This window comes from Mauremys reevesii, linkage group 10 (assembly GCF_016161935.1).
Source record: "Mauremys reevesii isolate NIE-2019 linkage group 10, ASM1616193v1, whole genome shotgun sequence".
NCBI classification, from domain to species: Eukaryota; Metazoa; Chordata; order Testudines; family Geoemydidae; genus Mauremys; species Mauremys reevesii.
This window is the reverse complement of record NC_052632.1, coordinates 28,362,370-28,506,548: the sequence shown is the minus strand read 5'-3', so window position 1 is coordinate 28,506,548 and position 144,179 is coordinate 28,362,370. Positions and strand designations below refer to the sequence as shown.

The 144,179-nt window shown below is 40.7% G+C and overlaps 2 protein-coding genes and 1 long non-coding RNA gene across 6 annotated transcripts; all 3 read left to right on the top strand.

The window, feature by feature from the left end:
* The first annotated feature begins 80,384 nt into the window (after positions 1-80,384).
* Positions 80,385-82,851, top strand: LOC120372980. Its single transcript, XR_005585312.1, has 3 exons — positions 80,385-80,499; positions 80,773-80,866; positions 82,722-82,851. It is a non-coding gene; the product is annotated as an uncharacterized LOC120372980 (long non-coding RNA).
* A 12,673-nt stretch (positions 82,852-95,524) lies between these two features.
* TARS3 (threonyl-tRNA synthetase 3) lies at positions 95,525-122,189 on the top strand. Of its 2 annotated transcripts, XM_039492942.1 has the most exons (19): positions 95,526-95,941; positions 97,623-97,715; positions 99,123-99,313; positions 100,259-100,382; positions 101,802-101,923; positions 103,499-103,616; positions 104,306-104,370; positions 105,993-106,071; positions 107,503-107,649; positions 109,427-109,525; positions 109,995-110,161; positions 110,818-110,980; positions 114,921-115,058; positions 117,264-117,341; positions 117,450-117,550; positions 118,832-118,936; positions 120,621-120,693; positions 121,263-121,377; positions 121,770-122,189. In XM_039492942.1, the coding sequence occupies exons 1-19, from the start codon at positions 95,681-95,683 to the stop codon at positions 121,916-121,918; spliced, it is 2,388 nt and encodes a 795-aa protein (XP_039348876.1). In that variant the 5' UTR covers positions 95,526-95,680; the 3' UTR covers positions 121,919-122,189. The 2 variants fall into 2 exon arrangements, with proteins under 2 accessions (XP_039348877.1, XP_039348876.1); XM_039492943.1 differs by lacking the exon at positions 109,427-109,525 and having other exon boundaries at positions 95,525-95,941.
* A 6,528-nt stretch (positions 122,190-128,717) lies between these two features.
* TM2D3 (TM2 domain containing 3) lies at positions 128,718-143,550 on the top strand. 3 transcript variants are annotated; one of them, XM_039492402.1, is made up of 6 exons: positions 128,720-128,980; positions 130,216-130,311; positions 137,919-138,076; positions 138,401-138,575; positions 139,241-139,316; positions 142,343-143,550. In XM_039492402.1, exons 1-6 carry the CDS (start codon positions 128,887-128,889, stop codon positions 142,506-142,508), a joined length of 765 nt encoding a protein of 254 aa, XP_039348336.1. In that variant the 5' UTR covers positions 128,720-128,886; the 3' UTR covers positions 142,509-143,550. The 3 variants fall into 3 exon arrangements, with proteins under 3 accessions (XP_039348337.1, XP_039348336.1, XP_039348334.1); XM_039492400.1 differs by having other exon boundaries at positions 128,723-128,980; positions 130,213-130,311; XM_039492403.1 differs by lacking the exon at positions 139,241-139,316 and having other exon boundaries at positions 128,718-128,980; positions 130,213-130,311.
* Positions 143,551-144,179: the final 629 nt, after the last annotated feature.

Here is a 144,179-nt window from a genome sequence, read left to right as displayed (position 1 = left end):
ACATGCTGGAGATTGATGGGCAAAGCTAAATGTGATAGTTGCATGAGGAGTAAGATCTTTTGGCCAATAGTAACGGCCTCCATGCAGTTACTACTGATGGTGGTATATAGTTGCAGAAGTACATCTGTTGTGCTAACATGCCCAGCGCTAATATGTAAAGTACATGTAACTACATATAATTTTGGAAAAATCTAAATTTCTAATATGTAATTACATGAAGCACATATGACCATTTGGAGTTTTCACATACCAGTCAAATATATAAAAAAATAATACTGTGTATTCAGCATATGGAGAAATGGAGCTGAGCCAGCATAAGACAGAAGGAGAGGGATGGAGGCATTGAACATAGTGTGGGACAGTGACAATTAGCAATGAGAAAAATCAGGTAGGGAACTAACCGGCACAAGGTAAGGATGCTGGGAGAAGGTGTAGCAGAATGAGGGAGAGGGGAAGCAGCTGGGCCTCACTAATGGAAACCTCCAGTGCTTTTTTCAAACCATACAGTCTATTATAAAAAACGGGGGTTAAAAATAACCATTTACAGTATAAAACAATAAATCCTATTCATTCCATGGAGGCTGCTCCTGTTTCTGTGAGTAGATAAAGAATCTTTCTCTCTTGCACATGCACACATTAGTGGAAAAAGGAAAAAAGCATTCTGCTTTGAGAGGTTTTTAGTACAATTCAACATTAAAAATATTTTTTGTGGGTTTTGTGTAGTTTGTTTTAAGTTAACTTGTTTTGTACAGGCAGATGAAGTATGTAGAGCTGTAGGTGATGACGGATAATATATATCGTATATATCACCAATTCTCTTATTTTATCATATTCCCTTCTACACACTCTATTTAGCTGCTTTTCCAATATTTACTTGTTTTGTAAATTCAGTAAAATTGTTTAACCATACTCACGCTTTGTAGTGATTTTCTGTTGTTAAAGGACTAGTTCTATCATATCTGTGCATTATATTGTTTAAATTAAAAGTCACACTAAGAAAAATTGTTAAATAAGCATAGTGTGAATGAGTCATAGAAGTCAGAGGCATGGCTCATTAACCAATTGGTTATTGTTTAATTGAAGATTGAGCCAACTTAGCTGAACAAGAAATAATCAATTGTTTTGAACATGCAAAAAATCACATACATCATGTATTTAGAGTTTGTGCCTTCCGTGTTCATGTAAGAAGGATAGTCCAGAACAGAGCATTCCAGGCTTCTCAACCTAAAATGACTGCTAGAGCAGTAACTTGGAGAACAGTTTTCAGGTTCTATTTTTTTCTGCAGTCAATATTTTATGGTTTTAATTTATATGAAATTGTGGTTTTGTATATTTTATGTGAGGGTAAGATCTGTATATAATGGTAACGGGGTGGATTCATATGTATGCTGAGTTCACTTTGAGCTGTATAAGCAGTGCAAAGTTAATTCATACCAACTGAAGAATACCAAGGCAATGCTGCCCATCATAATTGTGTGTGTGTGTGTGTGTGTGTGTGTGTGTGTGTGTGTGTGTGTGTGTGGCAAGAAGTGGTATATATCATATCTGAGGCAGGGGGAGGTGCTAGGTCTAGGGGCCCTAATGTAGCACAATAAATAAAATCCAGGAAGCATTAAATTAACCATTTCAACTGGACCTCAGCCAGCCAGACTCCTTTCCAGTCCACCATTCTGGGAAGTATATCCTCAGCCCTCTCCAAAACTCCTATCAAACAAACATATTTTGCCGCTCTCTATGGTGTTCAGACATAATGTCTTTCTCTTTTGCAGAGAGGCTGTAGTGTTTGGGGGTAAGAGGAAGGTGATGTATGCTGAAATATAGGAAGACATAATCTCAGAACTTTGACACACAGGGGACTTGAACCTTTTCTAATATAATCATGATCTGTTTTGTGTATAATGCACATACAGGAACAAACCCTCAAACAAAGTGTCAAATAATGACCAAACAGACAAACTCATTTGATTTTAGATTCTGACTTCTTGTTCTTCTGCCTTCTTCATTGGCCATAAAAATTATAAATCTGGTGACCTGAGTTACGTTTGTGGATATGGGGGTAAGGAAGGAGGAGCTTTCATTTTCCCTGAAAAATCACCATTGTGCAAAACTAAGACGGGAAGTTTCTGTCCCAAAATATTTTGAGACAGTTATAAATGGCTGAAAAAAGGGGCTTAAAATGGAAAACCTTTTTAAACCTTAACTATACCATTCACCATGCATTCATAATCAAATATATTTATGCCACATATTTGGTCATAAGTTATCACAAATGCTTCTATGTCAAAAGTCATGATGTAAATTTCAAATATTTATATACATTGGCTTTACAAGGTGTTGTGGAGGTCTCTAAATTATGCCCAAACCAAGAACATTGTTTCTATAACTAAATGGGAAAAATCAGGAAACTAGAAAACAAAAGGTAAATAGCATCTTAAAATGAGAATGTTTTGGTCCTCAAACCAAGATTCACATCTTATGAATAATATGGTTATTCCACATTAATGGCAACAAAAGATTGGCAGCATCCTACACATTTACATATGTTACACACAAACACACACTTTCAAATATGATAAGAAGGTAAATGGGATCTAAAAATTACAATGTTTTGGTCCTCAAACCAAGAGACCAGGTCAACTGATTTAAAATAAAGATCAAGAGGATTAACCTTGCAGTTCTTTATAAAACAGTTTTACAAAGATATAAACTCTAGATAGGAAAATTACTCTGAAGCAGTTCAAAAAATACTGCAACTTAATGCTTCTAAAAGCATAATTTTTCACTAGCTAGACTTTCACTTTTCTTAAGTTGGGACATTAAAATAGCCACTGCTCTTTAAATTACGTAACAAGGTGATATGATGACTACCTAGGAAGGAGTACTCCGGAAAGGGATCTGGGGGTCATAGTGGAGCACAAGATAAATATGAGTCAACAGTGTAATGCTGTTGCAAAAAAAGTGAACATCATCCTGGGACGTATTAGCAGGAATATTGTAAGCAAGACACAAGAAGTAATTCTTCCGCTCTACTCTGCGCTGATTAGGCCTCAACTGGAGTATTGTGTCCAGTTCTGAGTACCATATTACAGGAAGACAAATTGGAGAGAGTCCAGAGAAGACCGACAAAAATGATTAAAGGTCTAGAAAACATGACCTATAAGGGAAGATTGGAAAAATTGGGTTTGTTTAGTCTGGAAAAGAGAAGACTGTGTGGGGACATGATAACAGTTTTCAAGTATGTAAAAGGTTGTTACAAGGAGAAGGGAGAAAAATTGTTTTTTTTAACTTCTGAAGATAGGACAAGAAGCAATGGGCTTAAATTGCTGCAAGGGAGGGGTTGAGGTTGGACATTAGAAAAAACTTCCTAACCGTCAGGGTGGTTAAGCATTGGAATAAATTGCCAGACCGGCAGCTCGCGTGGCAGACACAACCCCAGACCGGCAGCGGTCTGGGGTTCCGTCCATCCAGGCCAGCAGCGGGCTGAGCAGGGCTGGCGGCTGGGACCACAGCTGGCAGCAGTGTGCCACTAAAAATCAGCCCGCATGCCGCCTTTGGCATGTGTGCCGCAGGTTGCCAACCCCTGATCTAGGTAATACTTAGTCCTGCCATGAGTGCAGGGGACAGGACTAGAAGACTCTCAAGGTCCTTTCCAGTCCTCTGATTCTATAATTATGACATCTTTGACATATAACAAGTGTTTTACAACATTTCCAATATTTTGTGAAAAGTTATATAAAATAATTTATTATATGTTCAAGCACATTTTAATTAGTTTATGAGAAAAGAAAAAAGGTTTTAGTTAGTATTTCATTCTTTGAGTATCAAGGTAATTTCTTTAAAAACAATGTGAAATAATTCTTCTAAGTCAGGGGTCCCCAACGCGGTGCCCACGGGCACCATGGCACCAGCAGGGGCATCTAAATGCACCCACGTCCTGTCTGGCGGTTGAGCATCCGTCGAAATGCTGCCGAAATTCGGCGGCATTTCGGCGGTGACGCCTCTGGATGACGCCGCTTGCTGCTGACAAGCGATGTCATCCAGAGGCATGATCATCCAGAGGCGTCGCTGCCAAAATGCCACTGAATTTCGGTGGCATTTCGGCGAATGCTCGACCGCCGCCACGGTCCTTCGTCTGGCGCCCGGCAGACGAAAAGGTTGGGGACCACTGTTCCAAGTTAATTAAAGGGCAGTGTTCCCAGGAGTCAGATTCTAAGACCCCTGTACGGACATGCTGAGATTTTCTCTGCTGATTCACCTTGATATCAAATGCTTAAAATTTTGCACAGATTCAGAGTTACTTCTGTTGACTCATCCTGGCGTCTAGGGCTAGACTAGATGATTCCTCTTAGCTCCAAACAGAGTGAAATCTTCATCCTGCTCCAGCTCCTTTACAGTACGTAAAAGGGCCAGAGTGGCATAACTGGACTGTGATGGAGTTTACAGACCCCACACAGACATTGACAGGGAATGAAGGAGCAGCACTGGGCCAAGAGGACCCCACCCCTCAGCAGCTGCGGAGCATGCTCAAAATTGAAGATCTTCTGAAAAGGGAACAGTGATAGTCAAGCTGAGGGGAGAGTAAAGAGACTGTCTGAAGAGAGGAAGCCAGTTTTCAGCTTTTGGGGTAGAGTGATCCCTGGATAAGGGTATGGACTGTAGGTAAGACCCTAATCAGGAGGATGGGGGCCTGACCCTTTTCTCTTCCCCACTCCCAGCTGAGGGAGGGAACTGAACATTAGGACGAGGGCCAGGGAATACTTATTTGACCAACTGAGTCTCTGAGACATGCATCCGACGAAGTGGGTATTCACCCACGAAAGCTCATGCTCCAAAACGTCTGTTAGTCTGTAAGGTGCCACAAGACTCTGCTGCTGAGACTGATTGGGAACTCCCCACTAGAGGAGATAAGGGCTGCGACCAAGCCCCAAGCTAAAGAGAGAATGGGGCTGGGGAGGTAGGAAGTAATAAAAAAAGGTAATAATTGGAGATATACCAATCTCCTAGAACTGGAAGGGACCTTGAAAGGTCATCAAGTCCAGCCCCCTTGCCTTCACTAGCAGGACCAATTTTTGCCCCAGATCCATAAGTGGTCCCCTTAAGGATTGAACTCATAACCCTGGGTTTAGCAGGTCAATGCGCAAACCACTAAGCTATCCCTCAGTAACCCAGGGAGACTGGTTATGTGTGCCAGGAAGAAGCCTATCTCCCTTGGGCCCTGGGCCAGGACCTAGTGAAGAGGGAGGGCCCATATCCCCTTTCTACAGACTTTGGCTCTTCTTTACAGAATGAGAAAAAAATACTCCCTAAAAAATAACAACATAGACAAAGTTAGGTGCTCTTCTTTATTATTGCATAGGTACAGTCTTCCCCGATGTACATGTAGACCACCTTTTTGTTCCTGGTGCCTTCTCCTTTCACCATGTTTACCATATTCATGCTTGTGTTCGGTGTATTCTTATGGTTATCTCCATGGTCTCTCCCATGTCTTTCTGTTTTATTGTTTTACATGGTTATTTCTGAAAAGTAAATAAAATTATTACAAAAGATCCCTTAAAATAGGGATTATATTTGTGTGTCAATGACCCTCTTAGTCTCTGCCATCTCACACTTGAGCAAATTGTATAGTAAACTTTTCAGCAACACTACACAATTCCTGAGCTCCCAGACACTGCATCAAGTTATAAAACTTAAAATCCACAAAGCATACTCCAGGTCTGTTTCAGGCCTCCAGCATTTTTCAATCACTTTGTCTTTGCGTAAAAGATCTTAACACATCCATATAATCTTCTACAGTCACATTGACTTTCCTGTGGCTTTTGTGACCACCCTGTGTTGCTGAATCTTCTTCATAAGTGCACACTCCAAGGCACCCTGAGTAGAGCGAAGTCTCCTGAATTCTTGTACTCCTTCCTGTTTTTCCTCTTAGCCAGCAGGAAAATTACAGCCAGTTTCTAATCTTAAAACATCCTCTCACCTCACTAGACATTTGGATTGTACATTTTTCAACACATCAGGTACATTTTGGGAGCAATCCCCATGTGCTACTGTATTCCTTCTCTGTGTGTGCCTTGATGCCTGTTCAACAGGATTGCAAGTCAGGCCTAGAGGCCTTTTTCTGCTGATTGCATAGGCACTTACACTAATAATGTCTGATGACCTTTAACTTGCTATGGTGGCTAAAAAACCACTAAGTCCTCTTTAATTTTTAATGTGTGTTTCAGTGTATCATTTATTAAATGTCATGTCATTTTTATTTTTATTTAGTATTTATATTAAGGTAGTTCCCTGGAGTACCAAGATCAGGGAGCATAAAAGCAACCAATTAGTGTGCCACATCCTCCTCCTAGACATCTTCTAGTGCTGAGAGGGTCGTTCTGTCTCCTTTCTTATCCAATTTTTGGTTCTCCACTGGGACTGCCAGCAATTGTGCCAATGGTGGGCTTTATGAATGTGAACTTTGGTCAACAAGGAACTGGACTGAGACCACACCTTTTCTTTTTACATAGGTCCAACAGCCGTGTGTAATGACTTTCAGTTGCTATAAATCTGGAAACAGGGCAAAAGACCCAGAGATCTGGGTGCATACACAGGTGGGAAGAATGTGGGGCTTAGAGGTACCTCTGCCCTATCCTTCCCACTCCCCATAACCCCTAAGCTTCCCTCATTTAAGCCCCCAACCTCTCCCCTCCCCTACCACTATCCCTACCACTTATTCGCTCCCCTAACACCCCTCCCCTCACTGCAACCCCAAACCCCTCTCCCCCTATTTTCCCATTCCTTCATTCCCAATAGCCCTTCCTTCCCAGGAAGCATTCACATGTCTAATTTTCTCCCCAAAGACTTTGATTACATTTGTGCAGAATAAAATTGCCACCCATGACTCACAAATTGTAGCAACCTCCAGCCACTCAGTCCAAACCGTTTTTTTTGTCTTAGGTGGAGGCTTGTGATTAATTTATCCTTAGATATGTTAATTGAAGGGCGAGTTCACAGTCATCAGTCTCAACAAAATCAGTAATTTATCCAGTCAGATTTTAGAGCACTAACAAGAATCAAGCTTTAAAGCATATAAAATGGTGAGAATGGAAACCCTATAGTCATTTTTCTGCATTAGCTCATGTGTGTTGTAAATAATATACATTTTCTTAAATACTGTTCTTAATTTGGGTCCCACAAAGATTTAGTGGATGCCATGTACTACCATGGGTAAAACTTGACAAATTGAGAACATTTTAATCCTTATCACATCAATAGCTTGATCTCTAGTTCCGAGCAAAAAAACACTAGAAACTTTTTGGAAAATGGCTGTATTTTCTGGGCTTATATCCCCACAACCCCTCATCTCAAATGACCCCACATTTGGGTCACTAACCCTACCCTGCATCCTCCTGGGCACACTATATTTCAAAGGAATCTGACTAAGTATGTCGATTTTAGAGGCTTTAGAACAGGGGTGTCCAAAGTTTTTTGGTGAGGGCCAAATACAGAAAAAAAATAAAGGCCCCCGGGCACACACACAGAGTACCGGGCCGGGCGGCGCGGACCTGCCGCTGACATGGGCAGGGGGGTCCTCCCCTCCAGCGGTTGCTTCCCTGCTCTCCCAGGCTGCGGCTCGCTGCAGTCCGGGCGCCGGTGGACCTGCCACAGGCATGCGCGGCGGGAGCTCCAGCGGGCAGCGGGGAGGAGAAGGCAGAAATTTGCTTAAATGCGCCAAAAAAAAAAAAAACGGGTCCGTCTCTCCGGGCAGCTCCCGAGCTCCAGGCGCGGGCGCGGCGGCCGTTGCAGGTCCCGCTCGTGGGTGGACCTGCAGCGATGCGCCGGCATGAGCGGGACGGAAAGCGCAGCGGGCAGAGGATTTCAGGATTTCACCGGGCCAATGCGGGCAATAAAAACCGGCTGGCTGGCGCGGCCCTGCTTTAGAAAGATTGATCTTTAAACAGAAGTCATGACATAAGCTTAACTATCGTGGTGTTGCAGCATCACCATAATATGAACAACAGAAGTAGCTGAGGGAAAACAATATCCAGAAGACAGAAGACAACATCCTATTTAACTGTTACTGTAAAAGTCACTGTACCTACTGAATGAAGGAAAATATTAAGAGACTGTGATACTACTCCCCCATATTCTTCATAGAGATATTGTTATGATATGATTATGGCATAACTATGATCTATTTTATGCAAGATAAGCCATGTGAGATATCATTGGAAAGGTTATGATTTATGGAAAGGTTATGAATATGATTATCCTATTTGTATGCATGTATCATTTTTGTATCTGAAGTTAGGAATATTGTCTATGCATCTATTACAAATGTGTTTACACCTTGGGAACGCCCACTAGACAGAATGCAATCAGTCTAGATGGCGGGTTGGGAAGGGCCATTAGGGAAAACAATAGGTCTTTGAAGATGCTAATCTCCCACCAGGAAGCCTTCCTGGGGACGCTGCAAACAGCCTCTGTGTAATGGCTGCAGAGATATGTGACCAAGTCACCTGGTACTGGAATCCATGGTAATACTAGTATTTTTCCACTGACTGAGGGTGGGAATCAAACTGGGAAACAAACAATTCCCGCCATATGCAAAAATTATTTAAAGCAGGGGAGTTACATCATCGGGGTTTGTTCTTCATTGACTCTGCACCCAAGAAAGAGGACTGCTGGAAACACCTAAGGACAAAAAAGACTGGACTAGAGGAGAAGGGGTGAGCTGAGGTTAGAGGGGTCTGGCCTGTGAAAGGAACGTCTGGAGTTTTAAGCTGCAAGTAAATGCAGCTGGTCTTCAAGAATCTCTGCAATCTGCATAAAGCAACATTTAGGGTGAGAATTTGCTACTTATAACCAGTTACTTTAGTATATTAAGCTTGTTTGTTTTATTTGCTGGGTAATCTGCTTTGATCTATTTGCTATCTCTTATAATCACTTAAAATCTATCTTTTGTAGTTAATAAACTTGTTTTTGTTTTGTCTAAAACCAGTGTGTGTGGAAATCATAACTTGGGGCAGAAATCTATGAATATTCCTTTCCACACTGAGGGAGGGGGCAAATTTCATGAGCTTACGCTGTACAGTTCTCTGTGCAGTGCAAGGCAGTATAATTTTGGGTTTACACTCCAGAGTGGGGTGTGCACTTGAGTACTGGGCAGTTCCTTAGCTGAGCCTTCCCATGCAGAGCTGATCTCAGCATCTGTGTGTAAAGCTGCGGCTGGGTGTGTTCTTACCTGTATGTGTGCTGGTAAAGTGTAGTCTAAAGCCTGTGGGAAGGCTTGGCAGGCTGCACAGCAATACAGTTTAAAAGGGAACCCAACACTTGCGAAATGACAACTGTCACAGCAGCCGCCTGTGTAACACTGAAAATGAGAACAGTAGAGTGGATGATGCAGATGTGAATGAAAGTTGCCAGATGCTGCTGGCAATATCTGACTAGCTGCACATGGTGGAGCAGCAGTGAAGGGTTTATGAAATGAGCATCATGTGATAGAATGGTATTGTGATGTGAATCTGGGATGATCAACACTGGCTTTAGAACTTTTGGATGGAAAAGGCCACATTCCTGGAGTTGTGTGCTCAGCTTGCCCCAGCCATCTAGTTCAGAGACACCAAAATGAGAGCTGTTGTGACAGTGGAGAAATGGGTGGTGATCACACTCCGAAAACTTGCAACACCAGATTGGGTAGGTTGGCATTCAATTCAGTGCTGGAAAATCCATGGTGGGGCAGTTATCATCCCAGTATGCAAGGCCATCAGACGTCTTACTACACAAGATTGTGACTCCAGATAATGTGCAAGAATAATAGATGGTTTCAGTTAAATAGGCTTCCTTAACTGAGGTAGGGCAATAGACAGGATCTGATTCTGGCCCCCCACACCTGGCTTCTGAGTACATAATTGGAAAGGACACTTTCCCAAGGTTATGCAAGCATTCATGGATCACATTTACTGACAATAGTGGTGGGTGGTTTGGAAAGGTGCATGATGCTCACATCTTTAGGAATACAGTACTTTTTGAAAGGTTGCAAGTAGGAACATTTTTTCCTGGACCAATATATTCACATTGGTGAGACTTCCAAACCAATTATGATTCTAGCCAACCCTTTGTTTCCGTGGCTCATGAAGCTGTAAAATGGGCTCCTGGACAGCAGTGAGGAAAGATTTAACCAGCTCCTAAGCGGGTGCAGGATAACCATGGAGCATGCATTTGACAGATTAAAGGGACAGTGGACACATCTTATAACTAGGTTGGATCTCCGTAATTTGCTGGGCCAAGACAAAATGTTACTATCAGGGTGGAGGAGAGAAGTGGAAAGATTTTCTGCTGTTTTTGAGCAGCCTGAAACAAGGGCAATTACCAGAGGCCATCAAGGCATGATATGGCTGAGGAAGACCTTAAGAATACACACTAACAGTTTGCCATAGTCAGACAGTGAGCTGGCCAGGTTATGAATTATGAACTTATTAATCTGATGAGGTGTTATTGATTTGCGGGGTTACATTTCTGTATTGTAAGACAAAATAATCAATCATGGTTTTCACAAAATAGAACTTTATTGTGCAGTAATATATAACACACTGCTTAAAAAAAAAGAGTGCAAGGTACTGGCTGCTCTGGGCTGCATCAAAGATCAGTGTATACCGGGGTCCCCAATGCAGTGCCCGCGGGTGCCATGGGCTCGCTGGGGCGTCTAAGTACGCCCACGTACTGGCCAGCGAACGAGCATCTGCTGAAATGCCGCCGACAAGCAGCGTCATCCAGAGGTGTCACCACTGAAATGCCGCTGATTTTCAGGGGCATTTCGGCAGCGCCGCCTCTGGATGACGCTGCTTGTCGGCGGCGATGCCTATTGACATTGCTGCTTGTCGGCAGCATTTCAGCGGCGACACCTATTGATGTTGCCGCTTGTCGGCGGCATTTCGGTGGATGCTCATCCGCCACCACGGTCCTCTGTGGCTCGTCGTCTGGCGCCGCCAGATGAAAAAGGTTGGGGACCACTGGTGTATATGTACTCATAGCAGTTCTTATTGTCCCCTGAGTTGAGTGAAAGGGATATGATTGCAGGGCATGCTGGCACCTTTAAGGGGTGTGTGTGCCCTTGAAACAGGAATTGTCCATGCAATGTAATGGCTGATGGGGTATAGGCCTTTGGACATTCTGTTCCATACTGCTTTGCAGCATCCAAGTTTGTTGCCTGAGGAGTTGCATGATGTTTTGGTGCATTTCTAAATTCCCCTTCTTGGTCCTTCTGCCTTTCTCCAGCATGTGTTTTCCTCCCACCCACCCACTTTCTCTGGTCACACAGGCTCTGGGCTCAGAACTCTTGAGCAGTTCCAAAAAACATGGTCCTCCCTTGTCTTTCCCCTACCTCTTATCATTGTGGCCAGTTTTTCAGCAGGTGTGAAGGAAGTGGCCCTCAAGGATACCCCAGATGAGATCACTGATAAATAACCAGATAAACATTGCAAGATTTTAAGGGGTTAGCAGACATCAAAAGATTAAAACAACAAGGAGTCCGGTGGCACCATAAAGACTAACAGATTTATTTGGGCATAAGCTTTTGTGGGTAAAAAACCCAAATAAATCTGTTAGCCTTTAAGGTGCCACTGGACTCCTTGTTGTTTTTGTGGATACAGATTAACACGGCTACCCCTCTGATACTTGACACCAAATCAAAAGATTAGTGTCACAAATCCCTGTACAGATCCACATAAAAATATATAGAGAGTCACACTTAATATTGCTTGCTTCAGGGCTGTCAAACAGCACACACCACGGTAAGTATATTGGGGGTACTTTTCAAATCCTCTGGCCATGAGGTGATAGGGCTCCCAGGATGTATATGAGTAGTATACTAAAGAATGCTAACCTTATCAGAGGCAGTGGTGACTCTGGCAGATTTATTGTGCATGAAGGTGCCAGAGGCCTAGAGAAGGCTGCTGCTCAAGACAGCTCACAGTCATCTCTGCCCATATACTGTTTTTTGGACTAGAAAACCTGCATCTGGTCAATTTACAGTGGTATTTCTGCAAAATCGTGTAGGTTGAATGCCCTGGATTTCTTGTAAGCATTCTTTTGTATTTTTGATGTATTTCATTTGAATTATCAGGTACTGGTTTAGGTGTATTTTACTTCCAGTTTTGAATGCAATCAAATATATTGGCATTATATTATTTTACTAGAACTTGTTTTCTGCCTAAAAACATTTTTACTTTGAATGCATCAAAAGCTGCTGCTAAAGTATGTATTTGAGTATGTCTTTTGGTTGCTTAAAATATATTGTGTTGTATTTTGATAATTACTGCCAGCCCGTTCTTAAAATAAACTTTTCTACTGCAAACAGAATTACTTTTTTCTCCAGCCAGGCATAGTTAACATGATTTTAAGAAGGTGAAGTGTGGGAAGTATCAGAGTCTCTGAAGAATGTTTTTTAAAAAAAAGCTGTGCATTAATGGGGGCATTAAATTATACCTACCTGAGTCTCCTTCCCCTTCCTCAATGGGCTCTCTCTTTTGGTTTGGCTGGGTCTTAAAGACCTCCTGGATATCCATTGGCTCTGCATCCTCCATGTCCCCCTCCTCAACGAACTCTTATTCATGAGCAGTTCTGGGATGCCTTCCTCCACATGCCACGTGTGGTGATGGGGTCCCCACTCAGTATGGCAGTGAGCACCACATAGTGGTGAACAGAAGTAGCAACTCTGGGAGACAGTGCCAGATGTTTTGTTGACCTCCTTTGGCTTCTGGCAGGACTGTTGCAGTTCCTTCCATTTTGCCTGACATTGGAACTTGTCCCTGTTGCACCGCAGTTTCTGCATCTCCTCTACAATATCTAAATAAAGAACTTTATTCCTGCAGGAATTCCAAAACTGTGCTTTCACTTCTCCTCTCCTCACGGGCTGAGAAAATCCAGGACTTCTTTCCTAGACCAGGTTGCCCATGAGCTTTAGCTGGACTTTTAGATGTAGCTCTACATGGAGCCATATCTGTAGGCTCATAAAGATGGGCTCATATAGTTGGGCCAGCAGGTAAAGAAGCATTTCCAAATGTTGCTGGAGATTTTAAGAGGTGGGTGGACTTCCAGTCACTGTGACCACTGGGCAGTATAGTTAAAAAATTCAATCAGAGCGATCAATGTTGTGGGGGCAGTGGCATTACAGGATTGTTCCTGGAGGACTGTTTGTACTGGTTTAGGTAAAACAGCATCCACATAAGCATGATAGCATTGGAAGAGTGTCAGTAGAATACTTACGTTGCTTGGGGAGGTGGTTTAACTTGACTGGCAGAAGTTCAGGATATTGTTGGCAGGACTCAAAACAGTATAGACATAAGTCAGTCTGCACTGATTGAAGGCAAATTTTATCAATAAAACTTTGTGGCACAGACCAGGCCTATATATGTGCCTGGGTAGTTGGATTGTATCAGCCAACCTTCAATATACCTGATGAGGTTTAAAGAGGTACTGTGTAGTTAATTAGGACCTCATCCTATCTTATCTCCCCCTACGTATGGGACTATGGAGAAAGTCTTCAGCAGTGTGATGAAATAAATATAATCCAGCCCAATGAGAGCAGAAAGGAAGAATCCCGTTTTGAGGGTATTTGATAGTCATTTAGCTAGAGTATCATATCTCCATCAGGGTAACTAGTACTATTCATTTTATGGAATACTTTGATTAATATTTCTTTTTTATACTTTAAGGAACTAGCCTCAAAGGTCTTTTTCATGAGGACTAATATTGCATTTCAAGATCTAGCCATTTTGCTTTCCATGTTTTCTCTCATGTTCTTTGATTAAATATCTCTTTGGGCTTATCAAATATAAATTGTATCAGACTTCACCATTTGTAGACATTCTGTCAGCATGGTTTCCAAAAAAAACCTATGTATGCTTCTCTGATTTTTGGAAGAAGGTTAAAAATGTCCAAAAAGGACTCTCTGCTGAACTGCCAGCCTGATATAGGGGTTGCTGGGTCAGAATATCAGTAAATAGAGATTGTATAATGCCAAAACTTGGGGAAGACTGATTGTCCACTAAAAAGCCCAGAAAACACTTAGCAAAGGAAATAGCAGGTATATCTTTTCACATAATTTATTACACTAATTTCTTTCACTTAGGTGGATGGGAATAATTTAAGACCCAACCCTATTCTTCTATCCACCAACTCCAAATTCCCCATGCTGCACAACCTACCCTTGCCTAAGGAGGACTCAATGCATTTTTTCCAAAGCTCATCAACACTGCTGAGTGTTGACCAGGGGACCATGTGAAATGCTGCAGATTGACACACATTCATCTTCTCTAACGAGTCAAAAAAAGATCAGATTTCTTGACTGAAAAATAATTTATTTTCCTACAAAAATGTCTTTAAAAAAAATCAGCTCTATTTTCCTTTTCTTCTCTTTTGCTCTGGGGCTGAATGCTCTACCATTTTAAAGATGCTTCTTTCTTGTTTACTCACACATAATTAACAGATTTCTGTGGACTGGCCTATATTAACTCACTGAGAAAGACATATTTCAGGACAGAAACATCTAGCCAGTGTTCACAAGCAGACAACTCACATGTGTTTTTATACTAAAAAGTAGTATTAAAAGAACCTTTTAATTAATCTTTCATGAGTTCTGATTTCCAAGAACTAAAGGGGTGGTTCCAGTACGGCCAAAATAGTTCTCAGAAGTGAATGCCAAATAGAATATTAAAACAGACATACTACTAGAATTTTCACTGGATAAAACCCATTCATACTGACACTTATTTGCTATTTTTAAACACAAGGCTGTGAGCCTACACCAGGAATTGCCCCTGTCATTGTTTCCTCATATATAAAACAGTCCATCTTTTTTAACACAATGGTGGAAGAAAATAAAATAACCTACCAGTAGAAGAAAAATATAACCATTCTGCAAAGCAAATTAAAACGATGACCCAGTTTCTGGCATAAGATATACATAGGTTTTGGCTCAAAAATAGAATAAATTTACACACATTTAATTATAAACTCCTCTAGGAGTACAGCAGGTAGCATGAAGGTTTCCACCTGGTTTATGCTTCTAAGCAGTATCCCAATACAAATAAAAAGCGTAGGTAAAAATCTGCTTTCAAGAGCAGAAGAAACTGAAATTGTGGCATTGCACTTCTTTATACATTGGTCAAGAAACCTTATTTTTCAAAGTAAAAATACTAGCTTAGTAAGACTAACAGAAACTGAAGAATAACAGATAAAGCACTAGTTTTCAAGATGCTTATATTTAAGTGAAGGAGAAGTGTGTCCATTTTTTACTGTGAGTGGCTATAAACAGAATTCTTGTTCTAGAATTAAAATATTTGAGGCTAGACCCTCAGCTGCATGAGGGTCTAGAATTAAAATATTTGAGGCTAGACCCTCAGCTGCATGAGGCAGGGAAGCAGTGGTGGCTCTCCATCTTCTGTTTTTCTTGATCATGGGGCTAGCCAAGGGATGAACTAATCCCCACCATACATCAGAGTAGCCACAGGCTGTGGTCCCAGCTTTCTGCCACCAGAAGAATCCCCTGTGTCTTTAGGATTTCCCTTTATCTTAGGGTCAGCTTTGAGTCCCCTTTACATTGTTGAGCTGGTGCAAAGGAGTCTCAGCCAGAACCAGGAATCTGATCCTTTGATTCAAATAGTTCAAATTATAATGAAAGAGAGGCACATTTTTCTCTAGCTTATGGCTCTGGCTAATTATCTTTCTGTTCTGCTACTTTATAAAGACTGATCATCTCAGACTGAAACAAGAGGGCTTCCACAAAATGCTCTCACTGAGGCTATGCTTAAACCCCATGCACCCACATATGCATGTGCTCCCACAGCAAAGGGATGAATGTCTGGGGAGTCTATTCATTTATTTTTTCATTCAATCATATCATCACCTAGCAAACTTAAGGGAAAATCTCTGGAAATGTTAATACTTAGTTCTTCAAAATATAGGGTAAAATCTAGGCACAAGGCCTACAAACCTATTAAATCCCACTTAAACTCCCAAGGATAAGGTTAAAATGGGACTTAAGTGCTCAGGCTTTGTGATGGTCTTTAGCACACAGGTAAATTCTGCTCATAGTGACTGTACCCAGTGTTCAATTTGTGTAATCTGAAGTGAGGGTGAAGACCCTGTTGAGAAACTGGTTATAACCTCCTCCTAAACAAAACAAACACACACACAAATATTTGGCGCAATCTGGTGTACTCCAAAGGAAAAAAAATGCTCTTCAAAGTATTTTAATTAGCCCCAGAATTAAGTAATTGCTATCAGAGTAATTTAGCAGTGACCAGAAGCAGAGTGCATGACCTAAAAGACAGGGAAATCACCCCAATCCTGTATTCAAATGGTGATGAAATTTTAACAGGCTCTTATTAACACCCTTGTAACAAAGCTATTCCAATTGTACATTGTAAAATAGTGATAAATTTTAAAAAGGCCCTAAATTAAAAAACTCTATTTCTAAATATAAACTGTAAGGTCCTCAAAGAAAGATCCATGTCTTCTTGTGTGTTTGTACAACACTTAGCTTGTGGTCTCAGTTTAAGAGAGAGTGAATGTGTGTAGATGAGGATGTAAATATTGCAAGTGAAGGAATACTGTAAGCTAGAAGGCTATACGATCACATGAAAGGGATCTGATATTATATAATATAAAGAGAAAATACATGACGGCCTAGATTGTTTTTGACATTTTTCTTCATGAGTAAGGAGAGACCTGACAACTCACCCACAGATATGCAAACAGCATGATGGCACTGAAGTACAGCCAGATACTATTTGAGATATTTCCATTCACTCCAACAGAGTCCCTACAGCTCCAATTTCAAATATGGTTGTTGCTTGTGAGAACAGCGAGAATAGTTTCTAATGTGTACAACTGTATCTACTCAAAAGTACATTTCTAAATCAAATGAAATGGAAATCCTATAGGTGGTGTAATCATTATTAATGGGTTAGTGTCTGCTGTAGATTTAAAATGGCATTCTGAACCTATTCAGGGACTTAACCTTTATGTTTATTTTAAACAAGGAACCACATTTAATTTGTTCCTCTTTACTTAACATTACAGAACATAGGCATTTCTGAGGAATATATTTGAAGGGTTTCCACTAATATAACTGTGATGATATTCTGATTATAATAATGGGAAGAAAGTCAGTCACAATTTGAAATTTAGCAAATTAAATTAGTTCTTCATTTCTGGTTCACGTCCTCAGATTAAACTTCAGTTTCACACACTGAGACCTAACAGTCTGCCTCGATATTTAAATATGACTGTAATAAAACTTGGGATATTTTTCAATCAAAAGGCAACATGGGAGAAGTGAAGAACATTGAAAATATTCTCCTCTTTCCCATCAGTGCTGAAAGAGAGATACCTTGGAACAGAGGTCAGTAATATTTTGCCCTTTCAGTCAAACTGGCAAAAAGAATTGATGTGCCAGACAAAGCATATTTTATATTTCAAAGTTGCCACAGCAATATCAGTATAAGAGAATTAAGTGATTTACACACACACACACACACACACACACACACACACACACAAATTTAATGCTACTAATTGCATGTGTTAAATAATAGCAATAATAAATATTGTCTTTGAAACAATTTTTCCATTTAATGGACTAGTCAAATATGAAAAAAGCTCTCAAATATTTTTATTTTGCGTAATGTAAAATGTGCTAATAGTTGGTAAGAATTATAGTTAGATGGGAGAGATTCATCTTAGTTATCTTAGATAACCAGAGTACATTAAAATTGCTTTATCATAGGAGACTGATGCAGAATAAATCTGGGTATCAGTAGATGAAAACATCATCCTACTAAATTATTTCACTTGCAGCAAATGTCTTGCTGTACTGTACTATAATATTGTGAAGCATGTATGAGCTACTACAGAGGGTCTAATTCTCAGAAACAGCTGCATAATGACTACACTGCCATGAACAATAACAAATTAAGGGCATCTACAGGAGTCCATCTGGGGTAGTGAGTATTCCCTTCCACTTATACAAAGGCAAGACTAAAATAATTGCAGGACTTTTTAAAATGTCATTCCTCTTACGCCTTAGTCCTGGGAAAAGACTGAAAAGGATTTAATTTATATTCTAATTCATGCATTCTGAATGATTTCATAGATATGTACATGTGTGAATTATTTTTTCCTGATGTAGTTATAATCTTAAAGTACCTAAAAAACTGAACTGTTCTAGTTAAAAATTAAACCAAACTAAATAAAATTTATCACCCCACAAGCCATTTTATCCAAAGCTTTAACAGAAGAAAAAGTATTGGCTACAGAAAAATATAATAAAGATTGCAATAAATCCATGTTTTTCAATAAAGTCCAGAAAACCATACAGCATATTATGCAGTGAGCTAGTTAACAGCACAGTCTGCTGCTTGAATTATTTTATTTCTTCACTGCTGATTTTATTTACAGCTGTAATAATAGCAATGATTTTGGGATAATAAAATTTTCAAACAAGGGAGTGATTTTTCAGTGATTTATCGTAAATTAAAAAAACTGAACAGAGAGATTAGAATAGTGACATAAGGCTGTCATAATATGCTTCTATGAAAGTTAATAAGAAGCAAGACCTAAAACCCCTCAAAGCATCACTACACATAATAAAGAGAGTGAAATTCATAATATAGGCAGCAACAAAGCACAAGACATCTTTCCACCCCCACAACACAGCATTCTGGGTTAATCTTCTGGTTTTGACCACAGCAGTACAGTCAGCATAGGCAGCAGCAAGAGGAATTCACAGCTCTTCCATCTTCTCTATATGAGATCTTACAGTAAAAGTAGGCTTGGCAGAATTTGATTTTTTAAAATAATGTTGACAAATAATATTAATGTTTATTTTAAGCATTTTTTCAATTTTATCACTTTAAATTTACACAATTGTGGGACATTATGGGGGGGTCATACAATAGAGAGAGTCAGATTAAAAAAAGTTAAAGCTTTATAACTGTTAAAACACAAATTGCCAATATTACATCAAAATATACGAACTAAATATCCTTAAATCAAACTAAGTTCTCAAGCAACATGTTTCTTACTTTGCATAAAAGACAAAAGTGGAACTGTACTTTGTCCATAAGCTGAAATTTCGCTGATTACATTTTAAAAAAAAGACAAAACCCCCAATCTCCCTCCCTAAATCCCCCCCCCAACATCCTTTGTTGATTTCCTATTCCTAAAGTGGATTGTCCGCAACGTAGCAAATGCATTCAGCACCACTGTGTTTACTAGAGAACTAAAATGTAAAATAATTAAAACAGTATGTGATCATCATGTGCAATTGTGATGCTGTCTAAACAGGTTACCAGCTCTGTTGTCATGACATCACCTCATTCACCTGATGTAAAATTACAAATATTTCTTACAGTAACATTTATCAATTATACAATTATTTAAAATACAACACAATTCAGAATGCATTTGCAATTAATTACAAAGAGCAAATGACGTTAGTTATGCGTACTACCTATTAATAATACTCACTACTGAAAATGCAAGAATCAATTAAGCAGTCCTAGTGTATTTAGATCTCTATGAAAGCACTTAAGCACAATCTTAACTTTAAGCAAATTGATTTAAGCATGTGTTTAAAGTTAAGCACATGCTTAAATGATTTGCTGAATTGGGATCTTGATGCTTAAATAATCAAAACCTTTTATTTTCTTCCTAGCCTCTCAAAATACTTATAACACAACCCCTAACCAGGTGATGTAACATGGCTCCCATGTTCTATTAATTCAATAGTAATCAACTACGTACAAGATTTTCAATATTGCTAATGCCAATAGTATAATTAAAATATACTGCATATTACCAATAATCTTATTTCTGTAATTGCATGAATCATAAAACAACCAGAGCATAAACATACCAACAGATCACAATCTCCTAATTAAATCAGACTCATGATGAGTCACAGATGGTGCTGAAAATAAATCACTTACATTTATATCATTCACAAAAAAGCACATTAGTATGTCAGTATTCAAATGACAATAAAAATTCTGTAGCTTTCCAGTACTAATGTCTGAAGAACCACACAATACAGTGCAGAATCACTTATATCAGTAGCAGAACTCCTATTGACTTCAGAAGATTCAGGACTCTGTCCACGATGGCCCCAAATCTCAGGGCCTTGAGGACCTCCAACTTCAATAGCTTCTGGAGATGCTTGTTACCGCTCAGGATTTAGGCAATTGTTTGTGAAACAAATATCCAAAAGCTATCCTCTTCAATATGACTTTTCACTATAAACAGGTAATTGTATTAGCAGGATTTTTTAAAGGTGCCTGACTTCCATTAGTTGAACACCCAACTCCCTTATGCCCAGTTGGAAATTTAAGCCATTTTTTTCCGTTATGTAACAGATATGATGGTATATCTGAATCAGAACATAACTGCTGAATACAATCAATGCAAATGCTATTACTTGGCTTACGTTAATTGATTATGAACTTACCATAATTTTTAAAATGCAAAAATATGGCAAAAGAAAACAATGTAAAGCTTTAATACAGTAAATTTATATTTTTTTATACAGCTTTGTGACAGAGCATACCACAGAGCAAACCCTCTGAGGCCCCCTGCTGGAGGGTTTGTGGCCCTGACACACCCTGCCCCAGAAAAGGGCAGTGGAGAGAGTCCTCCAAGGTGCCTAGAGTGGCTGAGTGGGACACAGCCAATCAAGGCCCAGCAGGTCACTATAAGACGAACTGCAGGGCCAGAGTAGGATCAGTTTCTTGCTGGAGCTGGAGGAGTGTGGATGGTGTGTGGCTGGCTAAGGGAGCGGCAGGGCAGGGCAATGCAATGCTGCCAGAAGCCAGAGAGAGTGAGCAGGAGCCTGAGCTGTTTGCTGGGATTCCATCAGGACATGGCCCTGAGGAAGGGTGAAGACAGCATGGGGAAGTGGCTCAAGGAATTAGAGTAGTGGTGCTACTTAGCTAAAGGGACACAGCGGAAAGATGTTATCTACAGGGTCCCTGGACTGGAACCTGGAGTAGTGGGTGGACCTGGGTCCTCCTCCCAGTCCCATTAGCCACTGGGGGAAGTGTCCTGGACATTGAGGCACCCCAGAGGGGGAACTGAACTGCAGTGGCCCAGCTGGAGAGCTGTGGCCAGAAAGGCCCTAAGAGGGTGAAGATATTATCTCCAGGAAGGAAGTCCTGGGGCACTGCTCTATCCTGGAGCAGGGACAACTTGAGGGAGATGTTACAGATGGCAATGAGAAAAACCCCTTTTGGACTTGAACCCCAGAAAGCCTTTTGCTTTTCTCTCTCTGACAGTGTGTGACTTGGCCAGAGGGCTGAGAGAGTGAGTGGCAGGCACACACACTCCCCCCGGGGTGTGTGTGTTTGTGAGAGTTGAGTGTGCCCTGTTACACTAAGTGGGGATTTGGGAGTGACCCCTGAAACAAGGGGAGAATGGAGGCATTGGTAAGGCTGCTTGCCCAGCATCAGCACAGATCTATTGAAACCTAGAGGGCACTAGTTGAAGCACAGCATGAAGTGTAGCAGGCTGCTCAGCAACAGCAGGCTGCACTCCTGGAGGTGCTTCAGCTCAAGCAACAGCAGGAGCAGCAATTCCAGGAGTCATTGTTGCAGCAACTAACTAGTTCAGGCTCCTCAAAACCAGTTGAACTCTGGGTCCAGATACCACTGGCCAGACGGGCCACATCATGATCCAGAGGCCTACTTAGTCACCTTTGAGCAGGTAGGCACAACTGCTACTTGGGATAAAGACACCTGGGCCACTCACCTGTCCCCGGTCCTGTCCGGGGAAGCTCAGGTGGCTTACTGGGCTCTAGAAGATGAAGAGGTGAGAGATTATCAGACAGTGAAGGCTGCCATACTCGACCACCTGGATCCCCAGAAACCTACTGGTGAAGGTTCTGCTCAGAGCTTTTTGCCTCAGGGGCTTGCCCCCAGGCCATAGCCCTATGCCTTGAAACTGGGCCACCCGATGGCTATGCCCTGCGGTCCGCACGACTGTGGTGCTCATAGATGCAGTAGTCTTGGAGCAGGACCGAGACACATTGCCAACGTAAATTCAAACTTGGACTTGGTGGCATAAGCCCCGACTTACTTGCTCACTACCTGGTCTGACAAAAATACCCCGTCAAGGTCTGACAACTGGCAGGCCCAGGGTTCAGAGGACCCTAGCTGTTGCCAAAGGAAGCATCCAAGAGACCCAAACTGACCCAGGAGGAAAGTCCCTCTGGATTCAGGCCTGGAGCACTGCTCATGATTAGAGCTCCATATTTGTCATGATTAAGCCTCCATGACTTCTGCAGGAGCCAGGGTGGCTGACCCCACAGCCGCCTAAGCAGCTGGCTCCAGGGCTAGCTGCTCAGGTGGCCATCAGGAGAGCCACACTAGCTGCTGCTGGAGTGGCCATGGGGACAACCACAGCAGCTGCTGCTCCGGCGGCCCCAGGCAGCATCCTGGCCACAGAGCACCCGTCCATGGCCTGGGGGGGGTGGTGTGCCACTGGCCCCATCCCCCCCCACAAGACCCCCCCCCCCCCCCCCCCTCCTCAGCAGTGCCTCCTCCTCCTCCCCCAGCCCCCTCCCCCCCATTACAGGTTTTTTTTTTAAGTCATGGACAGGTGACAGGGACAGTGTTATTTTGTTTTTATTATTGACCTGACCCATGACTACTTAATAAAAAAAAAAAATAACTACTAAATAATCATAATCTTAATCTGCCTGCCTCCTCTGCCTCCCATCCTAGAGCCCCAAGCCAGAAGAGAGAAGGCCAGAAGGACCCCAGCAGCCTGCCTGTTGCTGTTTGCGCTTTTGCTGTAGCAGACAGGAATGTGCCCTGTCTGGTCCATCATGGTCATTTTTTTTGACTTTTTTTCACAGGACACATGTAGCAGCAGGCAGCAGCCTCAAGCCAAGCAGCCAAAGCAGTGCAGCAGGCCCCAGGCCAGAGGGGTGCACCCCCAGAACTGTACTCAGCCCCTCTCCTCCCACCAAACCCTGGTTTGAGAGTCCCCGCTCAGCCTTAGCAACCTCCAATATGACTGCCCCTTCAAGGTGACATATGTGCATGGGGATGTCCACTCCTACCCCACAGCTCGGGTACAACTGAAAGTGGGTGAGCATGAAGCAAAAATTCAGGCTGGCATGACAGAACACCCTAGAAGATTATAATTGGGAGAAACTGGCAACAGTTCCCATTTCCTCCTCCCCCAATTAGGTGGTCTTACTCCAGCTGAAACAATACCCCAACAGCTAGATAAGACATTTCTAGTACTGAAATCTGACCTTTTGGAGGAGTCTGCCCAAATCTAGAGGATTAGTAAGTTTTGAAGGCAACACTGAGAAGAAGGGAGGACCTGGTTACAGACCCATTTGTCCAGGGAGACTGAACCAGGGGAACCATCTCGGCAGATGGATGATGCCCAATCAGAAGTGGGAGAAGTGCTTTCAGATCTGGGGACCCTCTCCAGGAGGTTCAGCCTCCTGACATAGACTTAGCCCATTTAACCCAGATCTATGATCCCATACGTGGGCAAAAGGAAGATGACACCTTAAGTGAGTCATATGCCTGGATAGCAGTGATAGATGGAAAGGCTACTCAGGAGGCCCAAGCTGCCCAATTTCCCCATTTTGAACTAAAGAATGATATGCTCTATCAAGTTGACCTTGAACCAGGGACTTCAACAGAAGTATCAAGGATTTTCCCTAATTTACTGTGAAGAGGAAAGGTTTCAATTCATTTCCCTTTCCCATGCACATCTGACACTTGAAATTCTTGCCCTTTTCAGAATGAAACCAGCCTGCAGTTTTGAGAGTGGAGAGGGAAGGGCTGAAAAAAATTAATTTGCCTTCACAATTTCATTGTTTTGCACATCTGTAACATTTCTAAGCTGCAGGTAGATGCCCAGCTAGAGCCATGCTGCACAGGATTTGTACTCTGATATGTGCCATCGAAGCTGTACATTTCAAGGGTTGTCTATCATCCAGAGAAGCACAATATCTTCTAGAGAAGAACTGGAGGGTGAGGGCTAACCTGGATAGGCTGAAGACAGCAGTGCTGGGAAGGGATACAAAAAAGGAAAGAGATATGAGACGTTGCAGATGGATTCTGTCCTTTACAGGAGTTGCTTTCTTTATCCCTATATCCGAGGACTGCAAAAATCTTGTCCTGTTTCATTGTCCTGTTTGCTGCCTCTGCCAGACTGAGATGAGGCATGACTAGCTATCACAATCCACTTGCCCACATACAGACACCATAGATATCACTAGAAAGAAAACACAGGGCCCAGGCTTACAGAAACCACAGACTTCCAGCCAGTTGAAATAGAGGAGAATTTCTGTTATCTGGAATTAATAGTACTCAGATTTTCACCATCTGTGGACCAGCTACGGATGGCAACCTAGACACAAACACTAATTTTCAGGGCAACTTTTCAGTTTGACAAAGCTTTCCTCAACCATCTGGGTTTTACGGTAATCTCATACTACAACAACAAGCTGCCAACCTGTTGTGACTATGACCTACACACATAAAGACCTCATATTAGTCATCAATATACCACCTACCTGTAGTACCATGTCTAGAAGTCAGGACGATTAGCACCCCAAAGACAGGCCTTTGTCAGCGAAGCTAAAGCAAAATCTTGACAGCACCTGTTCCTTTCAGATCACCCTCTACAGAGGTACAGGGCTCCCAGATCAAGAAGCAGGAGCGAAGTTACTCTTTAGCCACTAGTGCAGCTTCAAAACTGCATTAGCCTCCACTCTGCTTGTTCCCTGAACTCCCCTTTGATGGACAGGGGAGAAATCTATGATTATACACATATACTAGCCTACCCCAAGCCCATCACCATCCCTCTCTGCAGTAGCTAGGTAAAGGGCCCCATGCAGCTGGATGCACATTCCTGGCATGGGATCCCAGTAATCTCTCTCCCCTGTGCCTCAGAACCAGTGCAGTTCTACTGTGGGCACAGCTCTTCATGCCTGTAGCAGAGGGGGCTTTATCCCTCCAAAGCATTTAACAATCATTAGATGAGACTGATTAATCAATCATATAGGATCTTCTTGGGAATTGTAAGAGTATTCTCAGGGATGGGGAGCAGAACATTTCCAAAAAGACTCCTTTTGGATTTCTATGAAGTTATTTCCTATCAGAAATGCTACTTGTTTCACTTTGAAACTTTTTTCACCATCAGTATTACTGATGTACGTCCTTCTTCCTTATATGATAATGCAATCATCTAACAAACTATCAGTAATTAATGTAAATGACCTCTTAGATGGTATCAGCATATATAACAGTTACTACCTTTTGATGTGAAGCTTTTCATCTTTGTTCTGCATAATCTGGATTTATTATAAGCACAACAGTTACGAAGAATGAGTTTTGAATAGTCTTCCTTTTCCCCCATATAAAAGCATTTTTCTTTTCTAGTCCATCTTTTCTCTTCAAGGTTAGTCTCTGTGACAGTCTCTCAGACTGCTGCTAAAAAGAGAGCTATCTATATAACTGGAGAGGGAAGTCAAGTGCTTTTAGAGGAGAAAAAGAATATTTGCATTTTAAACTATACATTTCACAACTAATTTCAACATGTCACTAGACTAGGGTTGGAAAGCTTATACATTAGCAGCATCACTCAGACATTTTTCTCTGTACTTTATTTTTCTGACTATTACATTTAAAGACAATGAAAATCTCAAATCCCTGTGCAAAATTTTAATAATATGTCAGTAAGATTCTTAGTCCACAGCAGCAAGGAAATACAGAGTAAAATTCTGAGCTCATCTTTGTGCTTATTTCTAGTGGTATCATTCTCTAACAGGACCTCAGAATACCTAGTAATCTTTCATACTGGGTCATAATTATTAATATGTAGACATAATGAGATAATTTGAGTTTTGTAAATGTGCATTCTGTTTACTTTTACACAGTGATTTCTTTATTTCTGTTAAAATATTCCTATAAAACACAAGTAAACAACTCATATGCACACAGACTTAGGCTGCTGTGAAACCTATATTATTAGCCTATTAATTTGCATTAACTCATAATTCATTTCAGGAGTTACTGAAATTTAATGTAGTATTAAAATAGGTGCATTTTATTTTGATATTACTTAAAACATCTGAAAAAATGTATGTACATAGAGGCATTTACGTATAATGAGCTTGATCTAGAAGAAAAACTGTCCATCTTCATAGACCATATTAGCCCCAGGAGGCTATGGGCAGTGGCAGCTCACTGGGAAGACCTGTCCTGAAGGGAGGCCAAGAAAGCAAGCGTGGAAAAAGTGCAGCTCTGCAGTAAGATGCTGTAGAGTTGCTTGTGGCAAGATAGCCAATGTATAGTAAATGAGTTCCCCTTGCTGAAGTTTTTTGCTAGGATGACAGAGCATACACAAGAATGTGTAATAAACTTCTTCCTATGTGCCCCTAGGGGCGGAGGCAGACTTAAATAAAAATCTTCAAAAAGGAGGGCATAAATTGAAACCTGTAAATTAAAAACTACTGTGTAGATAAATATTTAATTTTGCTACTAAATATCCTGCATTAAGAGTTTAGCCAGTTATGGACTCATTTAAGAGTAAGGTCCAAGATTCCCCTTCACCTCCATTTCCACTATTCCAGCAAGTGACCAAGAATTTAAATGAATTGATTTAGTTTAATAGAAATCACAGGATATCCTAAAAGTTACAAATCCAGGACCTATTACACCACAAAGTGTGGAGAGAGTGAGTGAGCTCCAAAGTCAAGGATCTCTCAAAAGGAAACACTTTGCCATCAGCAAGTCATTACCAGGTAGCTGTTAACTCAACTACTATGGCTAGTCACAACAGCATCATCACAAACAGAAGAGTTCTAGCCTGAACAAAACCATTTAGGGCTTTATAGATCGAACCCAACTTTGTAACTGCAGTAGCTTAATGTGGAGGTGGCAAGAGTCTAGTGTCACAAGATCAGTGTCTGCCATTCTTCTCAGATAAGAAACTAATCTTCTGCTAGCTGAAGTTGGAAGAAGACATACTGACACTTATCTGCAAGTCCAGGAGTACTAATGAGTCCAGAAGACCCCATGCCCCGTAAGTAAAGACCCCCTACCCCGAAATCAGACTAACCAGAGATCATAACATCTTCAAAGCAAAATGCAAGAGCCATCCCTTTTCAAAAACCTTCCCTAAAATACGTACATGTACGAGCTACACTTCATTGAAGAGCATTCAGAAATACTCCAATACTTTATCAACATACAGTCATGAAAAAAACCAAAAAGCTCACTCATTTCCGATATCCCTTTCAACATCACATACTCAAGTCTATTAAAACCAGAAAGATATTAAATTTGCTGAAGCTATATTTTCACAATCAGAAGATCTAATACTCCAGACAAGAAGAACCAAATAGTATAACAGTACTGCTTAATTAAAATAGAAGTTATCTGCTCTCTATCTATATTAGATGTTATATACACATGTACACATTTTAAAAATATTTCTTTTCTCTAGAACTACATAGTATTCATACACTATGGACACTATTAAGTAACTTCTGTTGAAATCATATGCTTTTCTTATGAGTACAACTTCCCAACTCTAAGTATGAAAATGCAATTCTAAAACATCTTCCATTTTTGCCTGTTTGGAAATATGATAATAATCATGTAGATGTATGTGTGCCAACATTATTCTGCCTCCACTTCCACACATGTGTAATCTTTTGAGAAACAATGATAAAATTTGACATTTTAATCTGTAATATTTATGATTTCTCAAAAAATCAAATGTAATTGTTGATCACTAATTATACGAGCAACATCCGTGCAGCTAAAACCCTCGAGCACAGGGTTTGGCTTGTAACATCCCTAAGTTTTAATATAATAACCTGTTGAATTTTGACAAATATGTCAAATCTACTAAACCAAAAAAGGACAAACCTTAACCATCCTCCTCATCGATAGCAAGGGTTCTCAGAAACTTCAGCTAGGATAAATGCAATGGATATATATACTTACATTGAACTCACAGAAATCAATGCTATCAAGACTTTTGCTTCTATGTATTCTTCCTTTTATTCTTCTTAAAGAAGGTTTTCCTTGACTCACACTACATGTAGCACCATTCGGATTTTCAGATGATGGAGTTACCCTGTCAAATAAAAACAATTATGTATAAGATTTTGAGAAATCTCAAACACTTGTTTAAAAGAAGACATATTGTAAGGCACAAACAGTGTAACTCTAAACAAGTGATGAGTCTTACTAGAAAACCAAGTTTTCACCCAATAAGAACCACACACATTGTCAATCCTAAACAATAATTAATGCTTTTAGATGCTAACATAATGGGTGCCATAGAAATACTTATAATAAATAGAATAATACCTTTTATTAAACGCTGTCAGAACAATGAAATGGATCTTAATAGAATTTCTTTTTCTGACAATTTTGAGGAAAATTCAACCCTCTGATACAGGATTATGGCTCCCAGTGACTTTGACAGATTACCATCCATAAGTGTTCATGCCATTGGCTTTCTAATCTTTTCCATTTTGTGAATTTTAATGACTCTGCCACTACTAATGGATTTTGAAATTAATGGGATCTATTAGATTATAAAGATAATAGATTAGGGAAATACACTTGAGCTACACTTACAAAGTCAATTCACGTGCAGGTAATCTAAACTGAATCTGCAACTGCAGTACAGTACTATGAATAAGTGATTCACATTTCAAGTTACCTGTTGGGAGCTGTTAATGACTTTAAACTAACCTGCTTAACAGTTAACCAAATGTGTTAAATCCTGTGTGAGGTCAAATTTTGAAATGTGAGGTAAGCCACTAGTCAACCTGACAAAGTTTTGGAAAAGGACGTTAAAAGACATAATCAGAAATGGACCAAAAAGAAAGAGAGCACTTTAATAACTAGGATAATCAGTGACAAGGTGAATTAGGTAATATCTTTTATTGGATCAACCTCTGTTGGTGAAAGAGAAAACCTTTTGAGGTACACAGAGCTCTTCAGTCTACAACATGGACATTCATATGTCTAAACATGTTTTTCCAATTATAGTTATAAATGGCACCTAAGATTAATATAGCTGAAAAAATTTTCAGTGTTACTTTGCATTTGACAGCACTTTGGGTAGCCAGTTTGTTATGTACAGTCAGTTATTAAGATCCCTGTTCAAAAAAGCACTTAAGTGTTTGCTTAACTTTTAGTTTATTTGTTTGGAATTAGTGTATTTATCATGTGATTAAGTGATCTACTCATGAGTGAAATTGTGGGGGGAAAGGTCGGAGTTCTTTTTCAAGCTCCGCACATGCGAATCATGAAAATGAAATGCTGCTCACAGTAGATTGTGCTGATGTTCAAAATAAGATTGGCTCCATTGGACTCCTTGAGCTTGGCTCACCCTCAGTGGGGAAAAAATATGCCCATGGGCTCTGCTTGGCTCCTGGTGCTGGGCTTCTTCTTGATTAGGGGGGAAAAAATCCAAACTCCTGCTTAGGACAGAGAGGCATTTGTTTTGTGGGGAGGAAGAGGAAATAATTGCAAACAAAGAAACTGATACGTGAACAGAGATCCTTTAAATTTTCATATCCGTTGCATCATTAAAAAAACAGTTGTAAATATGACTGCGTTATGTGTAGTTGTTTGGTACATAGGATTTATTACATACAGGGTATTGTTACTGCCCTTGAAAATGTAATTTTGATTTTATTTTTTTTGGTATTGTTAGTTGGAAGAGACTGCAGAGCCAAGCTGGAGGCACGTGTGTTTTAAATGAGTTTAGACATTTCTTCCTCAGGCTAAAATAGTTGTAATTTGTTATTGTAAGGGTCGCTAATAAATTTTCATGTTCACCTTAAGAGAAGTCACTTTAATGCTGAATACTTTTGTCTTAATTCCCTCCTTCCTTATATCATGTTAAAATATTTTAAGTGAGTGATGTGCACTATTTTGAGATCTAGCTTATATTTTAAAAGCACCTATGCTAGGCCCCTTTGCTATACATTTAAATTACTATAAATTCTAATTTTTTTAACCCACAGGCTGCAGTACTGCCCCATACTGAGCATTTCCTCTGTATTTTTAAAAATCATTCAACCTCAATGAAAGAGTGCATATAAAAATAACAAATTGGTTCAATAAAGGTCATTTTTTTAATCGAGTATTAAAAAAGGATGTGTTGGCCCCTTGTTAAAATTCTGTTGACTGAAAGGGAGGAGCATAATTTTCTGACTCTGATGGAGTCCATTCCCCACTGCATAATGCTAAAGAATCCCTGACAGAGATTTCTTAACTCTGGAGTTTACAAAAATGAATCTGAAAAGTCAATTTTTACCTCTGGAGATCTCAGATTAGGCCAAGTATTATTAAAAAGAATCTCTAGGAGAGGATGCCCCTAATCCTTTATAAAGCCTCTCACTTCATCCCCTCCCTCTACAGAAAACAAAATAATATTTAATCAAGTAATTAAAAAGCCACTCTCCAGTTAGCAGTGGAAAGGGGGATGCTGTGCATGCTGCACAGCAGCGGGGAAGGGAAGGCAGACTAAGCCATTAATTTCTGCAGAATTTAAGTTATCACTTAATACGTTTTTGCATTTATGGTTGAGAAGATGACCTTGTAAGTGTGAAACAAATGTAAATCAGTCCGGTATTGTCTTACTGAATCTACAGCAGACAGTTCCATTGCCTTTGCTACTGCTCATAACTTTACCAAGCAGAAACAATAACAGAGTGACTTGTCCATTTCACTGCTGCTATTCAGAATGCTGTGTGCAGCAGTGAAACTCTCAAGAATCAAGTCAGTTCAATATTGTTGCAGTAGCAGAGGCATCCTCTAGCATTAGTCACAAAGAAGGAGGACTCAAAAAATGGAGGCTGTAAAGTTGGAGGAGAGAAGCAGATATTAAAAAACCATGAATCTGGCCTCCCAAAAATCTGGAGATATTTTTTAAAAAGTTGAGTACTTTTTATTTGCCTTCTGACTTTTAAGTCTTTAGGGTGCACTTGCTTACATTTTCAAACTTTCCTTTGCATTCATGAGGGCTAGAAATGTACTTTAAAAAAAAAAGAAAGGAACACAGACTCTCATTTAATCTTATGATTTCAGCAGCTAACACTTTATGACAATTGCAAAAAGTCACAAGAGTTATAATATAATCATGAGACCTAGCAACCCTGGATACCTCTTTCCTTCTTCCACCTTGTCACAGACAGGAGGCTCTGGCGAAGGAGAAGAAACAGAAAATTCCCAGCAGATACGGGGATTGAGGTTCCACTTTTTCCCATATATCTACTAACCATAGATTTAAACAGAAGATGGCTTACTAAAACGGGAGTTTTGGAGGGCCAGTCATCCTAGTGGTTGGAGCACTTGGCTTTCAGCCCTCTTCTTGGTTGAGGAGCCTTAGTCTTCAAGATAGGGGAGGGGGAGGAGAACCCAGGCCCTCCCTCTCCAACAGCTCTCAGCTGAGAACCCGGTGCGCATCAACCCCTGAACAAGGGGAGCCCTCCCAGTAGGGAGTCTAAATCCACTGTCCTGGGCTACTTCCTACCTCTGTCTCTTCAGTTTGGGGAATGGCCCTTCTAGTCCAGTTCACTGGGGGGCTTGCCTCCCATAGTGCCTTCTCATGGATCTTGGGTGGTATCCTGGCACAGTCCCAGGCTCCTTTGGGCAGGGCAGCTACAAGTTGGTGAGGCCAAACCCCGCAATACCTCTGGGCTCCACTCTGGTGCCAGAGGCTCCTATGTCTCTTTCACAGTCTGCCTTGGGAAACAGTATGCACTCCCAGGTGGCTGCCTTGGCTAGCAGGCTAGTGACCCTTCCTCTCAGTTAAGGTGGCAGCTAGCTCTTGTCTCTCCACCAGTCAGCCCCAAACTAAGCCAGGTTTTCTTCTTTTCTCCCCCCTCCAGACCTGGCATTGGTTGCAAGTATAACAGGGCCCAAAGGCTCTCTTTAACCTATGCAAGTTTCTCTGCTTCATCACAAGTCTCTAGGAGGGTCAGGAGACAGCACCCCGGTAGGATTCCCAACAACCTGCCTCTTTCCCGAGGGTGACAGTAGAAGTGAGGGTGATAGGGCATTCCATCTTGACCTAACTTGTGGATGCCTCTTTCATCTTTTTCATCTTCTTTATTATCTTATAATTAGTGTATTAAATTTTTAAATTCTATACACATAGTACATTTTTTTTTTTTCAATATATGTATTATGGTGGCATCAGAGGTGTCCAGAGGAAAGAGATGAGACTGTTATCTCAAATAACAATTCTTTAATACAATCAGAGCCTCACAAAGCAGCACCCCTAGAACTGGCTATAGAACACTTTCTTTTTTTTCTTCTCTTCTTTCTCAATTCTCCAAAAACACAAAAAACAACAACCCATAAACCCAGAGGTTATAAACTAAACATTAAAATAAAATAAAAACAATATAACAAAATATGATGGGTACAAGTTGATGGGTTTATCTTTAGTTATTTTTTTAAAACTTTGTTTAAAAAAAAAAAACCAAATAAATTATTTAGTCCCTCCTTTTCTTTACACATTTCTCTCTCATATATACAGGATTTATCATAAAATAAATTTTTGTTTTTTTGTTTTTTGTTTTTTGTTTTGTTAAAACTGTAATACTGTTTAACTGCTAGTTTAAGGGGCTATAGGGCTAGAGGAAGAGCATTTGAGGAAGAGATTTAGAAATAGAAATTAGAGAAATCAAGATTTTAAAAATTTTTAAAGTTTGGGTTTGAAATTTGAAACACCTTGATCAGAGGAGGCTGACTGTTCAGACTTTTTGTGTTTGGTGATTCCTAAAAAATCAGGTTTTTTTTGAGCAATTGAAAATCAAAAATCAAAAATCAAAAAAAAAAAAAAAAAAAAATAAAAAAAAAAAATGAAAAACAAAAAAAAAAAAACTATTGGAAAAAATCTTGAATTTTTGAAAAATCTTATTTATAAATCTCTTACTAAGCCTGCAAAAATTATGACTTCATATTGAAACAGTGACTATCAGATTGTGACTACTGTGACTTCATAGATTTTATATTTTTTTGAATTTCATTTAACCTATATTTCAATAAACTAAATAAAGTCAAGTATGCAATACATTTTAGGGATCTTGTTCCATTCACTTATTGGCAAATCTGCTAACCTATCAAGATATCAAACTTCACTGACTCACGAATAATCCATCTGTCAAAAGACGATTTAAGACATAACATAACTAGGCAGAATGTATGTTCAAAAAATTATATAAACTATTTATAATGCACGGTATCATAGCTTTCAGAAAAGGCCACAAAATTTAGCAGTTTTTCTACATGCCAGAACAATAACAACTTAGATATAGGTTTGATTTGTTGACAACACACAGTAAAAGAATAAACACAGTTATTAAATATTATACACGAAAACATCTACATATGCACTAAAACGTGCATTGCTGTTTAATTTCTTGCTTGTGATATAAAGAGTTAAAAACATTCAGGGTCACAGATAAATTTTGGCTGAAACAAACTGGACTAATTTCAAAATGTGTTCTATTCATGTCAGTTATATGTAATAGTATTTCAGAATTTAACACAATTCCAAGGCAGCTCTTTTACCTTCTTCCTATTTAACTAGTGTTACAGACTTTTAATGGCCTACTCAAGTTTACTTTCAGTGGGAATGTTATGCAATGTGTGTTACTGGAGTAATTACAGAATTTCAATACAATATTTAAGTACAAATTTAATCTTATAAATACAACTTAAATGTTATTTCTCTTATTGCTGACTACTGTTGTTGCAAACTTCATCACACGTTTGCCATAACACCACATGCATCCTTCAATAAAGGCTTGATCTTGCCCTGCAAGGTGCTGAACAACTTAAATGTTATTTCTCTTATTGGTGGTTACAGTTCATTCAGAAAAGTATGGAATAGATATATTTACATTTTCACATTTTGTGTATATTCCTACTGATGCTCCTCTGAAATATTTAAAGCAAGATTTAAAGTCACTACAATTAATATACAGTTGAAGGTCACACAGTAACTGAATATTTTCACAATAAGCAATACCAGAACAGAAAAAAAACCCAGAATTTTAAGCTTATAGGACTTATATCTGTTTTCTGACTACAGTATGAGTACTTGAAAGTTTACGTAGCTTGACATCGGAAGCCAAGCTTCCCCACTGCTAAAAAAAAATAGTGATGATGTTAGTAGGACTCAGTGATATCAACAAAAGACAGGAAGGGCTAACATTCATTCCTACTGATCACCCTGGGAAGATTTGAAAGCCATTCCATATTGCAGAAATATTTGTTTTTAAATTATTAGTGATAGGGCCAATTTGATTTTCATTAAAAAAAATACTAATAACATTTATTAAAGCCAGGCATTGTGCAGACAGCTGCTGCTGTGCAAACTTCCTCACATTCTTGCCATGACACCACATGCATCCTTCAAAAAAGACTTGATCTTGCTCTTCAAAATATTGAACATTCTAATACAGCAAAGCGCTTATGCATGTACTTAACTTTAAACATGTGGATAGCTCCCCATTGACTTCATTTAGACTATTATGCTTGAAGTTAAGTAGGTGCTTAAGTGCTATGCTGGATTGGGACCAGAATGTTCAGCACTGTGCATGATCAAGCCCTAAATGAATCATTAAGTCCCAGTTATTCATATGTCTTGTTAATAATAGCCCCAAATGGGGGAAATGACCTAGTGGAAGCGGTGTATCTGTAATTTCTTCAATCTGATACATTACATATTTTTCTTTAAACTATGGGTCACCTCAGACAACCACAAAACATGTACAAGAGTCTCATATTTACACTACCCACATTTGTCTTAATAATTGCCATAATAATCTCGATACAATTGACAGAATCTTATATCTTGTTTTCTGAGCTTTCTAGCAAAGAGTTCATTCCTGCACCATTGAAATCAACAGAAGTTCTAATTCTGATTTAAGTGGGAGCAGGATCAAGACCAAACAAAGAAGATGGAAGATTCTTTTAGAACTCTTGCAGACTGTGATTTATTTTTTCTCATTAAAATCTTCTCCTGATTTCACATATATTTCTTACAGAAATTCTCTCTCCATTGAAAGGCTTTAAAGTCTAGACATTAAAACCTTACTCCCAGTTTGGTAGGAAATTACATGTGTATTAATTACATGACATCTTCTATTTTACAATACATTTAGCTTGCAGGTATTGGGATTTCAGTAAATATTGTCTTTGGCCTACTGTTTGAAGATTCTTACACATCAATAGTTTATTTTCCTTAAGTAATTTAGCAGGTGTGTTAATTCATGCTGCACTCTACCTTAAAAAAAGCAACCCAACTATCTGCTGATGTTGACAGTAAAAATCCTGGGTTGTCTTACCAAGGTTAAAGAGACTGACATAATTTTCTGTGTGTGATTACCACATCTCAAATTCTTAGTTCTGTTCTTTAGCAGCTGGTATAGCCAAGGTTCAATGTCAAAATAAAGGATTCACAATTCTCCAAACCTACAATCCTGTTTCAAATTTGAAAGCAGTAGTTCTACCAGAAAGTCTTAAAAGTGCACATCTGCAAACATAATTTTAAATGTAATGTAGCAAATAATAGTTTATTTTATAGAAAGTGAATTTCATGCTCATAAAATGTGCCAGATGACAATTTGGGAAGTGAAGGCCTTTATTCACAAAACAGGTGAAACACAGGCAGCAGCACTGCAAGCTTCCCACACTACCTCAGCTCTGACCTGTACAGAGGGACCTCTCTTAGGAAAGAATTTAGTCACTTTTTAGCTTCTCTGCTAATTCCTGCCAAGTGTGATGGTAGTTTTGCCACCTGGGAATAAGACTGGGAACATCCGACTCACTTAATATAGCCTATTCAATAGATATCAGATGGAAACAACTGTCAGACAATGGTAACACAGATTGGGTTTGAACTGGCATCCTAGAGATGAAAGTTTCTATAGCAGATTACCCATCCCAGGAGATATCCAGCATCCATTTTTTTGTTTTGATCTTGTAGCTGTGCTTTTTGTGTTTCATGGAACAGGACTTACAATTTTTATGGGGGGGGTGGTGGGAAGTGGGAGGAAATTAGAGTGGCAGATGCTCTATAAAGAAATAAACAATTGCTGCTACCTTTTTCATTTTCATTCAGTAGGATTCAGGTGGATTATCTCCACAAACAAAAGATAAATATTTTAAACCTTTTTTTATCAAATGATTTATTTTGCTTGCACTTACAGTATGTACTAACATATAAAACAACTTCTGAATCTGCCTGGGCAAAAAAGAATACTGAAATTCTCATTTTTATAAATTTGAAGAATATGCTACCATTTGATCATATTAAAAGTATGAACTAATCTGATTTATACATTTTATTTCTGTACATCTGTTTAGAGACTATTGATGATATATGGTAATGGAATGTACCATTTGCTTTGCATTTTTGTAATATATTGCATTGATTTACATAAAAATATATTTCACAAAAACTAAGCTTTATATAATGTATGATTTAAAAAAAAACTAAACTTAAATCACAATAAAATCTTAATTACAAAATACCCCTTAAGCATACCTTTAAATGTAGAGGAAATTACTATTTTACCCACAGAGACATAGCCAGAAAGACAATGTCATATGGACCCTACTCAGGCTCCTAATGCAAAGTTGAAACCTGTAGTATCATGTCACCCACTGATAGGGAAATAATTTGAAACACTAATCTAAGGATGTAAAATATAAGGATTTAAGTAACTGACACAAATTCTTGTATAGAAAAAAGCAACATGTTTTTGTCTGATCCTTTCACCTAGACCATCAACAACCTAACACAAATGACATTGGATATATAGCATATTTTTCTTTCAACAAACAAAAGTTTGGTCCTCATTTAGGACCCACTATATTGTCTTACTTGTCCCTTGGAAAGCAGGGAAATTTCACCATAAAACTAAGAAATATAGGGCTGATCAAATTCTCACTGAAGTAAATGGAAGTATACATTGCTGTATACAGTATGCAATATCAGCAAAGTGAAAAGGAATGACATTGCTGGGAGGTGAGTATAGGTAGTAGCACTTTATGCTTCTGACATAATCAATCCCAAACCACTGTATACAGTACAAAAGTGGGTTTTCTTAGGAAAATCAAAGATAACCACATGAAAGGATATTTTTTTCCAAGGAAAATGTTTGATTTTGTGTGTTACAGTTAACAAGAATATGTTTTTGCCAATTTTGGTTACTAAAATAATGTTATTTTCTATAAACTTTATAGTAAGGTTCACTATTCATGCTAGAAGGATTATTAGATATACTTCACACAAACCTAAGTGACTTTTTAAAATACCAGAATGTTAAATTAGTTTTCTAAATTTTACATTTTCTAAAATAAAAAGATAAACTATGAAACAAATATAGCAAAATATATTTTGGAAAACAGTTGTTAAAGGAAGCTTAAATCAAGTAAAATGTTAATCTAATGAAGTTGGCCTATCGCTATTTTATTCTGCTTCTCTGTATTATGTATTTCCTTGACATTGCCTGCTCTGGATGATCATGTGAGAATAAGGACAAAATAAAATAATGCCAAGATCCGTAGAAGGTATAAAATATGTGCTGTCACAGGATGCTGTTTGTGAAAACAGTTCATTTTGAAGCTACCTCATTGTTAAACAGCATGTCTTAGCACTTCTTTCTCAGACATTTTTACACTCTTTCACTGTGACCCATGGCCATGGTGATAGGAAACCATAAGAACACCACTGCTCAAGTTTCGTTCTCAATCTTATGAAGATATTTTTTCTTAAGGTGCAAATGCAATTCAAGATCCAGGATGTTTTTCCCAGAAAATTTGGCTTTGCAGTCAGGTAGATTTTCTCCTTAATATAATTTGTTCTGATAATGACATGCATCCTACTGCTTCAGTCAAGCTATCGGTGGTCCCTTACAAGACAAAAGAGTGACTGGATATTGCAATACCATATGCTTCCTGGTGTCCTACTCACCCACATTGCAGTTTTACAGTACTTTATATTTTTCTTAACATATTGTCAGTTCATCTAGAAAATAAGTTTAGCTCACCAATCAGTAAGCAGAAAACCCACTGGAGATGTGTCAAAGAAAAAATAATATATTTTGAAATTAAAAGTATAATATTACATTTAGATTTTGCACCTCCCTTTTTGAGATTCACACCTGTCAAGAAAATAGTGGGTTGGCATTTCAAAGTCAGGCTTTATTCATACTACAGCTCAAAGAAACAACTATAAAACAATCAAAGGAAATATACAATCAGACTGCCATGCCTATAATATGCAGTGTTGTTGTAGCCTATAATAGACCTTCCTTGTAACTACCCCTGCACCTTTCTGAAGGAGCTGCCATTATCTCGTTTTGACAAATGTTTGTTGTTTCTTTATGAGAACATTTATTACACTGAGAATTACACTTCTGAACCATGGAGAGGCTTACAGTTGGGTGTTTCCTAAAATCAAGACGTTTTCATAAAAGAAAACTGTAGCGGGTAAATGGACAGTTCCTTCAACAAAAGGCTGAACATAATGATTTGTCTTTGATTTTTTAAAAAAAAACTATTGGTAAATAATTCGTCATGACCTTTCCATTGTGGTATTTTCTGTTAAACAAATGGGGCCCCCTTTAAAATTATTTCCTGATTTGTTTTTAAATAGGACCATAACATATGCCACAAAACAACAATAAATGCCCGGCAGTGGTAGGTCCGACATGAGTTCATTCGCCTTGCACAAGATGCACTGTTTATTCATCCCAACCCAGACCCCAACCCCAGTAACAAAGCAATGTGTGTGACAAGGTGCAAGGTTCAGCCGGCTCCCCCATCATCCTGCATGCAGCGCCCGGCAGCAACCTGGCTGTCTCCTGCCCATTTTGTGCCTACTCACCACAGCTTCCTCTTTAAGGGCATCAGACTGCCCCTGTTGGAGGCGGTCACCCCTATGGCCATCTGCAAGACAGTCAGGTATTTCTGATACTTCATTTTGCCGTCGCCCCCCCTGTCCCTGCCTCGTCCCCGCCGCCGCCACCGACAGAGTCTCTCCAGCCGCTGCATGCAATCATCAAATTTTTATTTCCAGGCATCTGCCGTCCCTGCGTCGCGCTTCTTCCCCTCCTCCTCCTCCTGCCGCGCTCCCTCTCTCTCTGCCCCCCCAGCTCACGCTCTCCTCCTCCTCCTGCCGCGCTCTCTCTATCTCCGTCCCAGCTGACGCTCTCCTCCTCCGCCGCCTCCTGCCGCGCTCCCTCTTTCTCTGCCTCCCCCCACAGCTCACACTTGTCTCCTCCTTTTGCTGCCGCGCCTCTCCTCTCTGCCCTCCAGCTCTCGCGCTTCTCCTCCCCCGCCTCCTGCCGCGCTCCCTCTCTCCCTGCCCCCTACCCTGGGATCAAGCCCTTCCTCTCTCACTTAGCCCACTCACCTGGGCTATCTCGCTTTTCCCCCTCCCCTCGCCAGGTACCCTGAGCATTGCCGTCCCGGGGACACTCTCACCCCCATCCCTCTGGGCACCTGGGGGCCTCTCTCTGACCCCCATCCCTCTGGGCACCTGGGGGCCTCTCTCTGACCCCCATCCCTCTGGGCACCTGGGCGCCTCTCTCTGACCCCCATCCCTCTGGGCACCTGGGCGCCTCTCTCTGACCCCCATCCCTCTGGGCACCTGGGCGCCCCTCTCTGACCCCCATCCGTCTGGGTACCTGGGTGCCTCTCTCTGACCCCCCCATCCCTCTGGGTACCTGGGGCCTCTCTCTAACCCCCCATCCCTCTGGGTACCTGGGCGCCTCTCTCTGACCCCCCCATCCCTCTGGGTACCTGGGGCCTCTCTCTAACCCCCCATCCCTCTGGGCACCTGGGGGCCTCTCTCTGACCCCCATCCCTCTGGGTACCTGGGCGCCTCTCTCTGACCCCCATCCCTCTGGGCACCTGGGCGCCTCTCTCTGACCCCCCCATCCCTCTGGGCATCTCGTGACCTCTCTCTGACCCCTCCCCCCATCTCTCTGGGCATCTGGGGGCCTCTCTCTCTGCTCCGCTCCCCACCCCTCAGAGGGTTCCTGTGGAGGGGTCTCTCTTTCCCGCCCACCATCACTGGGCCCCTGGCCTCTCTCTCCCCGCCCGTCTCCGGTAGCTGGGGTCTGCCCCTCCCTCTTTCCAGAGCAGCGTTATGCAGTATCCCACGGACGGTTCAGTTACCCAGTGCCGCTTTGCCGCTGCCATACTCCGAGCCCGGCGCTGCCCTCTCCCCTCTGGGTCTCTGTCCTCACCGCTCTAATCTCATTAGCGCCTAGAATAGCCCCATGTTATTTTAATCCCCACCCCCACCTGCTGCCACCATCACTTGTGGTTTAGCTGTAATCAGGCTGTGGAGCCAAACACCGCATCAAACGCAAACTGGCTGCTGCTTAGAGGCGATGCCCACTGTGCCCCGGGCATAGGGGCTGAGGAGCGTCCCAGCAGTAGCACTTAAATCAAAACCTCCTGAACAGAGAGCGCGAGAAAAAGAAATGCCCTGCCCCACATTCACCTCCGCCCCACAGAGATCCGAATTCCTATGCAAAGCTTAATGAATCAACAGCAGAAAGAACATAAACATCATTCCTGATTCACATCCAGAGAAATGATAGATTTGAAAGACAGATGGCCATTAAATAAAACCTATAAATGTGATATATTCATTCCTAGATGTCCATTATCTGGGCACTTAACAGAAATAACTAACAACAATCATGTGTTGCATCTTATACTCAACACATACTAATAAGAATTTCCTAAACCTGTTTTGTGCCTTTCACCCCAAAGTTTACTAATATTTACATATGGCACTCCATAGGTGACTATTAAACAAGGTTCCTGACCTAAAGGGCTTTCATTCTAAAGACATACAGTATATAAAGTGATAAACAGTGTATCACCATACCATGCTTTCTATGTACTTACAGAACCACTGAGGTGCAAACATCTCTGGGGTGGAGGTAGGTATTTAACTGACAGCCTGATCAATAGCAGTGTGAGTTTTTTTGGCTGCAGATACCAGAGCAAAACATGTCCAAGGATCTTTAATGTCCACATAAAACAGAGAAGATCTAAAACAATATAATAAGCCCTCCAACAGCAAAAAGGAGACAAAGTAATTTGGGCCTTGGCACAAAAGATGCCACAGATATGCTCAGGTGTGAATACTGGGATATAGCATTCCAGGCTCACAGGGACTCAATAGAGAAAGCTCTACTACCAGTATTCTCAAGATTATGAGAGATAGTCCAAAATCATAATCCTACCCATCTCAATTGCCAGAATAGGTCAGTGGACTGGCCCTATATTATTTAAGGGTGTGTATATTTAGTGCAGGTGTCATCAACCCACATTAATGATGAAGTAATAAATTTGTACCAAGATATTACAGATGTATGAATTGTATGAGCTGTAGTATTTACAGTGGTGATTTAAATAAGTGCTGTCAGCCTCATTAAGAGAGAAAAACATACCTTAAAATATTTTCACTTGCAAGAAATTTCCTTTTTTTTTTAATGCCTCAAAATCAAAATAGACTATATTCTACCAAGGTCTATTCCATACATCAGGAGATAAGAAATGCCAGCATTACACTCACAAAGTATAACAGATGTTAATTAAAATCATAAATAATAATCATATTGCTATGGTCAAAAATAGTGACTGGGCCATTACAGTTTTGTTCTCCGAGCCAGGAAATCTGGGATTAGTAGAAACTTCCTGGGGTTCCAAAATATCATAAATAGGAAGGTTTGAAAATTCAAGCACTGGCTCAGTGTCTCTAACATTGGCCTGCTCCTCTATAGCTCTCAAGACACAGTTCATGGGTTCTTGTTCTCTTTCTAATAGATCCAACATTTACAAAATTGGGAATTACTTAATTTTAAAAAACAACCAATAAATTAGACTCTGGCCAGGAGAAATACAACTTTCTACTTAACTGTCATTCATGTACTTTCTAGGTTTTGCCTTTGAGACTAATGCTGCTAATGTACTGCCTACTGTGTATGTGTATGACTGCCATCTAAAGTACAGAACATCAGACCAGCTCAAGTAGGTACCATAAACCTTAAGAGAAACAGGAAATGTGATTAAGATCAGAAAAGTGACTGAAAAAATGCAACTTTCTTGTTCAATTGACCTGCTCCATGTGCACATGCAGAGTGGTCTCTGTTTACTTTCATGACTTTGAATTACTCTTTATTGTTTTTACTCACTTTTGCTCCAGAGTCCACACAAGGCTATGAGAGAGCAGAAGCTGAATTTTATTCTGACATATCATCAACAGAATTTTTTAGCTAAATTACAATTACCATCCCTGTTTTGCCCTTACTTACAGTTGTGCAACTCCATTAACACAATCATTTACACCTGTGCAATGCTGGTTAAGCCAGTCCTTATTATTGATGAAGCTACACAAAGAATGTTGGCTTCATTTTCAAATTCCAGGTTGAATATATAGCTCTAGCAGCTAGAAAAAAAAATATATATATATTATAAACTAGTTATATCTTGATATGAAATTATTGCTAGGATAAACATGTAGCCCTACAATGACATTTTTACAAAGTCACATTTGAGACTATAAATTCAATTTATGAGCCTGTGCAGGAGGATAAACATGGATCTGTGGATCTATTACTAGTGTTTGTGTTTACATACATTACAATATCCTCCTCAGTTATGCCTTCAGCTTTATTTTTTATATGTTCAGATGGAATAAAAAGATCAATCTAGTTAGAAGGTAAATAATTTTAGGCAGGGGCTATGTCTTCATATGTATTTGTACAAGACCTAGCAAAATGGGCCCGCAAATGCATAACAGCACCCTTACTATTATGATATAAATGCATAATAATAAATATAAAAATAAGCTGGGCTTTTTCATTCTAAGTCAAAAACATGTTTCTCTCCTGCCCTAACCCTTGAAGACTCCCAAATCAGAAATTGCAGGGATGTGATATACACAAAGCCTGATTCTTCCTAAAGCAGGAGTTCTTAAAAAAAATAATGAGCATGTGGAACACTAACCTGAACCTACTGTAGCTCTCTCTGAAGAGGGCTAGCTAATAGAAAAAATCTGCCCATATGCAAATCTATTGAAAATAGTACTTTAGTTTAAAGTGGAAAATATTTTCCAAATTCTGTCTACACAGCAGCTTCCACCACTGGAACTGTGTTGATGGTCCCAAATTTCCGAGTCCAGGCAAGGCCACAGAATTTATAACTTAAACAAAGGAATGGGCACAGCACACACAGTACAGAATAAACTCAGAGTAGCACACATTCATCAGTGGGACATGGAGTATCATCCACAACCCTCTGGCCAACAGGTCCCATATCCTTAGTATATACTTTTTTTTCCTCATAAGGCTTTTATGTCAAGCATTAGCAAAGAGTTTTCAGAATACACATTGGGGATATTCTACACTACTGCAGCATTTAATATGACATGAACAATTCATATTATACACTTCAGTAGGTAAAGTGACATTTTAGCATTCCAGAATCTAACATGATACAGCATTGTCATTAAAACTGTCATTAAATAACTGTGCTCCACTATTAGTTGAATTTCCTAACAAGTCTTCCTTCTTAACAAAAAATCATCCTTCTCATAATACTTCCTTTTTCAAAATGGGTTATTCTATTACATTTCAACATTCACTCAAATATAATCATAGTATTAATGTAGCTCTCCCAGGCAGGGAAGTCTGTGAAACAGGCTGTCTTGTCATTTGGATCTGTGACCCAGGTATGTCTACACTGCAGTGTAAGCCCAGGGCCAGTGGGACTTGAGTCAGCTGACCAATGTTAGGGAAAACTAGGCTTGAGCATCTACATTGTATTTTAACCTCATGTTAAGATTTTTCTAACCTGTGCTCAAACCTAGGCCTCTGGTGTCCACACTGCAGTGCACAGACTTGAGTCAAAGTAACCATATACTAGACTCCCTAGCACCCCCGCCATACTGAAATGTGGCTGCTTTAGCCATAGGACTATGGTGCACTGTGGGTAATCCTTAATGCCCACCTTGCAAGTTACAGGAAGTTTGAAGCAGCTTGATTTGCTAAAGGCTTGATCAGTTTGCTCTCCATTAAAAACCTAGTAGGCTCTCTGATAGTGTGCTTGCAGATCAGTGATCAGAAGAAATGGGTTAATGCTGACCTGAGCTGCTGCCATTTGCCAAGGGTGGAGAAGGGGGTCTTCCATTTCAGTAGAGTGGATTGCACATTGTTGGGATAGAGAGGACTAAGGAAGTTGTCCCATAGAATCGTGGGATATTTGCAGCGGACTCCCGGGACCCAAGTAGAGTAGGGCTGCATCTACACTGCAAAGCAATAGGGCTGAGACCCTGGGTCCTGGCTTAACTTGAGCTCAGATCCTCCAGTCCTGACGGGTCCTGAGCCTTTCGTGTCCAAGCCCTGGGACAATAAGCGCAATTGCAGTATAGATGTAAGGGGGGTTAGGCTGGAACCCAGGCTAAAGCACTGGCTTACACTGCAGTGTAGACTTACCCCTAGAGGCTTCCAGAGAAGAGAAAGGGAACTGAAGTCTAGTCTACACTAGAAAAGGTTTGCCAGTATAGCTATACTGTCAAACACTCCTAGGGGAGACACAGTTTATGGTAAAAGAGCTCTTTTGCCAGTATGGCTTATACCAGTTCCCCGAATGAAACAAGCTATACTGACAAAAGGACATTTTTGCTGGTATAACTGCATCTACAGGAGGGTTTTTGCTGACATAGGTATGTTGATTAGGAGTTTTGATTTTGTTTGACACTCCGGACTGACATAGCTATGCCAGCAAAATTTTAAGTGTACACCAGCCCTAAGACCATACCTGTCAAAATAAAGTAAGAGTGCTCTATAGCATCTAAAGAAACATCTGGTGGGGTGACTCCTGATATTACCATCTCCCCATCCAAAAGCAAGGACAATTTTATGTGTGTGCATAATAGATACAAAGGAAAACTTAAACAAACAGCACATAATTAGCCTGTAGAACTCACTGTCAATTGGGTTTTCAGTGCACAGATCTATGTTGGGGGAAGTGCAAAACTTTATCCCTAAGGGGATATTCTGGATGTTCCCTGGTATGCAAAGTGGACATACCTATTGATACATCACTATATGCATATATTTCCCCCTGCATGCTAACCCCAAGGATTGGTGAAGCTATGGCCCTGCCTCCTCCCTGCCCGTTTACGGTCATAATGTGGCCCTGGAAGAACGTGGAGGGAGGAGCCCTGCATTGTCATTGTACCAGGCCCTTGCATGGACTGTTAGGAGGAAGAGGGATGGGGTAAAAAGGCTTCTTGTGCCCTTCCCAGCACAGCTCACCTATGTAAGGGCTGCACAAAATCTGGTTTTCAATAATAATAAAAGATTGGACACTTATTAATAAAAATAGCATGTAGCTAAGATAAAAATTGTATATGCTAAGTGTCTTGATGCTTCAAGGCATGAACTGATTACTTCAGTAGTGTCAGAAAGGAATTTCCTAACCCATATTATTGCACAATTGACCATTCACTTTAGGGCAGGTTTTTGCCTATGAAGTATCATTGTGACACGGCAGCCCAGTTGGTGGCAGCTTCTACATGGCTATGGTGAAGGAAATGCCCCAGTTGCTGTAAACTGTATCGAAATTATATACAGTTTTCTAAAATAACTTAATCCTTACGTTTAAATTCTTAAATTCTGAGGCTTCACTCAGTTAAAGTCTACATAAAGGAAATGAGCTTTTTCTGTGTTGCCTCCGAAGAAGCAGAACTATACATCTATTGGTTTCCAGACTTGCTCTCTATAGAAATTCATGCAATGTTTTTGATTATGGGCTGTCAAGAAGGAGGGGCTTGCTAGAATTTATCCATTGAGATCCTCATTAATAACTTGCAAGCAGCAATTTTTGTGGTGGTGACCTGCTGTTTGGAAGAAAGTTTTAACACTATCTGTGATGGGGTATGCAAACCCCACACTGAGCAACAAGGGGTTGATGAGCTGTTCTGGGCTCAGCCCTGCCACACTTGCAAGAGATGCACAGACTGGAGGAGGTGTTAAAAGGAATCAGAACAGCTCACGTGGGGGCGCACCAGTGTCAGAGAGGGAATGCTGAGGGAAGACAGGATCTCTCCCTACATTAACAACTGCCCAAAGGTCCCTTCCTGAGGGAAGGGAGGACCTGCTTCAGATATACTCTGAGAGGGAGGCATTCCCTGCTCTTGCTCATGGACTCATACTCATGGTCAAATTCCCCTTGTTTTGTTTATGGACTACCCAGCAAGGGAGACAGTTGGAACTGACATGTCTGAGGACTAAGCCACAGGAGGAGGAAGCTGCTGCCCAGAGAGAGAGAGGGAACTACCACACCATGCACAGCTGCAAGGAGGTGCCAAGTGGTGAAATGATCCCCTGCATATCTCCTCATCACAGATGGTGAACTTTGGACAATAGTGGGGTGGTAGGAAGTGGCTCAGGAAAGGCAGCCTAAGGAACCCCTGGCAGACCTTTGATAGCCCTCACAGGGCCCTGAGCTGGAGCCCAGTGGAGTGAGAGGGCTCAGGCTCCCTACCAAAGCCCTGCCCTACAGTTTGAAAGGGTTAAGCCCTCACCACTAGGCAATACTCTCCACGAGTGTAGGCCATCACACCATCCTTGCCAGATCCTATGTGGAGTACATTCATGCTACTACAATAAAATATAGGCTGTTGCTGCAGTTAAGATATGGAATGAGATGGACCTACACTACAGCAGTTTCTATGCTTTTAGGTTTTCCTAATTTTTTTTTGGTGGGCGGGGGAAATTTTACATTAAAAAAGAAAAAGCACCTTAAGTCAAAATTATTCACATATTATATTATGCCTGACAAACATGATTCTATCGTAGGATTAAATAAGCTTAATGTAGAAAAAAAATAAGCATATGCATGAATTCTATTAGCGCTCTCTGATACAGTTTAATCATGTAGAAAACTACTGGAGGGAAGAAATCACCAGGAATACAATTTCAATGTGAGAAGCTACAAAAAAGAACTGTAAGTAATATAACTTCCCATAAAAGAGCTTAAGAAACACTATTATCAGGAACTCATCACAACTGCAGTACACAAAGATCCAATTACAGTAAATAAATTCCTTAGTTGCATATTGGCAAAACTGCCACAATACATGACACTGAGGTAAAGTCTGGGTAGATCTTACTACCACAGGTGCTGACTTTCCAAAGTGCTGGGGGGTGCTTGACCTCTAGCTCTGCCCCAGGCCCCGTCAACACCCGGCTCTTCCCGCCCCCAATCCACCCCCTCCCCGCCTCTTCCCACCCAGTTCTGCCCTCTCCCATCAGCGTGCTGCATCCTCATTCCTTCCCCCTCCCTCCCAGCCTCCTGCATGCTGCGAAACAGCTGATTGCAGTGGGTGGGTGGCGCTAATGCGTGGGGCCTGCCGGCGGGTGGGAGACACTGGGAGGGTGGGGGGGAGTTTATAGGGAGGCTGCCGGTGGGTGCTCAGCACCCACCATTTTTTCCCCGGGGGTGCTCCAGCCCTGGATTTGGAGTTGGTGTCTATGCTTACTACCTTGCTTTGATACAGGTGGCATGCCTCAGAAGGAAGCCTCTGAGCACATAACATTGAAAGGCAGAAAGCAGGATCATGAACACACAGGGTTGTTATGGGTCTTTGAAGAGAGAGAGAAGCAGGTTATGAGGACAGAATATAGAATATTGTGGGCCACGACCAGGAGAAAGATCTGTGAACAGAAAAAGGACTCTAATGAAAGAAATCATCAGGGGATCTTTTGAAGTTTGCTCATCAATAACTGAGACACTTATTTCAGATGATGTTCAGTGATAAAAAATAATATATACTGATGATTATACAAGTTTAATCTTAGTTGGGAAACTTGTTGAACAGCCTGTTAACTAGCAGAATGTACAGCAGATATGGCAAATGCTATAGCATCACTGTAGATTGTTTGGAAAAAAGAAACAACTAATGAGGCAGCTGCCCCCTTTCCTAGAGTGGGACACATGTAAGACAGAGTGTCCTGGGGGACTGCTCTTCAATATTTCCTATTACATTTTATACTTACTTTGGTGTAATTTGTGCATATGCGCGGTACACATCAAAATAATTAGGTGAAAATCAGAGGGTACAGCATTAGTGCTTAAGGCCCTGATCCTGCCAACACCTAGGGTACGTCTATACTACCCGCTGGATCGGTGGGTAGTGTTTGATGTATTGGGGATCGATTTATCGCGTTTCATCTGGATGCGATAAATCAATCTGCTAATCGACACCCATACTCCACCTCGGCAGGAGGAGTAAGCGGAGTCGACGGGGGAGCTACGGCAGTTGATTCACCGCCGTGAGGACGGCCAGGTAAGTCGAACTAAGATACTTCGACTTCAGCTATGCGAATAGTGTAGCTGAAGTTCCATATCTTAGTTTGAACCCCACATGCACTGTGACTATTTCAATTGGAGTCAGCTGGACCACTCAAACAAGTAACATTACACACGTACTTAACTGTTCAGGGCCTTATTTAGTTCCATTAATGTCTTTGATTGAATCCTAATGGAAGTGCTTCCACATCCATGATCCTGCAGAGCCTGGAGGCTAGCTGGATGTTACATGAATGTATTGAAATGCTTCAGAATTCTAGTTGTAGGCTGTTTGATACGTATGTCTAATTCTGTATTTGCACACTCATTACAAACATGCAAAATCTTTTTCATCTTGTGGAGGAGGGTGGCCAGAAAGGAAGCAGCTCTCATTACAATATGTGTGACTGTTACACTGTACTCTTTTTAATCAGATTAATACTACAATGAAAATTAATGTAATAGGATTTACTATAATTAGGAACCAGAGCACAATAAACTAATATAACAAAAAGAAGACAAAAATGTTACAGGGACTCTCATTAAAAGACTGTCTACTATGTTAAAGATGCTTTGAATATGATAATTTCCCTCTTTATAACCACTTTTTCCTAATAATGAAAATACACAGGTCTTGTCTTATAAGACTAGAAGGCATTTACTTTTCAAAGGGCACTATCTGAAAGTTTAGCCACTGTACCTAGGTTTTATATTTGTTTATTTAAAATCTTACAAAACCTAATGTTAAATGGAATTTGTTACAATGAAAATAGTTACACCTCAACAGAGTTAACAGTTCAGCATTGTGCTAGTATAGTAGAATCAGAAAGTGAAACTGAGAGCAAACAAACTAGAAAGAAAAGTGAAACAGACTATTCTTGTTTCATTCTCCACAATGAGTTGTCTTCTTCTTCTAGCTTTACTCCAATCTATATGGAGCTGGCTCTGTGAGTCCTTCTTCTCCAGTCCATTCTTTCTTGAACCAGTCCTTTTGTATGATGTCCATCCATCTAGTTTTGGGTCTTCCAACCCTTCTCTTACCCACCACTTCTGAGTTTAACACTCTGTGCCCTATATTGTCTTCTGATCTTCTTTTCACATGCCCAAACCATCTAAGCCTGATTTCCATCAGCTTTTCTGTAATTAGTATGTTCCAAACATGGTCCAGCCTTGTAACTCCAAGCATCCATTTTAACATTTTCATTTATATTGTGTTCAAGATCTGCTCGTATTTCTTCCCAGTGTCCAACATTTGGAACCATGATGAGTGAAATACAAAAGTATAAAAGGTGAAAAGCAAAATTTTTACAACTTTCAGTTTTTAATAATACAGGTGAGGGAATTAGCTTTTTAATTTATGTTTTTAAACCTGATAGTGTCTCTAATAATATTATTACATAAGGTGTGTTTCTGCAGTTCCAACACAGGAAAACTTCCAGGAGTTTTGCCTGTGTATAGACTACAAGACTGATTCCCAAGTGATTACACTATGATTACCCACATCTCTGTTCTAACATATTCATACCTAGTCACAATAAAATATAAAGGGTTTGAGTTACGCCCATATTTGGGAGTGGAAAGTCTTCCTAGAGTGAGCTGCAGTGGTCATAGTACAAGAAGTGATGGTGGTGACTAAGGCCCAAGTCTTTCAGAGAGCTCTGTAGGGGCATATTTGGGACTCCACCTGGCATAAGGATCCATAAAAATGGGGTAAGCTGCAGGATCAAGTCCTAACTTGTAGTTCTTTCCTCAGCGTCAGTGCTGAACCAATGCCCTAGCATAGTGATGGGATGTTTTATGCTCTTGGAGGTGTAGGGCTATTCCACTATCAGTGCACTCATTGGAGTTACTCCAGATTTAAACCACTGTAACTGAGAGCAGAATCTGGGTCTTTTCTTTTGGCTGAGGCAAAAACCCTGACCACGCTTTGTAAGTGGAGGGCCATTGATTCCCCTCTAACCTAGAGAAATGCCAACTTGGGGAATAATTACATTCTGGTTTCCTAAATGTCACCTGGATAAAGTATTTTTACTTCTTCTCCTAAAAAAGAACATTATTGTTTTGTAGTATTACAGATGAGAATGGCTGCCACATTCCACTCCAGGAATAGCTGCATTTCTATGATGGGTGAAGAGATCTCTACATACACTCTACATCACTTCAGTATCCTTCTGTTGAAAGACACTGCAATCCTTCTGAACAAAAATAAGTGTAAGTTTTTAGCTATTGTTTTTATTATGTTGGTATGACAACATATAGGTTTCAGGACAAAAATATCTCTTCTGCGGTGGGCAGTATTTACAAACCCCACAATTTATGTAATGCAGACTGCATTTATGTTTGCTGTGATACAGATAGCTAGAATAGAGATTTTTCATTATGCAGTGGTATAGTTACACATCAAAAGGTGCTAAGAGTGACCTCACATTCTAATATATGTGTAAAGCAAGCAGATGGGTATGGTGGCATTGTTTATCACAGATAGAGTGACCAGAGAGCAAGTGTGAAAAATCAAGACAGGGTGTGGTGGGTAATAGGCACCCATAGAAGACAAAGCCTCAAATATCAGGACTGTCCCTATAAAATCGGGATATCTGGTCACCCTAATCACAGACAGTATGGATTTCCTGTAGACCAATACAGCTGCTAACATTTTAGGCAGGCACAAACTCGGAAAGTTTGGCATGGTAATTTCACATCTGGACTTTTGTACATGTTCTTGGATTGCAAGGGGTGCTCACTGCTCAACCCCTGGCTCTGCCACAGGTCCTGCCCCCACTCCACCCCTTCCCACCCCCTCCCCTGAGCCTGCCATTCCCTCGCTCCTCCCTGCCCCCAGATCCTCTGTATGCCATGAAACAGCTGATCAGGAGGTGCAGGAAAGAAGGGGGAGCCACTGATCATCGGCACTGCTGGTGGGTGGGAGGCACTGGGAGCTGGGAGGGGTGCTGATGGGGGGCTGCTGACGTATTACTGTGGCTCTTTGGAAATGTACATTGGTAAATTCTGGCTCCTTCTCAGGCTTAGGTTGGCCACCCCGATATAGCACATGAACATTGTTCCATTGTCAAAAAGCTAGATTTTATTACTTTAAATTGTTCAAATCAGTCTGAAGACATTACTAAGTTATGGTCTGAACCTTTACTTGTGGGAACAGCAAATGGGACTATTTGCATGAGTCAGAATTATTCACATTATTAAGCATTTGCAAGTCCAGGTCTTTCAGAAGAAAAGAAGGAGCAGAGGCATCAAAAATGCTTTCCAGGTTCTGCTTAAGTAGCATTAAAATAAGATAAAAAAATCTCATCTCACATAGGCAAAACCATTAAACAACAAAGCTGAGATCCTAACAAAACTTAAGCCAATGTTTTCAAAAGTGGGCAGTGATTGTGGGTTCCTCAATTTTTGGGTGCTTGATTTGAGACCATTTAGGGCAGAGGTGGGCAAACTATGGCCTACGGGCCCCATCCAGCCCGCTGGCCCCTCCTGCCCAGCCCCTGAGCTCCTGGCCTAGGAGGCTAGCCCCCTGCCCCTCCTGCACTGTTCCCCCTTCCCTGCAGCCTCAGCTCACTGTGCCACGAGTGCAATGCTCTGGGTGGCGGGGCTGCAAGCTCCTGGGGCAGTGCAGCTGCAGAGCCCAGCCTAACCCGGTGCTCTGTGCTGTGCGGTGGCGTGGCCCAGCTCCAGCTGGGCGACTGTAGCGCCGCCAGCCACGGGTGCTCTAGGCAGCACGGTAAGGGGTCAGGGAGCAGGGGGGGTTGGATAAAGGGCAGGGGAGTTCGGGGTGGAGGTCAGGGGGTGGGGGTGTGGATAGGGTCAGGCAGTCAGAGGGCAGGGAACAGGGGGGTTGAATGGGGCAGAGGTCCCGGGGACAGTCAGGAAAGAGGGGGGGTTGGATGGGGCAGCAGGGGGCAGTCAGGGGCAGGAGTTCTGGGGGCTGTCAGGGGACAGGAAGAAGGGGTGGTTGGATTGGGCAGGGGTCAGGGGGGCCATCAGGGGACGAGAAGTGGGGGGGGGGTCAGATAGGAGGCAGGGCCGGGCCACGCCTGGCTATTTGGGAAGGCACAGCCTCCCCTAACCAGCCCTCCATACAATTTCCAAAACCCAATGTGTCCCTCAGGCCAAAAAGTTTGCCCACCTCTCATTTAGGGTATCTCAAGCTAGGTAGTGAATATCACCAGCAGCTTTTGAACATTTTTCCCCAAGTGAATAAAAAGCTTTTTTAAAAAGTTTTAAATATATCTCCAAATTAAACAAATCCACAAGGTTTGTTCTACGTTCTTTTAAGTCCATGGAGATGACATTCTTGAAACACTGTATTTCTCTTTGGTTTCCTTAAAGAATACCTGATAGAAAACAAAGAACAGTAGGTGTTCTTTATGGAGCATTGACTGGATATTTTTGATTTTGCTGAGCATACAGGAGATATTCAAAATCTGTTTTTCTGCAAACAGTTGTCAAGAGGCCTTTTTTCCTCTTGTAACACACGTGTAACATGTTTAAAAATCCTGCTCAAAGCAAACAAGCAGTTGAGGATTTTTGTAGCGAACAAGCAATTCGCTGTCTTCTACTTCACACATAACACAATCAATTCTGTTTTTTCTCATCACATAATGCTATTTTTGCTGCTTTTGGCATAGGTACTCTGGCTCTGAATTTTCTGCAAATGGACCAAATTAAAAAAAAATGCCCTTGGCATAAAAATAAAACTATCTCCATGGCACAGTACCAATATGAAAAAAGGCCCTAAAGTAATAAATAAACTATATGAGGACAATCAGAGAAAAGCCACTGGTGAGCTGAGGAGCCAGCTATTCCTGTCTCCACATACGAGCACAACCTTTAACACTCCCACCAGATGATAAAAGAAATAATTCACTACTATGTTATTTTTCTGGCAAGGTGTATTAGGCTTAAACAACAAAAGTTGTGAATTTTGTTTTTCTCTTTTTGTTATTGTTACTCAGCTTTCTCTTGCTCCGATTTCTCTTACCTATAATACCTAGGTAAGATAGTCAACAGTAATATATACAATGTTTTCATTACTAGATTTTATTTTTCCAAACTTCAAAATTGGTCAACAAACAAGTATTCATTGATCTTAAAATATCTGCACCTTCTAAGGACACTTTCCAACCACAAACTAACAAAGATGTGAGATAAGACAATACATTTATTCAGTCTTTCTGCCTTTGTATTCTTTGGTTCCCCTTCCATTATTATTTAATATTTAATATTTGTTAATAGAACAGACAAACAAAAAGCAAAGCCAGATTCTGAGCTGGTGTAAATCAGGCTGGCTCCACAGAAGTCACCAATTTGCACCAGTTGAGGATGTGACCCTTGATATTTAACCCAATTTCACCTTTTCTGCATCAGAACATTTTGGTGTTGGAAGCACTGTTTCTACTCCACAGCAAGTGTGTAACACACTACATGCCTACTGTAGCAGGGTGGACTCTGCTCCTGTTGAGAAGGGGTTTAAAAAGTGGCCTGGCAGGGCTTGAGAAGACAGCCTTCAGGCTAGGCTGATTGGGGAAGTGGCTGCAGCTGGGGGCCACTCCCCAAACAGAGCAACAGGGCCTTATAAGAAGGCAGGGAAGCCAGAGAGTCTCTCTCTGGCGATAGAGAGAGATGGACCTGGCTGTTTAGGGCTTGAAACGAGCTACCTGAGTGCAGCAGGGCTGGGGAAGGCTGAGGAGCCGGGGAGCTCCAGCCTAGAAAGCCCCAGGCTGCGGCCTAGCAGTGGGCCAAAGGTACTGGGGGTTGCAGAGGGCAACCTAGGGGTAGGCCAAGGCAGCAGGTCCAAACCCAACTTTGCCTGTGATGAGTAGGCTGAGACTGCAGTCTGCCCCAGAGTGTGGGGCTAGACAATGACTGGCAGTAGCCAAATACTGAGGCAAGGTAGGGATAGAGGGTGGGGGTTCCCTGAGAGAGAAAGGGAGACCCAGAGAGAGAAAGGGGTTGCTGCTAGGGGGCAGCACCCCATGTAGAAGGGCACCGGGTCCAGGGAGGGACACGGGGGGCCTACGAACAGGTGGATCACCGGCCTGCAGAGGGTGCTCCAGGGCTGGACTGAGCTAAATACGGAGAGCAACCAGCAGGAGGCGCCGCAGGGGTGAGTTGACCCGTTTACACCTACATATAAAAGTGCTCACAACAGTACACAAACATTCACACCAGCATGGTTATTACAGTTAAATGTCATTTTGCACTGTTCTAATGCTAGTCTGCACAGCATAACAGCTGCAATAGTACTATTATTCTTCCCAGTGCAATTCCACCATGCCTTTTCTCATTCTTCAGTGACAGCACTGACAGCTTGAAGCACAGTCTCTGTCACCTGTCATGCCATTTACCTACCAGCTGTATCCAGTTCCAGGAGCATCCAAGGTGTACTTGACCCTTCCTGTGTCCTCCATGCTCTGAGCAGGCCTGAGAGCAACCAAGGTGATACTTGGCTGGTCTTGACCCTACCCAACCCCTCCTCTGGCACTGCAACTCCCAGGCCAGCAAGGAACAATGCAATGCAATAAAAGAATAAATAATCTTTAACATTTTTGTAATATTTAAAACTTTCTCCCCTTCTCTTCCATTGGTTCCATGAAGGTTCTCCTGTAAACACAAAGGACAAACTTCAGAGAGCAGTTAGCAGACACACACAGGGACATGCCTATGCACCCCCCACACCTCAAATGTATTTACTTTAGTGAGGTTTGCCACAGTAGTCCAGCCTCCACCTCACCACCATCTGCCACTCTCTTGAGATCTGAAAAATAGAACACACACACACACAAAAGGATAATTAGTTAATGAATGACCAGTGAGGCCCCCCTGCTATTCTCCCTTTATCCCCAAGCAAATTCTCTTACCTCCTCCTGATGCTCCAGCATGCACTTATCACCCATCAGGGCTCAATGCATTACTTTGAAGGGAGCTCACATGGCTGCATGAAGGAACCCACGGGTATGTCTTTCCTCCAGAACTTGGCCTGGAACACTCCCATCTATAGTTCCTAGTGGGAAACACAAGACAGAAAGAGTTGACTGTCTAACTAATGACAAATAACAGAAAAAAAATTAAACATCTAAAAATTAGTGAATACCTGAATTAAAATCATGAAATCAAGTTCCTTATCTCCACAAGTGTCCAAAGGGGATGATCTTTCTTGTAAAGGCCAGGTCTCCAGGCCCAAAGTTGGTTTAGAAGTGGCTGGTGTGTTTCTGATATAGTATCTGTGTTGATAGTATGAAGCTGTAGCAGGGAATAGCTCTTGACCCTCACAGATCATGCATGGATCCCTGTGCACGCAAAACCACTTGCCACATCCATTGGAATAAACCAAAAACATGAACAGGTGTAAATAGACACTACAAACCATAAATATTACAGATCTGCTCCAGAAAGCTGTGCTTGGCATTGTGATGGGTACACTAATCCACAGGCCCTTCAACAATTTTCAGGGAGTGCTATGTGCGGATTATATGGGCCTAAAGAAGAATGTTAGTGTGGATGTAGATAATGCTCCAGTGTAAATAAGGCTCCAGTGATCTCTTCAAAGAGGTATTTCTAAAAAGGTTTTATAAATATCATGTTAAGTCACATATCAACATCAAGCGATACATTCCATCTATCCTGCATATTTATGCAATGTGATCACTATAATATCTAGGCATTGAAGAGAATAATGTCCCCAATAAAAATGGTCTCAGTTTTCATCACCTTCATAGGAACTTGTCTCTTGTACTTGCATGTATTCTGCCCCCCCACCATATGCTCTCCTCCTTTGTCCTCTTGATATTAATGAGTTATCTGTGTACATTAAGGGAAGTTATTTATTATAATTATTACTACTACAGAAGCACCTAGGAGCCTCAGTCCGTAGTAGGCACTGTACAAAGATTTAACAAAATGACAGTCCCTGCATGAAAGAATAATCTAAGCATACCCCATATATCTTCTAACGTGTCGAACATCTTCAACTCCCATTGACTTCAGAGGGAGTTCAGGGTGCCGAGGTTGTCCCAGAATTGGGCCTTCAATTGAGTCATCCAGATTTTCTCCTCACTGATAGGCAGGAAGCCCTCAGAGGTAATCATACAGCATAACAGCAGAATTTGTGGAGTAAAAAGCCAGGGTAGTAGTGAAATGAAAATGTTGTGATACTTGTTCTGCCTCCCAAGAACTTTATCCTTTATAAAGGATTAAGCTCCATATAGAGGTAGAAGTTACGAAAAAGCCCCGTTGGTTGTTTCATAGCCATTTCTCCACATCTCTTCCTCCTGCTTTGCACAGATACCTGACATCTCATTACAAATGTGTTGTACTTGAAACACAGAAATGCATCTAGACCAGTGAGTCTCAAAGCCAGTCCGCCGCTTGTTCAGGGAAAGCCCCTGGCGGGCTAGGCCGGTTTGTTTACCTGCCGCGTCCGCAGGTTTGGCCGATCGCGGCATCCACTGGCCACGGTTTGCCGCTCCAGGCCAATGGGGGCTGTGGGAAGGGCGGCCAGCAACTGAATATTAAATTAAAAGAAATATATCACAAAGTTTGAAAGCAATGGTGTTACACCAGTATAAAATGGGAGAAACATAGTGGTGATTCATGCCAACCACCTTGCTGGTGTAACTCCAATGGGGCCACCTCAGGGATTAATCTGGCCCTTCCTTTTTAAACTAGTATTTAAAAGACACTATGTAGTTAAAAGCCTTATATATAACATAACTTAACCATTAAGATAAAAGCAAGAAAATATTATGATATAGCTTCCATGGACTGTTTCCCTTATATCTATTGCAATCTATTTAGTTTTCCATAACACTGGACCATATTACATACCCTGCCTGGCTCTTTACAAATACAGTGTAATACTGTGGTACAAACACTATATAATACATGTATATCTGTTTGCATATCTAACCTGCATTGATGACAAATACATTTCTGATAGTATGTAACATCACTTTAAAATTCCTTTTCCATTCCCTTTTTCCTGTAATCTACAGTAGTATATTTATCACCTTTTGGCTCGAGCTCCATCTCTCTGAATCTCATTAGCACCTTTTATTATAGTAATCAACTATTTGCCTTTTGATCCCAATTGGACTTCTCTGGGGAAAAATAACTTTATTTTCTGCTTTGTATTTCTACTGTTTTGTTTTTGTTAGGAGATATTGAAGCACAGACTCTTGTTAGCAGCACATTTTTTTGGCTACTATCTAATAGAAGGAGGACAATAGGAAAAGAGCCCATGTGAAAGCATTGAAGATTTTCACACATTGGGTCAATACTGACAGATTGTGTTTTGAGAGCTTTTCATGCCTCTCCCCTTCAGCATCATTAAGTTTAATTCATACATTTTCAGACACAAGGAAGTGCTCTAAAAAGGCAATGTAGACTGGCCTTCTATTACACACACACACTGACAATGCCATATCCCATTGGCTGAGAAACCAAGTCCCAAACTTACTCTCAGATTGTCTCTCACAATACTACACCACTAAGCTCTGGAATGGCCTACAATACCATAAAGATTACTCTCTTTCCCTTATTCTATATTCTGACTGTGTTTATCAGGACATTTCTAGGTCCTGTAGTATAAACTGTTCCCTTCTTGCACTTCTCTTTCCCCAGAGAAAGAAGAAGAAGTACCATCAACCCTCTACACATGTCAATAGATCTTAATTGCATGAACAGCAAATAGTGCTGAACTCAATGGGAACTACTTGAGGGAATAAGAACTGCTTGTGTGAATAAGGTTTGAGTTGTAGGGTTTTCCCCCCCTATTTGTATTCCATGAGAGATTTAATCACTCTCATGGCTTTAATTAACTAATATAAAAATATTACTAAAGTTAAAAGGAAATTCACATACAGAATGTGAAAACATTAAAGGGTCCGGCTTATCCAGAAAACCAGGACACTGGGAAACTCTATATTTAAGGCACCCTATTGTGCCTAGCAACTGTATACTGTCTACAGTTCTTAGTGATTGACTCTGATAAGTATGGCCCATTTTGCTTAGGTAGAGTAGAGGGAGCAAATGGCCAAAAATCACACAGGGGTACGCTTCAAAAGGCTGCAAGGTGGAGAAAGGCATCTATATATTATAATTCCCCAGCATTATGTATCCACTACCTCTGTATGATCCAGATAGAAAAATTCTTATGCTGGAAAGAGGGGGCTTGGAAGATTTTGGGAACTGCCACTCTTTAACAGTTATGTCCTTTGGAAAGAAGCCTGCCGACTTCTAAAACAGCAGCATAGCTGTAACTTACACTATGCACACTGTGGTCCTGCAGATGGCTAGTAGGGGCATGCTTCTAATTTTGGGGTTTGGCAGAAGACAAGAAGCAGAGGATCTACCATGTTTATCCAGAGATCATTAGGGTTCCTTATGTCTCCGGACTATGTATGGAATTAAAGTCATGAGCCCCTACTTCTTCCATACTCAGACAGTTCAATCTTACCAAAGGGAGCATGCAGCAGTTATTTGCAGCAACAAAAGCTATAGAGACTTTTATGTAAGTGTTCTCCTTACATGGGTTTTATGCAGAAGTGGAACATATGGTCCTGCATGAGCATTAATACGTAGGTACAGCTGGTCTTTGAAGATTTTAAGTGATCCAGATAAAAAGAATGAGCAAACTCCACCCAGGGGAGTCTATGGCTGTTTAGAGATTGTTCCCTACTGTAAGGGTATGGCTACACTTGCAAGTTGCAGCACTGGTGGAGGCTTTCCAGCGCTGCAATTAGTAAGTGGCCACACCTGCAGGGCACTTCCAGCGCTGCAACTCCCTGGCTGCAGCGCTGGCCGTACACCTCACTCAGCATGGGGAATAAGGATTGCAGCGCTGGTGCTGCAGCGCTGGTCATCAAGTGTGGCCACACACCAGCGCTGTTATTGGCCTCCAGGGTATAAGGGTGTATCCCAGAATGCTTTTAACTAAATTACTCCCTTTGTTTTGTTATGCAGCCTCTCTTTGTTTTGTTGTGAACCTCCGGAGCTCCGTTGCTACCGGAGCTGCTCTACCGGAGCTGCTTATCAGCTCCTGTTTGCTGTGATCAATCTGTGAACAATCAAATGAGATCCTCCTCCCTGCGTGATTCACAGGGGTTGAGTGTTTGCTTTGCTTGAGAGAAATGGGGGGAGGGGGCAGAGGGGGGAAAGAGAGTATGTTGGATGCAGGCAGTTTGCAGTTAACAGTAAGGGGGTGGGAAAATTTTCTGATTTTGCACAGTGTCAGTTCCAAAATCCACCCTCTTTTGAAAAGCACGTTGCTGCCACTTGAATGCTGGGATAGCTGCCCATAATTCATCACTCCCAACAGCGCTGCAAATGCTGCCACACTGCAGCGCTGGTAGTTGTGAGTGTGGCCACACACCAGCGCTGGCCCTGCACAGCTGGACGACCAGCGCTGCAACTACCAGCGCTGCAGATTTGTAAGTGTAGCCATACCCTCAGTGTTGCTTTTATAGGGAGGTGTCTCAGAAGACCTTAGACTAGAGCCAAGATTTCATTACGGGGAGGAAAGCAGACATATAAGAAAATGAGACAAAAATAAAACACTAAACCTGGAGAGCAACAGAGAACTTAATCTTTGCCTGGCAGCAATGGAAAACAAGCAAACTGATTCATTCATCTATTGTTTTTAGTTAATGCAACAGCCTAACATTTCTCTATGACAGAAATCTCTCTGTGCCAGGTTTTTATTATACTGTGGCACTGGCACGCCTAAAGCTCCAACCACACATAAAGTTCAGATTGATTTTTTAAAAAGGTATTATTTGCCAGCTATAACAGGAACTCTCATAATCTATGGCCTTGATGGAGTGGTGTCAGTTTATACCAGATGAGGACCTGGCCCATAGTTTGGTTATGGGGATGCGTAAATTTAAAAGTAATTCTCTTTCAAATGAGAAAGAAATCACAAGAATTACCTTTGCATGAGAACTAGGACCCAGGTAATAAAAGTGCTCAGTCCATATTTATGCTTTATACAGTTCCAGGCACACAAACATGCTTCACTATTACCCACTCCAAAGTCCCAAGGAAGAACTCCAATATTATTAGATGTATAGAATTTCCAACATGAGACACTCATTAAGGAAATGCAATTGTCAAAAGGTGGAGAATAACCATTTTTTAGATAATATAACATTCAGGATAAGGAAGAACACAATGGAAACGGAGGGCCTAAAGAACCTGGACAAGCAGAAACAGTATAAGGAGACTGTGTATGTTGAACCTATGCTTCAGTTGTTTCATGACCACAAGAGATAAATGAATGGAGAAGGAGAAAGTAAAAAAACCAGAGATGACAGATAAGATGGAACAGAAGTGCAGAAGCAGGAAATGAATCAGACTGTGGCCCTGTGAAGAGATGTTTTAAGTGCCATTGAGATCAGTAGCAAATCCAAAGCTTACAGTTATTACAAATGAGAAAGCTGAACTGCAGAATCAGAAGCCAGAGGCAAACAACTATGATTAATGAAGCAAGAAAGTCTTATTTAGCAGGACTATTCAAGGTAAAGATGCCATTAAAGGAATAACGCTGGAACCCAGCTACAATCCCAGCAACAATGAAAATAAAATCACAAATTCATAGTATAAGAACACAAACACAATCATAATTTCCTCTCAGAATGATTGGGGGAGGGGAAGCAAGGAAGGGAAAGAAATTCTTTATTTAGAATACAACCAGGGTTAAAATCTTGCTCTAGGACTGCCACTAGATAATATGTCCCTGATTGGAAGGATTAGAGCTACCATGACATAAGAAATCCTGGGCTAATTTGGAAGCACAACAGCTGAAGAAAGGCTGCTCAACAGAAGTTGGGATTAGGGCAAGAGGTTAAATTACTTCAGATTCTCTGTATCTATGCTGATCGTAGTGCCAGATGTCAAAGTCTGGACAATATAACCATCTTCCCAATGCACCAAAATCTTCTCTAGGCAGAGAGTTTGAGAGGGTAAGAACATAGATCCTATAGCTATACATGTGTCATAAATGTGTGAACAGAAGACGTTCCCTTGATACTTTTTGAATAAAGTAATAAGAGGAAACAAGTGATATAGAATATGGGAAATGTAAAGAAATAGTGCACATCATTTTTGAGGTGGGGGAAACTACATTCGGCAAAAGTCAAAATTTCAAATTGTGGTAATTTTTTTAAAGGTAACTCAAAATATGCTTGTCAAATTTTCTTCAAAGTTTGCAGAAACAGTTTCCTTTGTCTGAAGAATAAATCTGGCAAATTTCTGGTCAAACCAATTTTCCAAATCAAAAGAACAGAAGGGCTCAGGTAGATCTATATAAGGGAGCTGGTTGCAATCTTACCTCCATAATACCTGCGTGTTTTTAATGATATAAGTTGTCAAACATATCTGATATATGATTGATGTGTATAAACATGCTATGTTTCATTTTGTTCTTCAATTTAGCTGAAAGGCACTTTCTACTGAATTGGTTTATTTTCTTGTACATGTAATATAATTTTTAAATACGTTTTTAAAAATCAGCTTCTTTAATATCATGTGGAAAAGGTTAGCTGACCATAGATATCACACAGAGAAATACTAACTACATAACACATTAATAACAGCTGGATGACTTGGAACTAGGAGGCTTGACGTGACAGTGCAGGGCAAATTTCAGTCAGCTTACAAAATGAGACGACTATTCCTAGAGGAATGAAACTATGCCTCCAGACTGGATTTGCAGAACCCTGGGCTCCCATGTGAAGCTGTCTGGTAACTTAGTCATGACAAAGATGCCACGAGATCAGAGAGCCCAGCAGAGAAATTGTTCTGCTAGGAAGGATTTCGGCTTGAGAAATCTTGATAGCTTGAGGAGGTCTGATGAATCACAAAACTGTGCTTGCAGATACAAAGTTTAAAAGAAGCTCTATGAAATAGTCTTTCTTTGTGAAAACTTTTATTTCTTTAAGCAATGCACCTGTATTCTGTCATCTTTCACTTTTAGATTAATTTCATTTTACAAAGCTTCCTGGTTTAGATTTTTGTGCAGAAGTTTCATTTTGTAGGTAGAAAGGCTTTCTAATTTTAGTGTCATATTTTAAAATAGTCTCTCTCTCTTTTACACACACACACACACACACACACACACACACACACACACACACACACACACACACACACACATATCATTTCTCAGTACATGCCTAGGGTCATACTTTTGAGAGGCAGACTCTTCAGTTTCAGTAGGGCTGTAGGATTTATGGCAGAGTGTACACCCAGAAGACCGTGAAAGTGTCCCTTCATAAGACTTAGGTTGTAGTCCCTAGGGAACTGTACTGGACAAAGAATTACATGCAGATCAGTGAGGAGGCATGAAGGGGGGAAATGGCAATTGAGAGAAATGATTTTAGGAATGTGCATATTCATTTTTTTAAGGCTTATGAAACAAACGAGTTAAGTGTAGTGTAATTTGTTCCACTCTAGACTCTATTCATCACTGCTTTTCCTAGGTCATCCCTTACTCAGAAAAAAATTGAGATTGGGCCAAGTTCTCTGCTCACTGACTCTAGACCCAACTCCATCCAAGTCAAAGGGCAAGAAAGAGTGACTTTTGCAAGGATAAGAAGTGCTTGAATAGTGTCCAGGTTGTAATTAGTTTCCCAAGAGAATGAGGATGAAGCCATCAGAGCTAAATGGATTTGAAATTTGAAATCCTCACATCTTTGACAGAGGATCAGAAAGTCAGTAAAATAAAATAACAAATCTTCTTTTATACTAGGTTGTTAGATTTTGCTCTTGAAAAATACTTGTTAGAAAATTTAATTTATTATGCATCAGACTAACTCATATTGAACATCCAGTATAAGAGCCCATTCCTGCAAACACTAACTCATGTTGAGATCTGTCCTTATTTATGCAATTAGATCTATTCGGCCTGATTGTCCCTTACCCTAAAGCCTATTGATACTGCTCGGGTGATGTTAAGGGCCATTAAAGGCAGCAGATCTATACAGGGCCTTTAAGATAACTTTTGCAGCATAAAAGGCTTCCCTGACTGACACCGAGATGCTGCAGTGAGTCAGAAATGAGTAAAGGGGTATAGGCCATGGCCAGCAGGTGTATAAGTTAGAGGAACTCTGAGGCTACTTGAGCTTATGCCCAGAGCTGGGCTAGCTCCTGGGTACTCCAAGAATATGGGGAGCACAAAGGTGTTTAAAGCCACCTTGCTTCTGGCACATCCCTCCATAGATGCACCAAGCCAGGATAACTGAGAACTGGAGTCACTGACTTTAGTGGGACTTTCACATGAATAAGGATTGGCAGGATGAGGACCTAACTGGTTTAGGGCCAGATCCTGTTTCCATTAAATTCAATGGATGAACTCAATTAACTTCGCTAAGAACAGGATGAGGCTCTTAATGAGATGATGGTTAAAAGAGAGAAACCTGTTAAAAGAATAATTTTCCTTTTTCCACAGAAGCTGAGGGTTTAACAGTTCTTAGCTTTATTGGTCAGTATTTCTTTTTTGTCATCTGCCAGGCCACTTAGACAGTGGTTCTCAACCAGGGGTACGCAGAGGACTCCCAGGTGATACATCAACTCATCTAGATATTTGCCTAGTTTTACAACAGGCTACATAAAAAGCACTAGTGAAATCAATACAAACTAAAATTTCATACAGACAAAATGAGAAAGTAAGCAATTTGTCAGTAATAGTGGGCTGTGACACTTTTGTACTTTTATGTCTGATTTTGTAAGCAAGTAGTTTTTAAGTGAGGTGAAACTTGGGGTATGCAAGACAAATCAGACTCCTGAAAGAGGTACAGTAGTCTAGAAAGGTTGAGAACCACTGACTTAAAAGATGCAGTGACTTTAAAATCTTCCTTACTTTCTCATTTGTTGTCTACTCCTCAATTTTGTTCCAACCTTTTAGTTAAATTAGTTTGTAGTTGTCCAAACAGAAAAAATGACTAGTTGGTGTATGACATGTTACCTCTGCATTGTATGAACATATTGTAATTTCCACAGCACTTAGTCAGCATTCTGATGATTTAGCATTTATATTCCCGACAGCTGTTTATTCCTTTCAATGTACTTTCAGAGATAAATGTCCAGAAGGGATTTACTGCCCCAGATCTATCAGAAAACATATTTAAGATATTCTGTGGCATTTAAATCATAATACAATCTATTATTCAGTAATCTTAGGACAAATAACATTTAATTTGGAACATTAAATAACTTATCTTAAACCTTGTAAATTATTTTAAAATATAAACTGATTAAGAAACCAAAATAAAGTTAAAATCCCCCCCCCCCCTCAGAATCTTGATTTGGTGGTTTCAGGATATATCTTTAAGATTATTAAACAATATACTAAAACTGCTGGTACTGTATTCTATCTTCTCATTACTTCTTATCTCTGGAACTCAGACAGAAAGACAGCAAAAATTAGAAGAGGAGAACTAGTAACTGGAGCATATATGGGGCCCAAATGATTCCTGAAGTAACTGTAGCAATGGAGATGCACTGCTAAATTTTGCCTGCAGACTTACCACTAGGTTATTATCTGAAACAGGATGAGGGATTTCTCTCACTCTCTCTCATTTTTGCAAGAAATGGCTGGGCTGGCTTTGATGGAGAGGATTCATGGCTAAGAATCCCAGGTAGAGATAGGTACCTTCCTCCAGCCTGTCAGTTAAGCACCTAAATCCTTTTGTGAATAAATGATGTAGAAGCCCGGCGCTTTCCTCTGCATTACACTCCTGGCTATCTTAGGAGACACTCTGCTCAGCTTGCTGCCTTCTGAGAATCCCTTTTTTAAGTGCCTAACTCTCCTCATACAATGCCTGGGGACCCCAGGCTCCCTAACTCAGGGCTGTGAATTCTGCTATGTAGCAGAGCACCTAGGAATTAGGTGTTGCAATACTGAGACCCCTTTGTGAATTTAGCCCTATGCTCTTTAATAAAATCTTCTAGCACTCAACCAAGGAATAGCATTGTCAGGTGGGTGCTGATTCCACAAACCCTTACTAATGTCAGTAAACTATTCATGTAAGCAAGGTCTTCTGATGTGGGTATGGGTATGAAGGATGGAGCCTTAGCCCTGAAGATTCCTCTAAAATTCCATTAATAAAAGAGAAATGTATTACGAGAGAGTTCTTCTGATAGCTTATTGCGTTTGTCTTATGAATGGTCCCAATCAGGGTTTCCCTGAAAAGCCCTACAGGAAGGTGACCTTGCCAAACTTTCTTTTTTTTCTAAACCCTTGTCATACAATACCATGCTAACAATGTCATCAGACTCTTGACTCAAACTGGAATGCATCATGAGTTGTTAGGAGATTGTCACTGGGAAGAGAAAAAGAACTTTTCCATAGTGAATAATTTTTCTTGCTGGGGCTAGCACCGTAAGTGTGATGGGGGCCTTCCTGGTAGAAAATAAGATACAATACTTTTTTTTTTAAATTTGTATTACTGTAGTACCTACAAGCCCTAGTCATGTACCAGGCTGCGCTAGGGGCTGTACAAACACAATACAAAAAGGCTGTCCTTCTGAGAGGAGCATAGGGCATGTCTACATTAGAAGCGCTACATCGGTGCGCTGCTGTAGCACATCTGGTGAAGACTCTCTATGCCGACGGAAGACTATCGGCATAATTACTCCACCTCTCCCGCCGACACAGCACTGGCGTGGAAGGTGCTTAGGTTGCTGTAACTCGTGTTGCTTGGGGGGGGGGTATTTTTTCACACCTTGAGCGATGCAAGTTAGATTGACTTAGGTGGTAGTGTAGACCTGCCTTTAGAATCTGCTGTGAAGAATTCTAAATCATAACTGTTAGATGTGAAGTTAAAATCTTGATCCATATTATAGACTCATAGACTTTAAGGTCAGAAGGGACCATTATGATCATCTAGTCTGACCTCCTGCACAACGCAGGCCACAGAATCTCACCCACCCACTCCTGTAACAAACCCCTAACCTATGTCTGAATTATTGAAGTTCAAATCGTGGTTTAAAGACCTCAAGGTGCAGAGAATCCTTCAGCAAGTGACCCCCATGCCCCACGCTGCAGAGGAAGGTGAAAAACCTCCAGGGCCTCTCCCAATCTGCCCTGGAGGAAAATTCCTTCTTGACCCCAAATATGGTGATCAGCTAAACCCTGAGCATGTGGGCAAGACTCACCAGCCAGCACCCAGGAAAGAATTCTCTGTAGTAACTCAGATCACCATGTGATCACAGGCTTTGGGGTAAGATTATATTGTAATAAAACTTGAACCTTGATGTTAAACATCTTTTATACAGCTATGATGTATGGCAAACAAAGGAAAACGTATGAGTAGAAGACATTAACCTTTGGGGTCTATTTATGAAAATGTATTTAGGACATTTCTGCACAATTTTTGCATTCCTCTTGCAGAATAATGTCTAGCTTGTTTAAATGTTAAATGAATCTTAAGCGTTGATAATTGTTACCATTTATTTGATGTCTTCTCCCTTTTAAAATCCTTATGTTACCCTCTGTCTGCTTTTAATAATTTTCTCTTGACCCTGTAAAATGTAAAAAAAATGTAATATTGTAAACTGATGGCTCTCAGTATCTCTTCAACATTTCATGTAGGCTTAAAGTGTAGAGAAGAGCGTGCATGAGGATCAATATATGAAACCTGTTTAAAAGATTATCTGGCATTCTAAGTTTAATACCTTACTTAATCTATTTGTGGATTTGTAGATAATACAATTTCTTGTTTATAGATAAATCCAATAAAAGATAATAATACTCTGACCTCAAATAATGTTGCATGTGTGCATTAAGGTAAGGCTGAAAACTTAAATGGATGTGTACCAGTATGGGAAAGTTTAATATAAGGGCCAGATCCTGGTGTAAATCAGTGTAGTTCCAGGGACTTCAATCAAGCTGCACCAGTTTGAAGCAGCTGAGGATCTGGCCCTACCTGTCTACACACTGAGAAATCATCCACTTGCCCAATAAAGGTCTATATCCTTGTTCATTGCTAGAGTTTTTACAGATTTGCATTGAGATTCATTTGACCATAAGTTACATGTTTGTACAGCACCAAGTACAATGTGGTCCAGGTCCATGATTAGGGCTCCTGGGTGCTACAGCAATTCACATTTGCATTTAAGTCAAAACTGTCTCTTAATTATGTGGTTTTATTTTTACAGTATATTAAACTGGTCACTTTTCACTTTCTGCATAGTAAATGCAACACTTTTAGGGGTGTCGTGGGTCGGCTGCCCCACTCCTGCAGAACAAAGGTAAAAGCAGCCCTGGAGAGGGCTGTGGCTCAGAAAGGCTAGGCTGATTGAGGAAGCAGCCACAGCTGTGGCCATCTCAATTAGGGCCCAGCTGGCCCTGATAAAAGGGCTGTGAGTCAGGAGCTCAAAAGGAGTCTCTCTCTGGCTCTAGAGAGAGAAGGACCAGGCTGCCTGGGAGCTGAGAAGGGTACCTGAGGTGAAGCAGTGCTGGGGAAGGGCAGAGGGAGCTAGGGAGCTCCAGCCTGGCAAAACCCCAGGCTGCAGGCCTTGAAAAGGGCCTATGAAAAGGTACTGGGGCTGCAGAGGGGCAGCCCAGAGATAGGCAGAGGCAGCTGGTCCAACCCCCCTTGCCGATGATGAGTGATTTACAGACTGAAATCTGCCCCAGGGAGCCGGGGCTAGATAGTGACTGGCAGTAGCCACTGAGGCAAGGTGGGGATAGAGGGTTGTGGGTTCCCCTGGGTGGGGAGACCCAGATTGTGGGGCACTATTGGGGGGCAGCACCCCAAGATAGAGAGACACGGGGGGCTAGTGGCAGGTGAAACACAGGCCTGAAGAGGGCGCTCTGGGCTGGAAGAGCTAATTCCCTGGACGACCAGCAGGAGGCGCCGCAACCAGTGAGTTGTCGCCCCGCCACAAGGAGATGAGAATTTATATAATTGTGCACCAGTGTCAGGTTATTAAAGATATATTTTTGCATTCTTCTCTTGGGAAAAGCACAATATTTTGTCCTATGTTACCTGTAGTTCTTTAGTAACTGGTTGAAAATATGCTTTAATTACTACTAATAAAACAATAGGACACATCATGTTATTTGCTATCAGTCTGGCTACAATATGTTATTGTCATCATATCCCAGGATATTTAGAATATCAGCAACCTCTGCAGTTACCTCCAAAGTGATGTCATTCAGGGCTGGAACTTTAGTACTAACAGTACTTTGGAATTGTTACATTTTCCTTCTTGACATAGACATTAAATAAAAGAGAAAAAGTTGATTCTGCATTCCTTGCACACTCAAAACTCCCACTGACTTGAGTAGAAATGCAGAATCAGGCTAGTAATCTAGGAACTGTACCAAGCTGACATGTTTCTAGCTAATAATATCATACTACTTTAAGATTCTGAATGCAAATCATGCACATTTGTATTGATTAACTATTTTGGAATCTTCATAATATTATTATGTAAAATAAAAACATATACATGCAAATGAAAAATTGACGTCAGCACCATTACAAGATTTACCCTGATTTTAGACTATCACAGCAATTAGATTAAGCTGTATCAAATTTAACTATTTTGCTTTGTGCCTTACTAACAAAAAGACTGCACTAAAAAAAGAAATGAAGACATTAAAAAACGCTATTAAACCTTGTTTATATAGACAATCAAATATTCAACTGCAGAACTAAAAATACAGATGAAATTAAAAGGAAATATAATGTAACTAAAGTATGGTTAAAAATAAATAAATTGTCACAGTTAAAAAATCCAAGAATATTTATATCAGTGACAAAATGGAAGAATGAGCAACAGCATGAGGGATGATCACACCACTAAACAAATGTAGCTCAGACATCACCTCAGATTTATCTGTAATGGAATTTTTTTTTTAAAGGCAAATAAAATAGAAACAGGCAATTTATTTGCATGTGAGAAGAATGAGAAGGCAGAATGTTTATGCAGATAATGCTGATGAAGACTAAAAATTATATCTCATGGGATTTCAGTTCCCTTAAAGTGAAATCTCTGACATCACTAGGGAAAGATGCAAGTCTTGATATGTTTATTTGCTGTTCTCTTTCCATCCTTCATTTTGCTTTTTACACTTCTTTCTAATGCTGACTACAATCATGGCACAACTGTTCCAGGTGGCAAACTAAGAGGAGCAGCTTCCTGTCAAAAACAAGCCAATGCTGCTTGACAAATTTACCTTGACCTGACCACTGTGGTGCCACTAGTCACAAGCTACCTGGTAACAGTTGTTAGGTAGGTCAAGACTAGCTTTTGTTGTTGCTGCAGTTAATAAAAATGTCAGATGATAAAAGAGCATTACTGTGCAGTCACTTAGCTCATCAGAAACTAATCCTGATGCATTTCAAAGAACATTTGGGAACTGACATTTTTATGTTTTATATTTTTATATTTATGTAAATAAAACATTACCCATATGCTTACTACCTGCTACATTAACTACTGATCAAGCAGAAATGTACACTTTTTATACTAAAAATACATACAAAAATAAGGATGGCAATCTTACAGTGTTTGTACTGGCAACTGAATTAGTCATGCAGAGCAGCGGATGTTTGGAGGAAGTCAGTCAAGGTTTCATCCGAGTAACCTTTGGCAGGAAATGGCTGTTCCTGCCTTCCTTGAGCCTTAATTACATTGGCCTAGCTCATCTCCTCCTGCAGAATAACCTACAGGAGAGATCTGCAGAGGAGGAAAACTCTGAGGATTCTTTCACAGAGCTTCCTTCCACATCATCTCATCAGGATGGCAAGGTTTGACCCCTGTGGAGAAAGCCATCTGTCCCCAAACTAGTGGGTCCCCAAGAATCCGTACAAATACTGCAGGGGTCCAAGGCCATCAGTGCAGAGGGCTTGTTCCTCCAGACTGGCTTTGGCCCCCCAGAAGTGCAGTTCCAATGCGGCTTCTCTATAAGGGACTATCCTGGCTGTGGCTTCCCTCAGGAACCGTGGGAATGCAGAATAGATAATAATACAATCTGGGGTGCTTTCTTTTCTGGCTAATGTCCACAGGGCCAGAAGGCGGGTGATTTACATCACTACTCAGCCAACCTCTTTCCCCAGACAATGCAGAGAGCATCTTGGGGGCAGAAGGAAATAGTGCCAAATAGGCTACTGAGGCCTACTTTCAAAATGAAGGGGGCAGATTTGGAGGGTTCCCTCTGTGAAGACTTAAGAGGCACAATACATGAAATGTTGGTATCTCTGGGGCTGAAGAGAAACCATTCATTCCACCAAAACATGATTCTCACTATCTTTGAACTGTAATTTTCCTGGATACTACATATGAGAATGACTATATCAAATGTAAAGGCAATCTAAATCACCTGCAGTAAATTACAATTCCTTTTGAAAAGTGGCTCGTCTGGCTCTCTGTTGTGACATTTCTTGTTCCTGGATACAGGTATTTGGGCAGACCCTGGTATATTTCAGATTCCTCTCCCTACAGATTTCCTTAAGTACTAAAAAGTTAAATCACATCAGAGCTAAGGGGATATTGTGTCTGGTACAACTGAGGTTTATCTTGACCAGGATTTAAAAGCATGTTGTTGGAAAGTGTTCGCTAACACATACTAATATACACATTCGAAAAGTGTAAGCGTCACATCAACACATGCTAGCTGGTTGAGCTGAAGCTTATGGGTGGCTTTTTAGAACATATTGCTTAAAATGTGCTAACTCATTCTGACGAATCAACTTTGAATTCTAGTCAAGACAAATACAAAATGAATAAACCTTCTATCTGGAAACTGTAAGAACCTGAGGATGAAAAGTCTTTAGTATGTTCAAAAGTTAAAAACTACAGTTCTGGGGATACTGAAATATAGATGCCAGTGTGGTGCTACATAGGCTACTCAAATCTTATAAAAGTCTTAGTGTACTAACTCAATTCAAACTCCTGAAAGTCATTGTTGAATTCCAAACTAAATGTCCCCAAGTCTAAGGAGTTGCTCAGCTTGTATGGAATGTCCTGTAAAATATCTCAAATGAACTTTCACATTAAAATCTTACTCTTAGTGTGACACTACACCCAGTGGCAGATTAACAAATTTGGCACCCCTAGGCCCTCAAAAAATTGCTGCCCCCCTCCCCAGCTCACCCCTGCTTCCCCGCGGTAAGCCTGGGAGGGAGCGGGGAGAAGGGGAGTTGTGGAACGCTTGAGGGATGGCAGCGGTGGAGTGGAGGTGAGCTGGGGCAGGGAGCGGTTCCCTGCCCCCCCCCAAGAGTCACTCCCGGCGCCTGCCGGCCCCAGCTCACCTTTGCTCCACCTCCTCCTATTGCACCGCTACTCGCTTCTCCCTCCCTCCCTCCCTCTCAGCGCTTTCGCGCGGCAAGCCTGGGAGGGAGGGAGAGAGGGGGAAAAAGGGAGTTGCGGCATGCTAGGGGGATGGCAGCGGTGGAGCGGAGGTGAGCTGGGGTGGGGATTGGTTCCCGGCCCCCCTGGGTTACTCCCCGCGCCCGCGGGCCCCAGCTCATCTCTCCTCTGCCTCCTCCTCTGCCTCCTCCACCGCTACTCGCTTCTCCGTCCCTCCCAGAGCTTTCGCATGGCAAGCCTGGGAGGGAGGTGGAAGGAGGGAAGCATGGAGCACCTGGGGGAGGAAGCGGGCCGGGGATTTGGGGAAGGGGCGGAGTTGGGGAGGAGTCGCAAGCGCCCCTGCAAATTTGCCGCCCTAGGCCTAGGCCTTGTTGGCCTAGGCGATAATACGCCGCTGACTACACCCCATATTCTTCATAGAGCTATTGTTATTATATGAATATGGCATCACTAAGATGTGTTTTATGCAAGATGGGTCATGTGAGGTATCATTGGAAAGGTTATGATTTACTGAATATGATTATCCAATTTGTATTCATGTATCATTTCTGTATCTGACATTAGGAATATTGACTATGTAACAATTATAAGTGGGATTACACCTGGGGAACGCCCACCAGAAAGAATGCAATCAGCCTGGATGGCCCATTAGGGAAAACAATAGGACTTTGAAGATGCTAATCTCCCACCTTCCTGGGATGCTGCAAACAACCTTTGATGCCTGGCTGCTTTGACACTGCAGGGCCATGTGATAGTGTCACCTGGTACTGGCCTCCATCTTGGATTACTAGTATTTTTCCACTAATAGGGGGTGGGGATCAAACTGGGAAACAAAAGGATTCCCACCATATGTAAATCCTATTTAAGGCAGGGAAGTGACTTAATCAGGGTTCATTCTTCACTGAATTTCCGCCCAGGATGACTGCTGGAAACATCTAAGAAACAAGGAGAAAGCAGGGAGAAGGACAGAGCCCAGGCTGGAAAAGGTGTCTGGCCAGTGAAATAAATGCCTAAAAGAACATTTAGAGTGAGAAATTACTACTTGTAACCAGTCTCTTTAGTGTATTAAGCTTAGTTTGCATGTTTGTTTTATTTGTTCAGTAATCTCCTTTGATCTGTTTGCTATCCCTCATAATCACTTAAAATCCATCTTTTGTAGCTAATAAACTTGTTTTTGTTTTCTCTAAAACTAGTTTGTGGAATCCATAACCGGGGGTGGGGGAAGAAGCTGTGCATATCTTCCTCCACATTGAGGGAGGGAGTGAATTTCATGAGCTTACGTTGTACAGTTTTCTGTGCAGTGCAAGACAATCCAACTTTGGGTTTACACTCCAGAGGAGTTGTGCATTTGAGTGCTGGGCAATTCTCTAACTGAGTCTTCCCATGCAGAGCTGATTTCAGTGTCTGTGTCTTTCTGCAGCTGGGTGTGTTCCTACCTGTGTGTGTGCTGGAGGAGGCTTGAGAGCCTGGCTCAGCAGGACAGTGTAAGGGAGCCCAGGTTGGTGGAAAAGGTGGGCTCAGTGGTACCTCAGTACATCAGGTGGCACCCCAGAGGATGGGGGTAACCCATCACACTTAGTATCCCTCTGTTGTTATAGATGCCACTAGTCTGGAATTTGTCTGTTGCAGGACAAGTTTGTAAGCAAAACTAACTGACCTGCAGATAATGCAAATAGGGAGAAATAGAAATATTGGGTAAAAAATTAGAACAGAAAAAGGGACTAGACCTAATTGTGTTACTGCCCTGACAAAGGAATTAGGCACAGCCTCAGTCATCACAATGCTGGGGAAATTTTATTGATACTCAATCTAAATTTTCCTTTATTTAATTTTATCCCATTGTATTCCATGGTTGAAGTCTGGTTCTCTTAACACATGGTTATAATATGATTTGGTCTGGTCTATACAGGAAAAAGCAAATCTTATTATAACATAGTTAGAATATATCTGTATTATAATTGGGTTATTAGACAAGGCCTAACTGTCTTAATAATTATCCCTGCTGCCTAGGTTTGAACACAATGGGTTTGGTTTACCACTGCCCTGCACTTAGTATAGTCATTTACACGTTAAAAGTGTGTGTAAAAGTGGGTGTAAAATGCTACTAAATCAGAATGGTCACAATTTACACCCAGTTTTCACTGGTGTAAATGACTGCACAAGGTGCAGAGCACCAGAGAACTGGGCCCAATTTCCCCATGTATTGAATTATCACACCTGCTACAAATTCAGGCCCTGATCCTGAATAAAGCTCCATTTTGGTGGATATTTGCTCTTGCATAGAGGTCATTGGTACTCTGGGTCAAAGACTGTTTAGTTTACCTCACCCAATGAAGTACACTATAATAGCATTGTAATGGTGTGATTAGGAACACATAGAATTGATAAGGCTCATTAATGCTTACTAATAAAAGTTACGTGAGTGTATCAAAATGAGTAAACACCTCTATATTTTCTGAAAATCTGTATCAATGGTACATTTTGTTCTGTGTTTGTAGAATGCCTAGCACAATGAGGTCCTGGTCCACGATTCAGTGCTAGAGTAATACAAACAATAAGTAATAATAATAATTTCAAATAACTTGCTCAAATCTTTTAACAACTATATTATAGTACCACCTAGTGGTCAAACCAAACCAGATAAAGACTTTGTTTTAAGACTGTGGTACACTGAGCAAATACGTTTAATGTTAGTTGCCAATTATTGCATCATAACTGTCTTTTGTGTACTTCAGTGATAAGCAAATAGATATCTCTCTTATCAGCCTTACATAACTTATTGGAAAACAGACAAGGATAAATTAAAACTCTAAATATAACAAAGATATTTATTTCCCTCTACCACATCTCCAGCCTGCTCTAAGACACATCTTTTTGAATTTTGAAATTTTGATTACATTTCAAATTTTAATGAAGAAATAAGGAATTTTAAAAAATTATTTGCATTTTCCGAACCACACCTGTTTTTTGATCAGTTCTACCATTTAGCTAAAAGAGTACTAATCCTATAGAAAGACAAATAATGCCACCAAAGCACAGAGTTTAACTGGATGTAGGAAAAAGCTGGCTGTTCTTACAAAGAGACTGAAATACACACTGACGAAAGCTTGCAGGCTGTAGATTAAATAAACCTAAATAGAAGAGGTCAGTGTGTCCAATTTTTTTCTGTCAAGCTATTCCTTCTGTCGTTAATCTGTGTGTTTTATTTGACTCTGAACTCCATGAAGCAGTTAAACTAATTAATACATTGGTTAATTATATTATAAATCCAACAGAACATTTAGAAGAGAGTCCTACTTTCTCATCTGTTACCATATCAGACATTAGCTAGAAATATGGTCTGCACACCAATGTCAGTAAACAATAGAGAGAGAGAATAACACAGTGGAGGAAAGTTCCATTAGGTTTATTATAGCAATATGACCTCTGGTCTGGAGTCCGGATATATCTCCGGATTTGAGGCCTGATTTTAAGCATGGCTTCAGTTTATGTGCAAGTGGGGAGATGTGGTCTGAGAATAAGTCCTTTTCGGACCACCTGTGGTAAGAGCCTCAGCTCCTGTAGCTAGTCACCCACTAATTGTCAGGAAATGGACTCCCCATTGCTCATTATTGTATAAATAAGAGTAAACTTTATTTGAGAGCATTATTCACACACCAGTCTGTCCTATGTGGCAACATAGATCCTATAAAACTCCCTTGATGTCCACTGGTCTCAAACTCACCTCAGTGGTAGGGTGGCCACTAAGGCATCCCCAGAATACTGAACATTCTGGTCCTTCCAGAATGGCATGGGCCCACTCCTCCTGGCATGACCTCACACACACGGTTTATGCGAGATCACACCAGAGAGAATGGAGCAACATGCACTGCATAATGGCGTCCTCCATGATGACACCGGACAAAACCACGTACGGTACCAGAAAGGGACAAACTTTTCCAAAAACAGAACTGTCGACTTAAAACCGGACAAATGGCCTCCCTACTTGCTGACAGTGTTGACAATCCTCCATGATTGCCCTGGAGTCTACAGGAATTAAATATTAATCTTTAATTAATGATAATGTCTTGTCATGAAACCTGCAAGAATACCTCCAACCAAAATTGGCAACTCTACTTGCTGGAGAGAGGAACAGAGAGAGTTCACATCATGTGAAAGAGAAAGGGAGTAAGATACTGCTAAAAGGATCAGCACAATTTTACTCACTGAGGGTCTGGTTCAGCACTTAAGCACTTCAGTGAGACTTAATGTGCTTTGTTGAATCAAGAACAAGATTCCTAGGGGATTGAGAGACATTGTGTCATGGATCTACCCAAATCATTGGGTATTTCAGAATCCTCAAAATATAAAGGATTGGGCCTCAGATCATTAAACCAACCAGAATATGACATCATTTGTAAATTATTAAATACTTTGGTGGGAAAAGGATTCACTTAGCATGGAACAAATTTGAATGTTGAGACATAATCAAGGCCAGGGGCAGCTCTATGTATTTTGCCGCCCCAAGAACGGCAATCAGGCAGCTTTCGGTGGCATGCCTATGGGAGGTCCGCTGGTAACGTGGATTTGGCGGCATGCCTGCGGGAGGTCCGCTGGTCCCACGCCTTCGGCGTACCTGCCGCCAAATTACCACCAAAGCCGTGGGACCGGTGGATCTCCCGCAGGCATGCCACTGAAGGCAGCCTGACTGCCACCCTCACGGCGACTGGCAGGCCACCCCTCACGGCTTGCCACCCCAGGCACGCGCTTGGTGTGCTGGTGCCTGGAGCCACCCCTGATCAAGGCACTATAATTGAAATTCCATTTTTAAAGTAAGTTTAAGAGATTCCAAAGCACAGGGCCACTGTGGGTAAAGCATGTACTGATTCCTTAGCTATTAACAAAATGGAAAGCCATATTTCTCTTACATATATCTATTTTGAATGCATATATAAGGACTATTGGACAAAATCATGGTCCCTTTGAAGTCATAAAAAGTTTTACCATTGACTTCATTGGACCCAGAATTTGACCCACTGATTGGAGTTGAAGATTTATTCTGGAAAATTATTGCCTTCTGGTTCAAAAAATTACTTTCTATGAGAAATAAATAATACTTGAAACTGCAAGTGCCACCTCGTTAATTCCATTATTTTATCAATGGCATAGAAAGTGATAAAATATCAAGTTACAAAACCTGTTATTTTAATACTTTCAAAGTCATCATAGCCTGCATTTATATTCTGTAAATGAACATTTCCCCTATCGTCAGGTTAAAAAAAAACCTTTACCTTGTTTAATTAGAATATATTGAATATTTCCAGATTGCCTTACAGATCTTATCTGGTGTTTATAAAATAGTAAAACAGGTTTCCATTTGTAATGTTAATATCAGCTTCTGTATTTCAAGAACAGTAAGACTCACCTGTTTGGCACAGGGACCCTCAAGATCTTAGTGCCTTATCACATAATTAGGTTTAGCTCTCAACGACATTGAAATTAAAATATCAATTTTAATACTCAGACTGTAAATTACTCACTGTATCCTCCTACCACTTTGCTGAAAGAATGCATAATGCATACCAAATTGCTATTCAAATTCTACTTCCTGAATTAACAAAATAGTACTTCAAAGGTGCCAGTGAACCATTTATGGGCTGATTCTGCACTCCCTTATACCAGTCTCACTCTACTGAAATGAATAAAGTTACACGAGCATAAAATGAGTGTAGCACAATGCAGATTCAGACTTGCTGCCTTTTTAGTTGCACATTACATCTTGGCTCATGTCATAGTATCACAAAGTTGGATTTGTATTTTACCCCTTACTTCAGAGGTAAAAAATGGCCTGAAAGAAAGAGATTTTTGGTGATGGGTCCCAGGTATGCACTCTTTGTGCATGCAAAATTTATGCATGCAAAAAGTCATCTTGAAGAAATGTCAATTAGACTTCAACAATACCATTTGTGAACCCTTTCTGAGTATCTGGTCCCTAGTGGCACCTGTAATTTGCCTATATGAAAAGACAATTGGCCAGATCCTTGATATGGTCTTGCCTTAGTTGAGCAGCAGAAGATTCCATTTGGATGGGTCAATTGCCGACTGGAATAGTGTTGACATACAGGAGAAGGTGTGCTGAAAGCATGGATGGGGAGAGAGCATGACTAGAGTGGAGTGGCACTCCAGAGATCCCAAGCCAGCATAATGGCCCAAAGGGTGCAGATGCTGCCAACATAAGATTGAGCAGCTCTGAGACTACTCTAAATTGCACTGAGGGCTGAATTGGCCTCAGCAGCTCTGGGGATGAGAGAATGCAAAGGTGGTATAGGAGCATCTTTGCCTGCTTTTTACAGTACGTCCTGCCCCAATTTTAGTGGGGCTGATACCACCATACCTAATTTTTGTACACTTTTTATTCAATCAGCACCAACTCTGCACGTGTCCCTTTCAAAAACCAATTCTAGAAAAAGAAAGACAGTAGAGAGTGTAAACAACTTTGAATAAAACTGCATATTTTTATTTTACTTCATTTGAGATTCATTTAACAATAATTAATAAACCAAACTGTGACCCTCTTGTGCGTGGGAATAAGCAGCAAATTAGCCTATTTCTACATAGGGGGTTTCCCACCAGTTTGAAAAACCCTGAGGATGCTCAGACCTGCACAGAGTAGGGCACAGAAAAGGTTTGCAACTATTCTGAGGGAAAGTAATCTGAATGATCGAGTACAGCTGTCTTTGCTTCCACACACTTCTGTCCCTGACAGTATGACTTTCACATGGCAGATTTGTATACCATATGTGAGTCATTTTCACACTGAAAAAACGTTGGTTTTCAAATGCTGAAAAATAAATAATGTATTTCTAAACTGTAAAATATTATTCTAATAGTTTTCAGAAAGGTCATGGTCACTCACTGAACTGAAGCTCTTCTTCATTCAAAAATCTTAAACTCTGTTGTAAAGCGCTTTCAAATAGCAGCTTGATACACACAAAAACACACACATACACACACACACACACACACACCAGTTACATGGAAGTAAAAGGTTGTATGCAAAATCTATTATATTTAATGTGTGAGAATAACTGGCCTATGTCATAACATCTGTAAAAACAGCATCTAATTTTCACAGTTTGGATATTATTTCCACTGCTAATTTCTCTGACACTGTGGCACAGTCTTCTCTTGATCCAGGAGGAAATGACACATATACATTCTATTCATGCTAATGAGAGACATGTGCCTTGGTTCTTCATCTCTCAAGTAGTGGGAGTAAACACCATTGGCTAACAGGAGGGAAAGTCAGGACTCTGAGGGAAATAATTAAACATTTTCTCGTATGTGATCTGTGTGAATTTCACAGGGCTAAGGTAAAATGTGCAATGATGCTTCAGGAATAACAAAGCAAGCTAACAAACTAAAGCTGCAAAAGCACTGTTAATTTGAGCACATACTCTGGTGCCTGTGACCCCTGGCACAACCCCATATTCCCATCCAATGGAGATTACTTTTCCTCTTGGCAACAATAATCTGAGAACTAGATGTGTGGGGCTGTGTGGGCACATCTGGAGATAACACCTTCTGACCATAAACTGACCCAGATTTGCAGAAGACATGCAGAGTGGCATCCCCACAGATTAGGAGAGTAACCACAAGTGTGACAGACAGAGATGGGGTGAAGATGAAGAGTCTCACAGGGCTCAATCCTCTCACCTCCTCTGTCCAACATCTTTGTGAGGGCACTTCGGGAGATGGCTGACTGCACAGTGACATTCAAATTGCTGGTCACAATACACCGGTCTCTAAATTATTTATGCCCAGATTATTTTAAAGGCCGCATCTTAATCTTCGACCCTCCATAGGTCTGAAATGCTTGAACTCCCTATCCCAAGGGTGGAGACTGTGAGAGCTGGGGCAGAGCATTTTTGGTAGTGAGTTCTCACCTCCAGAACCTCCTGCTCTGATTTAGCATGAGCCCATACAAATATTTCCTCTCTTTTTACCCAAGTCTCTTAACTGTCTGAACTATGCAATCTTAAACTCTTAGCCAACAGGACAGATCCCTTTCCATCCTATGTCTTAAAGCTTCACACAGCATGGGAACATGATGGTTTTACTCTTCTCATTCAGAAAGATAATGATAACCCAATTTAAACTATTTAAAGTGCCCCTAGAGACCACAGTGATGAACACGTTATGTGTGTAATAAAAAGCTGTACAGTCTAACATCACATATTATCTATTCCTTATTACTTTAGAGCCCAGTGCTGCTCCCATTAAAGTCAGTTGGAGTTTTGCCCTTTACTTCAATGGGAGCAGGATCTGGCCTTTGGTGTACATGTGCCTTATCTGATATTTTTTTAAATAATACTTGTAAATGTTATTAGGGGCCTTCCCATTTTTCTCTTTGTATTTGCCTTTTCTTTTGCTATAGTACTGCTTAGTTTTCCTAATTGTCTCCATGTAACCCATACTTACTGTACTGTTATATTTATGGACAATATTGTCTGTCTCTGATTGGTTGCCTGGTTGGTAGGGGAGACCGTTGCCTTGGTTTTTAACATTGTGTGAATTAATGCAGGCCTGCGTGGGTGGCACATTTGGCCTGCTTTTGGCTATAATGTTTTCTTCAAAAGTAGGGCTGTCATTTTCATAAAGTGTTACAAGTCCTTGGAATCTATTTCCCTCCACACTCTATGTGGAATGTGTGTGGATATGTACAGTTTCATTTCTGACAACTGATGTGGGTGTGATACTTATGGAAATTATAGCGAAGGCTGGTTGCCAATGATGTTTTTCCCTGGGGTGTAGGGATAGGAGTGTCAATACACAACAATAAGTGTGAAGATTTTTGTTCATATTTTTTGAAGCACGTTATTAGTACAGTTGTAACAGAAATAGAAACAATATTGCTTCTGGGTGCTTTTTATTTTAGTCTGTATGCTGCAGGTATTGAGCCAAACTGTGAGCTGGCTGTTTAGATGCTAATTTGTGTCCCTGCCCTCTTTCTGGCCAGATCCTCAACAGAGGTGACCATGATCTACTGTGGCTGTGAAGCACCTCTGGCCACAGCAATCAGCAGTCTCTGCACTTTGGGAGGACGAGTGATGGTACGTACACTGCATGGGCGTGCTTGGAAAAGTAAAGCTCCCAGTGCATTTTCCCCTTGTAGCGTACACACAGGACTAGCTAGAATGAAGCCGATAATATGGAATATAATTTCTTATCAGATGGAATGAATATGAATTACAACATTGTAGCGGGGTTTCTTTGATTGTTGAGAAGTCTATAGTTATTACAAGTTGCATGTTTTATGCAGGGCTATGTGTGTGTATGTGCACTATAAAGGATTTCCATTGTGGATTGGCTTGAGGAGACCCTCCATATTCATCTACTGCTTCTTTAATGTAGTTCTTTAGATGCAGATACTTTTTAATTAGTTAGTTTGTATAAGTGACTTATGAGACCAATACAGTAGAATCAATCTAGCTATAGTCCGGTTACACTCATTCACATTCTGAATAATTACACACACTCAGAGGGTTTTTGAACCCTTACAACTAGAGATAGGCCTGAGCCACGAACTTCTGATCTAGATTTCATCAGCGGGAGATTTGGATCAGATATTCTAATTTGGGCCCATATTTACTCATGTAACATACAGCTTATTGTAATGAGTGTCATGGGATTTCATTTTTGTATGATGTGTTTCTGTCTGTAAGGTACGACTATGGCCCTTGTTATCATAGTAACTGATCATCTTACAGTTATTAATGTATTTATTTTCACAGCATTCCTGTGAGGTAGGAAAGTGTTATCTTCATCTAACAAATGGAGAACTGAGGTACAATGAAACTGAATAGATGTCTATGCTGCAATTAAAAACCTGTGGCTGGTCCATGCCAACTGACTTGGGCTAAGGGGATCGGGCTAAGGGATGGTTTAATTACGCTGTAGACATTTGGGCTTGGGCTGGAGCCCAGGCTCTAGGACCGTGGGAGGTGGGAGGGTCCCAGAGCTTGGGCTGTAGCCCAAGCCCGAATGTCTACACTGCAATTAAACAGCCCCTTAGCCCAAGCCCTGCAAGCCTGAGTCAGCTGGCACAGGCCGGCCACGAATTATAAATTGCAGTGTAGACATACCCTAAGTGGCTTACTCAAGGTCACACAGGTAGCTCATGGCACAGCAAAGAAATAAACCCAGGTCTCTAGAATCCCAGATCACAGCCTTACCCATCATACCATCCTTCCTACCTTTTTTGCATGAAAATGTAATAAATAGTAAATTAAAAAAGGAATATGAATTCATACGTGGTGGTATGTTCTTTCTGTGTCATGTGGTTTTTACCACTGGGAACTTCAAAGGAGCAAAGTTAACTGCCTCACTTCCACTGAATTTCACCAAAAGTTGGGTACCTATCTCCCTTTGGCTCCTTTTCAAATCCCAGCCTACACAGCTTTCCTATATGACACTGACAGGATTCTCGTAAGTACTAAACTGGTGCAGCTGGATATCAAAATTGACTCTGCACAGCTCTGAGGACCAATAGCTTGTAGAAGACTTGAATTTTTTTTTAAGTACATCAACTTTGTTGTAGTTTATTTTTATTCTTTTCCTCAGTGAGGAACCAGATATCTATAAAGTTAGTTAATAATATGAGAAGGACATGAGTCGTGGGTATTCTCTAAATCAGGGGGTCCCAAACTGGGGGACGTGACCCCTCAGGGGATCACAAAGTGGTTACAGGGGGGTCATGAGCTATCAGCTCCTTGGGCAGACAGCCCTGAGCTCCCATCAAATTAAATTAACCCCCTCATTTTTAATTTATATGGGGGGTCACATTCAGAAGCTTGATGTGTGAAAGGAGTCACCAACACCAAAAGTTTGAAAACCACTGCTCTAAATCACTACTTTAGTCCTGACCACTGTAAACTAATGGTGCTACCATGTATCACATGGTTACAGGAGGAGACACGTGTGGCATGTGAATTTCCCAGCCTCCCTGTCTTCAAATGATTGCAAATCAAGTTATCTGCTTCTGCCATGCGAAATACCAAATGAGGAAGACCGGACCTTCACCGGGATCAAAAGACAAGTTCATTCAAAAGGGCATTGATAGCAACATATGTCAGAAATACATGTGAAACCAAATGCAACTAGAAACTTCCTATTAGGATCTCTGAATTATTTAATACACATGGAAACTGACTAACAGCACCTATTGTGATTCATTTTTTGTAAAACAGATAATATTGGTAACTTTCACCTGTACCTGTTGAATGATTGATTCAGTTTTTCCTCAGCAGAAGGGTTTCCTTCCTGGTTATTGGTCTCATAGGTTTCATGAAGATCCATCTCTGATACAGCCCTCAGTTTTGTTTTTTCTGATGATACGTCTGGGAACCCTCTATGCATCTGGTCTGAATAACAATAAAGACATTTTTCTAATTGCTGACATACAGCTCAAAGTCACCTGTTGCTTGGTAGGACACTATCTATGATGCAACAAGTGGGTAGTATCTATTTTGCAGTAAACATTACTATATTTATGGGCATCTGTTATGAGAGAACTGGACTTGACATAACCACAGCCATTTTGTGTACTCAGCCACCATAAGCTGGAAGCGAGGACATCATGTAGTCAGGAATAATTTGGTCTTTGCTTATGCAGACAAAAACAGCTGCACAGCTGCAGTATTGCTAATAAGAATAGATAAAGGACAGATTCATGAGAATGCAAGGAACGTGAATAGCTGATCTTGAATCTGGGTGTCTGTGAGTTTCTTGCTCGGAGTTGCTTTGCTGATAAGTAGCAAGTTGCTTTGCTGATAAGGTTTTTTTGCTGATTCTAGGGTAATTGTCAGCCCATTGGGGTTACTATGAGTTATGGGCTTTGTTTTGAGCAACCTATAAAAGAAATTAGTTAGAGTGTGCACTTTGGAAAAGTTTCGGAGAGAATTTCAGTGAGCTAGGAGACTGACATAAAAATCCCCAGTGGCTAGGAGGACCACCGGAAACCTGCTGCTGCCCACTTGACACCATCTTAGACATTGGGGAATTGTATCTGGGGTGCTCTAGACTATTGTTATTTTAGATGTGTGCTTTAGATTCAATAAAGACAAGGATTTTTTGGGTGAAAGCACTTGTGTGTGTACCAGTGATTTATCAGACAGAGGAGCTATGTCCCCCATTGGTTTATTTTCTGACACCACTTCATTTAAGCTGGTTTTCAAATAAGGAGCAACTGAAAGAAATGCATTTAGGCCCTGATTCTGCAATACATTACACACAAGTCAACTGCTCCATATGAGTTCAGCAGTTCAACATTGCAACAGCAGGATCAAGGCCTTAATTATTTGTTTACAAAACATTCAAATAATAGGTTAATCCTATTGATTCTTTACATTAGTTTAAGAATAAAAAGACTAACAATAATAACTATGATGAGTTGCTAGAAGTAATTCACAAAGAAATATAACTTGACATGTAACTTAACGTTACCTGCTGTTTGGTAGAACAGTAATAATGATGCTAAAAGAGCCTTATCTTTCCTGACCTAAGTTTTTCAAATTGACTTCAGTGGGCTTTGGCTCAAGCTCTCAAGTTAGAGTCTCTCGTTTGCAGTAAACATAACTGCTATAACATTTAACTTCAAATCTAAGGATCCAAAGCTTAAGAATAGATTTTATAGAAATGATTTGGGGCTAGCTGGTCAGCAGTCCACTGTCACAGTAAAAAGATCTGGAGTACTGGGAAACACTCTGCTACAAACTCTACTCTGGCCCAAGTTCTGAAGAATTGCAAAAAAGTAAAATTGTCTCCATATAAATATTTCCATTTGCCTTGAAAAGGCACATGGCAGAATTAATATGTTATAGGAATTTGGGAACAAATCCTACAATATTTACTCCATCTGAACTCCTCTTCCGCCAATGAAGGACTGATTTCTCACTGTTCTCACCAGAGTAGGGACCTAATCTCACTCCCACTGAAGCAATGAGAGTTTTGCTACCGACTTTAATGAGAATTCCGTGGTATGGAGGGACGGGAAAATCAGGTCACTCATAACTTCAGGAATAACAATGGCTTTAACACCTCTTAAATTATTCAGGATGTAATCTTCTGTGAGATAATGAGGCAGAGGAGTTCAAAGTTGTGTTAAATCAATTGTGAGTGAACAATAGTACACACCATCCACTGGTCACAATTCACTGGCACAGCTTACTGTCTTTATGTTGAACTGAGTTAGTCTAGAGATTGAGGAACCTCTCATCTGGAAACCGGCTCTAATTTCAGTACCTGTCACCTGTTTCTCTCTACTGGGGCAGCGGGATAACAGGTGCTGTGGAAAAAGTTGAAATACCTTTCAGGAAAATGATATTCCAATCCTTGGACTCCTGTTCTTACTGGCAAGGCATTTAATGTTTTATAAACAGTAATGTCTGAGAGTGGTTTTAGTTCTTATTACTCACAGTGTTTTGCTACTCCCAAAATACTGTTGGGCAATTATATACAGTAGAATACACTTTTCATTTCACAATCTCTTTTTCATTCACCCTTGCAGATGCTGCCTCCTGCCTAAACTTCATTATAAAATTTTAGTGTGTGTCGGCCAGATCACTAAATGGTGTAAATCAGTATAGATTTGTCAAAGTCAATGGAGGCTTGGAGCTATGCCGATTTACACCAGCAGAGGCTCTGGTCCTAAACATGCAGTGAAAATACTGCACTGTCTCCAAATATATGCCTTGTACATGGTGCCATTTAGCAAAGCTCTCAGGCCCCAGTGATGCCTCACCTCATAGGTTTCCATAGGGTGGCCACTGACACATCTTCAGACTACCAGACATTCTGGTACTTTTGGAATGGCATGGCCCTGCCCTTGCTTGCATATCCCCACCCCATATGGTGTGTGGGAGGTCACACTGGCAGAAGGGGCAGGGCAGGGCGCTCTGCAAAATGGTGTCCTCCATGATGATACCAGACAAAGCCACAACTGGTGCTGACCAGGGACAAACATTCCAACACCAGGGTGTTCTGGTTTGAAACTGAACAAATGGCCTGCCCAGGTGTTGAAGGCCCTAAACACAGTGGAACTGCCAGTGTGGGAAGCCTCAGAGAAACCATGCAGTGGGATGCCATGCTACCTGTGCTTTTCTGCTTCCTGGTGTTTCTTTCTGCAACAGCAGAGAGAGGACTTGGGAGGACAGTGTGTCTGACTAGGGGATCAGCAGTGGAGTGCCCAGTGAATCCTTCATTTCTTGGCTTCCAAAGCCTAAACCCTCCACAGCTGCTATTATAAGCTAGGGACCAGCAGCCCTGGCTACTAGCAGACATGTGGCAAGCCCCTGGATTGCAGAGGAGGATTCCTTCTCCCTGCACCACTCTGCACATTCACTCTGGTTTTATGTGGGGATAGAGGAAAGAATTTGGTACTAAGAAAATAGTACACTACATCTTTTCTCATCTCATCTCTAGTCACAGCAACTCTTGAGTCCTCATAGTGTGTCCTATTCTATTGAATTCCTGTTCAATGCATTAACTCATTCATTTTAAAACAATGCAAAATCTGTACATGCAAATATATAATATTGTGTATCTTTGATCATTTAATCTAAACCTTCAGAGTGTGTATGTGAATTTGAACTTGCAATGCCTGTGTATGTTAAACTGAATCTGCTCTGTGTGTGTGTGTGTGTGTGTATTAATTTGAGCCTGCAGTGTGTGTGTATATTCATTTGAATATACAGCATGTGCTTTTCTTACCCTGCCATCAGGAAATCATTATCTCCAATAACAGATTCTAAAACAGTCACTTTGAATAGCTGATGCATGCTGGTGGGGGAGGGGCATGAGGAAGTGGAACCACAGTGGCTGAGGACAGGTAGCCTGGGGCATTCTGCCCACACAGCGCAGAGGCAGGCAGAATGGATAAGGGAAAGGGATGGGGGGGGCAGTTTCAGCAGCATCCTTTGTTGTTGTTTGGGAATATGCAGCCTCTGCTCTCTCTTCTTTATTCCCTGCACTTACTACGATATATCAGCAGGCAGGCAGGTCTCCTCAGTTCTACTGGTCACAACCCCTGGGAGCACTACCAGCCCCCCAGCCTAGTAGTCAATGGAGCACTGAAGACCACATTGTGGCTAGCTGCTGTGTGGGTGCTTCAGAGGGTATGGAAGGAAAGGTTCCCTATGTTCTCTCTGAAGTCTGTGTAAGTGGAGCCAAAATTTGACCCCCAAATGCACATCCTGAAAATGTACCTTTGTAGCATGTGTATAATTCAGTATATCTAGATTTGTACGTGTTTTAAATAAATGGTGCAGTTCTGTGTAAAGAGTTCTTTTTATGATGGCTTATAATGAACAATCCCTTAAATGGACACTGTGCATAAAATACAATTTGTATGTGTCAAATTCCATGAGGATATTTGAGAACCTCATTTTATGCTTTTATTTTCTTGTGACTGCATAAATCTGCCCTTTAAATCAATAATAACAAAGTATAATAAATGGACATCTGTTCATAAGTAAATAATGGTAAACGGACCGTTACCCTATTGCATAATTGGATTTGTAACTGTCAATTTTAAAGGTAATTAAGTTTTCAAGTGTGGACACAAGGCTATAGTTATTTCAAAGGCAAAATGGCTTCAGAATTGCCTAGATTTATTGCTGTTTCTAATTAGATAGTTTAAATACTGAGAGTCTTTAAAATTCTGTTCTTGATTTATTAGGAAAAGGTCTTCATGTTTCAATGAAATTCTAAAATTACATGCTGTATATAATCTTTGAGCACAATCTTGGAGTCATTACTCAGTGAACTTGCATTAACTTCAAAGCTTCAGATAATTGGAATATTAAAGACTTTTAAAAAAATTAGGGCATTAGGACATATTTTGTAACAACTCCAAAACATTTTCCATATTATATTTACTCACATCTAATAAACAACTTGGATTAATTTAGATATTTGTAGGGCCCAATGCTCAGAGAAAACTCCCATTGATTTAAATAGTTATGTGGATATTTAGGAATACTACATTTTTCATCTAGAACATATATTTTAAATAAGTGTAGTACATAAGGTAGCAAAATATACCTTGTGAGAAGAATTGTGATTTAATAAGCGCATATAATTAAGTTTACAATGTATCACTTGAATAGAATAACTTGTTTTATTTGTGCACCTAGATATTTCCTTGAATTTCCCTTTTATAACAAGGAGCCAAAAGGAGAACAAATGTTTAGGACAAAAGAGAAAGTAAATACTAATTACAGTAAACAACTATTAGTGTCTGAGGATTTTGAGCCATTACCAATATACACTTGAGCATTTCAAAGCAAACAATGACCTTACCTTTATAGTCAAGGAGAAAGCATGTGAGCAAGTAGGGACAGACCTCCTCCAAAATGCAACAGAAAGCAGAAAAAGCACTTGGGCCTTTTAAAGTTAGTTTATCTAAAAAATATTCAGCTTTCTTCTTATAGCTCTCCTGGGACCAAATATCTTTGTATTCCTCCAAGGAAAAGATTCCCTCATAAACCAAGTATGACAGCACTTTGTTCACATCTAGCTCTTCCAGTATCTTCTCTCTGTGATTGTTTAGGATTTCAGAAAGCCATTTATTCCTGTTCCCATTTTCTTTTTTGGTAGGTTTTTCACAGTTATAAAAACAAGATTTGGCTGATCTTGCAAACATTTTGGCATTTAAATACAAAATATAAAATTCTACTTCTGTGCGTGTTGTGCAGTCTTCAGTATGCAATGTACACATAATGTGAACAGATAGAATGCAAATACATTTTGCTGTCTGTAGTTATTGTAATTCTACTGGAATAAAGAAGGCCTACATCCAAATTATAAAGAAAACTAGCTCAGTGCTTGCAGCCCCTTAAGAGGATTACTTTACACTAATTAGCCCTTTATAACCGTTAACATCTTCTGAACCATAATGAGGCGACTGAGAATAGCTTAGCTACTGTTACTTTTTAATTCCATAGCTGATTTTCAGAGATACCCCTTTGTAATAAATGACTTATTCAAGAAAACTGAAATAATCTGCCCAAACTACTATAGAACACAAGACAAGAATATGTCTTCTGTGGATTTCAATTGTGTATTCCTAGGGGACCATGACACAAATTCCAGTATAAATGATCCACTATCACTCTTTTAGGAAGCATTCTATTTACAACACATTAGATTTACATATTTAAAAATGAATAGGAAAGAAAAGTAATTACAAACACAGTTTCTATACACATCATTGTAAAAAGCTATATATAAACCAGGAAATAAAGGAGAAAATGCATATACAAAGACCTTTCTCTGTGAAGATTAGCATTTGTAGCTGTTAAGATTTCTTTGTGTTTACATTTATTAAATTATGTTTGATTAATATAAAACCCCATCATAGTTTCCACTTGATGAAGCAGAATTAAGAGAAGAGATTATTGCAATCACACTGTAGGTGTTCTGCCACGGGTAATCATTCACTGAGGATTGCACACTTATATAACCTCCTCACACAAGGACTGCAAATCTCTTCAGTTTACTGGAATTTCTCATTTTTACAGGGCATTTTTTAAGTCTTTTTTTCATATTCTCTTATTGCCCGTCTGGATTCCCTCCTCCCACCATACGTATGGACAAACTCTGTCTCTTCCCTGTTGCTGATATTCTGGTGCATATGGTTCCATCACTGCTCAGCTACTGCTGCTGCATCCATAGCCCTCACTTGTGTGGCCTTCTCTGGGACCGATACTAGGGCCTTTACCTATTGTACTGCAAAGGTGAATGTATTCAAAGCTATTTTAGCAAGCCTCTAGGAAGTCAGGTTTGATAACAACATGTTTGGTCCTCACCATCTTCAGGAGCAAGTACTGTCTCTTCCTGTCAGGCCTCTTATACCTCTGAACTTCCACCCATTTACGACCCCGAATCGCAGCTGACCAGTGAATACAACAATGCCCGCTAAACAAATGATTTGCCAGATTTAATGGAAATGTTCTGAAGCACTGCCACCTTGTGGTTATTTGTGGCTATAACAAGTCTACTTCCCATTCCTGGGAGCATCAGATGTGCCCACACCTTATCCGCAGTCAGTAAGACAAGAACCTTTAATTTGTTTAAGCTACATATTAATTTCCCCCTTTTAAAATTTTATGATTTATTGTATATGGGAATGGGAGTCTTTCTACCTCTCCCACATAGCGTTGGCTTGACTGACCCTAGGTTCTGCTAGGTTTTACAGTGTATCCCATGGTACAGGGCCCTGGGAGGGAGAGCCCCCATTAAGAGAGATTATGATGATACAAGGCACCTGTAATATCCATTAGGAGCTAGGACGAATGGCCCCAGAAAGTGGATGGACAGCCAGGGATGGCTATGACATTGGCAATTCAGCACATCTTCCAGGCAACCTCCACTGGTAAGGGCTCCTATAGAACCATGGCCCTGCTTGAACCCCAGAAGAAGGGTGTAGTTCAGACACCACCTCCCATTCCCTCTAAGTGAATTCTCTTGGAGTGCACATGCCCCCATTGGTTGGAGTGGGCTAAATCAAACCTACTTTTTTTCCCCAAGCTCTCCATCTCTTTTTACTATTATTACTGTTATTAATAATAATCTTAATCATAATCATAATCATAATATATGACAGCAGCATCCAGTAGCCCTGATAAAGTTTTGGGTCCCATTGTGTTAGGCACTATACAGTTCATGGTCCAATCATCCTTCAATCTAAGATATAATTGTCCATTTTATATCCCCCTAATAAGTTTCCACTGTGAATAAAGTTCCAGAAAGAACCCCAGAAGTCACTACAATATATGATGTCTGTTTTCCTTAATGGCTTGCCAACCCAGGGGCATTAAAGGCTTTAGCTGATGCCTACTGAAGTCAATGTAAAGGCTCTTATTGATTTCAGTGGATGTTGGATCAAGCCCAAAATTAGAATTTTTGGGTTCACAGCTCAATGTCCTGATTAGGGTGACCATACGTCCAATTTTGGCCAGGACAGTCCCTTTTTAAGCACTGTGCCAGCTGTCCCAACTTTTTTGGCAAAAGTGGGCATTTGTCCCATTTGTTCATGCTGATTTGATCAGTTGGCAAGAGCAAATGGGACAAATGCCCACTTTTGTTAAAAATGTGGGGTGCAGTGCACTGGAACACGTGCGGGAGGGGAGCGGAGATGCTAGCCCTGCACAAGGTGGAAGAGGCAACGTTCCAGCATGCAGGGGGCAGGCAGCGTTCCAGGGACCAGCAACAGCCTTCTGTATGGGGGGGCTCGGATGAATAGCTGTGGATGTCCCGTTTTCCCTTTGGGAAATAAGTTCGCCCTAGTCCTGATGTCTTGTGTCAGACACAGGTGGTTACGCCTGTACAGATTTCCCAGGTTAACTTCAAAACTTATTCTTCATTAATTTTATTAAACTGAAAACACTAACTGTTTTCCTCTGATATCCTTAATTGTGTAACATATAGCATAGTGGTAACCATTTATTGTGTATAACTGCAGTACACAACTCAAAGAGCTGAGAACTTGTCAAAGTAGTATGATGCATTTCTTAAAGGGAAGGTGCAAAATATTTACGTCTTCATCACAGATGAAGTGCTAAATCCTGCCCACCTTACTAGCGTGAGTTATCTAGCTGAAGTAAATAATATACAATGAAGTCAATGGAACAACTATCTTCAATAAAGGAAGCAGGATTTAGCTCAAAGTATAAACCAAGAAAGTCTACACTGGTCTTAGATTGCTAGACGGCTCTGGGGTACTAATGGTTGGAGGGAAACAGTGCTTGGCAATAGAACTACAGAGGAAGGCTAGAGCTATATTAACCGGTTAATGTACAGAGCAAGCTGTACTATGCATGCAGAAGACACAGTCACCTAAGCCAATGGAACAGGAGAGACAAGAAGTTTTGTGACTGTTTAGTATATGAGTGACAATGATCTGTGAGTGGTGAACACTTCATAATTTGTCTAGGGAAGCAAAATCTTTTGAGCTAGCACTGTATGCATAATGCATTGGAAGAGGACATGTCTCCACAGCTAAAAGGAGATGCCCGTTAATCTTAAACATAACATTTTTATAAGACTATAAAAGTCAGAAAGGCTAATGAGCGATATTATAGGAGATGTACCATAGCCAAGCAAAGGTGCAATACTTATTGCACACGCAAGTACAAAATACAGAGCATAAACAGACACCTGATTCACCTCGTCCTTGCTCATGGTGTAATTATTTCCACATGTACAAAGTAGCTGTGCAAAATGGAATGCTTCCATTCTGATCTGGTAACCCTCAGGACTCTTAACTAGAGAGTCCCCAACATGGGAGGACTTTAGCCATAGAAACTTCTCCTAGACAATAGCTCTCCTGATTTTCTGTGGTCATAGAGATATCACTGGCTGACACGGGACTGAGTGATGTAGGGGGTCAATGTAGTCATAGCTTTGTGGTTGTGGGCATGTTGGAAACTGCAGCGTAGGCAGGGGTAAGGAGGGGAAAGCTCTGAAGAATATGGAGTGGGGCATGCGGAGGTCAAAGGAGGTGAGAGCAATGGGAACCAGAGATAGTGGGGAAGAGGGAAATCTGAGCAGGAGAGCCAGAAAAGTGAGTGGAAAATCTGAAGGGGGAGGATGTAAGATGGAGAAGATGTGGGGGACACTCAAGGGGGAACCAGATATGGGGAAATGGGGGAGTTGGGGCAAGAGAATAAAGGAGAAACTTGAGGGGGAAGGTGATGGGTTTGACATGAAGAATGTCAAATGCTACAGGGGGAAGGAAGTGAGGGATTTGATGGCAAGAGATTTATGTAAATGAAGCAATGCATATTCACTGAATACACAAAATGGGGCATAACATCTCTAGCTTTCCATACTCACAGCCTTCTTGGCTAAGCAAAGTTTAGCATGCTGCCTAAACATACAGGGTAAATTTACACTGCAATAAAAGACCTGCAGCACAGCTGTGGCTAGCTCAGGTCAACTGACTTGGACTCATAGGGCTCAGGCTACATGGCTAAAAATTGCAGTGTAGATATTTGGGCTCAGGCTGGAGCCCAGCTCTGGAACCCTGTGAGGGGGGAGGGTCTGAGACCCTGGTCTCCATCCCGAGCCCAAACATCTACATGGCAATTTTTAGCACTGCAGCCCAAGCCCCACAAGCCTGAGTCCGCTGACCCAGGTTCTGAGAATAGGTGTGGTGGCCTTTTTATAGCACAGAGCTCTTCAGCTGACTCACCATGGTGGAAGATTCTAAGACTCTACATAAAAATGCTATTTTGCCGAGTCTTGCGATAATCAATCAGGCAGGTTCCATTAATGCCAACGCAGGATACAAAATGGGTTTCAGCCACTCTCAGGGAGAAAGAGGGGTAAGGATATTGGCAAAGTAGTGATGTTGGTATTGCACAGGAAACAACCATTGAAACAGCCACACTCTGGCAGACAGTTTGTGTGTATATACTGTTATTCGACACAGGTGCCAAATAAGGATGCATTCTCTCATCTCTGTTTGGCATTGCCATTGACATCACTGTCAGAAAAAGTGTAGGTGGATAAAACACAGACCTCACATGGCTCAACAACAGTATACTAGGAGATCTAGATTTTGCTGACACCATAGCTTATCTAAGTGACATCTCAACCAACATGTAAGTAAAGATTGAAAGACTATCCCAGCATCACAAAAAAGATGTGATCAATAATTAGTTATGAGAGAGAAATCTGATGAGGACCCCTGCTAATTCCCAACTCAAATGTTATTTTAGAGGGTACAGGCATACAAGAAGTGAGACAATTTCGGTACCAAGTAAATTGCAGTAATGGTCAAAGCAATGGGGATGTTCAGAGAGAAATAATGTCACAAACTGACAAGGTGGTAATTGTATTTACCAGATTAAACTAGATTTGGTCATCTACAATCAACAAGCTATGAATCTTCTACTCAAATGTTGTTTCCATCTTGACATACGGATGTGAAAGTTGGAAATCCTAAAGGTAGGCTGATGCCTAAATGCCTTTGAAGGCAAAATAGTATGTTTTATATGGAATGAATGTATAAGTAATGCTGAAAGTTCATCAGAGAGTTCAACCACTCCTTATCTCTAAGGTTATCCAGAAAAGAAAATGGTAATATTAGGGACATATGTTAAGAATGAAGCCAGAGTATCTGCCATGGCAGATGCGCTACTGGGCAGCTAGAAAAATGCACAGAGCGGCTGACCAGAAGAATCCCTCCGTCAAACACCACTTAGAGAGAGAAATCTTATGGGACTTCACAATATAGAGGCCACGTGATGAGCAGCCAAAGACAGATGAATGATGGAGCCTTGTTTATGTCCTAAGTGAGTGAGGTCTGACGTTGCAGGAAGGATTCAGATTGTTATTTAAGTTAACAGTAAAGGAAATCTCAAGAAAGGGGTCAGTTTGGATGTTAATCCATGTGTCCTTTGCCTTTTACTTCCTTCCCCACAAACATAAACTTGTCAGTTAAGATCATGCCACTATACACAGTGACAGACTTAGCATTTTGAGTCAGTGAGATGATTCTTTGGGGAACCTTTATGAACTGGGGTAAAAATCTGTCTGGGGATTGGTCCTGCTTTGAGCAGGGGGTTGGACTAGATGATCTCCTGAGGTCCCTTCCAACCCTGATATTCTATGATTCTATGATTCTATAACTGAGACATTTGATATAGAAGTGAGGCATGGGATCTTCATTCCATCACCAGTCCAGCCTCCCATAACAGCCAGGAAAAAGCTTTTCAAGGAACAATTTTCCAGATAAGCTGAAATGCGAGGGATGCCAGTCCCTCAGCCACAAGAGTTGCTTGTGTGCATTCTGGCAGCTTTAAATATTAGCTAATTAATAATTCCACCACAAATTAGGTAGGTATTACTGACAATTTTAGAGAGGGAGACCTTGAAGCACATAGGTAATATGTCAGTGATTAACTATGACAGGTTTTAGGATAATTCAGGTAACAACAAAAAATAATTTGTAAAGTAAATCTAGTACAGATGCTACTGGAATGTAGCTTGGCTGTATTCTCTTTCTCGATCTCTGCAACTATGGTGCATGTCTGTCACTGTATATTAACACGAAACGTGGCACTGCATAATGCCCTCCAGGTGGTATGACAACTTTCCATTTCAAGCTTAATCCTTTCTAGCACAAAAAGGATATGGTAATTTTCTACTTATTGTTGTTAAAACTAACACTCAATGTTCCTGTAACTAAATAATAATTGATCTCGTTTCTAATCCTTTGTTTACTTTACACATTTGACAAGAGTCTGTGGTGGCCTTGCTACCATCAGCCACAGTCTTGGTGACACCATCCCCACAACCACATTTTGTGCTGGGTTCCCTTAACCCCCAAAATGAGTGATTGATGGCTGTGATGCAGACTGTGTGGTCTTCAGTGAAAGCCACTCCATGCACTTTCAGGGCCAGTCTTTAGCATTTGCAAGGTTTTTTTCTGCAAGGAAAAGAAAGGGACCCCCCCCTCCCTCCCACCCACCCACCCACCCACCCACGGCTGTCCATAAATTACATAACACATTTTTTGGTGATTTTCAAGACCTACCCATCCCCTTGTAGCACTGAAACAAAAAGCAAAATTAAGACATTAAGCCCCCTCCTCCTCTTAATGGTTAAATAATTTATGGTCAGCCCCAACCATGGAAAGCCTGAGATTTAGCCGAGGTCTCTAAAGGCTGGGTTTGTGGGAGGCAGGATTGTGCGGGGCACGGTGGCAGTGTTCCCCTGTGCACCTGGCAGAGACGAGCCCCAGGAGCTACTGCAGTCCCAGCCCAGCCAATCTGGCAGGGACCGGGGAGGAGGGAGCTGATCGGCGGGAGCTCCCGAAGCTCCCAGCGCCGCCGCGCGGATCCGGGGCGGGCCGGGGGAAGATGGCAGCCGCCGCAGAAGCCATCGCCTTGCGCTTGGCCCGGCAGGAGGAGGAGATCCGCTGGTTAACAGCCGAGATCGGCCGCCTGAAGGAGCCGGAGCCGGAGCCGGAGCGCGGCCCGGGAAGCTGCAGCCCGGAGCTGCACAGGCTGAGGGCGGAGAACGAGAAGCTGCGCTACCGGCTCCTGCACCTCCGGCGCAGCCTGACAGCTGAGCTGGGCCGCGGGGAGCCGCGGCGGCCGGGCCCCGCAGGAGGCGGGAAGGTAGCGCGCGGGGGAGGCAGCCCCCGAGCCAGCCCCGTGCTTAGCCCTGGGTGCCGGGCAGGGGCCTGCCTGGCATGTGGCGCGTGGAACCGGTGGGGCGGGGCAGCCCGTGGGGCAGGCGGGCTTGCGGTCGTCCATCTGTAGTGGGCGGCCTGGCAGCTGTGGGGGCTCAGTGACATGAACACCAGCAACTATCACTCAGTCCCCCAAGACTCTTTAAAATTTCCCTTGTTTTAGTTCGGGTCACTTTAAGGTCCCCCCCCCCCCAGCGATTTCAACGTTTTCTTTTGACAAGTGCTGAAATGCTGGCGTGGCCATTATATGGAGCTGGAGAGTAGCTCCCTGAGCCTGCATTGAACATGGGTTGGTGCCAGGAACTTCTTCCTTTTTTTTTAAAAATGAACTAATATTTGCTTAGTGTTTGTGGCTTGTTCTGTGCTTTGAAAACGTGAGGCGCTAGACAGGTGCTAAGTATCGTTGTTCAGCAAACTGGTGTAGTGTCTTGCTGGATTAGGGCAAACTGTCTGCTACTCAATCCAGGTAGAACGGGGGTTATTTAGTAGGTTGGAGGAACATACTAGAAGAAGTGGCAGATTTACCTGCCTTTTGTTCAGGTTCACAACTTGTATGTCCTATTGGCTGCCCTGCATGATTCTACATCCTCAGGTAGCAGTAGTTGTCAATTATTGGTGATACCGGAGTCAGTGACTCCTTTAGGATAAGGACCTTGCCATAGTGATTCACATTTCTGTGATTTTGAGACTAAGTTATTGCAACATGTTTTTCATGCACTTATTCTTTACAATCACTCAAACTTCAGCAGGGACAGACTGTAGCAATCCATTTGTGTTGTTGCAGAGAGCAGATTACACAGGAGCTCAAATAGCTGTACTAGCTCTCAATGAATTTCCAGATGGAATTGAAATATAGAGCCTTAAATGGGTTACAACCTAGTTACCTCATTGATATCCTTCTCTCTTTATGATTAAGTGATCATATTAGATGTCCAGAGGCCTCAGCTGACATCAGAGCTTTGCTGTCCAAACATGTAGTAATAGACTATGCTCATTCCCAAAGGGTTTACAATCTAAAACAAACTAGAGGGTGGGAGGGAAACTAGCTTCAGGGAGGTGAAATGACTAGCTCAAGGTCACACAGCAAGTCAGTAGCAGAACTGGAAATAAAACCCTTGTCCTGAGTGTAAGTCCATTACCCTATATTCTGGACTACAATACCTCTCTATAGTCAGCTTGTTTTCATTGTGGTCTGAGTGTGGAACTGGTTTCTTTTGTTCTCTCACCAAAGCCTGATTTTGTTGCTCTTCAGACTTTTTTGTTCTCCAGTCTTTTTCCGGGGAGGATTTTGTTGATATGTTGTAGCAGTGAGAAAATTCCAGCGGATTTGGAAAGATTCCATCTCTTGGACACTGTGCCTGTTATTTTCCTGGACCAGTGGACATACATCCAGAACATTGTATAGACAGGCACCGTAGTTTTCATTTATTTGTTACTAAGAGTCTGATGATGGGCTAAAGAAGTCATGGGGTATATCCTATCAGAAGAAGTTGAAAGACAATGTCCCTTTTCTGAATATTCTTTCATTGCTGTATATCTATCTAAATCATGTGCCTGCTATGGAATGCCCCAGTAAACATAGTGGTATAACTTCTATTTTTTTAAAGAATACCTCCAATGCAGGCCTGACTGGTGCCCAAAATAAGAATAAAAAGGAGAAGAAAAAAGAAAATGAAGTTGTGAATGGGCTTAGGAATGAGGTAAGCAGATATTTTATAGTGCACAAAAGAAGAGTCTTCGCTAGGTTCAGAGCTGGTCCTTCCCTTTGTCACACCTTGTGCCTCATAAGTAAGGCTGCGAGTCTGTCACGGATTCTATGACCTTCATGACTTCTGCAGCGGCTGGTGCTGGCTCAGCGGAGGGAGAATTCTAGCAACTGGCTAAGACTTGCACACATTCTTAATTTTACACACTCACTAGTCTAGGGGAGGGCAAACTACTGCCCAGAGGCTGGATCCCGCCCATCAGGATTGCCAGTCCTGTGGTGCAGTGAGGCTAAGGCAGGCTCCCTGCCTGCCCTGGCCCCATGCCATTCCTGGAAGCGGCTGGCTCCTAGGGGTGGGGAGGCAGAAGGTTCTGTGCGCTGCCCTCGCCTGCAGGCACTGCCCCCCAGCAGCTCACATTGGCTGGGAACAGGGAACCGCGGCCAATGGGAGCTTCGGGGGTGGTACCCACAGGCCAGGGTAGCGCGCAACAGAGCCACCTGCCCCACCCCACCCCTTGGAGCCACTGCTGGACATGTTGGCCATTTCTGGGAGCGGTGTGGGGCCAGGGCAGGCAAGGAGCCTGCCTTAGCCCTTCTGTGTGCCACTGCCACCCCAGAGCTGCTTGAGGTAAGTGGTGCCGGGCTGCACCCTGAACCCCTCCTGTACTCTACACCCTCAACCTCCTGCCCTGAGCCCCTTGCTGTACCCTGCACCCCTCCTGTACCCCAACCCTCTGTCCTGAGCTCCTTCCTGCACACCACACCCCCTCCCACACCCCACGCTCCCACCTGCACCCAACCCCCTGCCCTGGTCCTGCATACAATTTCCCCACCCAGATGTGGCCCTCAGGCCAAAAAGTTTGCCCACCCCTGCACTAGTCCCATTGAATTCAGTAGTATTGCTTACAGTGTATAAAGTTAAGCATGTGCAAAGCTGTTATTTTCAAGATAAGGGTTGAAATGCATATTCTTGTCAATATTGACCAAAAGTCAGAAAAGTTTCATCAGCTATAGGTGTGGTAAGGGGATTTCAGCAGCTGTGAGTGATATTGTGGGGGAGTGGTATTTGGTGAGCAAGAATACAGGGGAATGCTTAGTGGGAGTGCTGACAGAGACTCCCCACCCCTCCAGGATAGCCCTGGTGAGGATTGGATTTTAGAATATTTCAATATTAATCTGTGTAACAAACTTGAAAATGGCCATGATAGTTATTACAACCTGACACTTTGGGGGTTGGAAGTGTATATGAATGTACGTACCGGTATGTATTTATTTATATTTTAGAAGCACCTGGAGATACTAACCAAGATCAGATGTTGTATAAACACATAGTAAATTAACCTGCCATTTGTGTTCTCTTTTTAAAAAATAGTTTTGTGACCGCTGTGTGTGATTCTTGCAGCTGCAGTGTGAGCCAAGCTTCATAGACGACAGGCTGAAGCTTTATGAAACACTGAAAAAAGAACATGATGCCTTGCTTGCTTACAGAGCATCCAACCAGAGCAAGCCTATAAAAGTGATTCTGGCTGATGGTAAAGTCATTGAAGGGGAATCTTGGAAAACAACACCATATCAGTTGGCTGCAGGAATTAGGTAAACTGAAGGTGTAAATGTGTTTTAATAAATGGTGGTTTTGTTTATTTTCCCCTCCCCCCTCCTTTGGAGCTAGTTGATGATATAGGGTCACTGAGTGGATGATTGACTTTTTTTTTTTTTTTTTTAATATTTGCTTTGCCTTGCTTTCATTGTGGACGCATTGATACAGGTGGACTTAATGCAGAAATCACTGGGTGTGGTTCTTTGGCCTTTGTTTTACAGAAGGTCAGACAAGATGATCATAATGGTTTTTTCTAGCTTTAAAATCCAATGAAACTGTCAGCAATTAACTCTGACTTGAAATTCAATCCTAAATAACGATAGAATATGGGATTATTATTCAGTAAGCAGAGTTCTCATCCTCCCTTAACCTCCAAATCCTTCCTTCAGGAGAGAGTAAGTCATCATATGGTTTAGAGCAGGGGTAGGCAACCTATGGCACGTGTGCCGAAGGCAGCACGCAAGCTGATTTTCAGTGGCACTCACACTGCCTGGGTCCTGGCCACCGGTCCAGGGAGAGCTGCATTTTAATTTAATTTTAATGAAGCTTCTTAAACATTTTAAAAACCTTATTTACTTTACATACAACAATAGTTTAGTTATATATTATAGACTTATAGAAAGAGACCATCTAACAACATTACAATGTATTACTGGCATGCGAAACCTTAAATTAGAGTGAATAAATGAAGACTCGGCACAACACTTCTGAAAGGTTGCCAACCCGTGGTTTAGAGTCTGTAACTCAAAAGTGAACTGAGTTTGAAAATGTTTTAAAAGTCTATAGAGGGCAAAGGGCCAGATTTTGAAGGGTATTCAGGTGCCTAAAAATGTAGACAAGTGCCCTAGTTGGATTTTCAGGAACACCTCAGCACCTAAATGCCTTTTAAAAATCTGGTCCCAAATGCCTTTGATACGCATGTTATTACTTTTATTTGTTAGTCGAGGACTGGCTGATAATGCAGTAATAGCCACAGTGAATGGTGAATTGTGGGATCTGGATCGTCCATTGGAGGGAGATTGTTCCCTGGAGCTGCTTACATTTGATAATGAAGAAGCTCAGGCAGTAAGTAAACTGTCTCTTGATTTTACTTGATTAAAGAAACTAATATCTTGAAAAGAAATCTCCCTTTTATTATCTTGATTTTCTTTTTTAATAAAAATCCTGAACATTAGTACTCCTCGGTATAGTTCAATATATTGCATACAACAAAATTGTTAAATGATTAGTCAAGTGACAAATAATTGTGACTTGACCAGGTGTATTTGATATATATATATACTATTTCAAAAGGGAATTTATGGATAAACACAAATTTTTGGATTCCTTTCTTGCTCCCTTTTTTTAGCTAATGTATAGAAGTTGACTGAAAACAAAACAAAAACGAGCTAGATTTGTATGTTAAGTTAAAAGCAGCATGGTGTTTTAAAAATGTCTCTAATATATGTTGTGGATGAAGCATCTAAGGGTTGAGAGTGGGAGAACAGTGGTAGTAAGGTGGCTCAACATCTCATAAGATCAGGTCCTAAATGTGTTAATATGTGGGGCATCTTATACATTATACAGAAATCTCATCCTTACACAGAATTTAATCTGTGAATAAAATATGCCTGCCTGAGCCTGCAACACTTCAGTAACTTCAGGCATGCGAAAGCAGCAAAGAATCCTGTGGCACCTTATAGACTAACACGTTTTGCAAAACGTCTGTTAGTCTATAAGGTGCCACAGGATTCTTTGCTGCTTTTACAGAACCAGACTAACACGGCTACCTCTCTGATTTCAGGCGTGTGGTATCTCAGTGGAACTATGTGTGTGCATAAAGTTATGTACCTAAGTTATTGTGGGGTAGAGGCTGAAGGCCCCAATTCTGCAAAGATTTAAGAATGTGCTTAACTTTATGCACTGTGAATAGTCTCATTGATTACCATATAGGACTAATCACAGTGCATAAAGGTAAGTCAGTGAATAAGTCTTTGTAGGATTGAAGCCTAAATTCAAAGCAGTTCAAAAGCTAAAAAACTTGTCATTGTATAAGTGTCTCTATCAAATGTCCTCAGATAATGTGCATAATGGCATTTATAATAGTCAGACTGCTGTGTATGTGATCATTATTTGGGTATAAATTAAAGTTTAGCTGGCCAGAAATCAGCCTATTTATAAATGAACAAAACACAAAATTGTTGTGGTTGAATCACACCAGAGGTCTAATCACTAAGCAAATTAGAATAAAACAGGGCCACAATGGTACAGCTACTATCATGTTGTTGAACCAGCATTTATCAGATACAGTTATTCGAATCTACATTAATCATCTAATACAGTAGAAATAAAGACAGAAACAGCATTTCCTGCTTAGAATTTAAATATCGTGGCTTCATCTCAACACTTTTCTTCAATAGAAATGCCTTGCTTTTTTAAAAATTATGTAACACCAAGAAGTCATTGTCCTGTGACCTGCTTTTCTGACTTATTATTCATTTATAGGTTTACTGGCATTCAAGTGCTCACATCCTTGGAGAGGCCATGGAAAGTTATTATGGAGGCTGTTTGTGCTATGGGCCACCTATTGAGAATGGATTTTATTATGATATGTACATTGAAGACAGGTAAAATGTCACAGATGTCTGTAAACATTTTGGTTTTGACTTCAGTGCTTAAGGCTTAGTTATGCTGAATCAGGTTTTTACCTGCATATTAAAAAGAAAGTAAAGTGGATCCATTTTTTTTTAATTTAAAACTGACAGGTTAGTCTTCTCTTCATGGCAATTTTTGGAAGAAATAGTTATTTCTGAAGTTTATTCCTATCAGACTTCTCCTTGAGACTTACAGTTACTGAATGTTTTGTGGAAGAAAGTAGAACTTTGGGATAAAATTTTGAAAGGTGTCTAAGTCACTTAGGCACATAAGGTTTCAGAGTGGTAGTCATGTTAGTCTGTGTCAGCAAAAAGTGCCACAAGTACTCCTCATTCTTGAGGCGCATAGGACCTCAAATGTCTGTCACTTTTGAAAATGGGACTTAAGTCTTAAATGACTTTCAATTAAACTTTATCTCTTATGTTACGTTTGAAAATGGGACTTCTGCTCCCAAGTGACTTAGGTGTTTACCCTTTGTCTAATCATTGATTGCAGTTATATCGTTCCGTCTGCTTTCTAGCTCTCCGCTGTGTATATATAGCCAGGCAAAACTGAGAACTGAAATCGGCTAATAGGATGTCTCTTCAGCTGACTTGGACCACATGTAGCTTTTCAGTGCTGGCCCATGTGTTGTTAAAAGTCAATAGTAAAGAAGAATATTTTTTTTTGCTTGTGCCTTTCTAGTTCCTTATATGTAAAGTTGGCCTAAATGTTTTTCCTCTTTGGTTTGTTTAACTTTGGAAATGTCATGAATATCAAGTTGTCTCCCCTATTCTTTCCTGAAATGTCTCTAAAAGTTGGAAGAACTGAAGTGTCTGTTTTCTCAGTCCTCATCTGAAAGGGGGATAGTGTTGAATCTTTTGCACAGAAAACTCTTCTTCTTCCATGAATTTGACAGGAGTTTGAGTTAAGCGTGATTATTATTGTTTTTTGTTGTTGTTTTTTAAAGCTTGACTAAACGTCAGGTGCTTAGGTCTTTTGGGCCTGAGAAATTGTAGTGTAGACATTTTGGGCTCTGGGACCCTGTGAGCGGGAGGGTCTTAGAGCTTGGGCTCCAGCCTGAGCACAAACATCTACACAGCAATTTTTCAGCACCACAGCCTGAGCCAGCTGACCCGTGCCAGCCGTGGCCATGACGTGAGGCTTTTATTCCCGTGTAGACTTATCCTAGTGCACTCAGGTGCCATGAAGATGAGATCAGTAAAAATGAATAGGACAATTATATAACAGTATATATTCTTTTGAGACCCCAATCGTGCAACATTTATGCATGTGTTTAACTACTACAGCGAGTAGCCCATTGATTTCAATGGGACTTCTAACAATAAGAAAGTTAAGCATTTGTTTGCAGGACGGAGGCCTGAATGCATAGTTGTATTAAACTAAAGGAACCATTGTAGTGATTAAATCAAAGGAGTCCACTCTCCTTACAAAAAAGGAAGTAAATGAATATGGTTTCCCTATGGCATTTGAGGGTAATAAATTGTGCTAGTAAACTTTTTTGTTATTTAAAAGTATAGTAATGTTTCTCTAATTTTTTTGTTTAGAGGTGTATCTAGTACAGAATTTCCTACATTGGAGAACACATGTAAAAATATCATAAAAGAGAAGCAGCCTTTTGAAAGATTAGAAGTCAGTAAGGAGATCCTATTGGATATGTTTAAGGTAATTCTTTGAAGCTACTATAAAACTTGCAGAAATGAGCATGTAAAAATGATTTTTAAAATAGAATTTTAATTCATTTGGATAATATTATGATTTACTACTTTTTCTTTGTCCATCTGTACAATGGGTATTAATTACCAGTCTCTTGGTAGTATTATGTTTTTAATATTTTGTAAAAGCACTTTGAGGTGCTTGATGGAAAGACACTACACATAATCAGCATATACCCAGACAGATTAGCTATATCTGTCTGATTGTCCTGTCTTCCCTGTATGTTTTATAACTGTCTTCTTCTGGAAGGAGTGTCAGGCTTTCTCTGCTATGTGTGATTATGTCACTCGTTAGTACAGGGGTTCTCAAATTGAGGGTCGGGACTCCTCAAGGGGTCATGAGGTTATTACATGGGGGGTTGCAAGCTGTCAGCCTCCACCCCAAACCCTGATTTGCCTCCAGCATTTATAACAGTGTGAAATAAATTAAAAACAATTTTTTATATATTGGGGGAGGGGGTGTCACGCTCAGAGGCTTGCTATGTGAAAGGGGTCACCAGTAGAAAAGTTTGAGAACCACTGCTTTAGTAGTTTTAGTGCCTTCTAATGACACAAATATGAGTGCTACCATTATACTAGAATGTCATTGTAGTTAATGAAGTTCTAGTTCCAGATATCTGTTTTTTCTCCCCCATATAGTATAATAAGTTTAAATGTCGTATCCTGAATGAGAAAGTTAACACGCCGTCTACCACAGTATACAGGTAAAAATATACAGGAATACATATATTATTTCATTGCTTAAATAACTATACACTGTACTTTTATAATCGGACAGTAGGAATTTGGGCAGGCTTCATCTAAATTGAAGGAAGAAATTATTTTCTCTACATTTATTAAACTAACATCCCAGACTTCGTGAAGGTTCCCTTTTTTTTTTTTTTTTTAACTAGGGCTCTGATCCTACAGATACTTGTGCACATACTTAACTTTAAGCACATGAATAGTCCCACTGAAGTCAATGCTTAAATTTAAGCACATAAGCAGGATTGAGGCCTAGATTTGCAGTTGGTGTTTGTGCATAATTGTATCTTGTCTTCAGGTGGATGACGCGTGCTTCTCAGAATTACCTCCTGTCTTCATTGGTAGACAAGGGGAGCATGCCCACCCTTGTAATAATGGCCTCCCATCTGAGGGAGAAGAATAAAACAAATAGTCACAAGTGGAATTTGAACCCACTGTCAGTAACATTAACTGCTAGCATGGTGTTGGATGTGAATCCTGTCCAGCTGGGGTTGTGGAAGGCAAAGTTGGCTGGAAAATGGCAAAACCTTTTTTTGTCAAGTTTGTTTAGATGAAAACTTCCTGACCAGCTTTCGTGGGAGAGTGTATAGGCCACAGGATGTCCTAGATCAGTGGCTCTCAACCTTTCCAGACTACTGTACCCCTTTCAGGGGTCTGATTGGTCTTGTGTACCTTCAAGTTTCAGCTCACTTAAAAACTACTTGCTTGCAAAATCAGACATAAAAATACAAGTTTCACAGCACACTATTACTGAGAAATTGCTTACTTTCTCATTTTTACCATAGAATTGTAAAAATCAATTGGAATATAAATATTGTACTATACACTATATACTATACGGGCTCGGCTGTGTGAGGAGCTCCCGGAGCATGTGAGGAGCCGGGGACGGAGGGAAGAGGGGTCCTGCTGCTGCTGCCACTCCTGGCGGTGCCGCGTTTCCAAGTGGGCTCTGCAGGGTGCTGCTGGGCTGGGCAGTGGGCGCGGATCCCGGCTCGGGCGAGTGGCTGCGCCAGGGCCGGCTCCTGGCAATGAGGCCCCAAGCAAAAAACTAAACAATAAAAATAAAAAAGGGTGGAGGCGGAGTGCCGCCCCTTAGAAAGTGCTGCCCCAAGCACATGCTTGGAGGGCTGGTACCTAGAGCCGGCCCTGCTTTTAGGTAGTCTGTTGTAAAACGAGGCAAATATCTAGATGAGCTGATGTACCCCCTGGAAGATCTCTGCGTACCCCCAGGGGTATGTGTACCTCTGGTTTAGAACCACTGTCCTAGATGGCATCATTAGGTAGTTGAGGGTAGGTGCTGAGTATTGCCCAAGAGTCCGCTCCCTCTGACTCAAGTGAAAAGCACTTTGCAGTACTGGGTCCTAGTATAGTTCTGAGACTAGAGAAATTACTGAGAAATTCATGCTGCACAGTTGCATGTAAAACACACCTCGTAAATTTCTGACCACTTACGTATAATTATTGTATTAGTAGATCTGTGCTAGTCACCATAATTTTTCTTGTACATTATTACTGATTATATTTTAAAGTGTTGTAAAATTTTAGGAATAAAATGGTTTATGTCTGAATTATTTTGTTGTAGGTGTGGTCCATTGATTGATCTCTGCAGGGGCCCACATGTGAGACACACTGGAAAAATTAAAGCCTTTAAGATTTTTAAGGTAAGAGTAGAAATTGATAAGCTTTCAAAGCTAACTAGAGCAGGGGCAAGATTGAATTATACTGATGTGTGTGTTAGAGGGTTTTGGTTTCCCCCCGAAATGCCAGAGACTGGGGTCTACTATGTCCTTTTTTTTCTTTTCTTTCTTGATTGTCACACCATCAAAGCCATCCTTAACGTTTCCCCGCTACGCTCACCCTAAATAAAATTACTGATTACTCTCCTTCTGTCCTCCCTGCCCCCCAAAAATTAACTGACTCTTGTCCATCCTGATTGCGCTCAGCTCTGTAGTGGTGTCAATGAACAGGATCAATTTATTTTTATAGATTATTAGTGTAGCCATTTGTTCGCAAAGTAAGGGAACATCCATGTTTATTGGTACAGAAAACAATGTTTTGCTCTATCTTTTCTTTATTTTTAGATCCCATTAAATTGGCCAACTGCTGGCCAGCTGAGCCGCTGAAACTGACACATGTGCATCTGAGCACACTGTTGAGCTTGTCTCCCTTGCACACCACAAGATCCCTGTAGAGTGGGTGACCACAGGACCTATAGTTATATTTTTTCCAAACCTGGAATGCTTGCCCTGGGTGGCTTGAAGGGGACTGTAAATAATGTGTAACCTGTAGGAAAAAATCAGTGACAAGCATCTGTTTATATCTTTTTATGTTTTCAAGGCTAACTTTTCAAGGAGACAGTCTAGAAATTTATTTTTCTAAATGAAAACTGAGAATCCTTCATCTTTCCAGGCCCCTCAAAGCATGGGGCTTACATGACTGCTAATGCTGGCTTAGCTTTCTGTACTTGAAAGTACTGCTTCTTTAAAGTGACATTCTGCACAAAAGAACCAGAATTAACTTGTGCAGATGCTTCTGGTAATTAGGTAATATAAGTTACTGGCAACCATTAACTGGTTAATTTGGTTGGGCGGTCAGAGTCCTTGATCTCCTTTGAACATTCAGCATCCTTTTGTTCAGTTAACTTTGTGCTTGAGATCTGTGGTGCTGTTGTATTTAAATATTCAGATTAAGTGTTCAATCCTCAAAACAGTATCTGTATTTGACTTTGAAAACGAGTTATTTTTATGTTTTCTTCTGTTTTCTACTGTCTTACTGCATCATGTTGTGAAGTTTACGTTCATCTGTAATGTAATGACATGATGCAAGTTAAAATAACGTGGCCAAGTACAACAAATGCATGATTAGAACAATTATTTATTTTTATGCATGCTGTGTTACTATTCCAACAGAAAAGCAGTGCATACATTTAACTGCAAGTATCTTTGTCTTTTAAACCAATATTGGATGACTTGTCAATTCTTTTCCCAAGAAGCAGTGAGATACAGTAATTGGATTGCATTAGCATTTATTCTTCCCCTGCAGCTGTTTGTATAATACTGTTTTTAAAAAATGTTGTTTTTTTTTAACATCAGAATTCTTCTACATATTGGGAGGGAAAGGCTGACATGGAAACATTGCAGAGAATCTATGGAATATCCTTCCCTGATAACAAAATGATGAAGGAATGGGAAAAATTCCAAGAGGAAGCCAGAAATCGGGATCATAGGAAAATTGGAAAGGTAATGATATTCTTATTACTTTTAAAGGACGTTGTCCTGGTGATAAACCAAAATATATTTCTTTCTCCTCAAAAGACCTTCTGAAAACTGAGTACCATTAGCCACCCCCAAATGATGGGTAAAATTAGTTGGGTGACCCATTAACAAAACTAAGAGACTGACTTTGCCATTGCAGATATTATGCATTCTTCATCATAAAAATGTAGGAATTAGAGATGACTAGTCAGGACACTTAGTCTAGCCCTCTATTCCACATGGGTTGTCTAATGGTGATTTTCTTCCACTACTTCCTTTATAACTATTCCATGGTCTAATGGGTCTTGTTTTTTGTTTCCTGATATTCATCTTAAATCTTCCTTTGCGTAATTTAATCCTGTTACTCCTATTTATTCTCCCTTGGACCACCCTAAATAATTGTTCTTTCTCCTTAGTGTTCAAACCCTCCTCTATCCCCTGCCCACATACCCACCAGTGGTTGCCTTCTAGCTAGGCTATACATACATAATTATTTTAATCTCAGAAATCATTTCTTCTCTTGCCATATCATCCCTCCAGTTTTCTGTTGCCTGCTTACTTCCTGAATCAGCATGGGATTACAACTGACAAGAGCCCTGTTCTCTGAATCTCCCAGATGACAGATTAATCTCCTAATATCTAAAATATAAATCAGAAAATAAAATGTGAAGCAACTATTTGATGACTTAGATGCACATATGTGCTACGAATAATTGAACTCATTAATATATTAATCTGAAACTTGTTTACTGAGAAGTATACACACACTGAGTCTCCATAAATCCTATTTATGCCTATATACACCTTGCCCAAGCTGACTCTCTCCTCTCTTGTTTGTACTGAACCTTGTCTAAATTCTAGCCTGTAAACTGAAGGCACGGACCTGACTAGCTATGTTAGGAACCTAATACACTAGTGAGAATTGTACAGATAATAAACATGATCTATGTTTGATCACATTTCATATTAGGATTCCATTTATAAAGGTTTAAAGGGGTTAATAAAAGATCAGTAGTTGTCGTAAGTATGTTCCAGGAATGAGTCCTATGTGTGTTACAGATGGTTATAAGCACATCAGTAGAAGTTGTTATAACTATATGAGCCACATATTGACTTGTTGGACTCTATAACAATAAAGTAACCAAGCATTACAACATCTTGGTCACTTATTAACCCTTTATAAACTGAATCTTAATATGAAGTATGATTTTTTTTGTTCAATATGTATTTACATTTGTTTCTTTCCCAGTTAAAAATGGATGAACTGGTGTAACATGATACATAGGATACTAACAGAGGTTCTCCAAAGAAAATGTAAAGTACTAGATCCCCACTCTTATGTCCACATTCTTAGCACAGGGCTTTGACAAAGTTTCTACTTGCTCAAAATCCTGGGCCATTAAACCATCTCACCAGTGAGTGGTGTCTGCCTGCCAAATGACTTTTTCCGTGCACTAGTGGGTAGGAGTATTTTAAAAGCTCAGATTTTTGAGGAAATGTGAGATTAGTCAGTCACACATTTGGAGATGGGTCTCTAGTGTCACATGCCTTCTGAAAATCAGAATTACTGGTAAATTATTTTCTCAACATTTTTAATCTTGTTCTCCTCTGTAGTTCTTATTGCTGCATTCTAAAAATATCATTCACTGTCTCTAACAAGGAGTCTTAACGCTCTCAATTTAAAAATAGTGATTTGAACTGGAAAAAACATTAATGAATACAATTTAAGTGGGCTTACTGAATTCTACATTTATTTGTACAGGAGCAAGAACTTTTCTTCTTTCATGATCTTAGTCCAGGAAGCTGTTTTTTCCTCCCCAAAGGTGCCTTTCTTTATAACACACTCATGGATTTTATACGAGTAAGTGGGCATGTCTTAAAATTTCTAATCAACATAATTAAACATCTTTCCTTTCTCTTGAAGATGTGTTGCTTTTTTCAGACTGGCCTTAGCTCAGATGACACATTTTTGAGGTCCCTTCCAGCCCTACATTTCTATGATTCTTATTGATGCAACTATTGCATTAAGGCACTCCCCCACAAAAAAATATGTGCTCTGTATATATATTTGTGTACAGATATACTGAAACTTTAGTGAGGTTGTATGGGATAACTTCAGGAAGAATTTGACCTTAATTTTTTTGCTAATTATTAAACCACAGTGCATTTATAACTTGATCTCAGTCATCTAACCCTTACACATGTGATTCCCATTGACTCCAGTAAAGATCTATTGTAAGTAAGGATTGCAGGATCAGGCTTTTACTCTACATAAAACACACACTCTGTAACTTTTTTTTGCTGCATCACCTTTTGGATTTATTTTCTAGGAGGAATATCACAGGCGTAATTTTACTGAAGTAGTATCACCTAACATCTACAACAGTAAACTCTGGGAAGCATCAGGTCACTGGCAGCACTACAGTGAAAACATGTTCTCATTTGATGTTGAGAAGGAAACATATGCCCTTAAGCCCATGAACTGTCCAGGACATTGGTTTGTATTATCTTTCCTGTTTTCCTATTTGTGAAGGTAATGTTTTGAGGCTCAGGGAAATTATATTAACTTCAGTGCATTACTATATTATAGTAAAACCTATACAGTAGACAACCCTTATAGGGCAATCAGCTGTCCTCAGCGCCTGTCCCAAGGCATCTTTAGAGAGCGTGAGTACAGTTCTGCTCCTGTTTATTAAATACATGTTTAGGGGGAAAAAAGATATAATTTGCAAATATCTTGGGTTTTTTTGCAGTTTGTTTAAAATTTACATTGGATAGGGATGGGATGAACTCATGGCTAGAGAGTAGGACAGGGTGCTGGAAACCACTGAGTTTTTAACTTTGGCTCCAACAGGGACTTGGCTCTGTGGTCTTTGTCAAGTCACTTTTCTGTGGCTCATTTTCACCATCTGTATAATGGTTGCTATACTTGCCTACCTTTCAGGGGTGTGGAGAGAATTAGTGGTAGATTCTTGAAAAGTGTTATGTAACTGATAACCTATTTATCTTGGTTTTTTCTTTGACTGGCCTAAGCTGATTTAGTTCAAAATGAATCTTTTATCTTGGGCCTTGTGGAAGATATTAGCATGTAAAAGAAGCTAAAGACTGTTGGGTATAAGTTTTTCCTGCCTAAATATACTTTGTCTCTTCTAGCTTGATGTTCGCTCATCGCCCGCGCTCATGGAGGGAAATGCCTATTAGACTTGCAGACTTTGGGGTTCTTCATAGAAATGAACTCTCGGGGACTTTGAGTGGTTTGACTCGAGTCAGGCGTTTCCAACAGGATGATGCACACATCTTTTGCACAATGGAACAGGTGAAGAACTTTTCAGCCTTTATCTTCTCTTGGCATGTTATTGTGTAGCTTAAGTGCATCATTTGTTGCTTTTATTTCATCCCTGTTGCTAGGTTCATTCATTCATTCATGCCCGTCACCCCAACCGGGGTATGGGCCGCCAACCACAGATCTCCAGAGTCTTCTATCCTGGGCCATTCGCTCTAGCTGGTTCCAGGTATAGCCCATTTTTTTGCTATCAACCTGAAGGTCGTGTCGCCAGGTATTTCTTGGGCGGCCTCTTTTCCGCTTGCCTTGGGGGTTCCACCGCAGTGCCTGTCTGGTGATGTTGGTTGGCTGCTTGCATAGTGTATGTCCTATCCAGCCCCACCTTCTCCTTCTAATTTCTTCCTCTGCTGGGAGTTGACGGGTCCTCTCCAAGAGGTGGATGTTACTGATGGTGTCTGGCCAGCGGATCTGGAGAATCCTTCTGAGGCAGCTATTAATGAAGGTCTGGATCTTCCTGGTGGTTGTTTTGGTTGTCCTCCAGGTTTCAGCTCCATACAGTAGGACTGATTTCACGTTGGAGTTGAACAGTCGAATCTTTATTGCCAAAGACAGCTCTCTGGAGCTCCAGATGTTCTTGAGCTGTAAGAAGGCTGCTCTTGCCTTACCAATCCTTACTTTGATGTCTGCGTATGTGCCACCCTGCTGGTCGATGATGCTACCTAGGTAGGTGAAGGACTGTACTTCTTCCAGGGGGCGTCCATTCAGTGTGACTGGGTCGTTGCTGATGGAATTGATCCTAAGGATCTTGGTCTTGTCCTTGTGGATGTTGAGGCCAACCTGTGATGACGTGGCTGCCACTACGTTGGTCTTCTCTTGCATCTGCTGTTTACTGTGTGAAAGGAGTGCAAGGTCGCCGGCAAAGTCCAGGTCATCAAGCTGGGTCCACAACGCCCACTGGATTCCGTTCCTACGCCGTAAGTGGATGTCTTCATAATCCAATCGATGACGAGAAGAAAGAGAAGTGGTGACAACAAGCATCCTTGTCTGACTCCGGTTCGCACCTGGAAGCTGTTTGTGAGCTGCCCTCCATGGATCACTCTACAGTGTATGCCGTCGTATGAGTTCTTGATCAGGTTGACCACCTTTGCTGGGATGCCATAGTGCCGAAGGAGCTTCCAGAGGGTCTCTTGATCCACGCTATCGAACGCTTTCTCATAGTCAACAAAGTTGATGTACAACGAGGAGTTCCACTCCATAGACTGCTCGACTATGATGCGGAGCGTTGCTATCTGGTCCGTGCATGATCTGTTCTGCCGGAAACCTGCCTGTTCATCTCGTAGCTGTGGATCGACGGCATCCTTCATTCTCTCTAAGAGGACTCGGGTGAAGACCTTCCCTGGCACCGACAGGAGTGTGATTCCTCTATAGTTGGCACAGTTGCTGAGGTCTCCTTTCTTGGGGATTTTGATGAGATATCCCTCTTTCCAGTCAGCCGGAATCACTTCTTCTTCCCATATCTTCTCAAAGAGGGGGTACAGCATTTCCACTGAGGCATCCAGGTCTGCTTTCAGGGCCTCTGCTGGGATGTCGTCAGGTCCAGCCGCCTTACTGTTCTTCATCATGGTGATGGCTTTTCTGATCTCGGCTCTGCTTGGTTTATCGCAGTTGATTGGGAGGTCCTCGTTGGCTGGGTCGATGTCTGGTGGATTTGGTGGTGCTGGTCTGTTCAGGAGTTCCTCAAAGTGCTCCGCCCATCTGTTCATCTGTTGTTCTATTCCTGTTATAGACTTTCCCTGCTTGTCTTTAACGGGACGTTCTGGCTTGCTGAACTTTCCAGACAGTCGCTTGGTAGTATCGTACAGCTGTTTCATGTTACCGCTGTATGCTGCCTGCTCTGCTTCTGCAGCCAGTCCATCCACATAATCTCTCTTATCCTTCCTAATATTCCTCTTCACTGCTCTGTGGGCTTCAGCATACTCTTCTTGAGCTTTGGCCTTTGCTGCTCTAGTCCTGCTGTTGTTGACTGCTGCCTCCTTCTTCTTTCTGTCTTCTATCTTAGTCAAGGACTCTGCTGTGATCCACTCTTTCTGCTGGTGTTTCTTAATTCCAAGCACTTCCTGGCATGCTGACCTAAGCGTGTCTCTCACTTTCTGCCATCTGTTGAGTACACTGTCTTCCTCTTCCTCAGACCGATCCTGTAGTACTGAAAACTTATTCTTCAGCGTCAATCCAAAATCTTCCTTGGTCTTATGGTCCTTCAGAAGGTTGACGTTGTACTTCGCTCTTCTGTCTGACGCGTCTATCCAGTTCTTCTTCAGCTTCAGCTTCAATCTGGCCACCACTAAGTGATGGTCGGACGCCACGTCTGCTCCTCTTCTAACTCTAACGTCCTGCAAGGATCTTCTGAACTTCTTGCTAATGCAGACATGGTCGATCTGGTTTTCTGTCATGCCTGCTGGCGATACCCAGGTACTCTTGTGGATCCGCTTGTGAGGAAAGATGCTGCCTCCTATGACCAGGTTGTTAAGTGCACACAGATCCACAAATCTCTCTCCATTCTCACTCATCTCTCCCAGAGCGTGGGTCCCCATGACTTGTTCGTATCCTGTGTTATCAGGTCCAATTTTGGCATTAAAGTCTCCCATAAGGATGGTAATGTCTTTGTCTGGGAGAGTCTCTAATATTTTCTGGAGTCTGTTGTAAAAGTAGTCTTTGTCCTCCTCTTCACTGTCATTGGTTGGAGCGTAGCACTGAACAACATTCATCTTAATCCTCTTCATTTTAGTTCTGAAGGATGCTGTGATGATCCTGGGACCATGTGCCTCCCAACCAATCAGTGCTCTCTGTGCCTGTTTGGACATCATGAAGCCTACTCCCTGTGTGTGGGGTGCGTTGCTCTCTTCATGTCCTGAATACAGCAACAGCTCTCCTGTCAACAGTCGTCTCTGTCCAGCTTGCGTCCATCTTGTCTCGCTAATGCCTAGTAGGGTCAGGTTGTTGCTCCTCATCTCTGCTGCAACCTGCGCCGTCTTTCCTGACTCGTACATGGTCCTCACGTTCCATGTGCCGATGGTAATCCTCCTGGTTGTAAGAAGGGTGATCGGCTTAGTGGCTTCCTCGCGGCTTTCACCACCCAGCGTCATGCGTCTTCGAGTTGAAGACCCTTCTTTTTCCAGGCTAAAAGTCTCTGTTAACTCTATTGTTGGCGTTTCTGTAGCAAGCTGATTTTTACGGGGTGGAGTTGCTAGCCCCACGCCCAACCCTCCTCCTTTACCCTGACTTGGGACAGGCAGATGGCCCCTAGTTTGTTGCTAGGTTGCATCCTTCTAATTCATCTAGGATTCAGTATGTCTTAGATTTCTATATAATTGCTTAAGTCAGTATCCTATCATGCTTAGTGTCTAACATCAGAAATTGCCAACAGCATAATACCCTGATGTTTTATTAAGCTTTCCTTTTAGGGCATAAATGTTTATTTGCAAAGGAGAACAATAGGTATTTGAGATGTTACTGACTGGGGGTTATTGAGTAGGCCGACCTGGAGTTGTATATCTACAGGAAAAAATCCTATACAGGATCTTACTTTTATGTATCTTGACACAAGGATGTTGAAGCAATAATGACAGAGTCCCAAGAGATCAAATAACCAGGAAAAAAGTAATATATCATGAAAAGTGGTATACCAGTTAAAAAGGTGGTATATCATGGCGATGTTCTCCACTTAACTATGCTGAGTAGTATTTTATTCCATGAGTGATCCCAAAGATTTCAGTGGGGAGTAAATTTAATACTGTGTGAGAGAGAGTGGTAGAACCTGGCCTCAAAATCCCAGGCCTACAAAACATGCTTCTGATTCAGAAAAAATAAAGCAAGCCTGATTACAGTGATAAAACAATAGTAATGATCAAACAGTTCTCTGTGACAGCATTTTGATGTTCTGTTTGTCAGTTGATTTGTGTTGCTTAAATTTCAGATTGAGGAAGAAATGAAAGGCTGTCTGAACTTTTTGAAGTCAGTTTATGCAGTGTTTGGTTTTACCTTTCAATTGCATCTTTCTACAAGACCTGAAAACTTCCTAGGAGAAGTAGAGATCTGGGACCACGCAGAAAAGGTAACGCAGGAAGGTACTTAATACTTCCATTCACAGAAATTTAATGCATTTTAATATGGCTAAATGTAAATGTATCTATCTCAGAACAAAGAATGTAGGCCATACTTACAGGATATGGGACTCTTTCCTAGGAAGCAGTGAATCTGAAAAAGACTTGGAGGTCATGGTGGATAATCAGCTGAACATGCACTCCCAAAAGAGTTAATGTCATCCTGGGATGCATAAACAGAAGAATCTTGAGTAGGAGTAGAGAGGTTGTTTTGCCTCTATCTTTAGCACTGGTGTGACTACTGCTGGGATACTGTGTCCCGTGTGGTACCCACACTTTAAGGAAGATAATGAAAAATTGGAGCATGTTCAGAGAAGAGCCATAAGAACATTTAAAGCATGTTTTCTAATCCTTTAGAGCAGTGGTGGGCAATCTGCGGCCTGTGGGCCGAAGGTTGCCCATCACTGATTTAGAGACTCAAGGAGCTCAATTTGTTTAGTTTGAAGAGGAGGTTAAGGAGTGACTTGGTTACAGTCTTCAAGTATCTACATGGGGAAAACGTTAAATAACGTGTTCTTCAGTCTAGGAGAGAAAGGCATAATACGATCCAATGGCTGGAAGTTGAAGCTAGATAAATTCAGGCTGGAAATAAGGCATAATATTTTTTAAAGTAAGTAATTAACCATTGGAAGAATTTATAAAGGGTCATGGTGGATTTTCCACAGCCAATTTTGAAACCAAGATTGGATGTTTTTCTAAAATATATGCTCTAAGAATTATTTCAAGGCAAGTTCTGTGGCTTATATTATACAGGAGGTCAGACTAGATGACCACAATAGTCCTGTCTGGCCCTGCAATCTGTGAAACATGCAACTGTCTAATGTCCAGTCTTGCAAACCTTCAGTCATGCTGAAGTGAGTGAGATTACTTACATGAATAGGTGGGTTGGTTTTTTTTGGTAGGACTGGGCTCTAAAATCTGTACGTGATAGATGTGAAGCACTGACAAAATAAATCTCCTGATTCATATAGTTTCTTGTACATACCCATAGCTTGAACTGACTTTCTAACAGAAATTTCTTTTTGTTGCTCTCCACTCACTCTATATATCCAAAAGCCAACATTTAAAGTAATTGCCGTATATACTCGTTCATAAGCCAAATTTTTTTAGTAAAAAAGGGAAGCACCAGAGACGTGGGTCGGCTTATGAACGGGTATAGAGAGGGAGAGGTGGGACACAGCCCCACCTCCAACAGAGGGAGCAAGGAGAGGCAGCAGAGCCAGAAGGGAAGAGGCAGGGCCAGAATCTCTCTGCTTCTGGCCATGCTGCTCTCCCCGCAACCTCCAAAGCAGCTGCAGCTGCAGCTCCGGGGCAGGCAGGCTGCAGCCATGCCGCTCAGCCCCACCCGCCCCGACCAGGCTGTGGCCGCGCGCCCAGGCGCTGGCGCACGCTGCAGCCACGCCGCCCAGCCTGCTGAAATATGCTGCGGCCATGCCGCCCGGTCTGGCCTGCCAGAGCAGGCTGCAGCCACGCTGCCCAGCCTGCCAGAGCAGCTCCAGCCAGGCCAGAGCCATTCTCCCCTGGCCCTCCCCAGATAAGGTGGGAAAGGATGGGATGGGGAGAGTGTGGGGGTCCCGGGCTGGGGTTGGGTCATGTGGGGGGTGGTCACATGGGTTACTCCCGTGACCCCCAGCTTCTCCCCCCGCCAAAAAAAATTTCCCCACCAGTTGCTGTCCCGGTCCGTCAGGATAAGCAGCTGGTGCACCGGGACACTTTGTTTACTTAGGTTTACCTCCGTGCCTGCGGACGCTCGAGGTAAACAAACCATCTCGGCTCACCAGTGGCTTATCCAGGTGGCCCGGGAGCCAAAGTTTGCTGACCCCTGAATTATAGGGTTGTCTTATGAACGGGTTATAAAAAAAATTCCATTTTTACTTATCCATCTTGGGGGAGGGTCAGCTTATAAACAAACCGGCTTACGATCAAGGATATACGGTATGTTTTTTCAGCTGTATTAGTTCAAAACTCTTTATATTGCTAAGATATTTGAGTCAGTCCTATCCATTTTCTTACTTTGTATGACTTAATCTTTGAAGTACAGTTCTTTCCCTCACCTTACCCTTCATGGGCAGCTTTGGTAGGACTTTGTTAAAGAAATACAATTTAAAAAAAAAACTGTAACGTTTAAACTTCTTCTTTTTGATTTTTATAATTAGCAATTACAAAACAGTTTGAATGACTTTGGAGAGCCATGGAAGTTGAATCCAGGAGATGGAGCATTTTATGGTCCTAAGGTTAGTAAATCGGTGCAGTTCTGCAATGAAGCTCTAATGCAGCTTTGTGGGTGCATAATAGAGTAACCAAAAAACCCGTATATAGTAACTAAGGCATTTCCTTTGCAGATTGATATTAAAATCAAAGATGCTATTGGCAGGTACCATCAGTGTGCTACCATCCAACTTGACTTCCAGCTACCAATCAGATTTAATCTTACTTATGTTGGGTAAGTGCTTGAATTCTTAATCTGTCAACTATATGACAGATAATTTTTTTACTTTCACTGTTTGTAGCTCCCATTTAAAAATGAGTTAACCAAAAGTAGTTTAATTATTTACTGGCCTTTGGACAAGCTGCTGACCTACCAATAAATGCCTAGGTGCATTAGTGGGGCAAGAGATCCCCAGCAGTGGAAATAAGTACTTGGACTGGGCTCTGAGCGGAGGATTTTCCCCCTAATTTATTAGTGTGTTCAACTGCTCAGTTTCATTGTAAATGTAAATGAGCAGAAAAAATTGATAACTTGTCTGTCTGGTCTGCTCTTCCTGAAGAGAACTGAGTGCATCTGACCTTGGGTAGCCTTTGAGGAAACTTATTTGAGACAGACACACTAATCAATCACTATTGTCCGATGCCTCCACTGAACACATTAAGTTTACACTTTAAACTATCAGCACCTTGCAGGATTGTGTTCTTGACACAGTCACAATTTTAAAGTAAAGATCAGATCAGCTGGGTTATCCTTGATGGAGGTGCATAAATCATACATGAACAGTTCTTTTGGAGAAGGGAAATACCATTTCTGGTTTCCAACTTGAGAGAAGAACACTTTCTTGTACAAATTTGTGATAGTCATGTTGTCCTTAGACAAGTACTTCCATTAGTTTTCTGTTTTTCTGGTTTGCCACATTTGATTGTAATTTCTCTCCCCTGACTTTTTTTAATAAAAAAGCAGGATCTTTGTTTTGGATTTGATCTGCTCTTGCTACTTATTTGTCATCTGAAGTCCCAATTGTTTATTTTTCACAGCATGATAATCATCACAGAAACCAAAAGATTGAAGTTTCAGATGGGAAATAAGCAGTAGGAACAGGGGAGATCCTAATGAAGATAATATTTTAATGTAAATGTCAGTAAAATGAGTGGAAAGAAGTATATCATAGATGAAGATATATAGATGTGGACCTGAGTCATAGAGTTGGAATCTGAATCCAAGTTCACAGTGGTTTACAAAACCAGGGTTTTCTTTTGTGCCCACTTCTCATTATACGTAGGCAGGATTATTTCAAACTGCTTTAGCCATCAATGATTTCCTGAATGTCAGTATGTCACAATAAATTTGGAATTAAAGCTGTTGGATTTCATGCCATTAATAACTTGCTAATATTTAATATTTTATTTATATAAAAAGCAAAATAGAAGATGGAAAAATGACAGTAAGCTTATATGTGCGCTGATTAAGGTAAATGTCTTAATCTTCTTTCTTTCTGTTTTTCTTTCTTTGCAGTAAGGATAGTGATGATAAGAAAAGGCCAGTGATCATTCATAGAGCTATTTTGGGCTCAGTGGAGAGAATGATAGCTATTCTAGCAGAAAATTATGGAGGAAAATGGTATGTGACACATGTACAGTACTAAGAAACAATTAGGCACATAGCTAGAAAATACAGAAACTTCCTAATAGCTAACACATCATAATGCAAAATAATTCACCAAGACTCTTAGCAAAAGTAGCACAGGCAAAACAACCAAAAGGTGGAATGTCTCATTAAGACCTGAGTGCCATAAAATCATTAAAATACTGGTTCATATTTAAAATATTAAGATTACTGTATACAATAGACAAACTCAAACAACATAATTGTAGACTAAAATAAAAGATTAGAAATTCAGTTTTACAAGATTATAATAAAACTAGTACAGTAAGACCATATTATTAATATGGCAGTTTAAATGTTCGCAGAATACATTTTATTCACCCTTCATTATTTAGCTTGCAGATTCATTTTTTATACTTATATGGCTGTTGTACATATATAGATCCATAAATTAGAGAGTCTTAACATATATAAATAGTGAAAGCTGCTCCCTTATTCATGATTAATATCTGAAAGATAACTTCTTCATGAATTGATGATAAAGAAGTACCATTGAATGGAGGGGGGGCAGAAAGGGAACAGATCTCACTCATGAACACACAGTCCACCTATTATTTTAAAAGTATAAAATAAAGGAAAATGGATCATGTGTGAAAAATTAAAATGCAGTCTAGTTATGAAACCAACTTGGAAAGGAACAAGAGATCAAAGTTGTGTGTATATATCTTCATGCCCTGTGGGTTTGTATCCTGAGCTCATTCAAGGGATTCCAGACTTTTATCTAAGCTAGTTGGGTACTGAAGTCACAAGCAAGAGTGCAAAACCCAAGGGTGGTGGTGGCACTAGAATATTTCCTTCAGAGAACAATACCTACAAGTGATTTCCCTTTACACCCTAATATGAATTGACTCCAAAGCAACCTGAAAATGTTGATTATTATACGGTAACGTTTTCTCTTTTTTTAACAACATTAACACGAAAGTAAATTTAAACTTAAACTAGTAACCTCTTTCCATATTTTTTTCTATTGTTCTAAGGAACAGCGGTGCATATAATATTCTGCGGTGTCTAAAGTTCATCCACTATTTGGAGACAATTAGCCACAACAGAGGTGGATTGAATTCATGACATTTATTTTAGTTTTAACAGTAAATTTCAGGGCTTCTGTTTATTTAACCCAGCTCCAAAATTATTCATTAATATATTACGTTCTAGGTCAGGGTTCTCAACCTTTTTCTTTCTGAGGCCCCACCAACGTGCTATAAAACCGCCGTGGCCCAGCTTTGCCTCAACAACTGTTTTTCTGCATATGTAAGCCAGGGCTGGCCTTACGGGGTAGCAATCAGGGCAATTGCTCAGGCTTTGGCTTCAGCCCCAGGAAGTGGGGCTTGGGGCCCTAGGCTTCAGTCCCATGCGGTGGGGCTTTGGCTTTCCGCACTGGGCCCCAGCAAGTCTGACTCTGGCCCTGCTTGGCAGCCCCCCAGGGGCCTCAGGAACTGCTGTTCTAGGTGAATTGAGCAGGATAAAGATCATGCCTTAGCCTAGATGTCTAATTAAATTTTAAAATTAAATATTTTTGAAAATTATTCAGCTACTCTTAGGGCATATAAACATTGGTATGAATGGAAGGTGTGGGTTTTGTGTATGTGTATATACAACATATTTTTTTATATAATTTTTATTTTGTTACATTTGCCAGGCCTTTCTGGCTCTCTCCTCGCCAGGTCATGGTTGTCCCTGTGGGGCCTACTTGTGAAAAATATGCTCAGCAGGTAAGAGTAGACTTCCTTTAAAAACTAGAAATAAATTTTTATTTTATCTATTAGATAACCTATAATTCCATCCTAGAACAGAAACATGTAACTCTTAGGAAATATAGACATGCTTGACTGAGATGAAAGCATTATTGTTGTAGTCTTTATTACTTTCTAAAATTGTCATGAATCATGGGGACATGTAATTCCTAAACAAAATAAAAAAAAATCATTCTTTTGGGCTTTCTTGCTGCTTAGGCTTCAGTAATTCTCTAATTTAAAAAAAAACATAGAGTAGCCATCTTGTATATTGTAATCAGTGTTTTATTATAAAGATGTCTGTTAAGCTAACAGAATAAATTTGACCCAATCCTGCCAAGTACATAAGTTTTTGTATAATTTTCTCAATTGAATAGTCTCTATGATTTCAATGGAACTCCTCGCAAGAGCATATTTATGCATACTTAAATGCTTTGCACAATCAGCGTCATGATCTCTGGTGGGGTGTGTGTGTGTGTATATGTGTGTGTGTGTGTATATATATATATACACACTGTAATATTAATTAAACTTTAACTTTCTTTTAGGTTTGCCATGAATTTTTTGAAGCAGGATTTATGGCTGATGTTGATCTAGATCACAGCTGCACATTAAACAAGAAAATAAGAAATGCACAGCTTGCACAGTATAATTTTATTTTAGGTAATTGTGTATTTAGGTTTCTGATCATTGTAAAAGTGGTTTTCTTTTTTAAATTTTGGTTATAAATGTCAAATGCTGGCATAGAATTTGATTTTATTTTAAATTTCATAATGTAAGCAGGAGATTAAATAGATTTTTAGCAAATTAGTTAAAGCAGAGTTTCTTTTCACATATTAAAAAAAAGAGTAAAAGAATAGGTATGAGTTTAAAATAGTTTTATGTTTAAATGGTAGGGCATACCTTCTTGAATGTGTGGAAAGGACTAAGATATGGGGATGGAGTGGTGACCAGCATTGGTCCCAATGAATTTTTCTCTAGTAGTTATTTACTTTTCAAAAGTTACAAGCTTGCTGCAGATCCATTAATGTCTTTCTGCAATATTCCTCTTGCAGTGGTTGGAGAAAAGGAAAAAGCAAATAATGCTGTCAATGTGCGAACAAGAGACAATAAGATTCATGGAGAGATTTTGATAACATCTGCCATTGAAAAACTAAAGAAACTGAAGAAATCACATGTTTTATATGCAGAGGAAGAATTCTGAAATGGCTGCTAACTGGGAGCCATGTTAACTCTAAATGAAGCTGATTATTTTTCCTCCTCTCTCTAATACTGTTGTGCTTATTTGCAAGGTCTTTGAATTAATGCACAAAAATGGAGCTGATGTGGGTGCTTTTGGGATAGTGTTAAAGATAGATGCAAACCTTGGACTCCTCAAGCAATTACATGAATCCATAGCAACTGGAAAATTCCATTTAGAAAATAAACCTACACCTATGCTACAAAATGTATTGTTTCTGCTATATAAATTAATAGAGCTCCAGCTTTAAGTGATCAAGAGAAAAACACTGGAAAGTGTACTTGCTGCTACTGCTAAAAAAAAACTTAATCAGTTAGTCAAAAGTAGCTATGTAACTTACTTGTCTGGCATCAGAAACTTGGTAGCTTGTAGATAAAATTTAAATGCTCCTCATATATTTGTTTTGATATCAGTTTTCTCAAATATTTTTGTTTGGGCGTGTCTAGTTCCTACTGGACTAATGTCTACAGGCCACACACATGTTGGTACTATTGTAAGTCTCAGCAGCAAAGACAGGCACTGAATGGGCATTAAGACTGAATAACCACTTATTTCAAAGGTGACCACCTAGAGATAGGTTGAATTATACTGTCTAAGCAATGTAGGTTGTTGGCTGTAGGGTTCTTGTTCTTTGAATACATGGAAAACCTCCATTTACAGTGCTGTAAACTTGGCTCCTTTCACAAGTACTAAATTCACTTTTAAAAGACTTAAAAAACAAAACAAAAAACAACCAACCCCTCCATAGAATACATTGTGGTGTTTCTGCTTTGTTTGGGATATGGGCACTAGAAAAATATGTTGAAAAATCTGTTACATGTAAATTTCCTTAATTATTTTATCTCTACAACACAGTTTATTGGAAACATCAGCCTAGGTGTATGTTGAATCTAAATTTGTACTTTTAATGGCTCCATTTTGTAATTAGATAAAAAAGTTTACTGTTCCTGGCAGTTGAATAAATCTTCAATGCAACAATCTGTTTTGAGATGTTTATTCTCTGTACAAGTCTAATGATCTTATTTCATTTTCTTTTATACAGTTGTTTCAGTAATGTGGCTTGTCTAATTTTTGTTCAACTTGATGATACTAAATTGCACTAAACCAATTGTCTGAAGCAATCTAAATTAGGTACACTGACTTACATAATTAGTTACCTGACATCTTAAAAAATGAAGCAGAAAGTAGGATTTAATGTATAAATATTTTACTTAAACAGAAAATTCAAAATTAATATTAACCCTCTGTCTGACATTTGTGCACCTTTGAGTCTACTGTTTGGGCCCAGTCCTGGGAGTCCTTGAACATGCAAAATTGCCTATACTAATCTGGCCCTTGAAGAGCAGGACATAATTTCATCTGTATAGAAAGAGTCAGTGCCTTGCAGTAGCACAGGTGTGTGACAGTGGTGTTGTGCTACAACTGGAGAAGAAGCAGCCCTAATAGAGTACAGTATCACAAAAAGATGTAATTAATTTTACAGCATTCAAAAATGTTTTACATTACAGATGGGAAATGATTTGTGTCCTGAAAAGTTTACAATTTAATTTCAGTATGATGCAGAAAATGACACTTTTTTTTAATTTAATCAAAAAAGTATGTAATACGGACATTAATCTAGTATGAAGCATAATTTAAAACCTGTGGAATTTGCTGTGTTCAAATTGATGTTATAAAAATATTACTAAGCAAATATATGAAGTATTTTGGAAATATCATTCATCTGTAACTAATAATGTCTGTAGTGATGGTTTTCCTGCTGTCTATGCAATGCCTTTCTTTATCTTCAGATCCTCTTTAAAGATGTATATTTTCTTCCTAATTTTCATTTAACTTCCTGTTCTATTAATGGAAGTCGAGGAGGAAATAGTCTGTCTGCTCAAGTAACTCCTTGAAAAAGCATAGGAACAGATCTGTACAGACACATGCCTAGAACTCTGAGCAGGGGTATTCTATTACAAAGGAGATACTTTATACTGTTACTTTAAAAAAAGTTTAATTTTTCTCCCCTTTTCTTACCTCATGGTAACTTTAAGAACTTTGGCAATGATTACCCTCGCTCTCCCCACCCCCAAGTTTTTGAGGGCCAAGAGTGAAAAGTGCAAGTAAAAATAGCTTTTCTCCTCTACACAAGATGCCAAGGAAGAGGTGTGAAATATATAGCCATGGGCAGGGGTTCTCAAACTGGGGGTCGGGACCCTTGAGGGGGTTGCAAGGTTATTACATGGGAGGTTGCGAGCTGTCCACCTCCACCCCAAAGCCCGCTTTGCCTCCAGAATTTATAATAGTGTTAAATATATATAAAAGGGGTCACTAATACAAAAGTTTGAGAACCACTGGCCTAGGGGCTGCATCTGGCCTATCTTATGTACTTATGTGCCCTACATGACATACTTAAGCTATGCAGAATCTAAGCTTACTTTTTTTTTTGTTTTAGGGTAAATTTCTAGGACCTCTGAGTGCAGCTATAACCTTCCAAATACAAACAGTTGTAAATCCATTATATGTCCATTTGCAGACAGTCTGAAACAATGACTCTGATAGGTAATAGGAAAATTTACCTATCAATCTCAATGTAGTGTCATCTCATAGCCCAGTAATGGCACTGTAATATCAACATCCCTATTAACAAATAGAAGGGGAAAAGGGATGGGAGTGAAGACTTGAAAGGGTGTGAACTGGAAGTTGTTGCAAGGAAGGAAATTCAGAGGGAACAGGCAAAGAGAAAATAGGGAAAGGGAGAAAAGGGAAGGAGTAGCAGTTATCTAAAGAAGAACATATGGTCTCAGTAACACTGAACATGGTAGTAAGATACCAAATAAATAAAAATTTAGGTATTACATAATCTTTATGCAATTTATTGAAATCAGTGGTAGATACATATCAGATTGAGTTATTTAAAAGAAATCCTGAATTTATAGTCTTCTCACTTTTCTATACATAGACATGAAAACACCCCTATTTTAGTGATTTGCATCGCTTGTGATCTTTGGTTGGGCTGTCATGGACAGGTGCTTTATGAGTCCCATATGACTTATACTTTTGAATTTCATCTAAGGCCTGGTCTACACTATGAGTTTAGGTTGAATTTAGCAGCATTAAATCGATTAACCCTGCACCTGTTCACACAAGGAAGCCATTTTTGTCAACATAAAGGGCTCTTAAAATGATTTCTGTACTCCTCCCTGACGAGGGGAGTAGCGCTGAAATTGACATTGCCGGTTCGAATTAGGGTTAGCGTGGACGCAATTCGACCGTATTGGCCTCCGGGAGCTATCCCACAGTGCACCTTTGTGACCGCTCTGGACAGCATTCTGAACTCAGATGCACTGGCCAGGTAGACAGGAAAAGCCCCGCGAACTTTTGAATTTCATTTCCTTTGTTTGCCCAGCGTGGAGAGCTGATCAGCACAGGTGACCATGCAGTCCCAGAATCAAAAAAGAGCTTCAGCATGGACCGTACGGGAGGTACTGGATCTGATCGCTGTATGGGGAGATGAATCCGTACTATCAGAACTCCGTTCCAAAAGAGGGAATGCCAAAACATTTGAAAAAATTGCCAAGACCATGATGGACAGAGGCCACAACCGGGACTCAACACAGTGCCGCGTGAAACTTAAGGAGCTGAGACAAGCGTACCAGAAAGCCAAAGAATCAAACCGACGCTCCGGAACAGAGCTGCAGACATTCTGCTTCTATGCTGAGCTGCAGGCAATTCTAGGGGGGGCCGCCACCACTACCCCACCCCGTCCGTGGACTCCGACGATGGGGTACTCTCAGTCACCATGCCTGAGGATTTTGCAGACGGGGAAGATGAGGAGGAGGACAAGGTTGAGGACTCCACAACAGCACACCATTCTCCCCAACAGCCAGGATTTTTTTCTCACCCTGACTGAAATACCCTCCCAAGGCGGTATCCCGGACCATGAAGCCGTAGAAGGGACCTCTGGTAAGTGTACCTTTGTAAATATAAAACATGGTTTAAAAGAAAGCATTTTTTAATTATTAATTTGTCCTGAGGATTTGGGATGCATTCGTGGCCCGTACAGCTACTGGAAGAGTCTGTTAATGTGTCTGGGGATGGAGCGGAAATCCTCTAGGGACATCTCCATGAAGCTCTCCTGGAGGTACTCTTTGCAGAAGGTTTCTGGGGAGAGCAGCCTTATTCCACCCTCCATGGTAGGATGCTTTACCACGCCATGCTAGCAGCAAGTAATCAGGTATCATTGCATGACAAAGCCTGGCAGCGTATGGTCCTGGTGTTTGCTGGCATTCAAGCAATATCCGCTGAGGGGGGCGGGGCAGCAGGGCTATCAGACTGGATGCTGAGGCACAGGGCAGCAGGGCTATCAGATGGGGCACTGAAGGGGGTGGGGCGGCAGGGCTATCAGACAGGGGCGCTGGGGGGGGCAGGGCAGTAGGGCTGTCAGGGCGCTGAGTGTGGGGAGGGGCGGCAGGGCTATCAGACAAGGCGCTGAGGGGGGCGGGGCAGCACAAGAATTCTAAAATCATGAGTTATACACCCTCAAGTCAAAAAATTTTAATAAATAAATTATCTTTTTTTGTGCCTCTTTGTTCCTGAGCCTGTAGGGTGGGTGCAGTAAGGCCAGTTCCAATGCCTTGAGCCTAAACACCGGAATGAATCTTAGTTTACCCTCATACTCCCAAACATTTAATATACCTAAGGCCATATCTACAATTTAAGTGTGGGTTAACTCAAGTTATGTTACCATAGAGTCACTACGGTTACTATGTCACTTGCGTGCATGCCTCCTGGACTCCTTGCCTCAGCAGTCAGGGTACTCACCAGAAGCTCTTGTATAGATTCAGAATGAGGTGCACCATGAATAGATATCCCACTGTCCACCCACTGTATTTTGGGTAGCTTTGGTTTGGCAGTGTATGCTGGGTACCAAACAAGTCAGACAGGGGTTTGGCTATGGGATCAAACTTCTTATAATGCATTGTTAACCATCCACTGAACTAAGTTAATGAGGTTACAGCGGGGTTTTGCAAAATGAAGTAAGCATTTTAAAATGGGGTTTTAGTTACACTATGGAATCTTATTAAAACAAGTGTAATGAACAATTTAAAATGTTGGGAGGCAAACAGAAGTTACAATGTTAAAACAGTGAAGTTTGGTTTGTTCATTTGATACAAAATAAAGTCATATTAATAATAGTAATTAAAGAAAAGAAACAATTTCATTCTTCAGTTCTACACTGACTCACAAATGACACTTCAATCCAGAGGTATTGAATGGGTCACACTTTATGTAATTGTCTCAAGGCTATGTAATCTTTTTTAAACAATCTGAGTTCGTGGTTTCAGCATCCAACAGAACATAGCACACATTACAATTAACATTAAACTTAGAATAAAGAAAATAATAATTGGGGGCCCAATTATGATACCAAATATCATACCAATGGTGCGTTATAATTTGTTCTGCTTGTGCAGATACTCTTTATATTTCAGATCCCTGATGTAAAATAGCCAAACTGTGCGTCTGAACCTGGCCCTGTGTGATTTCAGTCAGTTGGACAATTTGGTTATTTTTCTTCATTAGTTTGTACAGACTTATCCAATTGACCCACAAAGAAAAGTTAAAGTTTAGAATGTTATTGGTATCCAGTGCATTAGTTCTTTTATCCTCATCAGTTGGGAAGTAATAGGTTAAGGTGGGAGTTTTTAACATAGTTATATTAGACATACATTGCTCTACTGGTGATTCTTGCCACAAAAGCTCCTTTAATCCAATGGCACTGTAGCGAGGTCAAGACTCACCAGCGCAGCGCCTCCTGCTGGTCATCTCAGGAATTAGCTCTCCAGTGTACCAAGCACCTCCTACTGGTCAGTGTCTTGCCTGCTGCAGGCACCCATGTCCCTGATGTACCCCAGTGCCCTTTACCTTGGGGTGTTGCCTCCACAGTAACCCCTTATTCTGGGTTTTCCCACCCCAGGGGAACCCCTAAGCCTCTAAACCCACCTCGCCTCAGTGGCTACTGCCAGTCACTGGGGCAGACTCACTGCTCACTGGGGCAGACTGCAGTGTAATGGCCACTCATCATTGGCAAGGAGGTAGGACCTGCTGCCATTGTAGCTGATTCCTACAGATAGCAGTCTCACATGAAGGTGGTGTGAGAAACTGCTGCCTGCAGGAATTAGCTTCATCACATTGCAGTGTTACAGGTAAGCACATCCCTATAGTTTGCAGTTTCATACACATACGTGTGTGAGAAAATGCTATCTGTAGGACCGTGCTACCCACAGCAGCGAAAGGTCTAACTTTGCTAAAAAAGGGTATTTCAAGCAGCCTCACAGGTAAAACCAACCTGATAGCTTTCTTTAACAGCGTAACAAGCCTACAAGCAGTACATGTGGTATAGCTTGCCTTTAGTCAGGCTTTTGATACTGTCTTCCATGACCACCTCATAAACAAACTATGGAAATGAAACCTAGATGGACATAATGCTAAATAAGATGGGCATAACAAGTGGGGTTCTCCAGGGATCAGTTCTGGATACGTTTCTATTCAAAATCTCAATGATTGAGATAATGGCATAGAAATATGAGAACAGTTTTCAAGCATGTACAACAAATAAAGTAGCATCTTTTAACAGAAGCTGTTTCTGACAATCGATACGTATCGCTAACTGCTACAGATGGCCCATTTCTACACGTAACAATTTCACATAGTCTATAGTGCAAGAAACTGCTACCCGTAGGCATTTGCTACATCCGGTAACCGTTCAATGCAATCGATAAGGCTCGGAAAGTGCCAGCCGCAGCACACGCCTACGAGGAGCAAAATCCTTCACTGCGCCCGCCGCCTCCTCCTGCCTCAGCAGCTCCTGCCCCACCCGCGCGGGCCGGGTCTACGCGCTCTGCGCCTGCCGGGAAGGGGACGGCGAGGCCCCGGATGGAGCCAAGATGGTGGCGCTGGCGGTGTCTGGGCTGTCGGCCTTGAAGCGGCTCTGTAGCGTCGCGCTCTTCGTCTCGCAGCTCTACGTGCTCTCGGGCCGCGGTGAGTGCGGGCGCCACCCGCCGTCTCAGGGCCAGGGAGGGGCCGCGGCACTGCTCGGCCTGGCAAGGCGGCTCCCCGCTACCCTCCGTACACGCTCCCACCGGCTTTGCCCTCCCCGGTCCTAGGCCTGTAGGAGCGGCCATGGCGTCCGCGCCGGCGTCCCGGGCGCCCGGCCACTGCCCTGGTGTCCGCATGCAGCTGGGCGAGCTCGGGCTGGCGGTGCCCCTAGGACTTAGCCCAGGGCCCTGCCTGCTTTGTGGCAACGTGACCCCGGGCTATAGACCCGCTCACCATAAACCAGCGGCCCTTTTTCTCCGCGCTGCTGCGCTGTGTGCTGGTGGTCCCGGTGCCTCTATTGGGGAGGAGGCTGCATTGTGGTGGTGTAGTTAATTAGCAGCATAAACAACAAATGTCAAAGTGGTAAAAAGACATCATTTTGTACAGTGCATAATTCATCTGTACAGGAATCTTGCTGTGGCCAAGAGTTAAGGACTCAAGAAAGAATTAGACTTTTATGGGACTAAAGAGAATTTTCAACAAACGTTAGGTAGATTAAAATGACTTTTAGATAGTGCTGTTTAGATGGATTCCTTGTCTTGAAAAGTGTTATCATGTTGTTTATAAGGTATTTTGGGTTTCTCAACACAGGCCACATGTTTTTCCCATCCTAGTGTGCACCACATACCCTGTGTGATCATGCATTATTGGTATAATTTGTGGAGGGGGGGGGGTTCCAATTAGTTATGAACGTGAGTAGTCCCACCACTACTTACGTGAGCAGAGTTGAATATTTATTAAGTGTTTGTTTGCAGAATTGGGGCCATAGTCTCCAGCCAGTTCGGTGGTGCAGTTTTCCTGCTAAAATGGCCAGTGTATTACTTGATGTTTAATTATTTTTATTCTGTAATAGATAGTATACTGTAATATTTGCATTCCAAATAGTGTAGCTTCCTACTAGGTCACAAGAATTTAAAAGCAAAACTGATTAAATTGATTTTTATTGTCTTAAGTGGAGTAAAGTGCAAAATCCTAATGAACAAAGTAGGGAAATCTGTGGAGCTTTTTAAATATTAATTTTATTCCAAAAATGACCTTTAATGTCAGGAATCAGCTTGATATTTTGTATTAGAATGCTGGGATTAAACAGTGATTGAAGACCAGTTGAATTCTAGGATTATTGTATCCTCTTAACGGTAACTGAAGTGCATTGAATCTGTTAATTTTTCTTATAGCAGGATCCTTGATGACAACAGAGCACTCAAAACAACAGTTTATGTCTACAAAAGGTGTAACATCTCCAAGTACAAATACTCCATATACTAGAGCAACAGGTACAAGTGTCTGTTCTTCTATAAAAGCTCCTAAGAAAACAATAGATTTATAGATTCCAAGGCCTGAAGGGACTCTTGTGATAATGTAGTCTGACCTCCTGTATCACACAGACCATTAGAATTTCCCAAAATAATGCATGCAGCACATCTCTTAGAAATACATAGTCTTGAATTTTGATTAAAAATAGTTAGTGTTAGAGAATCCACCACAACCCTTGCTAAACTGTTCCAATGATATCATACAAGCCTTTTCCCTAATAGTCCTGAGTTTAATAGTAAAATTCTTGAATGAGGTATTAGAAAACTAACTGTACAGAGTATTTCATCATTAAAAGGTACACTGCACCCTGTGGGTATGTCTACATTGCAGTTAGATATCCACAGCTGGCCAGCACCAGCTGACTTGGGCTTGTGCAGCTTGGGCTAAAGAGGTTTTTTTAATTGTGGTATAGAAGCTGGGGCTCAGGGTCCAGCCCAAACTCTGGGACCCTCCACCTCATGGGGTCCTAGAAGCCCAAGTCCAGTGTCTACACTACAGTTAAACAGCCCCTCAGCCTGATCACCCCGAGCCTGAGTCAGGTGGCACAGGCAAGACATGGGTTTTTAACTGCAGTGTAGATGTACCCTGAGGCACCATGAATTATTTTCCAAAAGACTATAACTGCTAGTTAGGGTTATGTAAATGGAAAAACCCATCCATGCAAACCCCACATGATAATTTAAGGGAACCTACATTCACAGACTTGACACCTGCATGTCATATTAGCCATTCAGTGACACTCCATGCTTCCACACAGGTTGGATATAAAATAATGATTATTTTTTTTAAACTAAAACCCTAAAATATTGGATTTTTTATTTCAATCTGATTTTTTTGTTTACATAGATTTTTTTTCTTTTTTAAAAGTAAACCTATTTAAAATTACATTTCAAATTGACAATCTACTGTAATCTGTTAACTAGTTTTATTAAATAAAAGATTCAAGAAAAACATGTTTGCTGCTGAAGTTTAAAAAAAAAAAGTTGTAAAGTCCACTGAACTGGTGGAAGTCACTTTTGAAGTGCTAAGCCAGCTTTTGACAGCAGTAGCCTTTTGTGCAGGCACAGAGAATATTTTCTTCATTTGAGTTCATGCAACTAGTTCAGTTCAATGACTTGCTTATTCAAGGTTGAGAAACTGATTGGGAATTGAAAAAGCAGGAAATTTTGTTTTCCTTAGAATCTATGAATAAAAGCAAGGTGTTAGAGGATGAGCTCTACTAGTTCTAAAATATTGATGGAAATGTTGACTAAGGACAATCAGTACAATTCACTATTTACAGATAATACTTCCTTTGTGTAATAAATCAGCTTTAAATGCAAAATGCTTTGATATGTTTTTTCTTATGCAAATTAAAAGCAGTCTTATTTAATAGAAAACAATTTTAAAATGATGTTTTTGTGCATTTTTAATTTAATTCCAATTACTATCCAAATGCAGATTGGCACAAAGCATGAGTAAAAATTAATCTAGTAAATAAGAGATGTGTCATTCATAATGTTTACAAGTAAACAAGTAAATTTAAGAATCTGAAAACATTAAGCTATAACATTTCTTAAATGTGTATAGACATAGTGTATTCTCCTGATTACCAAAGAGAAGTTTGAAATATAGTGTAAAGGCTATATTAAGATGCAAATCAACATGTTTTAAGGGTTAGCTACCAATGAGAATAAACCTTCATTTAAAAAGAATAGGAGTACTTGTGGCACCTTAGAGACTAACAAATTTATTGTAGCATAAGCTTTCGTGGGCTACAGCTCACTTCATCGGATGCATGTAGTGGAAAATACAGAAGGAAGATATATATACACACAGGGAACATGAAACAATGGGTGTTATCATACACATTATAAGGAGAGTGATCAGTTAAGGTGAACTGTTGTCAGCAGGAGAGAAAAATAACTGTTTGTAGTGGTAATGAAAATGGCCCATTTCCAGCACTTGACAATGACATATAAGGAACTGTGGGTGGGGGGGAAGATAAGCATGGGGAAATAGTTTTACTTTGTGTAATGGCCCATCCACTCCCAGTCTTTATTCAAACCTGATTTAATGGTGTCCAATTTGCAAATTAATTCCAATTCAGCAGTCTCTCGTTGGAGTCTGCTTTGAAGTTTTTTTGTTGTAATATTGCAACTTTTAGGTCTGTAATCGAGTGGCCAGGGAGGCTGAAGTGTTCTCCAACTGGTTTTTGAATGTTATAATTCTTGACGTCTGATTTATGCCCATTTATTCTTTTATGTAGAGACTATCCGGTTTAGCCACTGTACATGGCAGAGGGGCATTGCTGGCACATGATGGCATATATCACATTGGTAGATGTGCAGGTGAATGAGCCTCTGATAGTGTGGCTGATGTGATTAGGTCCTATGATAGCATCCCCTAAATAGATATGTGGGCAGAGTTGGCAACGGGCTTTGTTGCAAGGATAGGTTCCTGGGTTAGTGTTTTTGTTGTGTGGCTGCTGGTGAGTATTTGCTTCAGGTTTGGGGGCTGTGTGTAAGCAAGGACTGTCCTGTCTCCCAAGATCTGTGAGAGTGATGGTATTCAGGGGATACCATCATAGGACCTAATCACATCAGCCACACTATCAGAGGCTCGTTCACCTGCACATCTACCAATGTGATATATGCCATCATGTGCCAGCAATGCCCCTCTGCCATGTACACTGGCCAAACTGGACAGTCTCTATGTAAAAGAATAAATGGACACAAATCAGACACAAAATGGACACAAAGCTTATGCTACAATAAATTTGTTAGTCTCTAAGGTGCCACAAGTACTCCTATTCTTTTTAAATGAAGGTTGATTCTCATTGGTAGCTAACCATTAAAACATGTTGATTTGCATCTTAATATAGCCTTTACACTATATTTCAAACAGACTAACACGGACACTATTCTGAAACCTTCATTTAGGAAAACAGCTAAAGGACGCATGCAAAACAAGATTAACATTGATTTAAATCTTGATTAAAATCAGGTATTTTAATTGCTTCACTGTGCCTCCATAAGAATCTGCTTCCACCTCACACCCAATTCAAAAATAGGTAATTCATTGTTATGCAAAACTTCAACTCCAGTCTCCACAGTATTTACATACTTTCTATTCACAAATGTGCACTGGGTAAGTGTGTGATAACTTAGGTGTTTTGTGGAGAAAGTATGAGGTTAGAATTAAGTTTTCTGGACGTGAGTTGGAAATGGGTTCCTTGGGGATGGGCGGAATAGGCCAGTGAGTGCCTAATGTGATGTGTGGATGTTGGCATTTATGAAATAAATAAGATACACCACTCCTTGAATGCTACATGCAGTTCTGGTTGCCCCATCTGAAAAAAGGTATATTACAGTTACAGTTGGAAGAGGTGCAGAGAAGGGTAACAAAAATGATTAAGGGTATGGAACAGCTTCAATATAAGGAGATTTTTAAGACTGTGGCTTCTACGATGAACAAAGAGATGACTAAGTGGGATATGACAAAGGTCTATAAAATCATGCATGGTATGGAGAAAGTGAATAGGGAAGTGTTATTTACCCCTTCACATAACACAAGAACCAAGGGCTGCCCAATGAAATTAATAGGCAGCCATGTTTAAAACAAATATAAGAAAGTATTTCACACAATGTACAATCATCCTGTGGCATTGATTGCCATGGTATGTTGTGAAGGCCAATAGCTGGATTCAAAAAAACAATTAGATAGTGCTGGGGCTTTGACCACACTGGCGCTTTGCAGCGCCGCAATTTGCAGTGCTGGAGAGGGTGTGTTTTCACACCCTGCTGCAGCGCTGCAAATTTGCAAGTGTAGCCAAGGCCTATGTTTAGCTAAACCTCTGACTGCCAGAACCTGGCTCTGGATGACAGGATGGATCACTTGATAATTGCCCTGTTCTGTTGATTCCCTCTGAAGCATCTGGCACTGGCTGCTGTTGGAAGACAGGAAACTGGGTTAGATGGACCATTAGTCTGACTTAGCATAGCCATTCTTATATTTACACATTCTTAAGATCCCCTTAACACAAATAACTTTTGTTAGCACCTAAAGACCCCGACTGAAATCAGCCCCATTGCACAAATGTAATAAGATAGTTCTGCCTCAGAAGGCTTACAGTCTAAACAGACAAGAATGGATAAAGGGTGGGAGACAAGACACATGCAGACGTGGTTAGAGTGACTTGGCCAGGGTCACACAGCAGGTCCATAGTAGAGCCACGTATAGAACCAAGGTCTCGTACTGATCATTTTTCTGCTTTTATGGGTTTGCATGGGTAGTGCCCTTGTGGAGGCTTGGATGAACAATAAACTTGGTGGACGGGAGAGCACAGTGGCAGGTCCCAGCCAGTGAACTATAAATTAAGTGTAAAATGTGCTACTGTTAATAATTGGCATTTATGACGCTAGTATAAGAAACAGAAGTCGTGTTAAAAAGTTATGTCATTTTTACACTTGTAGCTTGAGTGTTTATGGAAGAGAGTAAAAGTGACCAATCTGACCAGTAATTTAACAGTAATAAAAAGTTATTCATAATTCAGTTCCCTTACTGATATGATGTCAGATAACCAGGCTCAATCAGTTTATTAAGCACAATACAGAAAGTTTATTATACTACCAATACGGGGAACAATCTTAGTGTTTACGTCTTTCGTCTGTTCCAAAATATTAGCTCAATTCTGCTTCTGTTTATATTCTTCTTGTTTACAACAGATCGAAGATTCCACAAATTCTAGTGCATTACCAAAGACTGTACACCCTTCCTCTATTTAGTACTGTATATATTTTATAGACGACAAAGACATCTCTACCAGCCATACCTAGCACACTGTTCATATTTGGCGAGACTCAACAGAATATCCATCTTATTCTGACAGATGATACACATGTGAAGGAAAGAGCAGTTACAGCAGGTTAACACCAAGTAAATTTCCACAATAAATCTATTATCAATACAAAGCATTCTGAGAATACATTTTATAGTTATACAACTTAGCATGACTATACAGCATTCTGAAAATATGATATTGGCTAATAGAACTCTGTAAATATGTTTGAGATCTTATTAATGTTTAAACACTTTGAGGTCTTTGGATAGATATATTGGTTCATGATTTTCATCATGGCAAAAAGTTAAGGTAACAGTACAGAACCGTGTGTCACTCCACTAAGGCTAGTGGTGGTTAATGTATTAATCTCAAAAAGGGCTGAGATGTCAGAACTTTACAGACAGCACAGAATTATTTAGGTTAGTCAAAACCAGAGAAGACCATGAAAAATATTAAATGAAGCTAAGTAAATGAAGAACACACTGGATGATTAAATTGTTTTGTGAACACTGGAGGGAAAATTTTAAACTACCCAGACACATTCTAATTACTTGTTCTAAATTATCTCTGTTAACTGGAGATGGGGGAGAAAGACCTGGATGTCATTTTGAACAGCTCACTGCTCATCAGCAGTCATAAAAGCAAACAGTGTTAGAATGCCTAAAGAACAGGATGGATAATAATATGGAAAATTCTATCCCATTATATAAATCAGTAACGTAACCTGTAATACTGTATTCAGTTCTGGTCACCTCATCTCAAAAAGTATAAGTAGAAACTACAGGGACATGTATTTTCTGTTTCTCATGATACAAGCCCTTTGCTATTTAATATTTTTATTAATGTGAGATAAAACAAAAAATCACTACTGATAAAGTTTTCAAATGACACAGATTGGGTGAGTGGTAAATAATGAAGAGGACAGATCACTGATATAGAGCAATCTGGATCACTTGGTAAGCTGTCAACTGTAAAATTGTTCATCTAGGAACCAAGAATGTAGGCCATACTTACGTGATGGAGGACTTTTATCCTGGGAAGCAGTGACTCTGAAAAGGACTTGAGGGTCCTGTTGGATAATCAGCTGAGCGTAAGCTCCCAGGGCAATGCTGTGGCCAAAATTGTTTTTTATGATCCTTGGATGCATAAACAGGAATCTCAAGCAGGAGTAGGGTTATTGCTATCTCTGTATTGAGATTAATATGATAGCTGTTCTGGTGTCCACAATTTAAGAAGGTTGTTGATAAATTGGAGAGGGTTCAGAGAAGAGCCAGGAGAACAATTAAAGGAGTGGAGAACATGCATTACAGTTCAAAGAGTTCAATCTATTTAGCTTAACAAAAAAGGTTAAGGGGTGACTTGATTACAGACTGTAAGTGCTTATGTGGGGGACAAATATTTGCTAATGGGCTCTTCAGTCTAGCAGACAAAGGTATAACAAGATCTGATGACTAGAAGTTGAAACTAGACACATTCAGACTTTAAATAAGGTGTGTGTGTATAAATATATATTTTTAACAGTGAGGGCAATTAATAATTGAAACAACTTACCAAGGTTTGTGGTGGCTTCTCTATCACTGGCAATTTTTAAATCAAGATTACATGTTTTTCTAAAAGAGATGCTTTTAGAAACAGGAATTAATTCAAGAACGTTCTATGGGCTGTGTTATGCAAGATGTCAGACTAGAGGATCACGGTGATCCCTTCTGGTCTTGGGCACTGTTCATCTAAAACAAAAGGACATTCAGTTAAATTGAATGGTGCCAAATTCATAACTTTACAGAAAGTGGATTATTTTTATGTAGTGCATAATTAGATAGGATTTTATTGTACAAGATATTACTGAGGCTTAAAGCATAGCCTGGCTGGGAAAAAAAAGAGAAAAGGATTCCATGTTTATATGGATAATAAGCATCCAAAGTTAGGACTGTAAAATATTTAAATGGCTTTGGAAGGAATATAAACCTTCAAGCTTCAGGTTTTAAACTGACCTTTAATGATCTTAGAGTATGAAGAAATTTTCCCTGGGACAGATTATCCCATACCGGGCAGGGGTCAGATTTGGCTCTGTGGTATGAGCTGGGAGGTATGGGGATGGAGAGTGTTGGGATGTGTCAGTGCTTTGCCCATTGCTGAAAACACCCACCAATTAATTTTGGTGCTCCCCACAACACAGACCACTTCATTCTGCTCTTCCTCCAATTGATTTAGACTCTCCTACTGGTACTTCACACACAACTGATGCAGACCGGGGGGGGGGGGGGGGAGACTGGCATCAGGATCTTAATCTGTTTCCCAGGTTTGGAGGTGACAAATAGGAGGGGGAGGAATCTTCACTCCCTGCAGGAGGTCACAGGAGTTGATGCTCTCCAATCTGTGCTTGTGTGCTCCAGCCCTGTGCTTTCAGGAGGGAGTAGTGGCTGATAGAGGAGGTGTCTCAGAAGGTGGAGCTGATGGCATGGTGGGACAAGGTAGCAATGGACTTACAAATGCTGTTATATGGTGTATGGCCATTGCTGGCTGCTGCTGAGCTCTGCTGCAGGGTTCTTTCTTTTGAAGCAGCTGATACTGGTTGCTGTTAGAGGCGGGATGCCTTAATATATGAGATACTAGTTTATGTTAGCTGTAAGTGGAGAGTACTTTATTATGAAATTATTTAAAGTAACAAACAGTAGAAGTGTGTGCCTATACTGTAGTGTAGGTAATGCTGAAGCTCTATTCTTAACAAATCCTTTGACCCTTCAGAGACTACGGAGATGCCATCTTATGTGAGTAAGTGTCCCAGCAATGGGCTGTGCAGCAAATTGCCTCCAGACTGCATGACATGTAAAACAAACTTCTCCTGCGTATATGGGAAGCCAGCCACTTTTGATTGCAAGATTAAGCCACAAATTCATTGTGTTGTAAGTAATTAACCTATTTCTTTGTAGTTGGAATTTGTCACTTGTTAAAGGTACAGTGTAGTTTAAATTATGTCCTAAAACTCAAAAATATGTTACAAAACAAATTTCTAGACATAAATACAGTTACCTAGCAAGTATAATTATTTCTTTAACACTTCTCTAGTATCCATTACCCAACTATCTAAGTGCTGAATATAATGTATCATCTTGTTGTTCTGTCTTTGCACAGCAGTGAAATCTGTGAGAAGTATTTATTTATATCCTGTGAAACATTCTTGATATAATATTTAAGATTATTTACATTGATAATACTCTTCTTTATAGGATCAGAGAAACAATGAAGTGGAGAACTTCACAATCAACATGACTTGCCAGTTTTGCTGGCAGCTTGAACCTACTGATTATGTGTGTACCAGTTCTACAAGTTGCATGACAGTCTCTTGTCCAAGACAACGATATAATGCCAATTGTACAGTGCATGATCATATTCATTGTCTAGGTAAGTTGGTCTACGAATGAATGGTTTAGAGAGGATTCTTTAGTGAAGAATTCTTGAACATACGTTTGTTCAATGTAGTGGATAAACATGCATATAACTTATTTCAATGTCTAGATTGTTTTTGTTGAGATATTGTGCATTGTTTAGTTTCACTTTCTAGTCTGACACTTAATATTTTAAAATTATGATATGATGCCTAGAACCATTGTTTCAACAGTAGTCTTACATTAGGGTTATTGGGAGTGTTTTCTCTCCTGTATTCACTTTCTTCAATGGAATTATTTGATGCAGCGTCAACAGAATTTGCATTGAGGTGTTATTTATGGGATAAATTAAAAACATCCTGTCAATTAACATTTGAAATCACAAGAAATTTAATATAGGGTCTAAATCAATAGACTTGGCTCTTGATTTTCTTTAATTTGGTGGTGCTTTGGTAGAAACCCATCTAGGAAAGTATAGGAAATGGAAACCGTGTTCAGGCTTTCATACTGTGGTCTCATCAGAAAAGACAGGTTGAGTTACTGATGCTATTTAAATGCAGAACAGATACTTGTTGTGAAGAGTAATTTGGCATATTTGCACCTCAGATTTCAGTTCCTGAGTCAATCTTTGGCCTTTGTTCATGGCATCAGGATTTGAATGTATTTAATTTCTCTTCTCAGGTAAGCGTGTCTTTCCTAAGATGCTTTACTGCAACTGGACTGGAGGCTATAAATGGTCTACAGCCTTGGCACTAAGGTAGACTCAAAGTATTGCAGAACTTCAAGTGCAAATTACATATGAATGCCTTACGTTAAATGGAAAAAGAATGAGGAGTACTTGTGGCACCTTAGAGACTAACAAATTTATTTGAGCATAAGCTTTTGTGGGCGTCAGATGCATGCAGTGGAAAATACAGTAGGAAGATATATGCATGCACGGAGAATATGAAAAAATGGGTGTTGCCATACCAACTGCAATGAGAGTAATTAAGGTGAGTTAGCAGCAGGAGAAAAAAAACTTTTGTAATGATAATCAGGATGGCCCAGTTCCAATAGTTGACAAGAAGGTGTGAGTAACAGTAGGGAAAAAATTAGCATGGGGAAACAGTTATTACTTTGTATAATGACCCATCCACTCACAGTCTTTATTCAAGCCTAATGTAATGGTGTCTAGTTTGCAAATTAATTCTAATTCTGCAGTTTCTTGTTGGAGTCTGTTTTGGGGTTTTTTTTGTTGGAGTATTGCGACTTTGAGATCTGTAATTGAGTGACCAAGGAGGTTGAAGTGTTCTCTGACAGGTTTTGAATGTTATAATTAAGAACATAAGAACATAAGAAAGGCCATACTGGGTCAGACCAAAGGTCCATCTAGCCCAGTATCTGTCTACCGACAGTGGCCAATGCCAGGTGCCCCTGAGGGAGTGAACCTAACAGGCAATGATCAAATGATCTCTCTCCTGCCATCCATCTCCATCCTCTGACGAACAGAGGCTAGGGACACCATTCTTACCCATCCTGGCTAATAGCCATTTATGGACTTAGCCACCATGAATTTATCCAGTCCCCTTTTAAACATTGTTATAGTCCTAGCCTTCACAACCTCCTCAGGTAAGGAGTTCCACAAGTTGACTGTGCGCTGCGTGAAGAAGAACTTCCTTTTATTTGTTTTAAACCTGCTGCCTATTAATTTCATTTGGTGACCCCTAGTTCTTGTATTATGGGAATAAGTAAATAACTTTTCCTTATCCACTTTCTCAACATCACTCATGATTTTATATACCTCTATCATGTCCCCCCTTAGTCTTCTCTTTTCCAAACTGAAGAGTCCTAGCCTCTTTAATCTTTCCTCATATGGGACCTTCTCTAAACCCCTAATCATTTTAGTTGCTCTTTTCTGAACCTTTTCTAGTGCTAGAATATCTTTTTTGAGGTGAGGAGACCACATCTGTACACAGTATTCGAGATGTGGGCGTACCATGGATTTATATAAGGGCAATAATATATTCTCTGTCTTATTCTCTATCCCCTTTTTAATGATTCCTAACATCCTGTTTGCTTTTTTGACCGCCTCTGCACACTGCGTGGACATCTTCAGAGAACTATCCACGATAACTCCAAGATCTTTTTCCTGACTCGTTGTAGCTAAATTAGCCCCCATCATGTTGTATGTATATTCTTGATGTCTGATTTGTGTCCATTTATTCTTTTGCATAGAGATTGTCTGGTTTGGCCAATGTACATGGCAGAAGGGCATTGCTGGCACATGATGGCATATATCACATTGGTAGATGTGCAGGTGAACAAGCCTCTGATAGTGTGGCTGATGTGATTAGGTCCTATGATGTGTACGAGAAACTGCAGAATTGGAATTAATTTTCAAACTAGACACCATTAAATTAGGCTTGAATGAAGACTGGGAGTGGATGGGTCATTATACAAAGTAAAAACTGTTTCCCCATGCTAATTTCTTTCCCCCTACTGTTACTCACGCCTTCTTGTCAACTATTGGAAATGGGCCATCCTGTTTATCATTACAAAAGTTGTTTTTTTTCTCCTGCTGAAAATAGCTCACCTAATTAATTACTCTGGCAACACCCATTTTTTTATGTTCTCTGTGTATATCTATCTTCCTACTGTATTTTCCACTGCATGCATCCGATGAAGTGAGTTTTAGCCCATGAAAGCTTATGTTCAAATAAATTTGTGGTCTGTTCAAAAGCATCCGGCGATCTGGATTTGGCCCATGGTTCACTTAGCTTCTACAAGCAGCGGTAGCCAATATCTGTGAATACTGCACTTCCTTTTCTCACACAGTTTAATGAGCAATGAAACAGCTAACAATGTTGAGATGTAAATTATCATTGGGCAACTGAGATGAATGGGGCAGTTGACTCTTTTAAAGTTGTTCCAGACTTGGGTAGATGTTGTTACGCTGGTTATAGCTGGCTCATAACAGGTATCAACTCTTTTAAAAAGAGAACTGAGATGACCACTAGGGAGAGGTGCCAGTATGCTATACTGTTGAACCAGGGTGTAACTTTCTATTCTTCACACACTAAGCACCAAAGCATTGTACTCACTGTGGTGGTTTGGATGTTGTCACAGGACCTCAGTATATTTGTACAACTTGACTGTGAAACAAGAATTATTTCTTTAAAAAAAAAAAAGTTTAATTCAAATTCCCCTAAAAGGTGAATTATATAAGGGCTGATATGAGAGCCTGTACTACTTGATTTATCATAAGTTATGTGAACAAAAAAAGTAATAGATGTTTTATTAGAAAACTGATCCGACATGCTCTCATTTGGAGCTAGAACCATTCCCTTCTCTGCCTGCAGCTGGAGAAACTAAGCTTAGTTTACCCAAACACCACAAGAGCAGAGTCTCCTCCTCTCTAGAGGGTTTTCCAGCCCCTGCCAGTTCAGGAAACTTGGAGCCCAAAGTCAGAGCAGCTCACTGGCCAACTTTATTATTATGAAAAGAAGCTTAAAATAACATAAATTATTTCATATCTTGTATCTGCAGAGTTTCACAAAAGACTTGGAAAAATATTTTAAATTAAGAACTAGTGCTTTTTAATACATATTTCTATCAAAACATTTTACCACTATTGCTTTTAAAGTCCTCCAGCCACTTTGCATAAGATATTCATAGTTTCCTGATCCTATATGATATGATATATAAAATTACTATCAGTGTGCTGTAAATATTTAAAGGTGAGTTGACATCCAAATTCGGGATTCTCTACAACTATTTTAATGAATTGTTATGTTGTATTCCTAGCATCACCCTTGGTGGATTTGGAGCAGATCGCTTCTACTTGGGCCAGTGGAGGGAAGGTCTGGGCAAACTCTTCAGCTTTGGTGGATTGGGAATATGGACACTAATAGATGTGCTACTAATAGGAGTTGGATACGTGGGGCCTGCAGATGGATCTCTCTACATTTAAGTACACACAAAACATGCTTCAGAGAAGGATCAAATTTGGGAAAGGGCCTAAAAAACAATGTAGAAATTGGTCCTTAAAGGTAGAACTAGGAACACGTACTCTGTGTGCATGTATTTTAATGTACAGTATCTGTACTTAGCCTGCCTTGAACTAAGGTAAAATAAATGAGTGGATCACTGAACAGTGTTTATTTGTAATTAATTTCCTTTGGCTTGCAAGTACTGTTTTTTTCTATGAAAAAAGTTTAAGTTGCACAGCTAAACAAGTTGACTACTGTTCCTGGAGAAAATATAAACTAATTAAAATATTAAATTAAGAATTGCTTACCTCATATTTGTATGTTGTCTGAATTTAGCTATCTAACTAGCTTCCCTAAATATGCTAGCAAGATTTTTTTTCATGTTTATGGCAAGATAAAGTGCTTGTGTAAACCTAAACCTACGTGGGCAATATGTAGATTGCCAACTATTGTAATCTTAATTACATGCAGTTTCTCTTCTGCTTTTCACTTTGGGATATCACAAACTTAATTTTTCTGCTGTCATTGTAAAGTACACTGTAGGACTCTTTCCAGTGTGATGATGTTTCTGCTTGGCCTTGACCTCAGAGAGCATTGTATATGGCATAATTTTTGTGCTCTCAAAATTACAGGGTGTTAAAATTAAATCCAAAAAGGAGATCTGGTAATTAACTTATCAGCTGAAGATTTGGTAACAAAGTATTTTCTTATTGAAATGTTGTCTGATGTTTACTAGTACTGATCTTCAGTGACATTATGGAAACATTCTAGAAGGCTGTAACATTTGTTTTCTGATTTTTTTAATTTTTATTTTGTTTAAATTAGGCAATTCATATTTTCAACTTTTTTGGGTTTTTTTTAAGTCTTACCTCTCACCTACATGTCCTCTTTCCAAGGTCCTCTATAGCAATCCAGTCTTAAATTGTGTGGCAAGACTCCTTGGCTTCTGCAGCACTAAACTGCACTACACTGAAAACTGTCAGTTGGATAAACTTACATTGAATTAAATATGATGAAAATGAATGGAAGTAGTGTTTTTATTTTATATTCAGTTTATTTCTTGCTGCCTCTCTTTCAATCTATACATGCATCTGGAAAGGGGAGGAGGAAAATAGTAATGCTCTTGGCAGCTCTGCCTGCAAAATAAACTTTACCTGTGTAAGCTGCTCTTGTACAGTTGATTGTGCAGATACTATGAGCTCTACTATGTTTGGCTTCCCCTTGCTAGGGCTTGAATATGCTCCTAGGCTCCATTGGGCTTCTTCGGCATGGTTCCTTTTATTTAAGGAGAAAAGTGGTGATATATTTCAAATGCCACCATTATTTTTTTTTAGCACTGAGATGTCACTCACAGTAAACGACAGATCTGAGTTCCTCCCAGTTCTTACAGGGGCAATGAAATTAGTTCAAATGGCAACTTTAACGCAGATATCCATTGACGGTTATTTTCCTGAGATGAATGGGCAAGTCACACCTGTCAGAGCCGTTGTTCCAGAGTTTCCACAGAGTTACTGATATTGCTGAGTTGGGAACACATGGTTTACATTTTTGAGGCTTTGTCACTAAACCGTCACTAACTTTTATGGAAGCTGAAATTGTGGCGAACAAGATACCAGTTTCAAAGAAGTGCTGTTATATGGTAATACTCCAAA

Excerpts from the sequence above, each read along its gene's own strand:
- TARS3 (XM_039492942.1), top strand. The coding sequence starts at position 95,681 with ATGGCAGCCGCCGCAGAAGCCATCGCCTTGCGCTTGGCCCGGCAGGAG. Across the intron at positions 107,650-109,426 it reads ATCATAGGAAAATTGGAAAG|GAGCAAGAACTTTTCTTCTT; the intron begins GTAATGATATTC and ends TTATTTGTACAG. Across the intron at positions 110,981-114,920 it reads TCTTTTGCACAATGGAACAG|ATTGAGGAAGAAATGAAAGG; the intron begins GTGAAGAACTTT and ends CTTAAATTTCAG.
- TM2D3 (XM_039492400.1), top strand. The coding sequence starts at position 128,887 with ATGGTGGCGCTGGCGGTGTCTGGGCTGTCGGCCTTGAAGCGGCTCTGT. Across the intron at positions 128,981-130,212 it reads CTACGTGCTCTCGGGCCGCG|CAGGATCCTTGATGACAACA; the intron begins GTGAGTGCGGGC and ends TTTTTCTTATAG. Across the intron at positions 130,312-137,918 it reads TCCATATACTAGAGCAACAG|AGACTACGGAGATGCCATCT; the intron begins GTACAAGTGTCT and ends TTGACCCTTCAG.